The following is a 101,629-nucleotide window of genomic DNA, read 5'->3' as shown; positions in this document are numbered from 1 at the left end:
AACATTGACATCAATATCGACAACATCCGAAGTACACACTCTGGAGTTGCTCTGGAGGCCGACTAAAGCGCCAATTATTTTCACACTTCCCGATATCGGGCCCGAAATCAGTCCCGAAGTCGAGCCTGATAATCGTTTTCCGTTTCACGGTATATCAGCACATTTGTTAACAATATTTGAAATGTAAAAAATACTTTGTCTCTAATTGCCAAAAATGTTCACAATTTGATATTTTGGCATATGAATCTTTTTTTCTACTTTTCAAATAAACGATTTGCTGATATTTGGTGTAACGGAAAAATACTCTTGCTCGGGCCCGAATTCGAAAATCAAAGTTCTGAATTGCGGGCATTTTTCTCTGTCACTCTAATTACATCTAAAAGACGTTACGTATAAAAGAGACAAAACCCCGCAATTTGCGGATTTCGGTTTTAGCGATAGGGTCCCTGGGCTATAACCGCGAAAATCGAAGTTCGTCAATTGCGGTCATTTTTCTCTGTCACTCTAATACGTCTTACTGAGAGTAAAAGAGATAGATCCCCACAATTTGCGTATTTCAGTTTTCGCCGTAGGCCCCCTGATTTTAAAGATTTAGAAGACGTCAAACAAACATCAAACATTTATTCAGCAAATACGCCACAGGGGCTAAGTGCCCCTGTGCTTTTGCTTTTGCTGAGTGGCGATAAATTAAAACACGACCGAAGGGAGTGTTTTAAATCGACACGAGTTGCGAATTACCTATTCGCACATGTATCGTACAACGTTTTACAGTACATATGGCTCTTTAAATGTTTGACATAGTAACGTAAAATGTTAATTTTCGCACTAGTGCGGTAAATTAGCACCATATGTACTGTAAAAGCACTTTTCACATTGTAAAAACGAAGTGTATATTTTATGTATCTGTGCAGGAAAGGAAGGTAACGGCCTTTTGACGGGTGCATGGCATATGAACTGTCATTGATACACCCTAGTTTTGCGTTACACACTTTGCCTTGTTGTAATAATTATACTAATATACGAACCACTCTGCATATATAAACCATTAAAACTGCTGCACTTTATGTAGCAGTCATTAAGAATCCTCGTCTACCTAATCTCGAAGTGTTAAGAAGTTTACTTTTTTGTTCAAGTTTGCCATCGAGCTTTGTTCTGGTCTGTAAGCAAGAAACTGCGAACTCACCAAACTCGCAATCGTATCTACAATTTATCTAAGATGACTGACGTGGATAAGTGGATCGAGATCGCGAAGCGGTGTAAATATCTGCCTGAAGACGATCTGCGGGAGTTGTGCAATATTGTCTGTGATTTGTTACTTGAAGAGCCCAATGTTCAGCCGGTGCAGACGCCTGTTACGGTGTGTGGGGACATACACGGACAGGTAAACATAAAACAGTTATATGGTTTCACAACTGCAGTCAAAGTCAAATATAATAACTTAAACATACTCTCAACTTTATTAACCTGTTGTCTACCAAACTGTCAATAATAAAGCACCCATCTATCTACCGAGGCCTGAGATTTTAGGCCTGCATTTTGTGCCCTGTATTTGTTACGTATGGAGATTACCGGTCATTTTACTCTACTCTTTATTTATTAGAAATGGTAAACTATACTTCACTAGAATGCAGAAGGAATATGTACTTCAAATAGTTCTTCTTCCGTTTAATACACAGCCAAACTACTAATCCTTACTTGTTGTCTCTCATTTTACTTGAAGTGTGTTCTATCATTGCTATAGCACTCCGTCCACATAGACAAACTCTATTTGTTCTCCTGGCGACACAAAATCATGCTCTATCTCCTCTACAACATGCCTTAACTCTTCTCAATGATATACTGGACTGTGACAGCAAGCTGGATATATTTTACAGCACTGAATCACAATTTCTTTCGATAAGCAGCCGTTATTTAGAGTCTATCATTCCATCATTCCATTGTGTGTATCAGTTCCATTCAATTGTGAATTTCAGAACAAATATATATTAAATAGATATTATTAGATACAAAATTAGTATTCCACCTGTCCACAATTTGCTTAATGAGAGAGTTAGACGCCAATGCACATCGGACCAAGAAATTGGACAGGTGGAATACCAATAACTTGCTTCTTCACAAAGTTTCAAGTCCAACCATGTTTTCATTACCTTAGGGAATTAATTTTCAAAAAAGCTGAAACCACTCTTTAATTGTTGAATATTGTGTTTATCTACGATGTTAAACATGCCTCGGCCGAGGCGATGCATGTGTTTTCCTCATCCGAGCGCGAAGCCTCCACGTATACACTGGCTGGTTTGTGCGTGAAGAAATTGCCTCGCGCGTATGCTCGCTCTGTGTGGACCCGGCTAACAATAGCATAATTTTTTCTGCTTTTCAGTTTTATGACTTGGAAGAACTATTCAACATAGGCGGCCAAGTGCCACAGACCAAGTATATATTCATGGGGGACTATGTGGACCGCGGATATTATAGTCTTGAAACACTGACGTTGCTCATGGCTCTGAAAGCCAGGTATCCAGATAGGTGAGTTGTACTTTGCACATTAGGGCCGATTTCTTTTTTTTTTTATACCACGACGGTGGCAAGCAGGCATACAGCCCACCTGATGGTAAGCAGTCACCGTAGCCTATGGACGCCTGCAACTCCAGAGACCCTTTAAAAATCTGTACACTCCTTTTTTGAAGAACCTCATACTGTAGACCCTCGGGAAAACCTCGGCAGGTAGCTCATTCCGCAACCGGAGCATGTGCGGGAGGAAGTTCCTCATAGACCGCACAGTGCGTGACCATTTAGGTTCATTTCCATTCTGTTGTTGATTATTGTATTTTAAATACGAAAAAATAGGAAATCAATCTCGTCCATTATACTCTTATAACTACATATAGGTTATCCTCATGCATGAGGTGCACAAAAAATACTTCCATATTTATTTGTATGTCTACGAAAAATCTGTTATTTTCGATTAATTTTCGCATTCCATTCATCTTTGTCATACTCGTTGTTAAACATGAGTTTGTCACTCTCTCTCTCTTTTGGTGAGCGGGAGCTCTATATAGCTCATGCAGATTTCTCTCTTGCCCAACCGCGACTAAAGGCAGCTTGTACAATTTGTCAGAAGGTAAGTACCTAAATTTTTGAACGTCTATAACCTATCTTGAGCTATAATAAATTATTGTTCTCGTCCCGAAAAAAATGTATGTATGTATGTAAGTTTCCGTTGAAGATTGTTTTGGGATTTTAATTACAATCTAATGGAAATAAATATCTAGTTACGAAAATAACTTATTGTTTCGTAACTCAGAGGAAGATTGATTAGGACATACATGGAACATATGGTGATATTGCGCTTATATTGCCTAGAATAAGGAACCATCTAACCACCAAATTTAATCGAAATCTGTCGAATAAAATATCGGCTCATTAAACATTGAGGCTTTTTAGGGTTCCGTAGCCAAAATGGCAAAAGTTTTGTGATGTTTGTCCATCTGTCCGTATGTCACAGCCATTTTTTTCAACTGTTTAGACTGTCTCTCAATATGTTTGGCCCACCTTGTTCAGTGTTGGAGTGTAGTTATTCATTAGAAGGGACATGCATTATTGCAATCTTATTCCAACACATACATATCTGCATCTATTTTAAATACTGATCAAAAGACCTATTCTTTGTCATTCGCTTATCCTATACTGGATATTATTACTATCGCTGCCAGTGTCATCGAAGCCTACATTAGATTTCATTATATAAATGAGGTGCTTAAAATATTGAATGAACTAAAATAATTCAAATAATGTGTTTAACCATTAATGCCTTTGTCTACTTTCAGAATCGTGTTGCTAAGGGGCAACCATGAAACCTCACAAATAACCAAAGTGTACGGATTTTATGACGAATGTTTTAATAAATATGGCAATGTGAATGCTTGGAAGGACTGCTGTAGGGTGTTTGATCTACTCACAGTGGCAGCGGTAAGTTTAATTTTACATTAAACGTCTTGCTACTGGCAATTAGCACATTACGTAACTATGTCGAAAATTTAAAGGGCCATATGTACTGGAAAATGTACCATACATATGCGAATAGGTAATTCGCAACTCGTGTCGATTTAAAACACTCCCTTCGGTCGTGTTTGAATTTATATCCATTCCTTTAAATATCCTATTTTTCGCATTTGTATCGTAATGTGCTATTACTGCTATTATATGATGGCCTATAATCCTGGTACACATTTTAGAAAAAGGTCTCTTCTGTGGTCAATACAATAAAAGTTAACGAGTCTGGTACAAATGTATATCATGGTTTTCCTATTTGAGTTTTAAGTAGGTACTGAAAAAAAAGTATCCCGCCTGTAAGGGCGCAGCGTAAAAAATAGCTTTAGATTCCCTTGACTTAATGTTGACTTAATTTTCTTAAAAGTATTGTTATATAAGTGTATCTCATGGAAGTGAATTTTGTAAATTCTTTATGAGATAATAAATGTCTTAAACCATAATGTTGTCTACAGGAAAGACGCGAACAAGTTAAGCATACTATAAAATATTTATGACCTACAATATAATATCGGTACCTATAAAAGATAGATATAGATAATTACTTAATTACATAGAAAATGCGCTTACCAGGACCCGGTAACGCCTGCCTCTTAGACAGGGTCACCGACTAGGCTAAAACATCTTACGTTGGATATGACTTTATGTTACAGCTCATAGATGAGACAGTACTCTGCGTGCACGGCGGACTGTCCCCAGAGATATCTATGATCGACGAGATCCGCTGCATAGATAGGAATCAGCAGATCCCCCACAAGGGAGCCTTCTGCGACCTGCTGTGGTCCGACCCGGCAGACGTAGAGATGTGGTACGGTCCAGTTCAGAAATATATTTACAAGCCAACATTCCAAAAATAATATATTTACACGACCCTATTGATAGTGACTGAGAGGTGTGTTATAGTACAGTCAGCGTCAAATACTTTGTAGCAACCAAAGTAGCCAAATAGTTCGGTACACCATATATTTAGTATGGTGTACCGAACTATTTGGCCACTTTGACTGCTACGAAGTATTTGACGCTGACTGTACATTGCGTATTAATGGCGGTAAACAAGAATTTACGATCAAGTGTTAATTTTACTAACACGAGTTTATAATTTTTGTTCCGCCCGTGCCACAAACAATGTTTTTCATCACACTTGTTAGGAAAACCTATTGTCCGACCGTAGTTTCGGTTTCGGCAGGTTTCGGCATAAAAATCGTATTTCGGCCGAAGGTTCAGTTTCGGCGCAAAAACTGCCGAACCTTTCGGTCGCACCGAAACTTATGACTTTGTTCTTTCGTATCTATTTTTTTAGGTAAAGACTGATCAATTTACTAAGCGGACACTCAAAATGTCTAAAAATCAATTATTTGGTCTAGAAATGAGAAGCGCCGCATAGATGCCTGCATAAACATTTTTGAGGCATTTGGAGAATCTGCAAATCACATTCGTTTATATTATTTTTAATGTTTTAGCTTCTCGCCTATCATTTCTTAAGTTCACCTATACAATGCCCCAGTACCGCCTACCTACCACTCCTTATTGAATACATTAGCTCCACTGTCTGACCAGCATAGTGTGGCACTTGCCAAATCAGGCCAAAACAAAGCAGGGACAGTATGCTTCTGATGGATAGATTTGATTTGATTTATTTATTTTCATAACGATAAATTACAGTATAAATTATTCTTATGTTAACCTATATGAATTTATAGAATAGAATAGAATAAAAGAAGCTTTATTCAAAACCGCTAAATTTAAACTTAACTAATAGCACTGACATAATATCATTATAAAGCGTCACTGAAATGGTCTCCACTCAGCTTCATGTCAAGGAACCTTTAGGGACCCCGACGCTGGTCTTCCGTGGAAACCCTTCCGAGAGAGCGCAACTACAAGCTATACAAATTAAATAGAATACTACAAACTATAAAAATGAAATATAATTGTATGTAAATTTATTTGCAAGAGAGTTAAATTATTAGAACTATATACCCACAATAAAACTGTAACAACTATTGATCAGTACCCCTAGTGTAAATAAATTCGATTTTGAAACGTGACGTACGCGTTTGCGTTTAGTCTCATTTTGTATGGGTTTTTGAACAGCGCGCCAAGCGGGACGTTTTGGAAAGTCAAAAATCTCATACAAAATGACACTTAACGCAAACGCGTACGTCACGTTTCGCTGTCGAAAATATTTACACTAGGGGTACTGTACCCCTAGTGTAAATAAATTCGATTTCGAAACGTGACGTACGCGTTTGCGTTTAGTCTCATTTTGTATGTGATTTAGAAAGAGCGCGCCAAGCGGGACGTTTTGGAAACTCAGCATCCTATACAAAATGACACTTAACGCAAACGCGTTCGTCACGTTATGATGTCGATAAAACTTACACTAGGGGTACTGTACAGTAACAGTCATACTTGACTTACTAATAAAATTAATAAAATAAGATCCACAAAGAAAGCAACATATACTATATTAAGTACACAAAAGAATTAGCACAGACTTCTAATTAGGGTTTTTCTGTACATTTAAAATGTATTTTATGAGATTAACTTTAAACGAATTCACTGACAATTTACATTATGATCGTCAATGATTTAGTATGCAAACATATAATTATAAAACGTAAATAATATCTAATTATCCAAAAAAACAAAACAAATCCGAAATTACCGTCAAATTGAAAACTAAGAAACAAAGGAAACGGGAAACTAAAAATAAATAATGGAATAATGGATAGTATCTACGAGTATTAATCGTTTGTCGTTTAATTATTTTCTGTAAATTCGCGACCAATTAGTTCCTATTTGCAAAATAGATCGTACTTTTTAGGCCTATGGAATAAACTGGATGTCAAGCAAGAACTTTCTTCCCGAATTTATCTGTTTTTATTTTTATGGATTTCTCCTCATCGGGTACATGTTGTTGTTGTTTGTTAAATTACCTACTTTATTCATATTTTTCGTACATATATAGTATATATTTTTGTTCATCAAACTAGGAATATTTTGCAGTTCACTATTTACCCTGAATCTACGTAGGCTGTGAGAATAGGGTGTAAGGCAACATTACAGATTATGAAATTCCACACAAAGTCCTACATACCTCTGTGTAAAAAGTACATCATCTCTAATCATGCTTCAGAATTCGTATATAGATTCAGAGTAAAATGCGAATTTCGCCTCTCTGGGATGGTACACATTTTCCAAGATTGCTGCGATTCCTCGAGGTCCCCAAATGTCAATTGGTATGGACATGAATAAGAGACCTTTAATTTACATACAAACGAAGTTTCAGGACTGTTCTAGAGATTTAGAGGTTTGCCTTATTCAGATGGTGCTACACTGCCTACACTGGCGGAGAGTTCGCGGCCATGAACAAAACTAATTTTTCATTGGGTTTTGTGGCCGAAGTTCAAAAATCAAGATTTAATTCTCTTTTGGATAACTAATGATGGTTCAGTCATCAAATCTTATAGGATTTTTAGATAGCCGAAAATAATATATATATTATTATCTTAAAACCGTTGGGCTTCTTGCACAAGTTAAGAAACTAATATACGACACATTTCGCTTTGTATACATGTTACATGCACAAGTGTAAATATATCTGACATTTATTGTACAAGCGTTATGACGAAAGTTGCCTTTATATCTCTTCCCATATTTTTGAAACTTATCTTACTGTCACTTTGCTTCCAGGTCGGTGAGCCCGCGCGGTGCGGGATGGCTGTTCGGCAGCTACGTGACTGAGCTTTTTATGAACTACAATAACTTGAATTTGATATGCCGGGCCCATCAGCTCGTCAACGAGGGTGAGTTGCTCCCTTGGTAGTCGCCATTTATGAAACACCTATACATACATAATTGGGGAAAGAGGCGCCATTTGTATAAAACTAAATTACCACTAAAAACTCCATTTGGGATGTTGACTGACACTAGAATAGGCTAGTCAAAAAATCGTCCATATGTGAAATTATTTATAATATCGGACGACCGGTTTGGCCTAGTGGGTAGTGACCCTGCCTACGAAGCTGATGGTCCCGGGTTCAAATCCTGGTAAGGGCGTTTAATCGTGTGATGAGCATGGATATTTGTTCCTGAGTCATGGATGTTTTCTATGCATTTAATTATTTATAAATATTTATATCGTTGTCTAAGTACCCTCAACACAAGCCTTATTGAGCTTATTGTGGGACGTAGTCAATTATTTATCCCCGTTGTTTACAGGTTACAAATATATGTTTGACAAGCGGCTAGTGACCGTGTGGTCGGCACCCAACTACTGCTATCGCTGCGGCAACGTCGCCTCCATAATGGAGTTCAAAACCGTCTCTTTCCGAGTTGCTAAACTATTCCAAGCAGTTCCCGACGCCGAACGAGAAGTGCCCCCACAGCATACTACCCCATATTTCTTATAAGGATAAATGAAGTATTAAATACAGTATGTAATTAAATATCAATTGTATGTATAATTTTGTATAAAATATTGTTGACATTTTAGTATTTGGTTTTTATTTACTTGACGGGTATTACGGAAAGCTTACATAAAGGCCAACGATTGCAATATTATTTGCAGTACATATTGCGCTACTTTACCGCACTAGTGCACACATATAGTAGTATATTACGTGATTATGTCGAAAATTTAAAGGGCCACATGTACTGTAATAGTACATTACGATACAAGTGCGAAAAATAGGAAATTCGAAACGAGTGGCGATAAATTAAAACACGACCGAAGGGAGTGTTTTAAATCGACACGAGTTGCGAATTACCTATTCGCACATGTATCGTACAAAGTTTTACAGTTCATATGGCCCTTTAAATGTTCGACATAGTAACGATTACGTTTAATTGCTATTAAGCAATTTCAATACGAAATTCATTTAGTTGTGACAAAAACTGCCGTTTTTATAAGCAATTTTTATAACGCCATACAAAACAGCTGTAAAAAATATATATAAAAAACTATTCTATACTTATTTCAATATTAGTGCCTGTATGTGTTGATTCAAAATATATAAAAAAACTATTCATATTAGTTTAAGTTTTTTTCATCTTAATATGTCTCATAATGGTATAACCAAAAGTACTGCCAACCCGGGATTAATTTTCTAAATAGATGTATTTATCCACAATTCACAATCAAAAGTATCTCTATAGATATCTCTTTAGGGTCCGTAGCCAAATGGCAAAAAACGGAACCCTTATGGATTCGTCATGTCTGTCTGTCCGTCCGTATGTCACAGCCACTTTTTTCCGAAACTATACTGTTGAAACTTGGTAAGTAGATGTATTATGTGAATCGCATTAAGATTTTCACATAAAAATAGAAAAAAAGAACAATAAATTTCTGGGGTTTCCCATACTTAGAACTGAAACACATTTTTTTTTATCAAACCCATACATATGCATACATACGTGTGGGGATCTATGGATATATGATATTGAGGTTACTAATATAATTTTTTTCTAAACTGAATAGTTTGCGCGAGAGACACTTCCAAAGTGGTAAAATGTGCCCCCCCCCCCCACCCCTGTAACTTCTAAAATAAGCAAATGGTAAAAAAAATATATGATGTACATTACCATGCAAACTTCCACCGAAAATTGGTTTGAACGAGATCTAGTAAGTAGTTTTTTAATACGTCATAAATGGTACGGAGCCCTTCATGGGAGAGTCATACTCGCACTTGTCCTTATTTTTTACTAAGCTATTAGATAATGTGGTAAGTATCTACTTTTCTGTACTTCGACCCGCTACTTTTAATGCTGCTGTTACGCTCGCAACAATATTACTCTAGAGATTTGGGATCCACAATATCGCTGTTATTTTCTACCTATTAAACCCCTTCAAAACTTCCTAAAACGTCTAAATTATAAATTTAAAAATGTATCTTCGAACGATATTGTTCCACTGAAGAAAACTAGGTAACACAATCTTACTTTACAAAATAATCAATTGTGGATTCTCCTTATCTGTTCAAAATAGGAGCTTGTTCCGGACGTGTTCCAAAAAAGTATGGCCTTCATAAAACATGTTTAAAATTTAAGTTTAATAGCCGTCTAGCGTTGAATAATAGGTATAACCGCCATATATGGCTTCGTATGCACTAAGGGAACAGTAGTTACGTAAACCCAATAAGAGACTTTTCTGCGTGCATAATTAGGTCTTATTTGTTAACCCTTTGACCGCCACCGTCGGCTATGGCCGACATCTGAATGACTTGCCAAGGACGCCAACGACGGCTACAGCCGATAGTTTCGCCAATGCAATAGGGACTAACGCGGGACTCTCTAAAGTTCAATTTCGCTTAAATAATCGTGATAGCCAGCGTCCGGGGCGCGGCATGTTCCTTTGTCGTCTGGCGTTCAAAAGGTTAAAATGAGTTTTTTCTGTTTAATTTTGTACGGCTTCCTTAGAAGTCCAATAATATGCAATTTTACCTACTAGCATATAGAAATCGTAAGATCATTTTAGTCTGGCTTATATTATCTCACGCTTGAATGCGAAGGGCATTTATTGTGAAGAATTAGAGTAAGCTTATTTTGAACTATGTAAGTCTGAAGCAATTTAACCTAAACGAAAGTGCCACAATTTTTTTATGCTTTAGAGCTATTTTAATCTTTTGGACGCTTTCTCTCGCACCTCTTGCATCAAAATGTGGCATACACACCCACATCTCAACTAGTGAGAAACGTATTTAAACCTTATCTGTCAATAGTAAAATAGCTTTGACAGCGTCTGCCATGACCCCTTTAGTGGTCGTTGGCGTGGTAGGCACGTCCGCACGCGACCACTTTAGTGGCTATGGCGTTCAAAGGGTTAACTATGAAATAATCGTACCTAAAGTAGGTACATTCGTTCTTCAGGTTCCAAATAGCCCCACTAAACGATTTTCAATATAGTAACTATATTCCTAAATGACCTCAAATCAAACACCATTTCAGTTCATAAAATATATACTTCAGTGGATATTCAATCGTGACAACATTAATACTTTCACACAAAGCAAACGCTGTGTGGGACAGGTTAGGGATTAACAGCTCAATCCCTGTTGTAGTCAAAGGTGTAGTCGAAGTAAGACTGGTCGAAGCTCTGCACCCGCACGTAGCCGTCCTCACCGCCCGACGCGTAGCTCTTGCCGTCCGGGTGGAACGCTAAACTGTTGATGGGCCCGAAATGCCCCTTGACGCGGCCGAACTCCTCTTCGAACACGAGATGGAAGAAGCGAGCGTCGAATTTGCCCTGACGAATGAAAAATCAATTATTTAGTCTGGGAATTATCAAAGGCCATGCCTGGATAAGCTAAGTGAATCTGCCCCCAGCGAGTTTTGGATTGTAATTTTTTTTTGATGATGTGGCTTTATATTAGTAGCAAGTATGCAAAATATCAGCCTCCCAAATGTTATAATAGTAAAAAAAGGATCATTCTTGAATATCTTTTTTCTAGCGAGTGCGTCACTTATATTGTGCATATAGTAAAGGCAATTATACAACACGACATCAATTATACAACACATTGCGATACAAAAAAATAAAAATACTTTTTTTTAAGTACTTTTACGTCAGCGATAACTCCGAGTTTTTCACCAAAGCTAGCCTGTTTAATAACCTACAAAATAAACGTATTAACTTAATTTGATCTGTGGTATAACAGGATGTTTTTTAATTAAATACATCACAATACAATTTCTTTACCCGCTCGTTAAAACTAATCGATTTTTTTTTTTAGAGAAACATGTATGTTTATAATGAACACTGGCCACTTACAAAAAAAAGTATGAATTCCTTCTGTGCCGTAAAGAAAATAGTAGTGTTATTTATTTATTACGTATTTAATAAGCAGGCAGTTATAACAACACATGTATAGATAGAGCAATCTTCAGAATAATGTCATCGTGTTGAGTAGTGGACATGAAATATGTGCTATATTATTTATTTCTTATAGTGGAAACACAAAGCACACATAGAATTGACCAAGAGGTTTCATCACTTTGCGAGAAAGGGACATACATTTGGACAATTTTTACCATTTGAGCTACTTTTTATGCTATTCGTCTTCAAATTACTCATTCCATTGCCATGCCGTGTCATTAAAAATAAAATCATACATTTATTACTGTGAAACCGTCGATACCTGTCCCTGTATATCTGTCTGTCTGTATTTACCTGTCTGGTAGACGTTGTGGTGACTTCCATAGCGTCCTGTCCACCACCAAGTACCACATGGTCCAGAATGGGACTGAGGGCAGCAGAGTTGACGGGACGCTCTGTCTTGTACTCCTTGAGCAGCTCCAGCGAGCTGGTGTCGAAGAGCTTGGCGGTCTGGTCCTTGGAGGCAGTGATGAACATGGTGCCGTCGCGGGACAGCTGCATGTCGTTGATCTGGTGCGTGTGCTCCTTGATGGAATGTACTTTCTTGCCAGTCTGGAACAAGTGGTTTGTTATGTAAGTTTCTTGAGAAGACCTAATAACCTTTCTTTAAAAATATTTACTCTACTATTCATACATTTCAAGAAATATAAACTTTAACTTAGTCTCTGTTGCAAATCCAGGAATGAAACCCAGATGTTTCCTTAGCAAGACAAAGATGATAACCAAGTTTTGCTATTTTACCTTACACCTAACTCATAAGTAGTCTGTTTATACTGTACTGTATTTGATATTCAGACATAATATTTCGTTCTAAAGATATTTATGTACTTTAGTATTCACTAAATAATAATAACATAGACAAGTAACATTTAGTTATTAGATATAACACACTCTTTCTATGATAATAAGTATTTAGCCTACCCTGAGATCCCATTGGATGAGGTCTCCCGCTTCATGGCCTGTGATGATGGTCTCATCAAGGGTGCCCCACACCATCGACGTCACCTTGGAGTCAGTGATCTCCCACTTCAGGATTGGAGACGCAGACGAAATTGAGTCGTCCACAGTTCTCGTGTCAATGACAAACACCTAAAATGTAATTGATATATTCATTTCATAAACCCTGTATGACAGACAAAGTTGCTTTTGTTTTAATAATTATTTTAGTACATTGAAAAAATTATCATTAAGATGTCAATATCTTTTTGACAGACACTATATGCACCACATCTCTACAATTATTTCATTTTCTCAACTGATCATTAAAAAAAAATACAAATTCCTATTTTAACTTATAAAGTTTTACTGCTGACTCATGCTTGTTTTTATTAGTTATTGAAATAAAATGAGTGACTTCTGAACTGAATTCCTGTAACAGGAAACTAAATGATTGCCAAGGCCAGAATTATGTGAATCAGAATACTAAATAACAGGTATAAAATATATTATGCATGGAAACAATAGGAATCTTTTAAATGAACCTCATTCTTTATTTACTTAGGTAATAAGAAATCATCTTCACATCTTCATTCTCTAACCGCCCACAAATTAAAAATTTTAACAAGCACTTTTGATTTGTCAAGACTAAGATACAAAATACAATTAACTGGAAGGCCTTTTTATAGCCCTCTGGGCTGCTAGAGGTTAAAATGGACCAAGTATACAATAGGGTGTCCCTTGTTTTACGATTAATAACGCATACCCCCATACATAATAGGTTTGTTTATCCCAAAACACTCTTAAAAATAAATTTGAGGTCATTCCTGTAACTCTAACCCTGCACCCACTTTTATGCGATTCTCCCATACAACATATGAAAATAACCATTTTTTTTCTTTTCATTATTGTGTGACGATGATGATGTATATCCTGTTATCCCTCATTAGGGACATAGGGCTTGCAGAACCCATATAAACATTATTTAACAAAAAATCTTGGATTGAATACAAAACGAATGGAAAAATATCAAATTACTGTCAGACCAAATTTCTCCATAGTAATTTGTATTAAAATTTCAATTTCAATTCAGCATGGGTTCCTGTTACAGCAATGTCCTGAAATTCTTCATCAGGGTGTTTTGGGATAATATCTTTATATTTAGGGGGTAAACATTGTTAAATTTTAAAATCACAAAATTGGGGACATCCTTGTATACAACACCCACCTCACAAGGATGACCCATGGCTTTGTCGGTGGTGTAAGCAGCCTCATTGGCGCTGAAGCTGAAGTTGCACGTCCTCACGGAGGAGTTTGTCTTCACTGTAGCTATGTTTTTGCCGGTCTCCAGATCCCATAGTCTGGGCAAAAAGCATAACATGTTATAATCTCTAGAAATTTAATTTAGAATAATTACAGTCATAAATAACAAAGATCATTTAAATCATGATAATACATAGAATATATGGGATGTTAGGATGAAATAAAATTCTGCAAACTTAAGGGGTATCTGCAGCTGTATAATAGTAATCTGCTTACACAAAAAGGTTTTAATTTCGCAAGGCATTATCAGAAATAAATGGGTAAGAACTACTGTCTGACCAATACGCTCAAAATTGTAAGCCCTCCTTTTTCAACTATTATAGACAATTAAACGTCTATAAATTCGCACAAGTTTAGTGGTTTAACAAATCAGCCAAGTGTGTGTCGGAAAAATACTAATTAGAATTAATTTAGCATAATAAAAAAATAGCCTAATGCAATCTGAAAATAAAATGTAAGATTTGACATGGCCGAAAGGTTCAGCAGTTTTTATTTGTAGTAAAGACCACCTACAAACAGAGAACCCACCTAGCGGATCGCTGGCAGTCATTAAGATTAAATAAAAATATGTGTACTTTATTATTTAGTTTCCACAATAAGATTCTCGACACAATTAAAAATGTTATATTGTTGATAAAATCATTCGCATTGCAAAAGTTTTTGACCATATTATGCAAAATGCTGGTGTTGGAACAATTCTGCTACAGCATATAGAAGACTACCACTGGAATTACTTTCTTTCATCCTAATTTTTTTAGCATTGTGAAACAAAGACTAATACATTAATGAATGATATTTGAAAATTGTCAAGTCTAACAAGCCCTGGATAGTTGACTTATCCTTATGTTGGATTATTCTTATCTGTCTGTTAACAATTGTGTTCGTTAGAAAGGGACATAATTTAACAAAGGCTGGCTAAGTTTAATGAATAACCGGATACCTTTGTTTATAGTTGATCAGAGCATTTCAATATAATAATTAGTATAAAGATAAACTACCTTATTGTTACTAATGTTTTATTAAAGGCATCTTATCATGCATTAGTCAGAAATAAAAAGTAATCTGACCATGATTAATATATTGCGCACGCAGCAACTGAGATTCAACAGAAACGTGTCAGTTTTTAGACGCTTACCTGCATGAACTGTCGCCACCTCCTGTGATCAGGTTGACTGTTTGCCAGTCGACGTCCAGGCACCACACCACGCCTCCGTGGCCATTGAATGTGCCAAGACGCTCGCCGTTTAGTGACCACCAAACATTGGGCTTGGAGTCTTTCGCGGCCGAGAACAGCAAATCACCTTCACGGTTATACTTGATCTGAGTTATGGCACGCTCGTGCCCTTGCAACATAAGGGGTTTCTGAAAAAAAATTGCCATTAGAGAGAAAATTTCGATTTAGATGCAAAATGAATTCTATATCTTGGATGAATCTTACCATTTTAATGATTATTCACAGGAAATTAGCGTTACAACATGTGGCGACAGCAATTTTTTGACAGAAAGGCCGGTGTAGTCGATTCATGTGGTGTTGCTATAGGAGAAATTTTTTAGACTTGTTTCACACGATTTGCTATCTTGACTTTATTTAAAATTGTAATTAATAGCTTGGTCGGACTGTCTTATTTCAAACATAGATGTAAATAGTCATACTGTCTTTGTCTTACGCCAGTACTAGCATCTAAAAGAAAAGGATGTGTTGAGTATAATTTTCTTGGTTCTTATCTCCTAGTGAGTATTAAATTCTTTGGTTCTTATATAAAACATTGATTGAAACTACAGTCTGTCAAACAACTTTGTCAGTAGAAAAAGGCGCAAAACTCAATTTTTTTATTGGATGATAAGTCGATAACCCTTTGCACCTACATTTTTTGTTAATTTGCCACTCTTTTACTACTAGACTACAGGCACTGCAATCCTATTCGAGTTATTGTAAAAAAAAAATTAGAACACATCTGAGATTTTTGTACAATAGCAACACTGAAAAATGTGTAGTTTTACTACTCGCCGATAGATGTCGGGCAAATTTGACCTATTACGTGTACAATTTTTTGGGTTCCGTACCCAAAGGGTCAAACGGGACCCTATTACTGAGAATCCGCTGTCCGTCCGTCAGTCCGTCTGTCACCAGGCTGTTTCATGAACCGTGATAGTTAGCCAGTTGAAATTTCTACAGATTATGTATTTCTGTTGCCGCTATAACAACAAATAGGTACTAAAAACAGAATAAAATAATAGTACATTACGATACAAGTGCGAAAAATAGGAAATTCGAAACGAGTGGCGATAAATTAAAACACGACCGAAGGGAGTGTTTTAAATCGACACGAGTTGCGAATTACCTATTCGCACATGTATCGTACAACGTTTTACAGTACATATGGCCCTTTAAATGTTCGACACAGTAACGTAATATGCTACTTCTCGCACTAGTGCTATAAAGTAGCCCCATATGTACTGTAAATATTTCTTTTCAATCTCGAGATTCTTATCCAATCACCGAAGTTAAGCAACGTCGCGCGGGGTCAGTACTAGGATGGGTGACCGTTTTTATAGATAATGGTACGGAACCCTTCCTGTGCGAGTCCGACTCGCACTTGGCCGGTTTTTTATATAAGGAATTGTCGTTGAATAGCGGGTCATTGAATTTTGCTAAAACGTACTCAGTATTTTTATTCCATATTTTTATTTGTGGTGGGGTTTCATATACATCTTATATGGTACCTATAGAAGTGGACAACCAGAATTTCATTTCGACAATGTTTCAGCCTGTGTTCACCAAACACTCTTTCTTACCTACATGTTGAACAGTGAACTTAAAAGCTACCCTTGCCAAAGCGACTAATAGGGCATCCTTTTGTCGTCATTGTCTCTTGTCGTAATTTGGTAAGAATAGGTAGGTACCTATTCTTACCAAATTACGACGTTTATATCTATTATAAAAAGTTAGGTACTTAGGGCGTCAGCTAGTGATTTTACCTACAATGGCTCCCGAGTGCGTGCTGACGGCCTTAATGTTTGAATTTTGGGAGTGACATAGTAAAACAGTTCAGCCAGTCATTAAATATCTTCAGGCGAAGTTAACTCTTTACCCAATACATGTGTATTTACCTATCCAAGAGACATTTGTCGAATGACTGTGAAAGGTTAGCCCACCGTGAATCGTCTTCTATACATAGCAATTGCGATGATGTTGTAGCCCTGTAAGTAGGTATTTATTTAACAGTAGCAAGATAAGTTAAGGTAGAATGAAAATTCGAACAAATAATTCACATACATTTTATTTTCTTAATTTATTAACCATTGATTTCCAAGAGTAAAACTAAAAAACAAATTAAAGTACAAACACGTTATGCATCGCTAACTAAACACAACTTGTAGGTAACTTCTCTTGGCAAACCATTACAATCTTTTGACTATCAGCCGGCGCACCACTCAACGAGACAATATAGAGCAGTACATGACTTTCTGAGTGCACTATACACACGGGGCCGGGCCGGGCGCGACACGGTTGCGACACGCGCACGTCACGAAATAGCTAACAGCGGGCATTCCAAAACTATAATTATAAAGTCCTTCAATCAATAAACTGTCTTCAAGCCAATACAATGTTTTTTTTTTGTTTTATTAGAAATTAAACTCTTGTACTGAGATATTTTAAATCGGTGATAACTATAGCACCATCTGTCAAGTTTGTACTTACTTACGATACCTACCTTTAAAACTTGAAATAGAATTAATTTTGAATTCCTTTTTACCCGACTGCACCAGAAGGAGGGTAATGTTCTTCGAACGTATGTATGTATGCCTATTTCTTTGGCACGCACTACAGCCCAAACGGCTGGACGGTTTTTGACATATGAGGTATCCTCTAATTGGTCAGAATTGTGATAGTGACAAAGGCTATATAAATTTAGTACATGGCGCCCGCGAAGAAAGGGGGAGGTGGTTTCTTACCATAGCAATATGCGTAGCAAATATCTATTTGCTACGCATATTGCTATGGTATATATATATATTTAGAATTGATATACAATTGACACAATGTTGCATAGTATAGCCAGAAATCGAAATAAATTGAGTTGACTTTTTTGGTCGACTGTAGCGTCTAGTTAAATAAAGTTAGTCTGAAAAAAAAATTCCTTATATACCATTGTGGCGTTAGATCTGTGCCTAATGAGGTCCGTGGCCAGACCGGCCCGGCCGGAACCAACGAGAACGGTACAGCGATCAGCAACTAAGTGACATACTACAAGTACAGAACCCTATCGTATTGATAATACTTAAATTAAAGCGAACAATGTATAATATGCTAGGTCTGAAAGCGATAAGTCTTGAAATTGAGCGAGCCCAAATAAATACGAGAGTACAGTACAACAGCACACCCGTTCACAATCAACTATTATAAAGAACATAGCAAATAGTTCCTCCTCGGACAAGGCGGCTTGGGAGCCCGACGGAGTCCGGACTACCGCCCCCGTGTCCGGGCGACCATTGCGGCCCCATGGGCGAACCGTGACACATGTACAGATAAACATACTTGTATACCATATATCTCTAAAATACTTCGATTCAGAAAGTGAGGAAACAGATAGATACAAAATCACCGAATGAACCAGACAAGCGAAACGTGTTTGTTTATAGTTTTTATTTAGACACTTAACCATAACAGAACACGATTACCTATTGTTATCTGAATAAAACATTTAGAACAGATATCTATGAATGTGTATGTACTTATTTCAAATATTCATCTGTGACATGTAGTTCTATATATGTATATTGTATATGTACAACAATCACTCTTCAACGTTTCCAAATATATATATTCTGTTACTGATTTACACACCATTTTTCAGTACTATTTAATACAATGTCTAATGTACACAATTTCAACCCTTCTTTTACCCGAAATACACGAAACGCTATTTTACACAACAAACCTTACACTATCAATGTGAAAATATTTCGTCACAATATCTTACATGTAATTTTTCTTATGGACTGTAAAGAAAGTGTGAAATGCATTAAGTTTTTTGTTACATTCTTATAAATATATTAACATTATTACGTTTAAATTATTATATCAGTCAAAATATTTTCGCAATATTAACTAGGTCCACCCGTCGGCGCCCGCGCTCGCGGCGGCGCTCGATCGCGTCGCACCGTTACCGCATATTACATCTCAGCCTTAAAGTACTTTACAATACATTACGTACCATAGATTAACTATTAATAATTGATTGTGAGCGCATCGGACGGCCAGCGGACGCCCCGACGCGGAGCCGCGGGCAGGCGCGGACTGCGCGGCGCTATGACCGTAACTTCCAGCAGCCTCTAAAATCGACTTCATACCACACAACACATAGTCTGTGGTCAGGGCTGAACTTGGTTTTAAGAGCCGACTGGTACGGATGCAAATTACTCAAACGCAATCAAATCACCAACCAGGAGCAAGTTCTACGTTCCGTTACTTTCGAGATTTTGTTGTATCTAATATCCTGGATTGCTTTGAAAAAAGAACACGAGTTTGAATGAAGAAATAGGCGATTAAGTCTTATTACAGTGTCCAGCAAATAATCAGGACAGCATCGAAAAGCAAGTGGCCATCTTATGTCAAAATAGTATTTATTTACACAAGAAATGTCAGCCTCAAGGGGCTCTTCGTGTACTATTCTAATTAGGTACTCGCCAGTAATGCGCCAATTTTATCGTTAATTTCTATCAATACTATCCTTTGTACAACGCCAATAACATCCTTACCGTCCTAATCTCCATTTCATACAATGCCGTTAGTTTCACCTTAATAACAGTATACGCTACGATACTAACAAAATAAGTGTCATATTATCTACATACACATAATCATTTACACGTTAGTAGAATGACGCACGATTCGTGATTAGTTTTTTTTATGATTTCCTCGTAACATGTAATCTATAAAGGCATCTTTACCTCAGACTTTAGAGTTACACCGTCGTTAAGATGGTGTTTTATAAAACTAATTTATAATTAAGATAAATAAATATAGTTACCCAATTAAGGAGAATATTTGACATGAAGTACCTACAGGCGAGGATACGCCACGGCGGGACTGCGATGAGGGCCTCTAAAGCAAGCTACACACGTGCGGGTATCAAGCTCCGTCTGACGCGAGTGTGTCAAGCGGCCGCAGATACCCGCTCAGTTGCATAGGGCTATAAACGCGAACTTCCGAAAACCGAAATAGGTGCTCGTATCTCTGTCTTTGTCACCCGCATATTGCAAGAGCGTAATAACATTGATATTAAACTAATTTCTAATCTCGGTGTTCGCAGTAGACACCGGTGGTACCGGTAAGTAGTTGCCTTAGCGTGCCCCACGACTTGCCGCTCGAGCACGGGGCGCTCTTTACCCCGAATATTTACTCTATCACTGTTTAATTATCACATTTAACTTATAATTTCACGAACGCCGTTTTACTAAGTTAAATCATATACAAATTAATTACCTATAACAAAATTAATTTGAAACTAGGTATTTATATTTAGGCATTTAATGGCAGTATTGTAACTGGTTGTATTCACTAATTTTAAATTACACATATAAAACACGTTAATACCTAACACTTATCTAATGGTAACATGACGAGGAACGGTCGTGTGTCGCTCGATTTAGTCAACATGGCTGCACTTCTAGCAGTATGAACAGGCTTCCACTTTTGCCAACTGAAGTCTAAGCCGAAACACACATTTCTGCTAAGCTGCCTCTATCAATCGGTCTTTCATCATGAACATATAACTTTCGTTCAAAAACATTGACAGGATCGAATGCCATATATTCAAGCTGAAGGTTGGAGAGAGCAGAGATGGGATGGCTCTTAAGCTAGAGAGCCCAAGAGCAGCTTAGAAGAAAATTATAATCCAAATTGTAAGTGTTCATTGGATATGAGTTAACGCCTTCATTACCGGGACGAGATCGTAAGCTACGTGGAAGAACGATGTCGTGGCTCATTAAGTATGTGTAGAACAGTACAAGATGCCTTTTCAAAAGCGGCAATATTTTGCCAAAAAATCGTTCTTGTGCTTGGATTAAGAGCCTTATAGAATGTCGTTCCTGTAACAGAGTTGCTACACGCTCGCCACGACATCGAAAAATGTGTGGTACAAACGCTTAACCGTTTTAAACTAGAATCTATGTAAGTCCCTATAACGAACTTTTTGGTTGTAATTACTTAAGATAATCGGCATACGTCGCCTTCCTAAAGCTATTGGTAACTGTTCACCGTTGCTGGAACGTCCATTACACTAAAACATTAACGAGAAACCGGATACTTATGTATAGCAATAACGGCAAATAAGTGTTAAAACGAAAGGCAGTGATATACTGACAGTGTCAAGGTGAGAAAGTCTCTTTGTTTCTATTTATTTAAAGTAGTATTATTAACGTTTTACAATTAAATTTCATTTACCTATTTATTTTATACATAATGTATGAGTACGGGATAAATATGGAAGTTCTATGAGATAATGTCAGAAAGGAAGTTGAACGGAAGATGACGATGATGAGAAAGTTTTGCGGGGAATGAACCATTGCATTGTGAGTTCTATACGTTGCTAATAAATGACTATGAAGGAATGATTTTTTTCTAAGTAAATCCTGTTTTTTTTTTGGTTCAGTGACACAGAAACTATATCTACCAATTTAGTAGACCGATATTTCCGTATAAGTGCATAGTAAATTCGAACTTAAGGTGGGATGGATGTCTCGAGTGAGATATGTGATGTATATTACCTACACACTTATTTATCGCAATTAGGGATTGAGGAATTGAACTCGAATTTGTCTAAACACAGTAACAAACGAAAGTGTAAAGCACCTGTACAATAGGTACACGTAAAATTAACTTTGTTTAGAGAAATGCAATAAGCAAATACAATAAAACATCGTCTACAATGTACACCGGACACTTACATTAATTGGTTAAGTCAGAATAGGGACAAGAGAAAACATTAGATACAATTATAATGCACGAAACGTGTCTTTGCGAAATATTGGCAATAAAAATGCAAAAGTTGTGACTATAGAACATTATGTTTGTTAGTGTATAAACAGTACAGTTGTATACAAGCAGTCTTGGTAAACACTGAGAGTACGTACTTACAGTCTACTTACATAACGTTACTTACCAACAAGTCTTAGACAGGTAAATTTCTCATTATTACATTACACTGGTTAGGTACCCCTACACGATATAAAATGCAAACTAAAACAGCAATATTCCATGTACAAGAAACAAATCTATCTAAAACAACATCTTAAACAATCTACCTATGCTATAAAGTATTCTATATTTACAGAAATAATATATTATGCGATCCGTCTGTCAGTTTTAAATATTAACTAACATTAAACTAATTTACACTAATTAGTATACACTACCACGTAGGTATAAAACACGCATTCGAGTCCCTGGCGCTTATCACATAAGAACTATTAATAAAAATCAGTCTGTCAATTGGGACGTTTTAATTCCTCTAAAATAAACATCGTTACACACATGGACTCGTGGGCGCGAGTATGTAATGTAGCCGTGCTCGCTGGGAGTTCACTATCGCGCGGTGAGGGCTGCCCGCGCCGGACGCTCGGCGGCGGCGCCGGGCCGCGCCGAGCCGGCCGGGCCCCTTGGCGGGCGACTAGGAACGTTCGTCCGAGCTCGTGTGCCGGGGCAGTGAACACAGGTGGTGACATAAGACGCGCGGCGCGACTACACGTACTATCTGATCTCTGCCGAGTTTAGCACAAACGGCACATAAAACATCTTGCTCTCGAGTAGGAGGTTCGCCGCTGCTTGGATCTGGGAATACGACAAAATAATAAAATTGTTAGTTTTATATAACTTTGACAAGTTAGATGGTTTTGAAAAAAACTTCGAAACCTAAATAGGACACTGGACAACGGACACTGAACTCAATAGGCACATTAGATACAGGGCTATAACCGCGAAAATCGAAGTTCGTCAATTGCGGGTATTTTTCTCTGTCACTCTAATTACTTCTAAGTGAGAGTAAAAGAGAAAGATACCCGCAATTTGCGTATTTTGGTTTTCGCGGAAGGCCCCCAGTACTTAAACAGTATAGAAAATTGGTAGACAAACCCATTTTCCACATATTTTTGAATTATAGATGTTAAAGCTAAGAAGATTATGATGTAGGTAATCAATGTAATTGTTTCTTATTTTTATTAGCAACTGTAACATACTGTATATATAAGTAATATAAGGACAAGTTAAGTAAGCAATATAACTGGGCAAATAAATGTAGTTAACAAAGTAAAAAGACCCATGTTACTTAACATTAAATAGGTAATATTTTGGGACTCATTCGAGAGACAAATAGCAGTCTTTGATATGCACCTTGAACGCAGCAAAAGATTTAACGCCCTCTTAATTCTACTTATATATTTATGTATGTATGTATGTATGTGTGTATATACTTTATTGTACATAGAAATAAAAACACGAAAAACACAGTTACAGAGTAAATTAAATACAACAAAGGCGAACTTATCCCTGTATGGGATCTCTTCCAGTTAACCTTTGAGGTTTTTTTATATATTTATACGATTTAAGGGTATAATGAGTTCAAAATACATTTATTGTTAAAATTACAAATACAAAACAAAATTTGTACACCTAATGCTGGTAAGACATAGTGATACTAATAAATACTAAATTGTCACATCTATGCACCTATGTCTAACAAATAAAATATTGATTGATTGATTGATTGAAAATATCTAATGAATCAAATATGTACCATATAAATGAGTTCAAAATATCTAATGAATCAAATATGTACCATATACAAATATTTTGGATGCGCTCAAATTTTTTAACCTGATCTTCTGTGTGATCAAGATTGAGAGGAGTAAGGTTTGAGTAAAGTGAGTATTCAAAGTACCCACCTAAGAATAAAATGCCTTACCTCAGGTATCCTGGCAAAAAGTTCCTGCAATCTGCCGGGATGGTGGGGAGCTGCGTGCTCCAGATAGCTGCGTAAAACCTGCACGTATCGCTCCTGAATGCCTTCCAGTTCCACTTCTAAGACAAAAGAAAACATGTGTAAAGCATACAAAGCCGAGTTCTGAAACTAGACATTTTATGAATCCCCACAACAGCGACGTACGCCATGTTTGGAAAACTGATTAGTTCCGAATTATAACGCAAGTAGCGCTAAAGTAAGAAATGCTTAGTTCGTCTACTCGCCCTTAGATGGCGGTGTGAGGCTACAGCGCTCCAATGCCATTTGTATCGAGCGAGCGCGCGGTGCGGCGGTGACGTCACACGCTCAGTAGGTCACTCCGATAGCGGGGCAACGACCGCGGCTAGCCGTTGACCTCCGCTCAAGCGCGCTGCGTCCTCACTCTATAGCCATTTCGCTTGCACGCGAGCGCTTTTCCACGGGTAGGCCGCGCGGCTGTTTCATGTGCGCGTTTTACATTCAACCAAACCGATGTTTTGTATTTAGAGAATGAGGAAGGAAAAAATAGACGCGTGATCATTTATTTACTGTTTACGAAAATTTAATTTTGTTCTATATTTTGTATCGGATTACTTACTTGGTTTTGATTAAATCTTATAAACTGTAAGGTCTATTTATAAACTGACGACGACGGGGTTTCGGTGCGCTGCCTAAATATATCTGTCTGTGACCTTTTGCGCTGGTTGGCGGCTCCGACTTTAACTAATGTTTTTACCTTTGTATTTTTAAACAAAATTAAACTTATATTTACATGCATGGCGCCAATTATATTGTATTTTTGCATAGTTTTTGGATAATTATTCAGGAGTCATCGCATTGTGACTCAATTGTGAGTTTTTAGGTCAAGCTTTATTCCTACAATTGGACCGGTTTTATAAGTACCGTATTATAACTTGTGTTTTTTTTTGTAGTGTACAACGCACTGTGATAAGTAATGAAGTGTTACTGATATAAATTTAGCTTCTGTATTTAGCTATTCGTGATACTCTGTGCTTCGATTTTGGTACGCTAGCGTTACGTTAACGTTCTGAATTTTATTATATGTAGAAAAGGGCGCAATAAGCAAGTGTACACGCTGTACGGCTAATCGATGTTACGTAAAGTACCGCTGCATAGTGCGAGTATCTGTGGGGCGAAGAGAAAGTATCCTCAAGTCTCGCTTTCCGCTCAGAACTGTCCTAGCTGACGTAACCACCGAGAACACTGGTGCTAACGGTGTACCTGCTAATATCATTTGAATTAGATACGACCTTGTTGATCCGAGTGAAATGACCAGCGAAAGTAGTGCGGTGATTACTCATTCTTAACTAATTACATCTAGAGGTATTGTCGTACCTGAATGTATTATGATTTAACTTAGATCATACAAACTACGTTGTTGCAAATGATTATGAAATTTAAAATATAAAGGCAACATGATAGCCGTTGTGTAAATACAAGCCGTAAATAATATGACTGAGAAATCACAACCAACACATAAGGTAAAAGTACTAGTGCTCGACGCTGCACTAGTCACCGACATGGGCACTTTATTTCATGGAAATATAGGTTAAATTTGAACAACGAAGATTTTTCTGTATTCGAACTTAATCCTTGTCACTTTGACATAAAGTGCCCATGTCGAGTACTAGTGCAGCGTGGAGCACTAGTACTTCTACCTTAGGTAGGTTTATAAGTACTTAAACTATTGTCTTTTAATAATAAAAAAAAAATAATTCAATATACGTCCCTGTGTGCTGGGCACAGGCCTCCTCTCATGAGCGAGAGGGCTTGGGATATAATCCCCACGCTAACCCAATGCAGATTGGGAACTTCACATACCTCTTTGAATTTCTTCGTAGATGTATGCATCATCAAGCATTGTGGAGGTGTATATGTATGTATCATTTATTTATCGTAAATTGAATGTATTTTCTTTGTATCGTTGTCATCTAAATTAAAGTAAAATTAATGGTTTCAGCTAATTTATCTCGAAACTCTTGAAGTTTTACAAATATGTTTTATTGCAAAATTGTACAACTGTATGAATTATAGGTACTCTTATTCCTATAAATACTATTTATTCTAGATAATGTACCTAAGCAAAACAACCTATTGTCAAGGCGGTTTAGTTACAGGTAAATTTTCCATAATTGTTATAGACGATTATTTTGTAAACGATAAACTTCGCTTGCCGTCGAGCTAAAAGTCTAAAGTGCATTTATTTATAACGGATATACATCTTTTAGAACGAGGGCCTTGCGATGTTGTTCACAGGATTTCCTCAACGAGCTGCGATTGTAAACATTTCATATTCATTGGAATCTTGCGAATATTAACTGGGAATATGAATAGTTTTAAATTACTGCCCTTACCTGAAGGTCGGAAAATACTGCTTTTTGGCGATGTAGATGGCGGTAGAAAATATCAGTTGTCCGTGTTAAACTTAAAAAGTCTACTTGTTCAGTCTCAAATCGTAAAATGTGGGCTACATGTGTCAATTTAGCGTAACGGAACCCTAGTTTCATGTTCAATAGCATACCAACAGCTCTACGCGCACACATGCGCGCGCTGTGCAGACGCACATAGACGCGGAACTGTTGTGCAAGCACTTTCCATTTCACTATAGCCACAACTAGTACATACCGTGGCTATAAAATTCTTTATGTGTTTTATATAGAAGCGCAGATACTTCCTTGTGATAAAAAATATATTGCTACGAAATTAACACCCTAATGTTCTTCGTAGTTTTGATGTTACGAGCGCCATCTTATTTTTCAGTTTCACAGTCACGGCGACTAATCAATCAATTCTTGTAATCTCAGTTAAGTCATGTACTTATGTAAGGTAGGCAGGGAGCATACTAACATTTAGGTAAGTCAACTTGTGCTAAATGCTCATTGCAATCGGTAATACGGTAAATTTTGAGCATAACTATTAAACTATATCAACCACTACTAACTTGTGCTGATGCCATTAGTTGATACGCGACGCCATTTCTAATCGCCTAGTACTTTGATAAATACGTCGGTGCGGTGAAAATTATTTTCAAACATGGCATGTGAGGGCCGACCTAGTTGCACTACGATAACGCAGGATGTCATGCCTAGTTTCCCTATTCTAGCTCATTTGTGCAAACATATGCTTTAGCACGACGCTTTAAAGGCTAAACTAAACTAAAGCTGCGACCGCTGTCAAGTGTATAAACTATACCTACTTAGCGATAGCGAGTTTGCGTGGAGATGTTTTGTAAGGTCTACTTTAGGTGGGTAAAAGAGTTACGACACCAAAGTATCTAGTTTCGTGAGGTGATTCTATGCTCTAAGGGTTAACGTACGCTGTAAAGTGCAATTGAAGACAGTAAATAAGTCGTCCTAAAGTTCCTAATAGATTTCACAAGCAACATCTCTCGTATGTAGGTTACATGGACTATAAATCATAATAACTGTGACGACTGACCGTGTCGCAATAATTTACGACGTCTCGTTGTGACTTTTTTGTGTTTCCTGAATTTAATATATCTAAGTACGCGTAACTGCGATTGACTCTGCCTATTTGTAGTTCTTAAAACCGCCGAATAAATTGCACTTGAACAAAAACGTCCGCGTACTGAACCGAACATTTTCAAATGATTCAAAATTTAAATTCAATTAATCCTTCCTCAGTCAGGAAAACAATCATGCAAATCTGACTTTCTCATTACGTTTCCGAATGTTGGTTTTACTTGTTTATCATCCGTGTGCAACACGAAATGGCTGTAGAAGAAAACATGGAGTCGAAATCCGGCTAGTTAATTTCTTTCATGCGCTGAAATAACGTTATTTACAGGCAATTTTATAAAATACAAGTATTATAGATTAAGAAAAGGTTTCGCTTGGCAGCAGATTACTTAATAGTAAACAACACATAAATAAATAAAAAGTCACATGTGTAATGTATACGTATGTACTCTATTTATGCCCAAATTGATTCTTAATCAGGGAACCACGGAGTAATTTTTAAAAGGCCATTATTTATTTAACCTAAATAACGAGCATCAGCCCGCGGGCCGGCGAAAGGTTATCCGTTAACAATTAACACAATTCCAAATCAGAGAGATGATTTGACGTCACTATCGTTTGAAATGAAACTACTTCCGCCACTGATATTGAAACAATTTGGGTACAATTTACACAAAAGATTCGCTTTGCATAATATACAAATATGAAAACGTCACATATAATTTAGACTTAGACACATAAGGTCGTACGCATGCCTTTAATGGTGTACTTACCTTGGTTCAACAATATGTAGACTTTGAGGCAGACGTATTCCTCCATCCGGAGCTGTATGCGGCGGAAGACGCAGGTGATCTGCGTCATCTTCTCGACCACGAGCCCCACGTCCAGCCGCAGCTGCTCCAGGGTGATGGGGCGCCCCATCAGTGAGGTGAGGCAGTTCTGCAGCGTCCGCAGGTTTGCGTTCACCTGAGTCAAAACTCCATTATTAATATCTTTTTTTAATGCTGTCACTACAACAGCATTTATTTATATTTTATAATTTTTATTTACATCATAGACATGCAGGTATACAGATGTATTACAGTAACTAAATTAATAACTAGCTATTAATTGTCTTTAATTTTTATATTAGTTTTTAATAGTGTACATAGGTATTCGATATAGTTACCTATTGATTATACCATAATATTGATTTATTATTTGATAGCAAGTACTTAAGAAATGTTTTAAATGAATGCTATTTTATGATTGTGTTTTTAAATCATTCGAGTAATATTCTAATAGTAACGAATACGATACTTATGAGTTCTATGTAGTTTTCCTGTCGTCTAATAATATACTTATATGAAGGAAGAAGTACCTTTAAACCGATCGCGTTCTATTCATATCTTATTGGCTTTTACGCAAATAAAGCTTCTTTTTTCTTCTTCTTGCTTCTAATTAGTCCCTTATGTAACCTAGGAAAATGCTCTAGACAATGAAAATATGTAACTGACGTTAGCAACTTTAATGCTTTTACGTAACGCGCGAAACCACTTGCTTGATAAGTCAACTTTGATCACGCGAACTTTATAATCTGTAGAGTATTAAAGGATTATTTGTACACCATACCTATGTAATATTTAATTATTTATACTTTATTGCACTAAATACACCAATATACAAAAGGCGGACTAATGCCAAATTATGTCAACGTGTATTATTAACAAATCTGATCTTATATACCTTAGATTGTTGTATCGAGGGTCTTGTGGGACAAATATATTAATAAATGGATCCGCTAATATACATCGCGGGCTGGTGAAACCCGACAGATTTTAAAGGTGTATTCTTGCCCGTATTTAGAGCCTATAACGTTTTTCGAAATCGGTCTTGTTTTAGAGATAATGTCAATTCTTGTGAACATTTGTTTCTGTATTCACTTAGTGAGAAACACCTTTATGGCTGAGACGTTGCCACTGTGGCTTGGTTTTTGATGGCAAAATTGTATAATTTTCTATTACATATATTGTTCTTGAGGTCATTTATTATGGAAGTAATGTCTCACGGCATGAAACGTTCTTCATATTCTATTGTAAAATGCAATATTTTAATAACACGAATAGAAGAAGTATAAAAAATACTTATTTATCTAGCAGTAATATTATTCACCTTTCGAAGCAAATAATTGCATACAATTCCTATGCGTTCGATCGAGCCGAAGGTTATTGAAACGTCCGACGTGTTGCATTAGTTTACGGGTGTAATAGAGCGCACTATGCACCGAGCTCGGTCGAGTGCAGCTAGTTCTCTGCCAAAGGCAGCGACTTTCTATCGCGGTTGCGTAAGCGCCGATGCAGATCACGTAACTGCACTCCAAGCAAGCGGCGGAAGTCTCTGGAGCGAAAGTGACCCGGTGCCCGGTCCGATTGAAACCCGGCTCAGATGCATAAACAAGACCCTCATGATAGGGAATCGTGCTGTTAATGTAACACTCACCTCTTGTATGAAGTCGTGCTCGTGGTCTGAGGAGGGCGGCGCGTGCGCGTGCTTCCCGTGCATCGCCTGAAACGCCGCCGTCGTCAGCACAGAGATCTCGTGCCACTTTTCCATCAGCAGCTTGGAGTGTATTTCCATCGGAATCTCCATTATAAACGGGAGTTTCTTCGTCCACGCGACCATCTTATGTACGATGGAGTCCCCGATTTTGCAGAGCTTATCGCCTATTTCTGAGGTGTCGTGCAGGAGATCGGGCAGGTGGCGCACGGTGGCGATGTCCTCCATGGCATCGCAGTCGATGAGGGCGCGGATCATGTGCAGCGCCCTTTCCAGCGGCACCGCGCGGTCCCGCGAGGATGATACTGCGCTCTCTAATCGAGCCCTTAGGTGGACAACCTGAACGCAACACATCTATATAATATATAAAAGGAAGTGTTCTCATCCAATTTAAGAGTCTACAAGTGGTAAATGTGATATACAAATAAAGTTTACCATAAATCGAAGAGACTAGTAGATAGTATACAGTACGAGTAGAGTTATTTACTGGAAGTTTGTAACATGCAAATTTGAAGTAATGTAAGCTAACTCTGGTAATAAAGGACAGTTTTAAGACTATTATATTTACCTCGCTAGGATTGGTGAGAGCAGTCTTAAGAATGGTGCCGTTGACCAGATGTGGTGGGAGAGGTGGCATTGGCTCTTTAGGCTTTTCTGGTGGCGACGCCCGACTTGTTGTTGTCGCTGCTTTATTTGCCTTTTTGTGCTTTTTATATTTTACTTTGTACAAATTGTACACTGCACCGCTATTTCGACCACCTGGCATGCGATCTTCTCTTACAGCTGAAAAATAAGTTTAATTAGTTTTGTCGGTACGTCGATAATCTCTAGAATACACTTTCAGAATATTTAATCTTACCTTGTAAAACCATGCCCTGTTCGATACATTTCTTGAACCGACAGTATTGACATCGATTTCTTTGTGCCTTTGTGATTTCACAGCCTCCATCAGCGACGCATGTGTACACGCGTCTATTCTGAACAGTTCTCTTGAAGAAGCCTTTGCATCCCTCACAGGTGATAATTCCGTAATGTAAACCCGTTGCTTTGTCTTCGCATATCATGCAGATCATGGGCTGTTCATCTTCTTCGCGTTCAGCTTCAGGCGCGTAGGCGCGTAGCTCCGGACGAGGCATAGAGTGTGGGCTTGGGGCCGGCGCGCCTGAAGCTCCAGCCGTGTTGCCTGCCGCCGCACTTAGGTTCAAAGCGTGGAGCTGTTGGTGAGCAGGCAGCTGTGATACGTCTCCTGCCCATAACAGTTCCATGTTCAATGGCGGGCCGCGCTGCCGCCTTAACTCGCCACCAAGGTTCAAAAGCAGCCTAGCCGCAGATTCCTCACTGCATGTAGTGGGGTCTGGTGTCGGCGGTGTTGGCGTGTGCGACCCACTCGGTGTCGCAGATGTCTCACCCCCGGGAGTGGGCGCCGGTAGCGTCCAAAACATTGTGCGTACGCCTCCGGATTCACCCATGATAACGGCAGGCGCCCCTCTCCATTGCGCAGGCCCTCGCGCTCCACCAGTCTTGGGCTCCTGCGGTTGTGGCGGGAAATGTCCACCGATAAGTTCGGGCTTGACGCCGTTGATGCAAGCGGCCGGCGGCCAGGGCCCCGGCGCGAGAGGAGAGTGCACGCCGGGTGGCGGTGGCGCGGGCGCCCGCGGCCTGTACGGGAGCGGAGGCTCCGGCGGCGGGCCCTCCAGCTTCACGGAGGAGTGTTGCGTGGGCGACGTAACCACGTGTTTAATGGCATGCGAATTGTCAGACTTGTTGGAGCTGGCGGCTCCTTCAAACTTGATGACGGAGTATGGCGGCGCTGAGCGAATGACGGTGGGGTGGCAGGCCGGGGTGGGCGTGGGTGAGCTGCCGTCGTCGAACATGGGCGGCGGGTGCGGCGGCGTGCTGCAGCCGGCGTCGGCCATGCGCGGCGAAGGCGGACCCGGGTCCGGCGACGACGTGCTGGTGTCGGCGGCCGATTCGCCTGCGGGAACGCCACACGGTCAACGTTAGCGACAAACTTCTCGTCTATGCGCGGGAAGGAAGAGAGCACCGCGGACTTTTAGACGCAAGAATAGAAACTGGGTGAAATGTCAACGACCGCGCGGAGTGGCCGCGAGGCGCGGGGCGGGGACGCGACACTGCACTTCCCGACGCCGACTAGATTAGCCGGTTGCGTCACGACAACGTGAGCGTCACCGTGGCACATGTATCTAGCCGTAAAGAAAACTGATTTGTAATAATAATGTATAACATATACATACGTGTAGCGGCGATAAAAGAGGTGTTAATTTCCAAACGTTCTAGGAATATTTTATGTAACAATCCGGAATAGACGTAGCAATAGTATATGTAGGAAGCGTGGAGCAGGCGCGAGATGCGGCGGGCGAGGAGAAAGTGAAAGCAGCGCAGATGCCGCGCCGCCCGGAAGCGAGTGCGCTCCGCTGCGCTCGCGCACAGCGCACAGCTACAAAGGGCCTGACTATCTATCTAACATGAGATTTAACTGTTGTTGAAAAACTATCATTTAGTAAATCCGCAACTATAGTAATATATAACGAATATACAATTATACAAATTAAACTATTTTGTTAAATTGCAACCGGACCATTCGTTAACATCAATTAACAGAGAATGTTATTATAGACAATTTAATACGTTTTTCTCTTAATTGATTCGCTTAGTTTTATACAAACATTTACCGACTTTTTATCACCAAATCCATAGGCGAAGTTACCCTCACGTGACCAGCTCACATCGCTATACACAAACAGTCCGACTCGAGTAGAGCAATCACATAGTCCGGGGCCCGGGTTGAATTTTGTTTATATTAAAGTTGCGCTGAGACCGGCGCGCGCGCTTCAGTTTAAAGGAAAAGCGAAGAAAGTTTTCCACGGCTGCGGCGGCGCGGCGGGCGTCGGTCGCGCACAGTGAGCCCGACCTACCACACGATGCGCCCCGCGGCCGCCCCCCTGCGCTTCCCGATCCCTCCCTCCAGCCACTATTAGGTCACTTCGTGCGTGCGAAGTGCAACACAATGACTGCAGACTAGTGCAGCGCGCACCGCTCTCGCCTCGAGGACGATCTCTATTCGCTATGCGTCCTTTGCTGGTGGGGACAGAGTGATGCAATAGGCTTCAGCACAGACATTATGTCCCGTTTTAATTGCTGTTATGCTGATGTTGGCCGATTTGTGCCAGCCGCTTGCTGCATAACCAGCGCGGAAGAGATATGGATTACAACCGTGTGGGATCATTAACTTTCAGTATCGTACAGATATCAATATCACTTCTATTATTAAAGATCCATTTCAGTTTCTCCGAAGCTACCTAGTGTATTATTACTTCCTAAAGAGAACCAACACTCTAAATGGGCACGTCTGTTGTCAGTCGTAAATATTGTTAATATTTAGTACCTATATTATATCATTATAATTCTTCCTCAATTTTAGTAACAGCAAGATTGTACCACGAAAGCGGATAAACACATTGACGGCAATGCAAAAGTAACAGAGAACTTTAGAAGTATAGAAATATATTTTTTCATCTACTACTAACATGCCCAGAAGAGTAGAACAAAATTAGATTGACATATACTAACATCAATAGGACGACCTTTATACTAGCATCATAGGTAGTTAATACGGTAATTCATATTATCGTTTAATTAACCCAAATATGAACAGAATTTTAAAAATATATTAAACTTACCCGCTTGTACATGTAGGTACTAGGCTCCCAGTCTACCAACAACTTCCACGAGGCAACCAACTACCCGACCCCAACACGCAAACGCCGCCTTAAAACTCGGGTTTCGTCCGTTGGCCGACTCAAAGAAAAGCCTCGGGGATAAACATCGGTCTGTTTTGGTGAGTGTGAAGGTCGGCCTCGGTCATAGGCCCCGGTAACCGGGTCACACCCCCCTCTTCGGAGCCACGTGTAACCCGGCCCTTCCTAATTCGAGCCCTTCCTACGTCATCCAATTGTACAGATAAATGAGAACATTCCCACTCCGAAAAGTCTTGATGATACTTAATACGCCTTCGTATCTGGCCATTAGATTGCATTCTAATAAAATGGTTCAGAAGCTAATGATATTAAAAAAGACTATACGAAGCCTCGAGCTGTATGTTTGGGCACTTAGTGCCTGTATGTACCGCTTATTACTGTTAACATGAAGTGGTTTTATAAACGAACCATGTTTTTAAATTACTTTATAAGAATGTTTCTCTAAGATAAAGACACCCCCTTATTCATAAAACTTTACGGGCCTGATTTAGTTAAATTATGTTTTATCCCTTTCTTACAAATACATTTTACACAAATACAGTTATGTATAGATAGTTCTAACACTTGGATAAGATTTATTAACACAATGATCCCTGATGGTCTTATATAAAGAAATTATATTGTATTTATTATTATTATAATTCAAAATGACAGATAAAAATAAACGTTTCTTAGCTTATTCAGTCCAGTAACGCGTTTATAAATAACGCCATAAACCCTATTCACAAATCTTTAATGATTCCGTTACATTTTGTGGCAAAATGATGGAAAAGTACACACCATTTTGACGGCAGTTTAGATTTGACATATTTACTTACGTTTATGAATAACGCTATAATCGGCAATCGTTTCTATTTCCAAAATTCAAATGCTTTAATTTGCAGTAACCGTTCACAAATAATCCATCAACGTCGGTGATTATTAAATAAGCACTTTAGTTATTATAATAACAAAGGTTTTATACCTATGATTTATTACTAAACTTAAGAGTTACGATAATAGCAACAAGTAGTAACAACTAGTTGCTTATATATGTAAATATTCGTAATTCTATGCCTACATTTATAGCGATCTGCAGAATTTAATTTGCTATGCAAATCGTACGCGCACTCATAAATGTAATCTGCGTTTCGATGACATTTCGAATCTACGAACAGTAACGCCACGGCTCTTGAATGGAACCTAATACGCTTATCGCGTAAAGTCCTTGAATTTTAAGCGGAATTAGGTCACTACGAGCCGAGTGAGCGTACTACGTTGTTTATTTAACGTATTCTAAGTAGCTTATATTTTATATTCGGTATGTTTACATAAAAGTTTTTGTTTAGTTTCGAAGCAAATGAAACAGACTTCGCACGGGTTACATAAAACCTTAACAGATTCGCCGCTGACCTACGGTTGTAGCCGATAACATAGGTTTCCCGGTATGTAGGGGAAATGCTACGTAGAGGCAAAACGACAACGTTCCTCAAGAATCACTCTATTGATAAGTGAAAACCACATAAAAATCCGTTTAGTAGTTTTTGAGTTTATCGCGAACATACAAATGGACGGGGGACTTTGTTTTATTAAAACTGGACAGATTTGGATCAATTTGGCATATATAGTGTAGAATCTGGAATGACTCATGTAATTTAATTATTTATTTAAAAGTTTGATTCAGGCCACAAGGCCCATATAGACTAATATACATTTACATTTAATCAAATAAAAACTAAACACAAATTCCAATAGGGAAAAACCATGTATGTATTTAATACGGAGATACCATAGAGAGGGATAAGATCGGCAGTTTAACGGATTCTACCTGAATTAGCGGGCACAAGCTAGCCTCATTATTTTTTATATGCTCATATTGTACACACAAGTTTCTTATCAGCATTATGCAAGTACAAGTGCAACGGGCGTGGCGTGACGTGTCCTGCCGCTCCTCCGTCACTTCACGTCACCCCACGTCACCGGACCACGTAACCCCGTGACGCTTCAAATTTGCACGCACGTTAACGTAAACTAACCATCATCATGACCTACCACGATTACTGGATCAACGCATTCCACGCGTAGCGAGATTCACACGAAAATTGTCGGGCAAAATACCTGTGTCCTAACACTCCTAACTAGATGTTAAATTACAATTAAGTCCCAGAACAGTGCATGTCGCGGTCATGTTGCGAATTCAAAGACAAAAAAGTTGGTTCATTAAGAGCCGCGCAATGTTAACTGAAAATTGGCGATAAGCGATAACCCCTTTATTTAATTACAAGCTACTTAGTTTCACAAAATTTTAAAATTGCATATTCGTTCCAGCGTTTATCACGACCTGTTGTCTTTTTGCCTCTACGAAGCATTTTCGCCACATACCGGGAAACCCGTGTTATCAGCTACGACCTAGCGTTACGACCGTAGTTTAACGGTGAATGTGTTAAGTCGTAGAGCAACGCCTCGGGGAAATGTTACGTCGTATGACAGCTTACATCTTTCACTCATGTCTTATTCATGAGAGCACAATGGCAATAATTACGGCACCGGCACCGTTTTAATGCTTTCACCTCTTTTACGTAAACTTTCTTAATAACTGCGAGTTCCCGCCGTCTTACATCATAATTACAATTCAATTATTTAAATGCTTTTTTTACCTACCTTAGTTATTTTATCAGTAAATCTCAGTAACTCTTGCTATTTAACTATTGGAGACCATATATGTATTAGTAAATTTATTTGTTACAGCAACAGCATTAAAAATATCGTAAATATTAACTATTAGCAAAGGTAAACTTCAGTCAAATAACTCACAAAATATATACCTTATATGGTTTATATTTAAAGTATATTAGATAGGGTATGTTGAAATGGTAGTTAAGTCCCACTTAGATGTCCCGTTCAACAATTACCTACATTTTCGTTTCGTTTTCGTGTTCCACAGAACAGTATTCCCAATCACTTTCGTTCATTGCTGACTATAATGTCGTGCCGTGTATTTTGTGGGGGAAGGTGCGCCCGAACCGGAACTCTTTTATGATATTTTTCAACGGAGTGAAAGTCATTTCTCTGAAACCGGTCCGTGGTCTCTCACGGTCTTATGCCGTGAATTATTTAACTTTCGTTAGACGATGACGATTATTATCAAACTAATCTGTTTACCTATCGGATTATGCAACGATGTCATTTGCATTCTAAAAACATTTGGAGTCGGGCTTGTTTCTCTGGCGATAACCGTGCAATTGCTAAAATCCTACATCGGTCTTTTTCAATTAACATCGGGTCAGAATACAAATGTCTCAGTTACAAAAAATCTTCCATTTTTTAATTTTAATTGTGATTCAAACACGTGTCTAAGAGCCAGTTAGAATGACAATGAAATAACATGTAGAACGAAGTCGAAAGTGATAGCTGTCCGTGAGCAGAGTTGTGATGTGCTTTAGTCTTATACAAAACGGCGTATAGTGCCGACAGATGCCAAAGTACGTTGCCTTTTCTAATCGGGCGTCGGGCGTTACACGGCTCTCGTGGAATAACAATATTTGACCTTAGTTCGCTTCAGCTTTTAAACCTTCGGCACGAGTATCTCGTGCTCTTGGGAATGCAACTCGGTAATGCATAAGGGACCTAAAACTTCAGGCACGAACAATGTTATTCCTCCAATACGATTTTTACTACGTGTTATCGTATTACTCTTTAGTACAAAAAACGCATCCCCGGACTGGAAATTATGATTGTTCAACGTACTTATTGGTAATAAACGGCTAATCATGCGTCTAAACTTATCTAAGAAGGTGCTCTCTTCCTTAATCCGTTCAAAAAGTAAATAAAAGAAACACAAATGTAAATAGAAACGAATACTTTGTGTATTCATGAAAACTTAAAGACTTAGTGAGCCAGTATAGTATTTTACTACTAAGGAAAAATAACTGACTAAATTTACTGCGATTATAACATTACTTACCATCGCTACTACATCGGGAATCAACTTTCCGCCTCTTTAGTTTTAGGTCTTGGAAGAGACTCATGTTGTCAAGGTCACACGGGCCGCGGCTGAGTGTCATTATTCCTGTAGACAAGTCAGAAAATCACCGTTAGTTACAATGTCAACAAACCAATACTCGGCGAAATACACAAATAAACCTAATTTTTAACTAGTACTAAAACACAGAAATAATTAAAACAGACAAAAGTATTAATTATTTTAGAAATTACTGTAATGCGGCAGAGTACAAAACTTATCAATGATTAATTATAGAAAATAGTTCTGCGGTTGAATTGCCAAAACCTTTTCATACATTTTCGTACGTAGTCGTGCCAGACCGCAGACATATTTGAACTACTTACGACGATTCGGAGTCGGAACAAATCTGCTAATGTAAAATGGTCCCGACACTTTCGGGTAAACATCGGGCATCATTTCGGCACCGGACAAATTTCGGCAGTTAATGTATTAAATTCGTCACATTTGATGTTGAAAGTCAGCCTCTCCTCACAATATTTCAGTCGGACTAATGGTCGAACAAGCCGGACCCCATATTTTATTCAAGATCGTTTACTATTACACGTCTGACGTCGCCAATTTTTATAGCTTTGATAACGTGAGGAATTTGCAGAGTATGGTGTTGTTACGTGGATAAAGGGTCATTTTTTGTACTTAGCTCATTTTATGAAACTAGACAAAACGGAATTAATAATAAATTAAATGACTTTTTGGTAAACCTTTTTTTCCGATGCGTCCGGAATTAAAATAATTACACATGAATATACTAATCATTGGTATAAATTAACGATTATTCGAAATTTTTCATCAAGGCGCTAAATAAATCTGGTGATCACAGCAAAACTTGAGCACACTAAATAAACAGAAGTTGTTTGGCTCACAAATTCACATTCAACATCCTCGGAAAGTATATTAGCCATGTCTACAAAATGTCTAGTCTGAGTTAAGTCACGAACGTCATAATCATAACGCGAAAATCTAACGTAAGTTAGTCGTCCGTTAATCGGTTACCTGTTGCGTACGTCGGACTATAAATAGGTATCGAATTGGATAACACGCGATCAGTAGCCGCGTGTGCGTCACTTGGCCGAGAGTTTACGCGATAATGACCGATATCGAACCGATCTGAGTTCACTATCTAACCCTAAACTACTATTCATAGACTAGTCTGGTTCTGAATTTGTAGCGTATGCTCCTTATGGGGACAGCAATATGCTAAGGGGCCTCGAAGCTCTTTACTGAAATAAAATATTTTCGTCAAAAAGCCCGATTTAAAAAGGGTTGGAAGTCTTCCTACTTAGCTAAGTATCCGAATACTTAGTTACGAGTACTTAATAAGTTAATAATGTAAGGTGACTAGCGAGCCGCTCTGGGTTCGTACGGGTTACACAAAACCTTAACAAATTGCACACCTAACCTTTCTCAAGAATCATTCTATTGATAAGTGAAAACCGCATGAAAATCCAGCTAGTCGTTTTTGAGTTTATCGCAAACATACGCACAGACAGACAGACGCGGCGGGGGACTTATAACGTAAAATAACATAAACACTATTTGATAACGTAAACTATTTTTAAATAGCGAGCTGGCTCGCCTATCTAACGAGAAAAACAACAATGAAGTTAAATTAAAAATATATATAAAAGTTTCATTTTTCAAAGTGAGTCTATACCTACAGGTATAGGCACAAAGGTAAAAAAAACGAAAGGTTCATAGCCTTGACTATTTCCGAGCGATATTACAGCTGATCTATAAATAAAGCACTTATTTACCGACACAGGTCATTTAACTCAGAAATAAAACTGTTTTCGCGTAAGGACGTTCACTCGTGATGCCCGGCGTGGTCTAGTCTACATTGTAAATTGAATTTTTCTTTTATTTGACACATTGTTATAATAAAGCTTCATTTATTTTTGACGACTGGTCTGGCCTAGTGGGTATGAAGCCGATGGTCCCGTGTTGGAATCCCGGTAAGGACATTTATTTGTGTAATGAACACGACATTTGTTCCTCAGTCATGGGTGTTTTCTAATTTTTCTATGTATTTAAGTATTTGTATATTATATATATCGATGTCTGAGTACCGACAACACAAGCCTTCTTAAGCTTACTGTGGGGCTTAGTCAATTTGTGTAATAATGTCCTATGATATTTATTTATATTATTATTTATATTATATCATGGGCTAGTTTCGAACGACTTAAAAATAACATGATATTTCCTCGTGAGTTAACGGGGTGGAAATACGTCATTAAGTATTTTATTTATTGCGCGCGCTTGCTCTCTTACTCACAATTGCAATAAACGTGATACGTTAGGTATTAGGTATCGACGTAGAATGCCTTATCAAGATATACAATAGGCGACAAAAGTTTCTCATTTGTTGACCATACCTAACGTTAATGGTGAACTAACCATTCATTTTTAGCTACCGTATACTGTCGTAGTATCACAAAACGTAGTAAATTTACGAGCACGTGGTTGGGCAATTGATAAGAAATACATTCAGTGCCAACGTCATCTGATTTTTCTATTACAAAAGCAATTTCCGGCGTGTATGACTCATCTTGACGTCGAAATCAATTTTTTAGAAAATAATTCGCAACGCAATGCATTCTTTCTAGATGTTGGTCGAAAGACGTCATTCGTTAGTTAATAATAACGTCACTGTTCTTTTGACTAAAATATCGAAAGAGTGTAACTCATGAGAACAGTAACAAGTTGATAATATACATCAATATTTTTGTTGAATCGGACCAAGCGAACTCTGCATTTGCAATGACAAAGTGTGGTCACGTCATTAATGAAAAATGTCTATGAAAATATCTCTATAATGACACGTCCGCACTTTGTTCTATTAAAGTAGGTACAACGTCAGCTTAGAAGGTCTCTATAGATCGTGCCACTCACAAAGACGCGTGCATTGAGTCGTATGTTCATGTTATTATCGGTTAGATTTGACAAATCTGCGCGACATCGTGGATGACACTAACTATATTTGGTGTAATATTGTAGCAAAATGAAATTATTTGGTTTTGTTTCAGTGAGCTACACTCTAATGATCAACGATTACACAAAGGCAGGTTCAAAAAAAAAACGCGACGAATGTCAACGACCTTGATAATGGAGTAGACAAGCAATAAACAATTCGCAAGCGCCAGCAGACAACATTTTCGCAATAGTTTATTTGGTCCAAGTCGACAGTTGTTTTTAGGTTGATTGCACAAACGTTTATATCAGCGGGCCCATCTTATTTGGACTGCAACAGTGTATATTTTCTTTATCGTACCAGCTTAGTTAACACATTCACCGCTGAGCTACGGTCGTAGCTCTACGTTGTATGTGAGGTACGAAGCCTTACCAAGAGGCAAAACAATGTGACATGCACTGGGTTAATAGTTATATGGATGCTAGTAACTGGTCGCGACTACGTCTGCGTTATACTCGTTAATAAAACTTGGAAACAAACTCCTCCTCCTCTGTTTTTACCCCTTCCGAGATGACTAGATTAACCATTATGTTAATACAGGTTCTTGAACTACAAGTATCCCCGTATTCATAAAACTTAGCAAACCTTAGTTCAAATTTGTCTCTTTCTAATAAACGCAAATGTCATGTGATTATCAACGGTTTGTTAGATTTGATTAACGATTATACGAAGCTAATAATGTGTGCCAAATTTCTTCCCAACACATTCAGCCGCTTTTGCGTGATTGTCTCAATGGTCACATTATAAGGGGCCTACCGCGAAAACCGAAATTCGTAAATTGCGGGGATCTTTCTCTTTTACTCTCTCTAAGATGTAATTAGAGTGACAGAGAAAAATGCCAGCAATTGACGAACTTCAATTTTCGCGGTTATAGCCCAGATATCTCAAAGATCTGTTTGTTGTGAATCTCGAAGCAGCTGTCGGTACTAAGTCAGATTGTTTGTTTGTGGAAACCAACGGCAAATGCGTCATCTTCAGGCAAAAAGGTACTTACTACTATGTTTATTTTCAGTAAGGCAGTACCGGCATAAATACAGAATTAGAAGTCACTTTTAGTACCAACTGGACACTTGTATGTGTGTCTAAGAAAGTCACTTAATTAACTTCTCATAATGAGCAGTTATGACCAGCTCAATAGTTTGCTCGTCGTCAAATATGTTAACTAAAATGGTATACCACTGTTTTGAATGTACAGTCAAGGTATTAAAAATCGATACGCACAAAGTGACAAAAATATGTACACACTACCTTAATACATAGGCAATAAGGTCGTGTATACATATTTTTGGCACTTTGTCCGTATCGATATTTAATACCTTGAGTGAACCAGTGTTGAATGAATTCGGGTCTTGTTAAATTGAAATGGATGAAGGGACAAAGGAAGCCCGAAGGTGAAACGCAGGCGTGAGGCGAGTTCGTGCGGAAGCGGCGACCGCGAGCAGGGCCGCTACCGCTACCCACTTCATGTTTACACAGTTTTGATTGAAACCAAATAAAGTTTTATTCATATCTGACAACCAAGTCATAGCTAAACCTCTGGATATATCAGGTCGGGTAAATGCAGCTCGCGTGCTCTTGCGAGTCTTTTGAGGCATAATTGCACCTTATATTCTTTCTGATTAAATCAAAACTTATTTCATGGTTTCTGAAATTCTTTAAACATAACAATTCATTCATTTATATATTTCAAATCTTAATGCTGTAGTGTAGCTCCTATTATAAGTGGTTGCACTAACCTAGCCTAGTTCAAGGGTTTCGTTTCAGTATACAAGTCACAGCCTTGTAAATTACGACCGTTGGTTATAAAGCGGCTACTATTTAAAACGGAAGTTGTGTGCTAGTAATAACATATTGTTTGGCAGTCAAAGTAATCCATTAAGGGGCCCACTGATTAACAGTCCGCCAGACGGTATCGGCCTGTCAGTTAGGCAAAACGTTGACAGTTCCGAACAACTGACAGGGCGATACCGTCCGGCGGACTGTTAGTCAGTGGGCCCCTTTGGGCTCAAGCATTCCCGCTTAGGCCAGCCTTAGACCGGAACAGTTTAAAACTGTCCGTACCTTATATACCAGCACAGTCGAAAAAACCAAGATGGTCTACGTTTCTATGGAATTAAAAATATATCTGAAATCTTTTCTCCACATGGGTCCCTTTTTAGGGTTCCGTACCCAAAGGGTCAAACGGGACCCTATTACTGAGACTCCGCTGTCCGTCCGTCCTTTTTTTTTTTTTTTTTTTTTAGTTTATTTCACAAATCACAATATACAATGTACTTATAATTAAAGTTTCGCCAAACTGTAAAACAGTTTGTTGGCGATGTGTCCGTCTGTCACCAGGCTGTATCTCATGAACCGTGATAGTAAGCCAGTTGAAATTTCTACAGATTATGTATTTATGTTGCCGCTATAACAACAAACGCTAAAAACAGAATAAAATAAAAATTTCTTTCCAATCTGGAGGTTCTCATCCAAAGTTTTCACCGAAGTTAAGCAACGCCGGGCGGGGTCAGTACTTGGATGGGTGACCGTTTTTATAGATAAAGATACGGAACCCTTCCTGTGCGAGTCCGACTCGCACTTGGCCGGTTATTGTGAAGTGGTAATGTACATATATGCTAAATTTTCATAATTTACTGGCCGCACAACATTGCTTTAGAATTTGATATCTCATACAATAAATAAAAAAACACATAAATTCAAAAATAACTAAATGGCCGGTTTATGTTTTATTTACTTGTAACTAAATAGGGAATAATGAATAAAACCATTAAACCGTAAGATTTTCTTATATGGGTAATTTCATTTCACACATTTTAGTATGGCAGAATGGCTCCATTTTGAGCGATCTCTAATGTTTGATTGTTTTTAAAATTAGTTTATATGAGTTTTATACTTTTTTTGACTAAAAAGAACCTTATGGAGTAGCAATATTAAAAAAAAATGTTACACCACCCTAAATTACGAGCCCATTCGTGTATTGTATATTATTGTAGGTAATATGATTTAATTTCTATAAAACGGTGAATATTGTATCTCTGACGAGTTATGCTAAACTTGCTAAAGGCGCATAACTCAAGGATGGATTTGAAGTTAGTTAAAATATCGTTCCAGTGATTAAAAATGTATAATTCTACAAAAATACATACAACTCCTCATCATAAATATCAATCACAAAATTTAAGCGCGTGTATTTTAAGTATCTTGGACACTATGTCACCGACGACTTTAAATACCAATTAGATATAGAAAGGGAACGCAGTCCGATGCAACATGCTAATGCGATGATTATAAGGGAATTGCCTCGTTGCTCTGCAGAGTGCGGGTCCAACCCCATCCTGGCTACTGTAACGGGCCAATCGACCTATTGTGCGGCATTTTGATTGTGTTATGACGGCTACTAGGTGATTGTTTTGCTATACTGTTTGCTTTCCGTTTTGGTTCCACTAACCATTATTTTAAAATCTTAAATGTTACTAACTATTATGATGGGCCATTGTTGTCTTTCGTATAAATAAATTGATATTGAAATTTAAGCGGGCAACTATCACGAACGACCGTATTTTTTGTCTGACATTTACACTCAATATGTTACTGATGATCTTTAGAGCGCATCAAAACACTTTAAAATAAGTTCTACTCACCTAGTGACAAGGTTAAACAAAATACTCGTTGTTGTTGCATCATCAAATAAAAATGCTAATGTGACTTACAGCTATCAGGAAGTGCAGCTTCCGACCGCTGCGCGGCGCCGAAGGTAATATGTAGAACTTATTGTTTTTTATATTCATCTAGTACCTGTTAAAATTGTAATTGATAAAGGCCAGAGAACATGTCAAGTTTCGAAACAGTTTGCTTCCGCTATGCGCTTAAATTTTTGACTAAGTATTGATATCTTAATGTATTGGACGTTATTAATAACATTGTGATATTTAAACTTCAAGAAACAACTGTTAGTCAGTTGCTTAAACACCAATAGCTTTTAGGTACATGATAGTAATGAACAGGTAAAGTCAAGATACGTTTTGATTTTATATCGCGGAATATTTGTTAGATATTGGTTCTTCGCATTTAGGATATCGTACAAGGGTACAGATTTGCATCGCATATACTGGTCGGTGTAGGAAGTGAATTTGGTTCCGGACAATGTCAGTGTCGCGCCGAGGCCGCTTAACCCGCGGCCATCTTTTCAATGCCTCGGTATGACTAAATTAATTGCTATCGAAAGTAAAACTCAGAAATGCTGCACTGCTAAGAATTATAAACTAATATACTACATTATTTTTGTTACCATTATAGCTGTTATTACGCTATATCCGGCGTCTAAATTGCATGGATTAGATAAAGTTTAATGTAGTTCATATTCCATCTAAACAACATTATATCATGTTTTCTCCAAGTCTTAATTCTAAAGCCTTGAATTATACATTATACATTCACAAATAATATTGATCCTAACAGTTTAGATATTACCTCTCAAGTTTGTGATCATATTTGTGCGTTATGTTGCGGGCTCAAGAGCTCCGCCACACGCTCCGTGGCCGTGCGGCCTCCCGCGCCACCTTGACATTTCCCTTCCACATTCACGCGCTGAAACGTTTCATTTTTTAAGCACTTCCGATCTAAACACTTCCTCAATTTTATTTTGATCTTGACTGGCTTGTCTTGAAATCGTATTTTTGTTGATGCTTAACATATTTTGATAATTTGAATGTCATATCGACTCAGTAAGTCGATATGACATTGAAATTAGAAAAATACTTAGTTATACTTCGATGTTTTAGCATTAGAAAAAAGGGTAAACAATCTTGACGTGTCTTTTTATTGAAAAACACTTTTGAAAAATAAGTCACAGCAAATATGTAACAATTATATACAGCATAAGTATATGATCATTTACATTCTTTTGGTTTCATAAGTAATAATTATTATTTTTTAAAAGCGTATATTCAAAAATTAACCAAAAAATAGTAAAACCGACTTCAAGAACTATAGAATAAAATATCATCCCATTTTATATGCGATAGTAATTGATACGTTTGAAGTTGGTGCGTATCTTATAAACGTCAACACACCGTCAACCCGAATGCCTGCCCTGGTATAGTTTGATAAGAAAGAAAGACTAGCTAGTGACTATTTGGTTTGGCATCGACTTCACAGTTGCTAGCGTATATAAAACGGGATGATATTTTATTTTATACTTTTTGAAGTCGGTTTTACTTTTTTTAAACATAAATTTTATTATTCGGTTTTTAATTTTTCTCCAAGACTCGTTCCTGTGTGGTTAAACAGTCATGCCATTAAAACTTTTGCGCTTTGAGTACGTTACAAGTTTTAAGATCTGGATCTAAAATCATCAAGATTTAAGGAGTTGGACCTCATGGAACCCATCATCAGAACTAGACCTTAACACAAATATTACTTGAAAACTTACTTGCTTAACAAACATAACGAAAAGACAAATCGCCAAAAGTGGAATGTGCGTTGTTAAAGAGTCCCGTTCTGATCGTCATCAGCAGTTCAACTTCATCAAATGGCACTGTTGCGGATATAAAGGCTTGGTTTGTTGACGAAAATATTAAAATCGCTATATGTATGCCTGTAATATCTGAGGAGTTCCCTGGATTCCTCCTACACAACATCATCAGAACTGTGTTTTGATAATAATGGAACCAACTAGGGACTATATATATTTGAACAAACAAATGATTTTCAAATCAGTTAAGAAAATACAACATATCGCTGTAGACAGCCACTTTTTGAAATCAAAACGATCGAAACCCAAAGGGGGCGAAAACGATCTAGCTAGGTCTTATCTCTGGGAAAACACGCATTTTTTAGTTTTTATATGATTTCCGAGCAAAACTCGGTCTGCTGATATTATAAAACAACTAACCAATACAAACGAAGGTTAATAACAGCTGCCTAACACAAACAAAGTAGTTAATAAATTTGCTTACACTAAGAGATCAACGGGTGGTGCAAAATACACGCGTTGTTGGTCGAATGCCATACCTATTAGAGCATAAAGTCATGACCGCGACTCTACGTACTCAAAATGGCGAACAATGTATTTTCTAATGGCCCGGCCAACACGCCTATTATCATTTAAACTCAACAGCCGACACCGGTATCCTCCCACTACAATACATTGAAAGGAAGCAGTGACATTCTGTACCTTTTTCGCTTTCACTATTGGAAAGTGAGCGTAAAAAACGTATTTCGGCAACGCCAAAATGGCGGACGGTCGTCGACCTCATCCAGTCATAGACCATAGACAAAGGGGTGGCCATATTGTAGCGAAAGTAAAAGTGTTGTCGGTCATAGAGTAACGGTTACGCAGTCACGATCACGATCCACGAGACGATTCGGGAATGTCACGGTTACTGCTCGAGGAGCTATCTTTTGTTTTGCAATGGAGAACGGTTTGCCCCAATCTGTTTTAGAACAGAGAGCGATTTATTGTTTTTGCACAATCCTGGTATTGCGAAATCAAGTTTTGCGGATTATATTTGAATAATGATGATGAAATGGATATTCCAATGCATGTATTTCCTTTGTTGTTTTTATTATATTTGTTTGACATTTAGAATTTATTCTAGAAACAATCTAGACTAGTATTTTATATACATTTTTTTTTGTATGACTGTATTTTGTGAAAGTTTTAGTATTAAATTTGATCTATGAATTATATTCATTAGTATTATATATGGAATAATATTTACAACATCAATAAATTGCTCTGATAATTAGATTAAGATAATTATATGTAATACTGTCTTACTATTCATAAGTGCTTGTTGCTAGGCCTACATGAATAAAGTATATTTGAATTGAATTGAATTGATGCAAAAGTGATCATACGATTAGCAGTTTACACCAAGTACATTTGTACACAAAACACGGCTCTGCAAACTTTTTATTGCAGCAAAATGGTTTTGAATATTTATACTGGGTATCCTCAGGAATAGCAAAAGTGATGAATATGGTTTTGGCTTGTGCCATAGTGGGTCATACGAATACCTTTTGTGAACAAAAAAACAAAACATAAATTTCTGTAAGACATGGGTCTTACAGAAAGTCTCATGGGTACATGTACATATAAACTATGCGATGTATTTTGTCGTGTATTAAACATATATTAAAATAAATGGGTATTTTTACCTATAGTGCTTTGGGAGCTCGTTTGTCTTTCCCGTTCCTGATAGTTGACAGTGGAGAATTCAATGCCTACATTGTATACGTGCCCCACACAGAGTGACTGTTTGCCTTATTTAAGGAATAAGTTAACTTTTAGAGATCACAGAGCCATCTTTAAATGTTACTGTTCCATATGGTTCGTATTATATTTTTAACGTAAGATTTATTTTAAGGAAGTATACAAAAAACTAAAAAAGTAATTACCATGAAGGCACCTGAACTCTTACAACAAATCAGAACGAAAAAGGTACAAAAGAAATGATTGTATTTTTTGGAATTATTTGTTTATGTATGTACTGTATATACTGTACTTGTACTCTATGTATCAAACGATATTAAATATACTAATTATAATAATAACATTTGGATGACACAAAAAAACAATGTTATATATATATTAAATATTATTTTGTTATATATAACTATAATAAAACAGACAAATACTAAGAACTAGTAACATCTGTAAAAAATTTTTGTAGTAGAATTGATACAGTTAAAATATGAACTCCTCACAACAACGCGAAGAAATCGTAATGTTTGTGCAATGTAAAGAAACTAAAATCTGTGTCAAGTTCTCAGAAATAAACAAGTAACTAATTTGTTCATTTATATTTTATATGAACAAACGTAATTTATTATATACATAACGTCTTTAATTTTGGTTTGAAACTTTGGTTTGAAAGCGTACGAGGGTATCTACGAGTAGAACTGCACGGAGTCCGTAGCACTGCGCGTAGCACTTGCTACGAAACTACGAACTGCATCTTTCTCGGTTGCATCGTTATTTAAATCTATATTTACTAAAGCCTTTATATGTGATGATAGTAAGTGTATATTTATTTAAAAAAAGGTTACAAATTCGCATTGCATTTTACAAATATGGGTTAAAAATGTCGCAAAATAAAACACAGAATTTAAAGGATAATGTGTGAAAATGCAATATTTACCCATTGTGGAAGTCATGTTGTGCAGTCGGTGCGTGTGCGCGGAGGCGGCGCGCGCCTCGTCCGGCCCCAGCTTGCGCAGCTAGGGCTCCGCGAGCATCCCTCGAATCAGCTCCGAATACACCGATCACCTTTTTAATTTACGTCTCCGAAAATTTTTGGACACACCAACTCTCAGCATAGTTTTTCAATAAGCACTGGGTTCAGCATTCGGCCGGCGCACTTCCTGTGGAGCAAACGCGAGGGTAGCCGGTAGTCCGAGCTCGCGCTCCCCGAACCTCTCGATTCGGCAAAGTCACGATAACGACTGCGCGCGAATGTCGTCATGTCGAAATTCGAAACACTTTCACCTAAATATTCCGCCTCCGTTTCGGACGCGGGCGTCGCTCTCGACGCGCACGCACACACCGCCGGCGCCGTCAGTCCTCAATTACGTACGCTGTAAAAATTGCGTCAGTGTTTTTCGTAGTCGACCTTACGCTCGACGAGTACGCCACCGAAATATAGTCATCTCGCTCTGGTACTTATTCACCGTTACTATAAAAGTTTTTGTTTCACTTTTTTATCTGAGCGCGCACACACGCGCGCGAGTGCGGATTTCGATAGCGAGGTCGTTGAACTGCCGAAAAAGATTTCTTTGGTATTAAAAAGTTGGTGGTAAGTGTTCTGTGTTAGGATGGGTCGTTTGCAGTTGGCATATGGTGATGCCGGTGCGCGGGCGCGGCGTGTGTGGCCGAGGCGTGGAACTAGGTCAGCTGCGCCGGAGTGCGCGCTCCGCTCCCGACGCCATCCATCCGGATGATGCTCATAACTTTATTAACATCCAATTTTGTTTCTCTGTTCCATTTGATTAACTTAACGCGTTATAATTATAACAATATAAAAATGCATGGATCAGTTGCGTGAAAACCGTGATATTCCAAAGACACGATTATACGAGCAGATCTTTCGTAATACAGCCTTGTCGGTACTGTTTACAACTCGAAGTACCCGCAATGCAATAAAATCAATACAAGTTGTTATTTTAATGATCGAACGTACGCAATGGCCGCGATGATTCGACGCTAGGCCGTGCTGGCTGTACACTGTACATCATGACAACAACATAATCTAGTTGAGCGGCCGTCGGTTTTGTCTGAAAGGTTAGGCGGGCCGATGGCACACTTCGGTGTTGGATTACATTAAAACTGAGTTCATTCGCATCGACCGCGATTGTGGTTGCCTATCCATGAATCTGAATAATGAAATTTTAATCGGAACTGTTATTTTGAACCGCGTTTGATGATTGAAAACGATATGAGTAGATACCTAAATTCATAAATTTCTGTGCACTAGTACCTACTAGCTAAGTAGTTGTGAAAAGGTTTGTTGAACTATGTAGATAAGTTACAAAGATACCCACGCGCGCTGCAGCCATCCATCACGTTTTTCCAACAAAACGGGTCAATGGAAATTGAAATATGGTATTAACTATTAATAAGACTGACATCCTCGGCCGGTGACCGCTGCGTCCCGCCAGTCAGGTATCGCGGTAAAATTAGCGTGCGCCCATCGAAACTGGGTTAACTATTCTGCTTCGCTAGTTAAAAATGAAGCATGGTTCGTTAGAACTGCCGGTGAGTTACGCTCTTTTATGCCTGCACGGATGTTCCTATACAAACAGGCCACTCGAAACATTGACGCAACAATATGTACTATCCGTGGAACGGGAGAAAGCGACGCGTAACCCATTTAGTATCGAAAAACAGGAAGCCCGTCGTTTGGCAGTGTATCATGTTCATTTCTGAAGAAATATGGCCCCACTGAATGAGGCATATAAAAACTGTAGATATTATTTTATTTTATTTGTGGATTAAATAATAACATATATATTACATAAATGTGGATATAATTTAATATTTTATTTTATTTTAATATTTATTTTTAATATAATACATACGGAGTTATAGAGATGTAGAATGCTTAAAAATCCTCGAGTAACTTCAATGAAAGTAAAAAGTATGTATGAACATAAGAGGTGTTAGCGAATACGCATTAGGGAAGGTCTGTGAGAAAAATGACATGAAATGTCATTATCTAGTATAAACAGAAAGAAATATATTATACGACAAGTTCTATGTAAACAAGTTTCGCAATATTGTAAGGGGAACGTTTTCGGTTCTCATTTGTTATCAGTTTAGTATTGGGTCATATCGATCACAGTGTGATATCGACTGTTTATTTCACACGGCCCGCCGTGCAGACTGTTCCATTCGCGTTGAATGACCTGCCTTATGGATAGCATTAATCTTGCAATCTATCAACACGGTTGGCTAATTATGACAAACATATTGATCGACTAGAGCGATAAACATGAGAACTAATTAAACATATTTAAATCAAATGTGGTTGTTCTCCATTTAAAAGTATCTAGTTCAATTTATTTAGCCTTATTTTTTATCATTTAGGCATATAGCTATAGTATAATATGACATGTATAAATATTTAAAAAATATTCAACCATTTTTGTATAATTGTATAAAAATTATTTCTCTAAAAATTCAAGTATAGCCGTCTTCAACCATGTCTTTACCACCTTAGTACGCCGCCGACATAGGCATATTTTTACAAACAATCTAATAGTTTCCGAAATATTAAAAAAAAATGTTAGTTGTAGAAATACCCGTTTATGTATTGACAAGACGAATTCATCTAGGGATAAAGTTTGACTCGACACCATATTTATAAGTGAATAATAATAATACAAATATTGGTTGACGTAACTGGTGACCGAAGAGCTGGCGGCTTCCTCGCACAACGTATCAGTATTGCGATACAACGAGGAAATGCCGCCAGCATCCTTGGTACAATGCCTCAAGGGCCTATTTTAGATATAAGCTAGTTATAGTAATCATCTGTATATATCCATTATGTATTTTGTTATTGTCAATAAAATAATGTAATTATAAATACAAATTAACTACAGACTACAGAAATATGAGGTATAATTTCTCATCTTTCCTTTCACAGGCACCGCAGAAAAGGCTATACATTAACTTATTAAGCAATTTATCCACTAGCTAAACCAATTACGAACAACCCTTAATAGAAAAACGAGATTGGTACTTGTGATGTGCAATGTGCATTAAGAAAAACACGAAATCGTAACAAGTAATTAATTACATTATCAACTTCTATTGACTAGTGTACACATTTTAAAGTTCAGTTATAATTTAAAATTCGAAATGTTGTTCACTTGCTAATCTAAACATACAAGTTTTTATTTGAGTACTCTGGTGAACCGAACACTGACCTAAGTTGTAACCCACTTAGATGTTGGCTCAGTTGGGGTTCGAAACAATTGAAAATTGCTACGTGATTTAGGCCTGATAGCCACACTAGGGCTCACCTATGACGTCATCACGAACGCGAAACGCCTGACCGATAAACTGAATATTATTGTGATGTTTCCGCAAAGGCCAGTGCCTGGTGACAATTGAAAATTCGTCGTGTTGCACGATAACGAGGTGAACGACCTGACGCAAGTAAACAGCTTGACAATGCGATTCCAAATAATGAGTCTACCTACCTATGTATATTGTACGTAATTACACTACACCTTGTATTTTAAATGCTTACTCTCCATTTAATGCTGTTATATTTAACTTTCCTTTATTAAATACCGTCCAAGGTTTACTAAGCAAATTGTTGTCTTGAGTAATATGTCGCTAACGTTAACACTTTGCACTTTTACCAGGCAAATTTATCGTTGGTTGGCTAAATAAGAACGCACTCGTATTGTTACGTATTACCCCAACATAGGTATATTTTCATGTTGAATTTAGCACCACGCAATTTTGTCGGAAATCTCAATAAACCCAAGGTGAATTAAAACAGTACAATAAACTATGCATACCTACATACATAAAAATCAGTAGTTACTAATATAAATATGTAGATAGAGTCTGTTCGGAAAGAGAAGAGTCGTGGAATGTATTTGGCCCATTCCACGACTCTTCTCTTTCCATACAGACTCTACATAGGTACTCTGTTGTTACTGTAGAATACAAGAAATAATGAATTAATATATAATGCATATTTCTTACACGTATAAAACAAAATCTTTTCTATTATTGATGTGGTTTATATTTACTTGCTTATAACATCACTAGCTCCTGCCGCGAATTCGTCTGCGTGGAATGACGATTCAATCATAAAAACTATCCTATGTCCTTCCCCGGGCCTCAAACTATCTTCATCCTAATTTGATCTAAATCAGTTCAGCGGCTTAAGCGTAAAGAGGCAACAGACAGACAGACAGAGTTACTTTCGCATTAAAGATTATCCGTATTTGAATATCAATACCAGAAACTAAAGATTTTATTATTCACATTTAGGAACCTTGTTGATCTTAAAATAAATACCAGGAATAATTCTCGGTGTACAAGTGTTATTGTGCGACAATGTTGCCGACATAAGTAATATTGCTCATGTTATACGATTTATAGCTAGGGATCAATTCGATCAAATTCTCCCTTATATTTTGCAAAACAACACTCGCTTTTCATTAGAATAAACGAATTTTCGATCACACTCCTATATTTAAATAGGTATTCCTATAGTAGGTAGCTCAATGTTATTTCAACTACTTTACTTTGATACTGCGACAAAATATTTACATAAAACCTGACTAATAAACATGAAGCAGATACAAATTATATCGTCCGATTTAGCCGTCGACATGCCGATCGGACGCTTCCCTATTCAAAATGCTTTCGCAAAGCGTAATAGGCTTTCGTTGAATGCCACAATGCACAATAGTTCGATGTCATTGGCATCCGTGATGTGACTAACAATTAGGCGACTCGCGTTGCCAAAACCCAACTACTATGAGTACATTCACCATAGACTTACAAGCATTGAACATTGATTCAGGTATTACTTAGATAATTGGGGTTGTATTGAAGCATATTTTTCAATTGTTCTTGTTAAATGTTGATTCACCGGCATGTCAATGACTGTTAATTGATTCGTGGATTTTACAACAGGTAATCAAACATCACGTTAGTCTAAAGTGCACACGCTAGCCTAAAGACCGTCACAGACGGAGCGATAATATACCAAAAGATTTAGCAAGGCATCTTATGATATTTTATGTACCATTTGACAGAGTCCTCACACGAAGATATAATGTATATTTTGGTATCTTACGATTTCTTTCATCAAGACATCTTCAGATAACTTGCGATTATAGCTCGGTACATTACTTACGATATATTTTGTCTCTCTCACAATGTAGGTGCTAGACAGTGATATTTTAACCATTTCTAAGGACAAAAGAAGGAAAAAATGTTATATGAGTTTAGGTCAATTTCACAAAAATATTTTTTTTGTTTGTTTTTAGATTTTTTGTATGTATTTTACATAAAATGTAAACGCTATTTGTAAAACAGTAACTCAAAAAGAATTTGAACTTTCTTTGGAAACATATTTTATGCAAAGTGTTAATTGTCAGTTTTAGACATCATCAATAAGAATATTTGGAGTAGGTCCCATAGTGGTAACATCGCCATCAAAAAGCCTTTTTGCACTTAGTAACCAAAAATATATGTTTTTTTTGTAAGTGGATTTGACTCTGAAATACCAATAGGCAAATACCAAAAAAAATATAGGACATTTTAGTCTTTAGATATGATCAGGAATATACTGTTAAAATCTCTCGCAATGCTCACGGGTACCGTGTATATCTTGGTATCGTTGGCGTGTGTGATACTATAAGACTTGATATCTGTCGGTATCTGAGGCCTATGCTCAGCAGTGGGCGATAAGAGGCTGACATGATGATGTTGATGATGATGGTATCTGTCGGTATCTGACGGTATATTAATATACATTTATTATTGCTCCGTCTGTGACAGGTTTAATGCGGATAGTAGAATTAACACACGCCTTTGGTAAACTTTGCAGAAGTACGGTGGTTTCTTCACAATGTTTTCCTTCACCCAATAGCAATTAATATTAGATGTCCTATTTTAGATTTACGTTAGTTACAGTAATCCTCTGTATATTTATTTATTTAATTAAAACTTTATTGCACAAAAGGAAAAACTTAATGTACAAAAGGCGAACTTAATGCCATGAGGCATTCTCTACCAGTCAACCTTAGGGCAAAGCAGAAAAGATTGTAGGCGGTGGTATATATCCATTATGTATATATTGTAATTGGAAATATTATTAATACGGTCGGTAAATTATGTTCGGAAAGTATATAATATCAATAGGGTTTCCATATCAGTGTGACCCGCTTGCTCGCGTAGGATTTGCATGAGTGGTGGCAATGATAATGGAAATGTTATGTTGTACTGCTACTATGAATTGAAACTGCAATAAAAAATAATCTCTTAGTATCGTGAATGTCAAACAACATAATTTTTCCTAGAAAATAATCTATTAAAATCACGGACTCGCCCACATTTGCAATTAGAAGAAATAGTTATTTGAAGACGTCTGGAGGTAGTAAATGTGCATGTATTTTCTGTTGGCTGGTGCTTCGTGATTGTTATAAATGATCAATAAAGTATAAATAAATATACTTAGCCACTACTAATGTAACAAGCTCCAAGTATATCATAGGAATTGCCAAAATCTTATTGCACCTGTACTCTACTGAATTTTAATACTGCAGTGTAATATGTACATTTTACCATTTTTTTAATAGTGTTGAATTAAATTGAATATCAGAAACGGTATCTTAAGTATTAGTTCTTTGAGTACTTAGTCTTGTTCAGTTCAATATACTTCACAAGCTAGTGAAACGTTGTAATAGGGCTGGTATCGAAATCCTACATTAAGTGTGGTGCCTCTCTAACGCTACGAATGGCCGCAGCACACATGTTATATAACCCGGTGCAGCGCTCGTGACGCGCGGGCCCCGGCGCTCGCGCCTAGTTTCACAACCCAACCACCACAGCCGTTTTCACTTTTTCGCTGTCAAGAACGCGCGCGAACGATAAACAAAATAACATTTCGACCGTCACTGCCAACCATCCTATCCATCCTAACAAGCCTCAACCGTCAAGCATCGATTAAGCAAAATTAGTCAAAACAACTCCGCGATTAGGTCGAATTTGCATCGCTGCCGAAGAGCGACCTACGACAACCGACTGTACGCATCGCGTAGTACTAACCACAAGATAGAGGGCCTTCTATTGGCAAAGGCTAAATAGCATTTTGAACTTTAATCCTCAACGGATAGTATCCTAATTAATAGAGCAAGTTGATGTGATTAATGACTTTATGGTGTGTAGTTTGATGTGTAGAAACGTCGAGGCTGTTCATTGACCTCTTTTTGGCACATACGAGTACACCGCAACTACACCGTACGACGAAACAAAAGACCAATTTCAGGTATTAGTTAGTGGGACCTTGATCCGAACGAGATTGCTGTGTTTGCTGCAATGGTTGTGAACACGCGCTAGCATGCGAACATTTAAACATAATCGGGTAATTTTCCGTAGCTGCTACGCACGTAGACTTTCGTAGAGTCTTGCTACGTTTATAGATAATTGGTTTTGTTTGTTGTTTAGACATATATATTTAAAATCGGAACACACGATTTCGTACTCAGGAGACGGAAAATATGTATGCCGCACCAGCATAGTTATTAACGTCGCCATAGAAAGCAACAACATAATAACAGAAGGCATTCAAATATTTTTTTTTATAAAACGGTTATGTTATGTATATTGTATATGATCGCTGTTGACAGCTGACAGACCATATTCATAACCGTTGCATAACAAGATTATATATAAAGTTCAAATCCAGATTAAAATAAGATTATTGAAGTTGGAAATAGCTTTCTAATAAAAATCGATGCATCTCTCTCGTACTTAAATTAAAGCGAGTGAATTGCATAGCAAGTAATAAGATACAATAAAAGTAAATCGACAGCAGTATTTAAAGTTCGGATGCGCTCGAAGCTTATAGAGCCAACCGAACTGATTCATTCGTACCTGCTCTTCAGTTTTGAAATATTGGTCGCTATGTTTTTATAATCCGAACACCGTTTGTTACAAAGTTACTATTGTGTTTTTTAGAAACAAAAGCCGTTGTATAGTGAAATGTGCTTACTCGTCATAATGATAGCACGGTTACAATGGCTGACATTGCCTCTCACCGGCACGTAACGCGGTTATGTAAAAGTTCTTTGCCCTTGCTTATCCGGGACGAATGTATTAAAGATGTTTTAATTTATTAGCACTTGAAGTGAAGGTTGTGTAACCTCGAACAATACACAAGCGGCGACCGCTCGTCTTCAGATACTATTGCAATGACTGATGTACCGTCGGAAGTTTCCAAAATTGTGAAATTATCAGATGAAATAATTTCAGAGACTGTATGTGAATGGAAATTTCATGACATTTGTGATGTTCTCTAGAACTTTATGAAACTTTTCGTAACTTGCACATATGTAATTTCAATTTACTTCTATGTCGTTTCGATTTTTTTGTAGGTATGTAGGGACTTACGTGCTACTCAAAGACACTAAAGCGAATTAATGAATTTTAATGAAATTAGTCACACAAAAAGTTCAGACCCAGTACAGTTCAGACATACGACACGTTTATCTTGGAACTTCTACACCTTCTAGTATACGTCGAACCTATAAAATAGAATGATTCCCTATTTTTTTTAATGAATCGGGTCGTCATTTCACATGCGCTAAAAAAGCTTGGGTTTTTCGAAGTTGGCAGAAATGGGCAGTGGATTTGTATGTGATTAGATATCAATAACATGTCCCACGCCAAAGATTATGTGGGCAATAGAGAGCTGTTCAGTAATGTATGATGTGTTAATACCAGAAGGTATTATCCATATTTAGTTGATTTTCAGCGAAGTAGATAAAACTCACTAACGCGTCGCGACGCACCTAAACGAGATTGTAATGTCACTGACAGGTGCAGATAAATATCAGCAAATTAGGTTAATTGATTTATTGTTACACGACTACATATTAAAAGTGGAATAATCGGCGCAGTGTACTGACATTAAATTGTTTCAAGGAGACGCAATCTCGTCAGTGGCAAGCAACCATGATTATCATGTAGGTAGGCAATATTATATATGTTTGAAGGAAATATAATAATAATTTTCACCATATGCTTACAGTCCTACAAAAATATATCGTATATAATGTGGTATTAGTTAGATGAATTGAAAAAATCAAGTGTTTTCGTTTTTTACGTAAAAAAAGGAAGAAAAAGGATTTAAAAAAACTACATACATAGATTTCATACCAAATCGTAGTAATTAAAATAAACACTCAATTGCCCAAAGGTTAGCTGGAAGAGATCTCTGAAAGGGATAAGTTCGCCATGGTACAAATGATGTGTGTTTTTTCCTGTTTTATGTTTCTTTTTACTACACTACTACTACTACTACTAAACACTTTATGTTAACGTTTTTTCTTCAGCCCATCGCTACCGTGTAGAGGCTACGAAAATACAATAAATAGTCACAGAAAACAAATAGTAATTATCATGCTTTTTCTTTATTCTGAACACTTGATGTCCAGTTAGCATAGTTAGACAGTTGCATCTTTAGCGGTTAGCTTACACGCGAGGATCGCTTTCGCAAGGGGGCCGCGCAGTCGCATCTTTACGTAAGGCGCTACGACACGGCAATGTCATTGCTTACATCAATATAATACTCGCAAACTCGTAATTGTTGAGACCATTTCAATCAAGATTAAGCTTTAAACTAAACGCACTAGGTTTCTTTTGCAATGACTAGACTGACGCCACATCGGAGCTACAGAACGTCTAAAGGGGTTACGTAAATGTCGATGCCGATGAAAAGGCTAAGTATTCGACACCCTTAGAAGTCGTGTTGGTGACACTCATGTAAGTGAACTCCGAGAGCGCCGATAGCGTGGCTGGTTGCAACGCAGTTTATGCAATTTGAATAGGATTTCTACTTTCCGCGGTGTGTGTCACATTAATAACTAAACATTTATTTTGTTTAGCATGATTAGTATTTTGTAGAAACGAATATTTTCGTAATTTTTGGACTACACAAAAAGTGAAAGGAGCGCTGTTCTAAGGTTTTTGTATGAAAGATGACAAACAATATCCACTTCAATGGGTTTAATAATAAACAAAAGTGATGCGTTTAGAACTATTCATAGATTATATCGAGAGTCAAAAGTATTACAGGTTCCAAAAGTTAATAAGTTTTAGCAGAGATCGTAACCCACATTATGAATATAAAACGTATTGTTTAAAGCTCACCTCTCTGCTCGGTTACATGCGTTATGAAATTTCCACGAGACCAAAATACTAAAACGAATTTCCACATGCACGTTAACCTAGCTACAAATATGCGTTACGAAGCCAGAATGAACGGAAAATTTTATATTTTTGTTCCCTGTTTACGGTTCCCATCTAATTCAGCGATAGTGTTGCAAGCAAACACGGAAAAAGATGACTTAGTAATAGATAAACTATTTGGTAAAATACATCTACAAGTATAAGAAAAAGGCTGCATTACATAACGCACTAAAGTAAGTATGAGTTAGGAAAGGTATCTAGTTTTTATTTATATATTAACTTTGAGTGCTTTGCCCTCATCTTTAACTACTTTTACAAGTAAAACCTGTAGCTGTTTTGATGGCCTCAATGACTAAGAGTATTTGCAGGAAATACAAATAAGTCGGTCACTCAGCTGTTAATGACACCACGCAACTTAATGACGCTGCGAAAACGCGAACGAAAATAAACTGTTTCGTGGAGACATTCCTCACAAAACGTTTGTGGCCACGCGTTTAAAATGTCTGCATGACGCGTGAGCAGCAGCCGTAACGCTAAAGTAGTCTGAGAACGATTCGGCTGCAAGTAAACAGCTCTTACCATTACGGCAGTGCATAGTGCGCTTGCAACTAAAAGCAAACATTAGCGCATCTTCAACATATTTGTCTCGTGCGATAAAGGAATTAGGTTTGTGCAGCTCTGAGTGGCTGAGATCCGGCCGCAAGATGCATTAATTCTAGTAGGTACCTACTCCACACGCTAGCGAGTCACGCGATCACCACAGTAACACACTGCTAAAGAAACTGCGAGGAAAACGCCTTCCGGGGTGAACGCCCTGGTTGCGTAAAGCGAGCTCCATGGCGCAACAAGCGCACACGAGGGCCTCGCGCGCAGGACGCAGCGCCATCTCGCGCGCTACGCCAGAACAAACTCACGCGCACTACATCTACTTATACCTACACATCTGTCGGTATAGTATAGTCAAGTTAACAAAAAGTATGGAAGTAAGTCGTGTAGTCGTGCTTTTTTTGGATTCGTTAGATGGCGCAACTAGATTATTTCCCCCGAGTTGCACCGTTTCTATTATGTACGGAAGACCGTTAAATTTTAGGTATAAACTATAAAGTGCCGTAATTTTGGAGTAAATTAAAAGCTATTGGGTTCAAGCTAAGTAGTGTATAGAGAACACCTTGGTGCATAGTACATCTTAATTAAAAAGATGTGCAATGTATGATACCCTAAAAAAAATTTTTTTTTCGATTGCGGCTCGAGGATAAGTCAGTCGGTTGGTGCAATCTCAAGTTAAGCTTTTTAAAGCATTATAAACATTCAGTTAACTTTGCACGCCTGGGCAAATTATGGAACATGTATTTTTAATTATTTTGTACATTGTGCTTCGGGGGAAATTAAGAGAGACGTGAAAATTTTAAAAACGGTACTTATCTAAAGACACTACATTTGCACTAAATAAAAAATAGATTTTTTTTACCGGAAGTTTCTCAAAAAGTAAATAGAATTAATCGCAACGGACTGCAAGCGAAGGTGGTTGCCGCACACGGCGCGGGGCGCGCGGGGCGGGGAGATAGTGCATCGCGCAGCTAGGGTTTGCAATATCCGACAATTTTTCGGATCGGATACATAGAAATAGGATATCAAGAACGACTGTCAAACTTCAAAAGTGCGACCAAAAATGAAATGCAAGTTTGTGCGTAAATTGTCTATGTGAGATCAAAAATAGTGATGTCATGTTACAACATATTAATAATCTATCGGTGTTTGACCGCTTTATCGACTACTTATTCAAATGTGTTTGATTGTATAAAAAAATGATATACGACAGTTTCTAACGTGGTTAAGTCACCAGTTATGACGTCATCAAAATGGCCGGTGCCGTGTTCAGAATATTGCGTATACCACAGAAAGTATATCACATGTAAGCTTGTGTGGGGTGTCATAAAAAGCAAAATTAAATGCGCTACAATATCGTTTATACATTTGACCTTGTAAGTACCATAGTTTGCGAGAAATTTTAAGTTTTATTTAAATTTTCCCGAAAAAAAATCCGTTTTTTGTTTTCATCAACTTTACTAGTAACTTTACAGGAAAACATTGTATCAAGATATGAATGCTACATTAGTAATTCCATTAAAATTTTGAAAATCGGTTTATAAACAAGCAAATTACACTATTTTTGTTCCATACCGGATGACACCACCAAGAGTCGGATGGCTGTTTCAATACAATTTGCAAGGCAAATGATGTTTAAGTAAAGGTAACTTGCTGAACGATATTTATAGTAAAGTAATATTTTCGATAAAAGTATTATTATCAAAATTAAGAATACTGAGATCGTTTTGTTGTAATTTACTCCGGATCTAGCTAATTAAAGTTACACACTAATTAAACATTTTTTTTTTACGTGTTATTTTATCCCAGAGCATGCACCTTCGCATGCGCAAAGCATAGTGTATTTAAATCCGTGTTTTACTCACCCACACCCTGTACAGCGTTCTTTGCACTTGCAAGACAATAGCTCCTTGCAGCTGAGACTAGCATCAGGAAGGGTTTTCTACAAAGAGGTGTACGCTGGTCCATCATTTTTCTTTCGCCAAGCCTAGTTGCAAGAATCTAGCATTTGTGGGTCGCTATTCAGGTAAATTGGTCCCAATGTGGGTCTGTTAAGCCCTTTTTATATGCTGTAAGAGAGCATCCTGTTGAAGGAATATACTCGATCGCTCTGTTTTTAGGGTTCCGTAGCCAAATGGCAAAAAACGGAACCCTTATAGATTCGTCATGTCCGTCTGTCTGTCCGATTATTTCCTAAACAAGATCCTCCTCGCAGTATTTACATTACCTATTTGTGTCACTACTGGGTGTCACTACTATATGTAGGGTTTGCAATTAGAATATTGTGATATTCTAATTATTCGAATATCCACCAAAATAAATATCCGAATAAACGGATTTAGATAACACAGAAATAACGTTTTTAACTATGTTTTAATACAATGATATTATCTCAACCAATTTTAAATGATTACTTGATTATTATAATAGCTAACATAATGTTATCTCTAAAACCGTACTTAATAAGGAGGGTTTATATCTGGATTAGCTGGTGCATAGTTGGAAATACATCCAATGCCTCACCTCGTGTTCATTCGTCATGAAATACTAACTATGAAAGCAATACTTACTTACTTCACTGGATCAAAATTATTAATAATATTATTGATGCTCCGTTTTTACTACATTTACTTTCCTTCAGAGTCCCTCGACGTTGTGAACGTGCTTGCAGGAAAAAAATCCTCTTTTACATCCCCCGTAGTCGGACTGCTTACGCAAGAAATAGTTTTGTTAGAAGGGCGTGCAGGTTGTACAACGAAAAATTTCTAAGCCTTGATATTTTCTGTGAGAAACTTAATAGATTTAAAACACTATCTATGCAGTGTAATAATTCATAACCCAAATGTTTAGATTGGCGCTATAAAGAAATAATCTCAGTATTAGATGTTACTGCTTTTTATAATTTCTTTATTAATAGATAATAAATCCTTGAGATTTCAGTTTGTAAACAATACCATAAGGTTGTTATAATGCTCTTATGTTTTTATTCTCATAATTTTTCTTTTCTTTTGTTTGTTTTTTGTTTTTGCGCGCACAAATAGCTCTGTTTTACTATGTAGAAACTACTTAATAAGCATGATGTTAAAATATTTTCATTAAGGAAACTGTAAGTCTAGTTTTAAGAAAAGTTCCTGTGCCATATATAACTATAAAAGACTGTTTATTTCTTAAATAAATAAATTAAATTAAATCAGTGACCCAAAAAGAATCTTGGCCTTTGACACAAGTACAACGTCACTCTGCTCTATTCTGCACCACTCCACACTAGTTGGATACTCCGAGGGCGTTTTAGGGCTACATCGCTCCTATCTTCTCACAGCCCGATTCTCTCCCGTCCACTCCAAGTGACCAAGCCTGCGAAGTCGTGCGGCTATAATCTCGTTAATTATATTGGGTGCCGCAACTAGCTACTCTAGCTCCCTATTTTTCCTACGCTTTCATCTTCTCTATCTTCATCTCTGATAGGTCCCAGAATATACCGCCAGAATTTCGTCTTCTTAACTAAGAACTCGTTCTTTTTTTTCTGATTCAGAGTCCAAGTGTCTTACCGATGCCATTCATCAAAATCTAATTATTGTCTTATAGACTTGAATCATGGACAGTCTACTGATCAGCTTGGATACTAGAACTCGGTGAAGCGCTGCTGAGCATCTTAGGGCATTTTGGATTCGAACATCTATCTCCTCTTCCCGATTACTTTAGGTAGGTCTTTTCTTTTCGATCTGCGGTGGCAGCATGGTTGTATTTTTATCACTTGTCACTATGCCCTTCATGACAAATGATAAAGAGCCGACCATCTTAGCCCTATTCATTTGGAGATATTCTAGTGGTTGATTATCAGACCAATTTTCTCTCCTTCCTACTCTACTATCCTAGCCTTGGTCGCTTTTGTTTTGAGCCTATAGCCCCAAGTCATCAGGATATCCAATGATCTAATGTTTGCATTAAGCAACATTCGCATTCATTGTATAAAGTTACTGCGTGACATGATGTACTTATCAAAATTGATGTGCTGTTAGTATTTGAATTGCTTAAATATATGAAAATACTATATTTAAATGACAAAATTATTCATAAATTTCATTAGAAAATTGTTTCGGTTATAGGTCAATAACCATATTTAACGGATCCGTAATATCCGGATCTTATGACCCGCTAGATCCGGATCTTATAGTTGACGGATATCCGGATATTTCGGATATCCGGATCTCAAACCCTACGCGCAGCGATTGTTCCGAGACAGTTTGTTTGACACTTTTGACGGGCAACGAGCACAAATCTTTCTTCTGGCATTAAAACGGAACTATTGTTTTAAACAATCATTGAGTGAACTAAGTAGTCTAACGTTTTCGTAAGTCTATGGAAAAATGCGATTTTTCGAATTTAACAAACATTGAGCGTACCTGTATTTAATTTGTTGACTGTCTGTCTGCATACTCAGAAACCTTTTACGAGAGGTATGGGCATTGTGAATGTCATCTCGCTCTGTGTGGTAGGGCACAGCACAGCGGATGTCATTCCAGATCTAGAGCAGAGCCCAACTGGGGAAGTACCTCCACCTTACAGAAAATCGCAGCCAAATAACACTAGACCCTACTCATAGTGTTGTGTTCCTGCCGGTGAGTAAGGTTGCCAGAGCTCAACGAGGGGCGGGAGGGGGTTAGGGTCGGCAACGCGCATGTAACTCCTCTGGAGTTGCAGGCGTACATAGGCTACGGATACTGCTTACCATCAGGCGGGCCGTATGCTTGTTTGCCACCGACGTAGTATAAAAGAAAAAAAAATCATACTATTTTTGCAGTAGGTACATGCCACTACTCGTGCCTCAAGAGCCGTGCTTCGTCGGTGCATCTACGCGCGTTCCTTCTCTTGCCACTAATCACGCGCTTGTCGCTTCTGTGTATTTATTGCTCTACGATTTTGGTACTTGATTACAAAACTGCATGTTCCGTATAAAAATGCCAATTTTTTATGGGGTGCGAATGTAAATAAAATCAAATGAATATGATTGCATCAATTTCCAATAGTATTAAAATTTCCCCCGAAGTACAACGACAGTAAAACATGAAAAACTACTTTCCGGGTGTCGCACCCTGGTGCGAATTTGACATTGGATTTAGATATTTTTTCTAATTATTTACTCAATTCGCACCGAGTACATTACTTTCCCCAGACCCGCAATGGCCAAAATAGATTTTTTTGTATGTTGTTTTTTTTTTTTACCTGTTCCGTAGCTTAAATTAACATAAATAACACGTGCGAATTTAGATATAAGTGTTGTAAAACGTACGCCAAATTGCACCGAGTACACCTTTTTTCTCTTCTTAGTTACAACCATTACATTATTTTCAGCCGATTTCACCCCTTTCCGGGGGGGTGAATTTAGTAACGATTGTATAAAGTTCGATTTTTAGCCCATACAAAACAATCCGTAGTGATTTTATTAGTCCTTAGAATTAGTTCCTGACTTTAGTGAAATTTGAGTTAATTTGACCGTACTAGTAATGTAGGTCAATTTTAAAGCTACTTTACATCCAGCAACTGAACTGTAGTCCGAGAATGCTCACTAAGAATATTTTTATGAAGGAAAATGAGTCTCGCAGGCCTCATACGATGAATTAAAGAGGGTTAGTCACACTTGTTTATAAGCGAGCGCTGTATAAATCGTATCTCAGCGCGTAGCGCGCGTGAGTGACGAAATGAAATTTTTATTCGTAGGTCAAGGTTTAGCTTCTCTTCGAAATGAGAAAATTGCCACATATCAACGACCTTAACATGGGCCGAGTTCGCGACGTTTCGAAACTATAATGTGTAAATACTTTAAATACTTCCTTTGAATTGCCGGAGAAAAATAACAAACTTGTAATTTTGAATTAAATTACATTGTATTTATTTATTTTCACACATGGGTGACTAAATAATCCACACTATCCTTTTAATTAGTTAGGTTTGCACAAATTAGTTATGCAAATACACATGAATGAGGTAGTTATATTATTTTCATTTTCTGCCTCGGTAAAGAAATGGAAAGTCGGTTCAGTTATACAACGGCACCTGATTGGGCCGTGAAAGCAGCGTGCGATTTTAATGTCAGTCACCCGTGGTCAAGGTTTTAAAAGTTTTCTTGCGCCTGCGATTATATCTTTTGTCCGAACGGCGGCATAAATAATTACTTTAAATTTAACAGAAAAAAGTTTCGCTTCTGCGAGTTACGACCGCTCTTTTTCGAGCTTCGGCATATGTTATTCACATTTGTCGTGACTGGGTTTTAAACAAGTGATCTATAGTTTAAAATAACCGCGTGTGAACGGGCGCTATCTTCCCAGATGGCCTACCGCGAAAACCGAAATTCGCAAATTGCGGGGATTTTTCTCTTTTACTCTCACTAAGACGTAATTAGAGTGACAGAGAAAAATGCCCGCAATTGACGAATTTCGATTTTCGCGGTAGGCCCTAAGGAAACAACCACATGGAGTTTGGGCTAATTAGAAAGGTTTAAAAAAGCAGTTGACACTTGTAAAAGGTAGGAGGTAGATACAGTTAGAGACGTGAAATATTGTCTAATAAAGAAAATATTACAGTAGTAATATTTTTCTTAGCATTACTCAAATAGACACAAAGTAAACAAACTTGTAAGTCTAGATGGCATGACGTAGCTTCCACAAAAAGAGGAAGGCCTCAAACGGAAAGCGAGAGTAGTGGGTCTAGGCGGCGGCGCGGGCGCCGTAGACGGGGTAACGGTACCGCGTGTGCGCTGCGGTAACGGGAGTACTTACGCGTGCGCGGTAACGGTACCTCCCGTAGGACCGCGCACGTGGGCTAAAGCCGCCCGCCGAGGGGGAAAGTGATGGCGTGATCATTAATTTGTTGTTGTTTTGACTAGTTTTATGGACAGTTATTAAAATGACATCTATCGATGAAAATGTTGCTATCGGTATTGTACACATAATTATTTTAATGTTAATTCCTAAGGAGGTGTGAAATATATATATAAAAAAAACATAGTTACGTACGTAGCGTTTGTGAATTACCCTCGCCGACTACTTAGCAGGTTCTATGGAGTAATATGGAGTTATTTCAAACAGTTACATGTAAAACCAAGTTCTAGCAAAATGAGTCAAAAGAGAGGTTTAAGGAGGTGTTCAAAAAACGGTACTAAGATATACATAAGTACATATACAAGACGACATTCCTACATCGTTTTATGAGTTGTTGGGAACGAAGTGCCTCTACATATACTATAATTCTTAGTACAGAAGTTTCCAACTAGATGGCGCAGAATACCTCACCTAAACTCCGAGATTTTGTAAACCGCGTATTTAAACGAAAAGGGTGTGCAATATTTATTTTTCAATAGAAGGGTGTCGACGCGCAAGACGTTGCGAACCACCGCCCCTTTAGGCCAGTTGCACCAACCACAATCAACGGACTATGGAACGTTCCGTACAATAAAATTTAATGAACGCTTGTACGGTAAGAAACAGTTTGGTGCATCCAACCCTTAGTCCTGTCTAGGAAGTACTGTACAGTACAGTATTACTCGAACGCGCCATTGAATATCGATATCGACATTGACTGCGCGCTGCACTGCTCACACCGGTCAGACCCCATTGAGACCTCAGCTTTCACTTTCGATCACACACACAAACAGATGCATAACGGTGTAACTAGCTATGACTGTGTGGGTAATACCATTACATCACGTTGCTTTGGCTGACGCATCCAAGCGAAAGGTCACTATCTATATATAGAATAGATGTGCACTTTCCATAAGAATGTCTTTGCTGTTAGATTTGCAGGTCATTGACCCTGTCCTGGCGTTTGAAAAATTTGGTTCTTGTTGCTTCTTTTATTAAATAATAGTGGGTGTAAGCTTCATCACTATACACCTTATAAAACAAAGTCTCCGCCGCGTCTCTCTGTATGTTCGCGATAAACTAAAAAACGACTGAACGGATTTTCATGCGCTTTTCACCTATCAATAGACTGATACCTGAGGAAGGTTTAAGTGTATAATTTGTTAAGGTGTTGTGTAACCCGTGCGAAGCCGGGGAGGGTCGTTTATTAACGGGTTAATTTATAGTACCTATTTGAAAAATATTTATAATACTTTTTAAACTTTATGGGTACCCTGACAGGTGTCATTTCAATACAATTTTACTAGATTAGGCGTTTTTAGGTTATAAATTATATGGAGATGAGACGTGTCACCCTACCCATCGAGTTTGAAAAATATTAAAAATGTTTTATACATCTACACCATGAAATTTAACCAGTGATCAGGAACCAGGAAAATTAGTTCCGGATCAGTGGTTAGAAAACTTGTGCAATGTGGAGGGCTCCTATTCTCTGAATTACACATGAAGTGTCTTATCACCTAGCAGGGGAAAAACGATATTATTAAATTAAAATAAATGTAAAATAAAACAAAATCGTAAATATTGGACCTCAATTCTGGTAATTTTTGACGTAAAACTGCAAGGTATGAAGTAGTGAGATATATTTTAATCCCTTTAATTCCCTAGGGTTCCGTAGTCCACTAGGAACCCTTATAGTTTCTACATGTCCGTCCGTCTGTCCGTCCGAGGCTTTGCTCCGTCATCGTTACTGCTAAAAGCTGCAAATTTAAATGCTGAACGGTAAAATAAAAACTACAACAAAACAAATTTTTGGATACCCCCCATGCCTTTTTTTAAATTCTTATTTTTGCTTTATACCAATGGTGTGGGGTATCGTTGGATAGGTATTACAAAACGAATGAGGGTCTCCAACAACGATGTTTTTAATAAAATTAATAGTTTCAGAAATAATCGCTCCGTAAGATAAAAAATATGGTACCCCCCTTCTAACTTTTCAACCACGGATCTACGAAATATTCAGCCATTTTAGAGTTATTACAAAAAGTATTCTCTTCTTAGTAAAAAGACGTAGAAATCGCTACGAAGGTATTCCCTTATGCTTGTAATGTACATGATACTTTCTAATAGTCCGTTTAGTCTATTTTGACAGAATAGTAACTACGGAACCCTACACAAAATAGCCCGACATGCTTTTGACCGATTTTTGTCACTAAGTCATGTTCCATTCGCATGATTTAGTCACAAGTATATAATTATAAAAATACACGGACAAAAACGGGAAGCTAGTAATAATAATTGTACTGCCTAAGCGCATACGTGGCATTCTGTACGGGTAAGCGTAATTCGGTACACGCCGGGCCGGGAAGGTGTTGATAACTCGACTTAAAATTACCACTTGTTCGTAAATTTTTGTTTACCGCCCCTAATACACAATGTACTATTATCAAAGTTTTCCCTACCCATTGGTGAGTGTGGGTCTTTTGGCGCTCATATTGGCACCGCAATACCTACAACTATAGTCCATACATTTCCATTTATGGTCCAAATTTAACTCGACTTTCCTACCTATAATATTATTTGAACTTGCTTTGTGTGGTAGGTGCCAGTGGATGTCATTCCAGATCTAGATCAGAGCCCAACTGGCTAAGTACCTCCACCTTACAGAAAACAGCAGCCGAGACTGCTTACCATCAGGCGGGCCATATGCTTGTTCGCCACCGACGTAGTATAAAAAAAAAGAATATCGCAAATCTGAGGCTAAATATTTTCAAATAACGAAGAAAAACACAGGCAATTAAACAGAACAAAAAGAAGATTATTATTGATTATTATTTAAATGGGTACGTGTAAGGCTTGTATGTCGTAGATGTAAATAAAGATCGTGTCATTCACGAAGATGAGTGCCCTGACTCGTAAAGTTATGTTATTAAAGGTTAAATTTGACAAATCCGCGCGTCATCGTGGATGACCCGAATAGGGGACTATAGGTAGTTGGGTGGTTTTCGGTAGTTTATTCAGTAGCAAACCGCTCCGATAGCTCGCTTCTCATGCTGGTTGCTAGTGTTGCTACGCTGTTTACCTTAAAGGTAACTTTGAATCATATGAAAAGAATAATGTTGATAAAATTTATATAAGAGTTTCCAATAATTTGTATGAACTTTTATTCGCTCTTAACTCGCATAAACATAAAAAAATCGAAATAAGTCAATGGAAGGGGCATGGGGTATGGTTATACTATTAAATATGGTATATAGGTAGGTATTAATTGTGTGAAAATGTTTTCCATAACGTCAATTTCAGAGAGGAAAATTAAATAGTTACCACGCTTCTAGAAGCAGTCGACCACTATCTCTTAATTTATGAATTAAAGTTTACTTACGTTTATTCACATGGCTTCATGCCTTTTCAAACCGATTTGAATACATAAATATGCTTGACTAAAAACAATATTATTTAAAACCGATGTCATTCTACGCTCCATAATTCTGTTTATGAGTATAAAACTGTTGACAATGCGCATAAATTAAATTTAATAATATGCACTTTTCAACCATTGCCGCACTTTTCGCGATATGTTGATTCTCATTGTGAGTGATTTATACAGTTTTATAGGAATAAAGAATGTTTAAGCCGAGCAGTACCGTCTCCACGACAACAGTTGAGATGTTACGTGGGCCTGGCAGGTTCCCACGCAGGAGCGCGGGCGCCGCGCCGGCCTCGCCACCGGACCTTTGCGCCGACAATGTGCACGAGTCACGGACTCCCCTTTGTTACCACAAGAACGTTCTGTACGCTCGCTTTCAAGTAATGATTTGATTCCAATTATGCATACAAGAACAAAATTCTTGTGATTTTGTGGTATAAAGGTCAACTTCTTAGGGTGAACTCGGGTGTAACCTAGCATTGCCTTGCGGTGTGTTTGTTATGTATTATGTGTGTTTTGAACCTCGTGCTACCAAGCCAACTGTTGTTAGTTTTAAATGTTTTAATCTTTATGATTCTGATACGAAAAACAAAATACTTAAAGTTGTATTTTGCCGTGAACTAGCTCGACTAAATGCAAACTTGCACTTTAATTTTAAAATGTATATACTCGTAGTCTGGAAGTTGGAAAAAAATACTAGTGTAACATACATTAAGAGGGTCGACTATAATCATAATTCTCCTCATGAGATTATGTGTACATATTAATATATATCAAAAACTATTATTCAATAGCAAACGGTTCCAATTCCAAAACAAGCAATTGCTTCTGGAACCCAGGATACTCGATACTCGTATGACTCGTTTCTAATAAGTCGTAACAAATAGTAGCACTTTAGGCCTTTATCGAGCGACGCCATTGTCACGATCATATTGTAGGTGATTGCACCTACTACATCCTGTTAGTACCGTCAGCTATTAGAGTAGCCGATTTATGTGGTTCTGTTCAAAAAGGGACCTTAAGCCAGTAGGCGCTTGAGTCGTTTATCTTATCGAACTTCTATTATGTACGCGCAAACACCTTTTCTTGAGAACTAAACATTTACTAGTTGACATTTTAGATAAGCTTTAATATTCTTAGGCTAAAATTATTTTCAACAAATTGTATAAAAAAAAAGAACGTTGGTACTAAGTAACAAACTGACGTGTCCTACCTTCCCAAATTTGTGAGAAAATAGTATGCCATTTTGTTAAGCCAGTCTAGGAAATTAAGTCGTGTAGGTACATCATATTAGTGGCGCTTTAGCTGAGTCGATATTTTAGACCTTGACTGCATTATGACTGTGATCTAGTGTTTTAGGGAGACTAATCTCTCTAGCTACACTAACATTTTAGAAAAGTAAATATTATAGCCAAATAAAGTATCAAGGGTGTCTGTATGGTCGCAGCGTGACATTACTTTAGCTGCTAGCACAAGCTCGGCTGGCGGTTATCTAAAATTAGGGTCAATGATGACATAGTTATAAAATTGTTATTTAACGCTGTGTTGTCGCCGCGGCTGCTGTGCGTGAGTTCGTCATCGAATGTCATTTAATATAGCTATGTGTAGTTATTGTATTATGTATTATTTATTAATAACGCATGGGGCTAAACTGGAAGATAGATCGATGGATAAAACGTTTATTTGAATAAAACTAAAGTACAGAATTTATGTAATTAGCAGAAAAAAATAACACGAGACATGGATTTACTTGCTGTACGCTGTGTGCATTTTAGCAAAAACAAAAGGGTTCCGAATCAGCTATACGCTTTACTCTTTCGAGCGACTCACTGATATTTTGCCGGAATCCAGATCACGTTACAGTTGGGTAAATATGATGGTAAACTAGTACAGTAGTGTAAAAAGGGTGAAGTTGTGTTAATATGTTCCGAAATGAAATACACAAATAATAATATTAATAAAAAATACCATACAATAAAGGTGAAAGTGGGTAGGTTTGGTTCAAAGTCTCCTAGATAACCTCCGAAATCCCGATTAGATCCTGGAAGCTATGCGTCCACATTAAGTTTCTGTAATTTGAGTAATTTATTGTAGTTAAAAGCGCTGGAACTATTTTTTCTACACCAATGCAAAAAATATGCACGATGGTACAAAAATCACAATCAAAATGTTTTTCATTCATGTCATAATTTATTGAGAAGGTATTGTCATTTGAGAAGTGTACCTACAACTTCTAACGACCACCGGTGTAACGGCACGATGTAAATAAACATGAGTATGCGATATTAAATCAGTTCGGTTCACATTACATTTTACTAAACATAGTGCTAACAATTATGCGCCATATTACTGTGATAGGATTTACGGTTCACTTTACATTGGACAGCTCTTGGCATAAGTATGTACAACCAAATTTACTTGAACCGCAAATTGCTAAAGAATCAATTTCCTCGGCTGTGCCATAACTTAATGGGCAGCGTCTATAAAGAGCATATTCAAAAACGAAACACGATATTCTTGCACTAATTTGATTTGAATGTCATGTGATAACACTGAATTCAAGTCAGTCAGTATTATAAAATTATTGCATTTTTCATGCAATCACAATTTTTGCATGTAAATAACTAAATAAGCGATAAAAATTTATAAGAAGCGACTTTAACAACAATCTAGGCATCAAAATATTCTGCCAATTACTTTAATGCACATCTGTGTTTGTATGTGTGCATTTGTATGTATTAATACAATTATGACAAAACGAAAAATATGCGCTATTAACCTGTACTATTGTTTGCCGTACATAAATTAATTCCTTGAAGCCAGTAACACACTTTCTAAGGACACCCATCGTCAATGCGATAACAAAAGGAATAAACAGTTGATAAGATGTTATCGAATAACAAAATAACTTCGCATCTTAGAATAAATTATAACATAAATATAAAGATTATTGTAACAGTGCAGTCACATCATATTGGGACAATGATAATAGGCCAAGTTTTGTTTGGCTTTCATACGAGATGACCCATTGTTCTATCGTTGTTACTCTTGCAAATCAATTTATTTTATTTATTATTCATGATTTTATTTATATATTTCATAGTGGTATGTAATTATTAGCCTCGTTTTAAATATGAACAAAATTCATAAATGTAAAGTGAATGTATTACCCATTCTATTACAAGATGTGTACTTATTGTCTTATTTAAAATATTTCTGGTGTCAGTTTTTGAGGCCACTGGAAAATTTTAGTGCAGTCTGCCAAGAAATAACAAATATTCTTACGTTTATAAATACAGAATGATAACTAAGTAAAGTTTTTAGCTTCGTAGCTGTGAAAAGTCAGATTTACTTAATGATTTCTGTGTTTTCTGTAACTATTATGAACATGTATACAATTCTACTAACTTCATATAAAGATACGTTATTTTTTACCCTTCTTACAGTAATTATACGTATTACAATACAGTTGTTAAGATTGCTACGCGAGCTATTTAAACAGGACCTACATACGTCTAGTTTAAGTTTGCGGTTATATAACGAAACCTTTTCATTTGAGAGTATTTAAAACAAAGCCCCAGGCTCGAAATAGCCACAGGTGGTTGGGCAAACTGAAAGGGCTTATTACAAAACTAATTGAGCTTAGGTTCTTTAGGACTAGTTCACTTAGTGTAAACTTGTTTTTTTTTTGTAAATGCATGTTTTTATATCATTGAACTAGAATAACTAAAGTGATAGCGCTTTTGAATTCCAAAATGTACTAAGAGTTTCGTCTATATATATGCCGTCGCTGTTTTATACATATATATTATGTATTAAATTTGAATTGAAAATTGTTAACACGAGTAATATTACTCCAGGCGCCACAGATGTAACTAGTTAGATTGCTGGCGCTGTCACCTTGTAGGGTTCGTTGACGCATCTACGTTTTGTCCAAGCGACCTTAAGCCCATACCGCGCACTAGACTAAACTATGAACAACGTACTACGTAATCAATCTATCCTCCTCGCACAAACTAACACTGTAATTGTAATGACTGCGATGAACTTAGCGACGGTCCATGCGTTCACCTTCGTAGGCAAAGTGTGGAAGGCGCTAACAAAAATGAAGGGCGATGGTCGATTCAAGCGTTTGAAGGCAAACTTGGGTTACTAATTAAGAATCCACGCTTGTGCGCATTGTTGTCGAAAGTTAATCCTGTGTACTGTAACGACTTCAGAGGTTATATGAATTATCGTGTTGTGCAATTTGTTTACGTTACTATACAGTACAAACGTTGATCTGATTGGTATGATATAGGGAATTAAAGAATAAATACGTTAAATATGCATTGATTGAATTAGTTGGGTTTTTTGTTTTCTTATTCTTTTTTATCATACCTACTCGAGGCAAGGCTATTTAGTTTTTATAAATAGATACGGGAAGGTGCTGAAACTGTCAAACCCCGCTCTCTCCAATATGTAAATTCCTAATAACTTTACTAAACAGTTCGCCAAAGGTAGCCTGTTGGAAAAGTGACGTCATTAACTTTCACCAACCTTGGCACAAGCTATGTACAGTACAGATAGACACACTCCTGTCAAGTTCGCATGTAAATGGATATTAATCTTTAACTCTTGACACGGAAGATACATATTCCATTGGTTAATCATTTGTAGGTGGTTCGTGCCCGCGATACTTCATTTGTATGGCGAGTGCCTGTCAGTGCGATCTAATCCAAGAGAGCATCAATCTTGCTGGCCGGCTCGTATTTAACGTCATTAGGATGCCAGGAGAAAGTTGCACGAAAGTTTCAATGACAATTTTTGCAGTATTAATTAGGTATTCATTTTATACCTAGGCACAGATAAGCACCTTATTAAATTGAAATCACTGTCAAAGATCGGTGTTGCCAGCATTGCCAACATAAAGATTAGAATTTATTTGTATTACTTGTGGTACGCATACAAACCACGCATTTTAGTAACCTTTTTTTGTTATCTCTGTGCTTGCTCTCTTTTCTTTGCGCGATCACCATGAGCGGGTTGTGTCTTCTTTGTAGAAGTAAAATAAAAGTTAGCATTTTCATATACAGTCTACCAAATAGGAACCCATTTCAAAAAGTGGTACATAATGGCCCTGTTGATAACACTGTATATAACTTCCTATTCCTAACGCCCCGAGTTCTTTCAAAAGGTCTTCGTCTCAGTAGCGTTAGGGGTAGGTACTGATTAAGGCTTAAACTCCGTTTCAACGGATAAACATAGACACATTTAAACATATTATACGTTTCAATAGCCCATGTAATGATATCGACTGTTTTCATTTGGTAGGTTTCCATATAACATTCTTCGGATACGAAAATTTTCATCGCAAAATATTGTTTCCAATACCAAAAATATTAATGTTATTTGTAACGAGTGCTCCTAGTACGCCAATTAAATTAATTGTAAGCGAATAAAATATACAGATTTACCTACAAACACCAAACGCATTTATTATCGGTGATATGAAAAACATTTTCGGTAATTTTCAGCCGAAGGAAAGCGAGCCGTATTCCCAATTGCATTGGTTGCAAATTGCGTTGCCGACGGTTATCACGAGTGGGAGACAGGTTGCCCGGTAGATAACCTAAACGAAAATGCGAACGGTGATAATGATAAGCCGCGAGGCTATGGCGGGCGCGCACAATCGTTAGGTAAACATATGGGTCACTGAACCGACCTAGTTTCGAGAGCCCACACGCCTGCGAAGTGTGCGCGTTTTCGTGAAACATAAGATGATTTAGGAACACGTTAAGTAGAATGGTTAAGGCTCACATTAGGCTGACTGATTACTGCTTTTACACAGTTTAAACATTGTATGAAACACGATGGGCGTCCATGCAAGCGTCATAAGTTCATGTTTTACTATATGCACGGCTGTTACGGAATTTAAAAAGTTAGATAGAAATGTAAGGGAATTTATGATTTTTATCAAGGCTGAGTGACAGTTAATGTTCAAACGGTGAGAGCCTTAATTACTTCTCACCACAGAGGACAACAAAAAAGATCATTAAAAATAAACCCTGTACCAGGACATCGCGATGATGATTTAATTTTCTAGGTTGATTTGGTACATTTATTGAAAATTAGCACGTTTAATTAACTCCTGTAACAAATGGCCCTTATGAATAAGGAACGAAGGCTTAAAATCAAGAAGTTTGATAGCCTTGCAGTCCACCGTTTTAACTAACATAGGTCGTACCCGAGACTAGTTGACGAAGGCCTGTGTTGTGAGGCTTTTGTGTAGGTATCAATGTGACGAATGAATGGCTCAGTACTACATGACCTACATACAGTGCAAAGGTTAGTTTAGAAAATTGCAGCATACGGCAATTTTTTTTTGTACTCTGGAATAATATTTTATGCTGTTTTTAATCAAATGTTTTATGCTGTTTTTGAACCCATGAAAATCATGAATATGAAGTTTCTGGCATTATTTTTAAGACGATAGGTTAGGTTATAACTAATATAAATTGTACAATATAAATAAGTGCATTATAAACTTGGCTAAGGTGAAATAATACGTACGCTCTAATCAAATAAAGATTGATACAATTACCTCCACCTTCCATAGATACAATAAAAAATTAAAGAAATTGGTTCATTTTTTTTGTTATTTGTGCTATTAACAACACAGTATTGTCAACCAGGTAGGTTTTTCCCTACCACCAGTATTTCTAAATGTACACTTTCCCTTCCCAATATAATTATAATATGCATTCCGTCGTCTACCTAAATAGAAGAACTTGCCCGTCGCACTAAACGTAGCCACCGATGACCTAGACTAGACAAAGAGCAAAGATGCCGAACCCTTTAGGGTGGTCACCCTTAGAAAAAAACATTAGTCTGTGTAGTTTAAAAACACGGTGAAACATAAATGTAACAGGATACGAAATTTCTAGAATTTCGATACTACACGAGCAAACAAATTGCGAGCAATGAGCTTTGTATTAGAAAAAATCTAACTAACTACTAGATGGCGACACTGCAACGCAAAATTCAAGATGGCCGACTGGACCGTCATGGCATATAAAACTTAAAACGAGATGTTAAAAATGGCGGTAGAATTGGTTAAAGTTAACTTTACACAAATTGTCTTCTAAACCAAACCTTTTACTGCTATAAGTATATATATGTATGTTATACCTAATATGGCACCAATAATAAAGTTTATAAAGTTACTGATTTTTATTGTCATCTGAGAAAACATAAATCAAATAATTATACCTCACCTATGCACATTTAAGAAACATATCATCGCATAATAACGATTGACTAAGGTACTTGATAAAAAAACACAGTGACTTTTGGCACTTAAATAATTTTTTGTACAACTTTCGCATAAAAAATAGACGCGTTGCTAGTGCGGTGTGTGCGTGGCCGTCTGATAATAATAATGAATGAACGACAACTGTAAAGTGCATGCCAACGTGTAGAACAACAACAGAAAAAAAAAAACAAAAGCGGGACAATAGTAAACAATCGTAACAGTTCTCACCGTAAAACATTTTGGCAAAAAGTTCCTGTCCAGGGGTCACATGTGTGTCCATTCAACCAAACCGGAGCCAAAGAGTTCATAAACCAAGTATATACGTTACACTGAAACGGTCACAGTACTAAAGCTAGCAGCGGAGCGGCGCGAGCGGAGCGGGTATCGCGCTCACGGCGCTCGTACGGAAGTAGGTTACTAACTAAAGTTTTGTTTGGCTTGCGTGAGGCTGCGGCAGTGCACTCTGCTCGCTAGCTGCGAGCCGCGGCTCCGCTCGCGTGGACTCCTCCCCCTCGCCCCGCGACTGCGCATCTTTCACTTTCGGCTCTTCGCGCCGCCCGCCCTAATACCATCCAAGCACAGGAGCACCCATTCAAGCATCTCGGTACTAGATATGTACTTGCATTCATGATGCTTATTTGCTAGCTTTCCGTGAATGTTAATGGTCTGTCGTAAATTTGACGGGAAGGCGAGCTGACCTTACCTAGATTGTAGGGCGGATTTCATTCAATTTATAAACTAACACTACTGCACTAGGTAGGGACGACCCTGACAAGTACAGAAAGGTCTCATTATAGCGCTCTACTATTATGCATTTTTTAGGTATTTTCTTTAGGAGGTTACATTTTATTCTGATAGGTCCCTTGTTAGTATTTTACTACGACAGCGGAAAACTAAGTTAATGACCTTTAATAAAGGCTGCATCTCACTTTTCTAGGAAATACAAAGCTTTTTACGATTTAACTTTTACTCTCATAGCGTAGCAAGTGCAGCAACTTCCTTCCTTAAAGAGATGAGGACAAATAGATGATTCGTTTCCAGTACTATCTTTTTATGAAATAAACACGGCAGAACGAAGTAGGGTTTTATTGTTTACGAACGTTTTCAATTAATTAGTATTTCACATTTTAATTATTAAGATCGGGGGTAAAGCCAGCGAATCAGAAGGAAACAAAAGCGCCTATTATGACTGTCGCGTCGGTTTTTACCTTTTATCTCAATGACTCTGAAAATATATTTATGTTTAAAATTTTGCTTGTCAGATCCCTCACTTATATTACTAGCTATTTTATACTAAAATTTATTGCTATCTGAAACGATATACAACTGAAATTAATTAAATTTAGACCTGTCTTCGCGATTGTTTTCTATTTGTTGCTTAGAGTCTGCCCTTGCAAAAACAGTCTACCTTCCGTGTTTTTTTTTCATGGCATGGCCCTTCATTAAAATGTGTAAAAATTCAATTTATGTAAGAGCTAAAATTGTGCATCCTCCTCAAACAAAAAACAATGTGTTCATAAATCAGCATTCTTTTTTTTTCTTTTTATTAAGTATCGTTTAGCGACACCGCAGCCGTTTCTGGTCTGGGATATTATTTTGTAGTGGGCAATTGCGGACGGAATCTCATGGAAGAATCCATAGAAATTAGGTCAGGAACAGTGAAAGTTTAACGCGTAATCAAATTGAAATATTTTAATGCTCAGGTGATTAAACTTTGTGTTTAATTCATTGTGTCCAAAATGAATAGATGCGTATGTGCCAGTGCCAGTGTTACAGTCAAATTTCGCCATTTTCCGTCGGATATTCATGGTACCTAGTTAGAGTAGGTACGTGATGTTGTGAGTAGCATGGGTCGGCAGCGGCACACACGACACGGCGCTGCGGTGGGCGAGCGCCGCTCATTGTCGGTGGTTATGTAAGCCGGAGGCCGCGCCGACGCCGCTGCTTCGAGTCAACGAACGGCATTGACACGCGCCCGCCGCCCGCGCGCCCCGTTCTCCCCGCGGCGCCCAACGTCGCTGCTGAAACCACCAGCTGCGAAATTGGGTCACGAGCTCTGAGCCACCTCGCCTAACCGGCCACCAAACGCAGACCCTTTAAAGCTACGTAACTCGCGGAAACTTAGACGCCGACGCATGGTCTCGGAGGCCAACCGAATCTGGTGCTTGGGAGAAGATGAACGATACGAACCGCCGGTCTCGTATCGGGACAGGTCAATTACTCTATCGATTTTCAGCGAGTATTTGTACTATAAATAATTAAACAGGTTCAATGGTTCTTATTATAGATCCGGAATTTGAATTAGGCTGTGACTTTTATGTCACTAATTCGTCGACTTATCATACACGGTTCTGGTATCTCAAGGTTTCCTAAGTTCAATATGTAGTTTAAAAAACTTTAGTAGTTAATGTATACTCAACACAAGCCTTATCTAGCTGACCGTGGGACTAGGTTGATTTATGTAAAATTGTTCCATAACATTTATTTATTTATATAAATAAAACAATTTAAAACTAAACAATAGAATGCTCACTACCACATCTGCTTGTATTTTGTGTAATCAAATAAACGAGGATAAAAAAACAAATTTCTAACCTTAATTGTTTTTAAACACTCTTATAATGTTCATGAAAATTTCATTGTGTAGTTTAATAGCCTGCGTAATATTTAACGTCATAAAAGGGTTCTAATATTATCAGGGTTTATGTTCGTTTATATGTAAATTCATTATTGCATCAGCACTATTAAGGGTATAAATGTTATTTTGCGACATGCAATCGCATGTAACTTTCAATCTGCATTATTATAGTAAATAGTTTCTAATATCAATGCATGAAAACGGAGAAGGAAAACCAGCACTGCGCCCAGCGTCGCCATCGAACGCTCGTGTCAATGAACGTCATTGAGCTACACCTCCGAGTCATTAAATACCCTACAGTTACACAGTTAAGGTCTACATTCAAACGACGGCACACCGCCAACTAGCCTTGGCTCCTACTAGCCTGGCTGACTTAGACATTCTATCCACTTTTACATAGCCTACTGTATAGATAAAGGTACGACTATATGCATGATGCAAGTCTGTAGTACTCATCGATTGATGTGATAATTACCATTCATACAAATCCAATCCAATGTACATTTTTAAATAGATCAGATTAAACTTTAAAAAAAAACCGGCTTCAAGAAGGATAAAATAAAATATTACGCCTTTTATATGCGCTAGCAAATGATATATTTGAAGTCGTTGCCAAGCCAATCCTTAAAAACTTCATTAACACACTGTCGAATTTATCAAATGATACACTTTTGAATTTAAATGCTTGATTTGTTGATAAAAATACACAAATTGCTATAAGTATTAGTAAAGATTGGAAGTTCCCTCAATTCCTCTTGGATCTGAATTTCACAAAAATGTATACTTTTGAATAAAAAACCAAATCGGTTTACAAATAATGGAGTACTGTGTTACCATAGAACTCCAGTTCTGTGTTACAAACATATTCGTACAAAAAATACTGTCGATCTTTTTGAAGTCGGTTAAAATGGTTTATTTAGTTTCCCAAACAAATTAACTAATGACGATAGTTATTTACAGATTTTGGATAAACAGTCAGGGACAAAAGTTTAGATTTAATCATTGCGCCAAATAGTCCTAAATATGCTTGTCGCTTATTAAAAATGGATACACTTGCGATATTACAAAAATTGCACTATTATGAACACTTTAGCGTTGCAGTTTCGAGGTCAGTGTTAACAGATGACACTTGTCTTCGTTAGATATTTTTGCCCTAAACTGACTTTTGTCCTCGTTAGATATTTTTATTAAGCTTTTATTTAGTTTCACCTGTCCCGTTGTCTGTCTGTCGGTCTGTAATCAAATCTTGCAAGTTAAATTTGACCCACTTCCTGGTTTTCAATGAAGCTGAAGATTTGCATACATATGTAAGTCGGGTGATAAATTGATAATGCAATATTATGGTAACGTCGAGCTGATCTGATGATGGAGACAGGGGTAGCCACTGGAACTCTGTGATAAAACAACGCAACCTAATTCTGTTTGGGGTTTTTAGAATTGTCTCGATGAGTAATAGTTGTAGAAAGAAAGGTATAGTCAGCGATAAGAGCTTGTACCAAAAATGAAATTATTGCCAAAAACTTATTAAGAGTACGATGTCACTGATGTCACCGGAAATCTAGGGGCAAATTTGACTCGTGTAAATGTCAAATGACGTGTTAAATATACAGTGTGTAAATCCAATGCGGGTGATAAAATAAACCATATATAGAATTTATCCGTTTATTTATCATCAATTAAGATTTTTTTAAGGTCCACTTAATTATGACCCCGTAATTATTTTTTGAAAACTTACCGAGCAGGCAAAATACTGCAAACATTACGAGACAACATGACATGACATTACAGGATACGAATTTTTTATAGTATATTATTTTTTATAGTATAGTACGAGCTTTTTAAAGTAACTGTCAACGATTGTTGACAGTTACTTTAAAAAGCTCGTATCTTGTAACTGTGTGTTTATTTACATTCCGAATTATTTTGTATGGTTAATATTATCATTGTATTTCTAAGAAAAAAATCTCAATATACTTCAGAGATCCTATGCTAACCACCGTAAACATTTGCTCGTATTGAATTTACACACTGCAATGAGGAAAATATCATCTTTTGAGTGTGGATTACTTTTGTATATTAACCGTATACCTATGGAAATTATAAAATATTTTAGTTACCATAGATATACATTTTCAATATTAAATAAGTCGCATGCCCCTTGGCTGTAGGCAGTGTCGGCCGAAATGTTAATGCAATTGACCACTGACCATTACAATTTGAACCGAAACCGTAACGGACGGTGACCGCCCAATACGGTGGCTTACGGTTCGATTTGTAATGGTTAATGGTCAACTCTAATGAATGTTCGCCGAACATTGCCTACCTACTAATGTCATATAAGCGGTACAACTTTTGTCTGACAAGATTTTTATGCTATATGTCAACGGCACCAATCATGGAACATTTAAGAGAAAATTTGAAGTGCTTTTGATATTTCACCGACACCTGTAAAATTTCTACCGCTTTACGCTTTAAAAGTTGAATGTCCAATTCGTCCTTATGTTTTCTATGTATTTAATGAAAGCTACTGCAATTGGTTTCAATATTATTAACCAATTAAAACTGTGTTATTTTTGCTCCACTCATGGAATGTATGACGCCATTCATTTTCAAAATAACAACAATTAAACTTAAGCAGCTCTTTCACTCTTGTTTATGGCAAAATGTTGCCAGCGATTAAAAACTGATGGTAAATACTTGTTTTACAGGATTTGTCTATACCAATTCATTACTAGTGCCTGTTCCATTATAGGCGGTTCTATAATAATCATCAAACATTTTTTAAACGCAATTTTTAATAGTGAACAAGGTACCATTGGCTGTGTGCACAACTGTGGCGACGTAGGGCGGTTATTGACCGCTTTTCAAATGATATGAAGGCATGAAAAATTGTGCTGTTGATTTGTATAACGTTCACATATGTTTGGTTCCGGCAGCAAACACTTCGCACAAAGCCAATAGCCTTGTAAGGCCCATTCTACTTTTAGGACAAGTGTTATAAGGACCCATTGTCCTGAAAATAGGACAAATTGAACTAAATTTATAGGTTTCCTTTTCTTTAAAAACCCTGATTTTATGGGCTGTTAATGTAAAAAAAGTGTCCTAAAAATAGAACAATGGGCCGTACGAACATAGAAGTATTGGAAGACGAATGACATTTACATTTAGAATAATTTTGCTTTAGATATTTATCTATTATGAGTATATCATAGAATCGCTCACGCATACTTAAAGCAGAACTTTCGCAAGCGCACTAGTAATCTTTAAAACATATAATAAATAGCTAGTACATATATTTTCTCAATCAAGCAAGTCGTTTTTTCGAACCGCACGTCACTAGATACGGTCTTGCACAAGTAAACCCTAGTAACGCGCGGTAAACTTATCAATGACAATTTCAGAATGTCGTATGTTTCCTAAAAATTCATAGCGAGTGACGCTATTTTAACTTGAATCGGTACTTATTTATGTTTACGAACTCAAGGGCAGTGGTAATGCATATTCAACAGTATCTGTTACGTTCGCGTAATCGCACGGCTCCATCGTAACCGTTAATTGTAATAAAAAGTTTATGTGCCAAGTGCATGGTTCTAATCACAATTGACGCTCAGTTTGCCGATCGTAGTGCTTAAGCGAAAGACATTGTCACTTGGCAACTGTTAACACAAAAATTCAACTGTATTAGTCGTTTCTCGGCCCCTCACTTCAACGTACTCCTATATGTATAACATCCATGATTTTCAAACTTTTAGTTCTACGTTGTGTATTAAATAAATGTATTTTCTTTCTTTATTCCAAAACACTTCTAATCTACTGACCAGTATACAATTTGTCACAGAAGGAACAAATATATAGAAAATGTAATAGTAGTATGATGATTAAGCTTTTATCATTGCGAAACGCATGACGCGATATCATGCGTTTCGCTGACACATACATAACGTGACAAGTACCGGCCACAGTGAATTTCAATAAAATGGTGGGTCGGTTCGGTACTAAAATGACAGGTGGATTGGGAAAAATAAAATAGGAGTTAAATTAGCATTCGGCATACCTAATTGATAAAGAACAGCAACTCCATGACAGTCATATGATTAATACGTACTTAAAAACTTGATCCATTTGATGGACTTATTTATGAAGATACATAAATAAATGTGTTTAAATGTTGCATGAAATGACAAAATGGTTGAGTGTAATGAAAAAAGAAAATGATCATAAAGGACCGTGGGCAACTTTGTATGGTGACTGGTCCAAAAACCAACAGAAATGATAAGTTAGGTCATTAGATACGTATTTCTATGTATGTACTTCATTTCGTTCCAAGGGCACCAAGCGGAATTATATTGCAGAACAGAGATATTTGTATTGTAGTCAAGATGTCATTATCCTTATTACCTGGGCAATAGAGCCCAAGAAAGTAAATTAATTGCTGCAGAGTAGATGTGCACACCGCTGCTCCTATGTTATTTTTTATGGATAACATGAATAGCTTTTAAAGTAATTAATACGAAGCATCTTTAGAATTTCGTTGCCTTTAAACTTTAGGGTGCTGAACAAAAACTAACTAATGCTAAACTCGCGACATATTTAGCTCCCCGTATTCAAACTGCATGCACACGACATGAAAAGGGTTAAAAGAGTCTTCAGTATCACGCGTGAGGGCGAAATAGTGCAGGGTAGTGTCACTGACCAGAACCAAGTACATAATTTTTAATGGTTGTGAGAAAAAAGCGGTATGACTGGATGGTTAATTTTAGGCAGGAAAAGTGTTGTAAGCTTTTACATTTCCTACTTATATGTAAAGCCCATGAACTGATAGAAAATGCAATAAAAAACGTCCAAGAAAAAAAAATATTTCTGACTTCTGATCGGTATAGTTCTTATAGTTTCGGAAAAAAGTGATTGTGACATAAACTGACAGACAGACGGACATGACGAATCCATAAGGGTTCCGTTTTTTGCCATTTGGCTACGGAACCCTAAAAATGTTACAAGAAAAACGCAAGACTCCTTGTTATTTGTATACAACTGGTATAAAACATATGTCACGTAATATTCATCAAAATTGGCCCAGTAGTTTACACATACAAAGGAGAATCATAATCATTTAGCAAATAATACGATGTACATTATTCAAATGTTCAGTACAGTCTTCGACAACTATGATTACATTTTTCGTCTTATTACAAAGGATTTAGTTGTAAAAGTTTTAACATATATTTGACGTCGCCTATACAACGTAACGTATTATTTTATCAAATGTCATGAGCGTGGTTTTTATCTGCGGTAGGGTACGAGGGGTGATGTGATGTGTAGCTACCAGCTGTCCTAGTTTCGCGCTGCGCCGCCTGCAGCGGGTGAAGGAACGTCATTGACCCAACTCTCGGCGACAGACATAGCCTGGATCCATTGATCGCCACATTTAATACTATATACGCTACTACTTCGCGCTGTCCGCTTATTTGCGGTGACGTAACGCTGACAGTTTGATGAAATATCTTCGCGCGTTTGTACTACATTTACCATGAAGGCTTCTTCAAATTACAAATCTTGTTCGAACTTACATTTAATCTACCCCGTAGCAAGATACTCAAATCTATGTACTCGTCCATACTGTCAATTGATTGAGTAGTCAGATAAGGGTGCAGCTGCAAGTAAAAAAAAACAGTGGAATATCCTGACAAAAGCCTCACCCTAAAAATCGAACAATCTGACATTTGGATATATTTTCGAAGCAAATGACAGTGACAATTGTCACGTGGGCCACTAGGCCCTTAACTCGCCACCACAGCTACAGCATAACCTTCCCTTTCCTCTGCCCGACTCCAACTCAAAACCACAGCCAAATAACACTTGACCCTACTCATAGTGTTGTGTTCCTGCTGATGAGTAAGGTTGCCAGAGCTCAACGAGGGGGGTGGGGTTAGGGTGGGCAACGCGCATGTGACTCCTCTGGAGTTGCAGGTGTACATAGGCTACGGAGACTGCTTACCATCAGGCAGGCCGTATGCTTGTTTGCCACCGACGTAGTATAAAAAAAAAAAACTTTCGTGTTATCCACGATGACGCGCAAATTTGTCAAATCTAACCTTTAATAACACGACAATACGAGTCAAGGCGCACGTCGTCGTGAACGACACGATCTATAAACACCCGGACACTCGCCTAGTCCCCCCGAAATCCTACAATGGACCCAAAAACGTATGGCAACCTTATACTTAAAAGCCATGTGCAATGTACTATAGTATAAATATCTATTATTGCACATCAGATCTTATTCACCAAAGGGAGGAAATAAATAAACATATGTACCTATACATATTTATATTTTGAACTGTACAATAGGTAGGTAAATAGTAATTGGTACATCCACTCGATCGATGTACGCAACTGACGTCAAGAGCTATGCTCTAGGTCCGTACTCGAGTACGAAATTCAGAACCAATATATATTAATCAATTTAATGTAGGTACCTGAATATCAGTGATACTTTTTTCATGTTCATTTAAGTATACCTAATACTTTGAAAATGAAAAACATTAGGCATTTGTGTAGGTGCACATGAAATACAATGCATATGTTACTGTAAAAGCCCGAAGTACGGTAAAACCGATAAATAAGTAAATCATATACAGTTTCATTTTAAAACACCTGTTTTTACCTTACACCTATTGAATTACACCTCACAAGTGAAAATCGATCTGAGTGAAATGCAATTATGGTTAGTGTCCGAATGAAACCGCATTTTGTACCGAAACCGAAGGTTCGGTTTTGCTCTAGTTTCTGCCGAAACCAAAACTTCGGCAGAAGCATTATTTTTATGCCAAAACCGAAAGTTTGGTAACTACCGAAACTACAGTTACGGTGCGGCCGAAAGGATTGGCAGTTTTTGGCCGAAGATTTTTATGCCCAAACCGAATCTTCGGTAACTACCGAATATACAAATTCGGTGCGGCCAAAAGGTTCGGCAGTTTTTTGACCGAACTCGGACATTCGGCGGAATAATGATTTTATGCCGAAACCAAATCTTCAGTAACTACCGAAAATATAATTTTGGCGTGGCCAAAATGTTCGGATATTAAATAAAATAGCCTATATACGTCCTACTGCTAGGCACAGGCCTCCTCTGATGCGCGAAACGGCTTGGGCTATTGTCCCCACGCTAGCCCAATGCTTATTGGGGTCGTCATATACACCTTTGAATTTCTTCGCAGATGTATGCAGGTTTCCTCACGATGTTTTCATCCACCGAAAAGCTCGTGGTAAATGTCAAATTATATTTCGTACATAATTTCTTAGTAAAACTCATTGGTACGAGCCAGGATTTGAACCCACGACCTCCGGACTGAAAGGATGTCATATCCACTCGGCCGCCACCGCTTTTAGAGTTAAAATATAAACTGGAAAATTTGGATACCAAGTCGTCAGGAGGTTAATGCCGCTGACGTTCAATCTGTAACTTGTTTTATCAAGGAAATTGACAGATTCAGACAAAAATACATGTGCATATTCGCAGCATATTAAATTGCAATAAAGCGAAGAATGTATACACTTGACTATGACGTCAACCGCGCAATAATCAAAGGCCCAACCTGTAGATTCCTAAATCAATAGAGACGAGCCTCCCGTGACGTCACTGCGAACGAGATAAACACGGCACGCTTGTTATGAGGCCGCTCTCCTTCTACCCACAAACATTTACAAACGCGTGAGAGGAACAAGAATAGCATTATTACGTATGAGATATTGATAAACGGATTGTATTTAAATAAAAGTCGACTTGACCGGTTATTTCTGGATGCCTAGTACAAATTTTGTCGTTTCTTTTAACTTAAGACTTTTCGCATAACTGAAAATTGTTTTAGTATAATTTATAGGCGAGGCGGATTTTTTCCCTTCTCATAAAAAAAAACCATCAAGTGGAAACTCAAATTTTACCCGTTACTTTCAGAATCTCAGTTTTGTAGGTATGTCATACAAATGGAATCATGATTAATAAATTAATCAATAAATCAAATATAATTATCTTTATTTCACGTATGCTATTTGATTGATTAAATTAAAGTTTCAATTGCAGTGTGCTCTGAGTAGGAAATATTTCATAATAAGTTTTTATCTATTATATATGTTAACGGAAATATATGGAATCCGTCATTGTAAACAATTCATAGGAAATGTATATAATTCCTAAAATCGCAAGGAAATGTGTGAAATAAATTATATTGAATTTAAATATATAAATTATACGTAACAAAAATGTATATTTAAGAAATATTAAACATAAACGTGGTGAAAAGTGCATAACGATTTGTAACTAGGAAGCCAACTTTTCAATATTTAAAGTCTAAAATGTGCCCAGTCCTTACCGTCTCGTGCATGCAACACGATCATTTACTTCAACAACATTTTGATAGACATAAATATAAAAATCAAACTAAACTCTTCCCAGACAATAGAAATTTCATTACTACTTAATCTTAAATGACCTAAAGAAAAAACATTGCACAAGTGTGGCCTGTGACAGGAGCAAAAAATTTAACTGTAGGCTGTACTCTTTAAACTGACCAGCATTTGTTCAGCGACTCTTAAAAATAACTTGTGTTTTGATTTTCAGTGCACTTTAAAGGTTTTGAAGTGTGTTATGTTTAGGGCGTGACAAGCAACGTCAATAACAATGATATAGATCATGTCATTTACGAAGACGCGTGCCTTGACTCTCATTGTCATGTAATTAGAGGTTAGATTTAACAAATCTGCGCGTCATCATGGATGACACGAACTATAGTGGAGACAATATTTAATTTGTTTAAGAATCAGTAAGTCTAAATACTTCATAATTGTTTTAAGTTATTGAACAGAAGTGTCATTGTTTGAGGAGTACGTAAAATTTGCTCGTAGTACAGGCCAGGCCACACTCGGTATACCTATACCTATTAACAATAGGTTTACCCGACTATGTATATCCATTCCTATGGCACGCCCTACCGCCCAAATGGCTGGACGGTTTGTGCCATACATAGGTATGAAGTTTTGTTGAATGCGTCAGAATTGTGGTACATAGGCTATATAAATTTGGAAACATGAAAGGGGGGCGGGGGAGGGGTATGGGTATCAAATGAAAGCTAATGAAAAGGCCATTTCAAAAATATATGTAGTAAGTATGTAGTAAGTGTTCTTTTCATAAAAAATGTAATAAAACCTACTGGAATATGATTTAATAAAGGTTTTTAATAAAGAAGACGCGTGTATTACAAGTTCCAAACTTTAACAAAGTAAATGAGGCTCTGCTTATATTTATTATATTAACGCAAATGAAATTAAAAATGGTATTTAAAATCGGACCGAAAATTGTTGTTACATATAGTTCGTGTCATACACGTTGACGCGCAGATATGTCAAATCTAACCTTTAATTACATGACAATACGAGTCAAGGCACGCGTCTTCGTGAGTGATACGATCTATACAAGTTACAGTGCAGCTCTATTGATATTTGGATGTAAAAGTTAGAAAAATATGTTCCGTTTTTTAATTACCTTTTAATTGGGATACTAATTAAGCTTAAAGATACGCTGAAAGTACAGTCAACATCAGACATATCGGAGCTGCCAAGATGCTCAATAAATAAAGAGATATTTATAAACTCCTTGGCCGCTCCTATATATCTGATGGCGACTGTACACAAAGATTGAAACATTCAAACACCTAAAAAAATCAAGCAAATAATTACAACTACACGAAAATGGGCTCAAAGATTTGATTACAGATTAAGTAATTATATTTCAACACCACCGCAATAATTGGGAAAATCATCGAAACAGTACCCCTAGTGTAAATTTATTCGATAGTGAAACGTGACGTATGCGTTTGCGTTTAGTCTCATTTTGTATGGGATTTTGAATTTCCAAAACGTCTCGCGTTGCGTGCTATTTCTAAATCCCATATAAAATGACACTTAACGCAAACGCGTACGTCACGTCACGCTATGGAATAAATGTACACTAGGGGTTCAGGTAATATCTATGCAAGTGAGAGCCATCATCAAAGGTTAGTAACGATCGTGACGGTATAATTTGGCAAAAGGCGGGGGTCGCGGGGCTCGGGGTCGGATGCGAAGGCACGTGCGGGCTGCAGCGGGTGAACGAACGTCATTGACCCAGCTTCGGGGCCTACTTATACCGGGAAGGTAACACCCCCGTTGGTAGCCGATACCCTTCCGCTCTTAACCCAAACGCCTGGCGCCGTACATACAAATCCCGGCGCCTGAGCATTTTTTAAAATGTATAGCTTTTCCTTAAGTTAGTGGTATTGTAATTTTTCATTTTTCATGCTCTGAAAGTGGGTCAATGTTGTTCAGAAAAATGTGCAGAAAGTGATACGTTTCTGCACTAGAGCATTTTACATTCAAACAACGTTTTTTTTTATTTTTAGTTCAATTAAAATTTAGTTTTAATAAATTTAGATAAACTATTTCCATTTTGATATTTCATAAAAAACTAAACTTTTACCTAAATTGTTAATTGAAAGTACCCTTAAGAAGTGCTCTGTAAGTTTATATTTAGTTATGTTTTTTTGAATACACATGTATTTTACTTTCCTCCTATTCGAATTGAAAAGTAGAGTGTTTAACTCGGGTGAAACGGGGTCACCATTTCATCCCCTGCTTTACGTTTATATTCAACTTACGCTTAAAAAGAGACTGAAAGCTTTAATAACAATGTAGGTAAGGAAGTACAGGTAATTTTATAAGCAAACTGAATTCTTGCATTGGTATAACTAGTAGGTGATGTTTCAATCAGATCAGGTTACGAGAATACTCGAGACGCTAAACGACGAGCCTCATTGTGTGGTTTTTGATTGTATTTTTTATTGTACAGTCAGCGTCAAATACTTTGTAGCAGTCAAAGTGGCCAAATAGTTCGGTACACCATACTAAATATATGGTGTACCGAACTATTTGGCTACTTTGGTTGCTACAAAGTATTTGACGCTGACTGTACGTTGTAAAATTTACGAATAATCTTGATGACAATATTATTATGCTTGAAAAATGATATCTGTGTACAAAAAGACACCATGAATTCAATTGTGATGCACGTGCAATTGTAATACCGTATTTGTTATTTACGTAAATGGAAAAATCGGAACACAAGCAAATATGAACACGTTCTTATAGTTCGTGTCATCCACGATGACGCGCAAATTTGTCAAATGTAACCTTTAATAACATGCCAATACCTGTCAAGACACGCGTCTTCGTGAATGACACGATCTATAATTATATAAAATTAATACAAGATCGTCCATTCACATCAGATGCAATACAAGCGAAGGCAGTTCAAACCTTGACTGCGTTCGGCCTTTAGATTTTCCTTCTTCCAACAAGTATTTTATCAATGTCAAGTGCAACAGGACTAGCGCTAACTATTGCACGTCGTCATGACACAGCTACGAATGCGACCGATTCGCAGTTCACAAACAACAATGTTTTCTCACGCACTTTTATGTGTCATTTACACTTGTACACTTATGTATCTAAAAACACACATAATAGGCATGAAGAAAAGTTTTTTATGTCTTAAATTGTCATGTTATGATTGCACAAAACAATACATCTTATATACACAATTTTAAACAACTAAAACTTTGCTACCAACGTAACCAGTATATCTTAAAAAAAACAACTAGATATTATCCTGTCAACTCGAGGAAAGTTTATTATGTCTTAAATTGTCATGTTATGATTGCACTAAGGTCGCCAAAACAATACATCTTATATACACAATTTTAAACAACTAAAACTTTGCTACCAACGTAACCAGTATATCTTAAAAAAAACAACTAGATATTATCCTGTCAACTCGAGGAAAGTTTATTATGTCTTAAATTGTCATGTTATGATTGCACTAAGGTCGCCAAAACAATACATCTTATATACACAATTTTAAACAACTAAAACTTTGCTACCAACTTAACCAGTATAACTTAAATTAAAAAAAAAAACTAAATATTATACTGTCAACTCGAGGAAAACTTATTTTTAGTGTCAACATTGACAAGTAGTATTCAATTAAGTTACCCGCTTGTTCAGTGTTCTTTTAGAGTTATCTCAGCTATTTGGCTCAAGTAAATAGTTAATTTGTAGGTGTATGTGTATACTGTGATGGCGATTCGAACTTTACCTATAATCTTGATAAGATATGTCACTCAGATTGTTTTATACTTCTATGATTTCTTTTCATTTACATATAAGAAAAAAAAACCTCTAAATTACAACATTATCCTCTGTGTGGCCCTATGGTTGACTGGTAGAGAATGCCATTTGGCATTAAGTCCGCCATTTGTACATTGTTGTATACATTTTGTGCAATAAAGTGTAAATAATAATAATAATATTTTTTCCTAGTCACTTTATTTATTTTAAAAGTAACACTTGAAATACCGTAATGAAAATAGTCTGTAATCCTAGGTACTCTAAACATATTTGCTTCTTTATCACTAAGGTAAATGAGAAAGTTACTCAAATGTTGTCTAATTTTTATCAAGGATATACTTAGAAACATACTAGTTTTATTAATAAAACATGTAACGAAATATTATCAGAAGCGGAATAAAAATACTTGAAGCATTTATAAGACTATCCAACTGAATTTCAGGCATTTCGTAGCGCTCACGGCTCAGAGATGACTGACGAAGCGAGTAAGATATTGTTGAACTACCCGCATTTGAAGACTAAGATGTTTAATACCCCCATCGTCATACCTCGAGGCAGTGAACTAGCGTAGTTAAACAAAAACGTAAAAAGTGTTCGTCTTCATTGTTCTTGATTATACTTCCATATATAGTGTTAAATTAAATTAATTGATATTGCGAAAGTAATTCCACAATCCAATGTTTGCCATACCTGTGAACTGTCAATTTACGCGTAATATCAACCCAATATGATACAGCTTCGGCTCCAATTAAAATTTATTTTAATCATTTGTGGATATTTGGGTTTCGTGTATTTCGCAAGTAATTAATGCTGCGTGTAAATAAAATGATTAAAATAAAATTGAAATGCTATATTTATCTTTTCGGGGTATTGTCTGGTATTAAATATTGTCAACCGAATCATCGATGATATATATCATGAACATGAGTATAATTAATAACGTACTCAACCTGTGATTGCCTACTGCTGTCTGTCTGTCTTTGCTGATCATTACAGGGTTGCCACGTACACCTTTATAGTTAAGTACTTCTTAAATGAAGTAAAGTAGAAATAGGTCTTGTGAAACAGTGACGGTTTTGCTCTAATCGGCCACAGCATCGCTAGCCGTAGCGAATCCTATACAAGACACAGTGAAGTATCTTGTATTTGATAGGTCTTCGCTAATTTGTTGCGCAAATGCACTGCGTTCTGTTCACACCTTAGGATAGGTCCAGATTACAGAACGACTGATGGGGCAGGATCACCGTTCAACTTCGCTCGCGGCTGCCGCCATTATACCGGCTAACGACTTCCTCCGATTTGCAACATCAATGCAGCCTCATTAAATAAACCGGGGGTGGTGTTACCAGCGCTTTTGGTGTCCGCTGCACCGGAGTCCCACTTCCGGCCTCGCTGGCTCGATCAATACGTCGCGGGGAACGAACCCGTGACCTCGGGTTGAGAAGTAGGACGCCGCGCAAGCGCCGCCGCCGCCCGGTGCATCCATAGGCAACTCTTTGAATTGCTAATATGAGAGCCTCGAGCGTCTGAAGTGCATCGGCTCTTTGAATTGTAGATGGCCCAGCTAACACCCCCCTACTTGGTCACTCCGCTCCGGAGATAGCTTGAATTCCTCTCGAATATAATTAAGTCTTCTTCAGGGAGGAGGACATTTTACAGCCAAATTCAAAACGATTTGGTATATCTATCAGAAGGACGATTTGAATGATTTTATATTAGGTCTTGACGGGCAAGTTTGACAGCTATGACCACTTTAAAAAACACTTCGTGTGTTTGGTTTCTGAACAAAATGTATACCAATATTTAAAAAAATAGATGTAGGTATAGGTATTCATAGTTGTATTACAAATTACCTATGTAATATGGTGATAAATAGCTTTATCCTTTGGTAAGTCATAAGTGTGATTACTTTGGTCTTGGTAGCCCGTAAAATTCTTGACTCGTTTAGGTATCTAGGATCAACTCATTGTACGCCTTCAGCAGCGTTAAATATATGTGCGACATAAAGAAATATTGGCTCGATTAAAGGTTTTTTTGTAAAATGGCTATCTTAATTAATTCAGTCAAATTTATTTAATATATGATTTTTTTCTAGATTTTTCTTGTAGGTATGCCCTACATTACTAGTAACTATATCCAGAGCATCACCGTTTGACATTTCGCTACGTGGGATCGATACAGCTCTGTACATCAATGGTTATAATAAGGATCAGATGAATATAGGTCACAGTTTCCCAGTGCAATGATAGTTCATGGGACCCGTCATCCGACTTGCGATTTCTCTGGCTGCTGGAGTATCAGAACGTAATGCAAACTTGACACTTATCTCGTTCTGACGTCATGGGCATGGGCTGTGGTTAATATACATCAAATTGTACAAAAATATTTACTATGAATATCCAAAAATAAAATTGGGGACTACATTTCTATGAAAAGGCGATTCGTGCGGTCATACAAGTGTATGGCCATCTTAACCGTTTAATGCATAATTTTTTTTAATGTCTGAAATTAATATATGTGTTACATAATTAGTTACTGATTCTGGGAAAAATAATAAAACATCGATTTTACTGCTAAATCAGTGTTAGAATTTACATATAGCCTATGTAAATCATATTTATGTAAATATATAACTTTCAGTAAGAGATATACTAAAAATCTTACTACTATCAGAACGGTTACACTATTTGTGATATACCTATGATAATGATTTAATTTAAATATAAAATAATTGCAAACCCCGAAAAAAACCGCCTAAATCACATACTAAAAATCATCAACTTTTCGAAATTTTCCACATTTCCCGCCATTTCGTCTTAAAACTAATGTAATTTTTTTTAACTAAAATACTGCGCAGATTTGAATAAAAAATCTGAAAGTGTATTAATTTACGATAAAAATAATAATAAAGGACTAAAAATTATGATTAGATTTTTAAAATCTGTGAGCCTTCTAATGCTTTGAAGACATTTGGCGTCTACTATATATTTGTCATTTACTGATGTTTAGTTTTCAGAATCGTACATAAAGGCAAGGAACTTGTAGACGGAAATATATCCAAGGGCTCCTTTCAGGGATGATGGGGGATGAGGGTACGTCCTATTTGAATTAAATAACAATGTAGTGACGTCATTTTATACTGCAAAATTTATTTTATGATATTTGCGCTTAGGTAATACTTAACTACGTATTGTAGCAAATCACCAAATGGTGCAATCTTGCTAAAAATATAATAATATATCTTTTAAACATGGCCTTTTTTAACACTGATGATTTTTTCGAATCATAAAATATCATCACTAACCCAAACGAATAACAAGTAATTAATTATAGATATAAATGTAATAAATACAGTGTGTATTGTTGATATAACCGCAAACTTAAACTAGACGTAGGTTTTAGTGCTTTTTTTTATTTAGTACTAACCAGAGTATAATTCATTTTTGTTTTTTTTTTTCCAGCAGCTATATATTACGTACATCATAGTCTTTATTGACAGTGATGTTTTGAGTTAAAACAAAGTAGTGATACACTGCTTGTGTATTATTTTATATTGAAAACTAAAAGTTGTCTGTTTTTTATAAAACATATGAATGTGTGTTCATTAAAGCCTACATTAATTAGCCTTTGGTTATGCGGTCGTATCAAAAATACACGCTGTATTAATTTGTAATAATAAATAATTGGTACCGGACATGTAAAATCATTTCAGCATGGATATGTACATTTATTTATTGACTAGTAAAATGATTTCAATAAAACAGTTAAATCAGAATTTGTAGGAATAGGTACCGCTTAAAAGTGCTTTGCTCTCGTACTGTCTTAGGTAATAATTCATCAACTTTAAAGTTTTATGAATAAATTGTAAATTATAGCTGAAATCAAATCTATTCTCAGCCATAACGAGCGGTCGCTGCGGCTGTGGCCTTAATTACTATCGACGCTATCCCACCGAGTTAACAGATGTTGCTCGCTTCATATCCTCACTCGTCGTTTTGAATGAATAGATTATTATGATCGCACTTATACGCAAACTTGTTTGAAGTTGATCGCGCTCGTAGCGCTCTAGTTCTACGCGCGTATTACGATATGCTTACGCGTCTCTTACGCTTACGCTCCGTATGCTGAGGGCCTATGTTGCAGAAAAGTTTTGACTTTGATCTTTAAGAGGGTGGGTAAAGCCAGGAAATTAGAAAGAGACGAAAGATATGGCGCGCCGCGCGAAACTTGCGACGGAAGTTTGTTGTTCATGCGGGTTTAAACGTTTTACCTTAATAACTCTGTACGTATACTTCTGTTAAAAATATACTACTATTTTACTAGCTGTGGAATGATATTATTTTTTAAATTTGACATGTTTTCGTGATTTTTTTACTAACGAGCCAACTTTAAGCTTTTAAAGTTTTGGTTAGAATTTACCCTTGTAAATATAATCTCGTATTCGTGTAATTTTTTTTTAATGGCGTTTGGCCTGTTTTTTACTACTAATATCATGATGACATGGAGTTGATCTGATGGTGGAGACAGGAGGTGGCCATGGCAACTCTGTGATAAAACAACACAAACTAATTGCATTTGTATCGTTAGAATTGTCTCGATGAGTATTAGTGTTAAATTCTTTTTTTGACAAAAACTTATTATTATACTTACTCGTTACACTTATTTTCGAGATTTTTCTGTAAGCACGTAATCAACATATTTTAAAAATATTTATGTACTCAGACAGATTCTGCACGTATTTCAATTTCGACCACAGCAGGCTGCAAGTTGTGAACTAAAGTTACCTGAGTTTACTTTAAACTCCTAATAAATTAAAATTGTTTCGATGTTTTCTGTTATTTCACTTATGCGTGGATAAAAACATATGTCACTTTCTAAAAAATAACGGCCTCCTAGCCTAGGTTGGTATTGGTACTACCCTGCCTATGAAGCAGGAGGTCCCGGGTTCAAATCCCGGTTAGGGCATTTATTTGTGTGTTTATCACGAGTATTTGTTCCAGTATCTAAGTATGTATTAATTTATCTATATAAGTGTGCAAATCGTCGCCTAGTGCCCATAGCTTGTAGCTTTGCTTAGTTTGGGGCTATAATATATTTGTCTCCTAATATTTTTAAGAACCAATATATTTGCGAGTGTGACTAAAGCTTTTCCCGCGCCAAGCGCGACGATCATAGGCCGTGATCGAACACAAATGAAACAGCTTCACCAACAGCTTGGACAACTCGCAGGGCCCCTGACATTGGCAGCTGACCTCACGCCTTTTGGCAGTCGCCTTGGCATTGCAGCAACAAGACGCCGCTCAAAATTTGTACTTAGTAATTATACTGGCCGGCCTTTACCTTCGCCTTTTATATCTTACGCGTGTTTCGCTTCGTTGGTTCAAAGTAAAACTTCGGTGAGGTGAGGTTTAGGCGGGGAAGTTTCTTTATGACTATGATTTTTATTCGGGGCGGTCGACAAATATGAATACATTTTACATAAAAAAAACTGTTTCGATCGATGTTTACCAGTAAACTAAACAAAAGACAAATTAAAAAAAACGCACCGGAATAGGAGAGAACATAATAAAAATAAACATGAATATTTTCAGACAGTACATGGACGTTTTCGTTGCCCTTTCTTTAACGCATATTATGACACTGACTTATTATGTATAAGGCATTATTGGCATTAATTAATTGTATTATACAAATTTGTATCTGTTATGTGTACGTCATCAGTAGTCATCGCATAACATTGTTTCAGAAAATAAATACAATAGTTTACCCGCATTAAGTATGTAATTATCCACACGTCCGTTGCAAAATATTAAAGCTCGGATTAATATATGGAAATTCCATTTTAGCGTTCCCTAGTTAACTAGGAACCCAGTTTCGCCATGTCTATCTGTCTGTATGTCTGTCCGAGGACTCCTAACTCGTTGATTCTCGGTGGTCGTAAGTGCTAAAAAGCTGCAATTTGGCATGGATATAAAAATGAATAGATCATGGTAATCAGTTATTAATTAGTGATGGTAAAATAATTTATATATAAAAAATTAGGGTCCCTCCCCTACACATAGTGTAGACATGAATCAGTTAAGCCGTTTTTGAGGTATGACGTACAAAGCCTTGTGAAGGTACTCCATATTGCTATATACATGATACTTACTAATAGCACCCGTTCAAGGTCTAGTACTATGGAACCCTGCACTGAGCATGGCGCAACATGCTCTTGGCCAGTTATTAACGATAATGTACAATTTTCAAATTTTGTATAATATGTACATGCCTAAAGATATTTTTTTTTTAACTTTACCACTTAGTTTGTGTTAGTCAAATCACACATGTAGTATGCAGATAAATGCTAATTTGAATATAATAGAAAAAAAAATCAATATTTCGTACAAAAGCTTGGATAAACCGATTAGTACGAACCGAGATTCGAACTGACTATTATTTTAGTTTCATGTAGCCGCACGCGCACACCTTACAAGTTTACCATACTTACCAATACACATTGTTACATAAAAAGTGCAACAAATAACACTTAAATTGTTAAGCCATTTAGGGTTCAAGCAAATTGGGTTGTCCATACTAACGTGATAAATGTCCAGTGTAAAGTAAAGTAAACCTTAAATGGTAAGTCCGTGACTGTATATTTATCTATACATTTTGCGCCCCACTTTTTACTTCCAAGATGCGAAATATGCCTATTATCGGATAATCAATATTTTTGTAGGACCTTCTATACATACTTGAACAACATATTACAACAAATTATGCATTCACCAAACATCACTTAAAGTTATAACATTTATAATGATTAATATTTGAAGTTAGGTAGTATAATCGTGGTTCATTCAGCAAACAACTCTTGACCTCGAAATTATACATATATTCTGCAAAAATAGCTATTTTATCGCCAATTCAGCAGTTTGAGCGCAACAACTGGCAAAACAATATTAAAATGCTTACTTGACTAGTACGTTGTTAGTTTTAAAACCTTTGTCAGCTTTATGCACCCGATACAATGACTCGTCATTTAGTCGGGAAACAGTGTATTATTAGTTATTTACGATACAAGTGCGGAAAGTAGGAACTTCGCGACGAGTGGCGATAAATTAAAACACGAGTTGCGAATGACCTATTCGCACGTGTATCGTACAACGTTTACAACGTTTTACAGTACATATGCTCGTAAGTGCTTATTCCCGCTCAATTATAATAGCACCATATGTTATGTAAAGTATTTTTGTATGTGACATATTTGTAATAAGTTTCGAGCCAGTGTATATTATTCGTATTTTGGATGAAATTTGAAATTAAGAAAATATGAATTAACAAACTCCAATCCAAAGCAAATTCCTAAATATGAAATTGGTCGTGGTTGGGAAGTGAGCAAACCAGTAGCTATATTACTAATACGAGTAATAAGTACTAAATACACTTGGTTAGTCATTTAAAACATTAACTAGCTACAACTTACTTACTTTTAAAATTTTTGGACATACTCAATTCATCATAAATATATTATTTAAAAATATCACTGACTTATTTCCGAATCCCTGCACCTCAATTAGGTACCTTGGTATGGAAACGGCATCAGTGTTGGACACTTTGACTAATATATGTTATGAAAGGCATACATCTTATTCATATTTATAATCAGAATTATTCAAGAATTGAGGAGAATAATGTTCATCATCCGGTCCTTGTCCACTTACTGGTGCCATCGCTCTGCTGAACGAGGTGATTCCTACACCGTGTTTTTATTGAATTCCGTTAACTTCGTTGTATGGTTAATTTTAAGGAAACTAAATGGTATAAGTAGTTAGAAAAAAAATCTTAGTTAGAATAAAAAGTAATTAACTATTGCATATAGCGTTGTTGTAACACGGGCATCATATTTAACTCAACTAAACAAGAAAACTGAATTTGAACTTTGAAAACTGTAACATCAATATAATTTCGATCATCGATCGTCCGAGATAGTACTTACGTTTAGTACCAAATTTGTAAACTGGCTCTAAGGCAAGTGCATACACTCGTAGTATTTCGGCGTTTTCTGTTCAGTCGTTTTTGAGTTTATCGCGAACATACAGACAGATAGCGGCGTGGGACTTTGTTTTATAAGCTGTAGTGATAGTGAAGTACAAAATTGTAAAATTATTTGAATGTGAATTAGAAATACTTTGGAAGAAACAATGTTTACCCTAGCGTGTGAGGTTACAGCTTCTTTTAAGAATAAACGATTTACTACATCGCAACTGGTAAATGTTAATCTTCATGTTAATAAAAAACTTTTGAAATAACTATTATTATTTACTCACTTGGACATGATTTTGGATTATAATTAACCTACCTATATTACGAGTACATAAAAATTTAAAAAGAAAAAAAACAAAAATGTTTGTTTTGGCTACATTTTCCAATTCATAATAAGTTATGATTGGAATCATTATAAATACTTGTGGCAGAAGACCCCCGCTACTAACTATTAAGATTTTATAAATAGTAACCGAACATATCATTATAACAAGTATTTTGGTGAATATATCATTAACTTAAGCTACATCAAAACTTATAGCTTGCCATTTAAATTATAATTTAAAACATGTAGGTACGGACAGATTATAAGTCACTAGGCCGTTAATCAAATACGGAGTCTACAATTTTATCACAATTGATATTAAAATAGAACAGAAGTTTGTTAATAATACAATACGCCGATGACATAATTGTTTTTGGAAACTTTATGCCGTAAGGAAACCATAGCAATGGCGATTCCGATGGCATCCTGACCTCTCGAAAATTCGAAGGTCACCCTGGCATTACACGTGCCGGCGTGCTATAGCTGTGGGTGTCTTGCGCTATGGTTGTGACAGTGGATCGACCCCCATTTGACCTATTTCCCGGCTCCAGCGGCCGCTGACGTGAAACTGCGCGTGAACCGACGCCGAGACCGTTTTCGTGTTCACTTGGTTTATTTTCGGAGTTTCTTTGCAATTATGTAAATATTTATTGAATAATGTTTGTTTGCGCTTTGGAGGTTTTCTGCATTCGGCGTTACTAAAGTTACTCGTTATTGGTACTCGTAATAGTGATATTAAATAATTATATTAACTGATATTGTATAAGATGTGATTAATATTACATTGGACATATCTGGGTTTAACGTTTTATTTCAAAC

The 101,629-nt window shown here is 37.2% G+C and overlaps 3 protein-coding genes across 6 annotated transcripts; 1 reads left to right on the top strand and 2 right to left on the bottom strand.

The window, feature by feature from the left end:
- Positions 1 to 934: 934 nt before the first annotated feature.
- Positions 935 to 8,544, top strand: LOC133523888 (serine/threonine-protein phosphatase 6 catalytic subunit). Its single transcript, XM_061859644.1, has 6 exons — positions 935 to 1,381; positions 2,378 to 2,523; positions 3,825 to 3,966; positions 4,701 to 4,855; positions 7,744 to 7,856; positions 8,272 to 8,544. The coding sequence occupies exons 1-6, from the start codon at positions 1,217 to 1,219 to the stop codon at positions 8,460 to 8,462; spliced, it is 912 nt and encodes a 303-aa protein (XP_061715628.1). The 5' UTR covers positions 935 to 1,216; the 3' UTR covers positions 8,463 to 8,544.
- A 2,445-nt stretch (positions 8,545 to 10,989) lies between these two features.
- Positions 10,990 to 15,734, bottom strand: LOC133523882 (eukaryotic translation initiation factor 3 subunit I). Its single transcript, XM_061859636.1, has 6 exons — positions 15,621 to 15,734; positions 15,318 to 15,544; positions 14,088 to 14,220; positions 12,845 to 13,012; positions 12,218 to 12,475; positions 10,990 to 11,293 (listed from the first exon to the last, which is right to left on the bottom strand). Exons 1-6 carry the CDS (start codon positions 15,621 to 15,623, stop codon positions 11,093 to 11,095), a joined length of 990 nt encoding a protein of 329 aa, XP_061715620.1. The 5' UTR covers positions 15,624 to 15,734; the 3' UTR covers positions 10,990 to 11,092.
- Positions 15,735 to 17,445: 1,711 nt separating this feature from the next.
- LOC133523866 (hormone receptor 4) lies at positions 17,446 to 79,697 on the bottom strand. 4 transcript variants are annotated; one of them, XM_061859629.1, is made up of 8 exons: positions 77,832 to 79,697; positions 37,941 to 38,045; positions 31,078 to 32,193; positions 30,787 to 31,001; positions 30,162 to 30,572; positions 28,457 to 28,649; positions 24,148 to 24,263; positions 17,446 to 23,018 (listed from the first exon to the last, which is right to left on the bottom strand). In XM_061859629.1, the coding sequence occupies exons 1-8, from the start codon at positions 77,881 to 77,883 to the stop codon at positions 22,938 to 22,940; spliced, it is 2,289 nt and encodes a 762-aa protein (XP_061715613.1). In that variant the 5' UTR covers positions 77,884 to 79,697; the 3' UTR covers positions 17,446 to 22,937. The 4 variants fall into 4 exon arrangements, with proteins under 4 accessions (XP_061715613.1, XP_061715616.1, XP_061715606.1 ...); XM_061859632.1 differs by lacking the exon at positions 77,832 to 79,697 and adding an exon at positions 49,113 to 49,612; XM_061859622.1 differs by lacking the exon at positions 77,832 to 79,697 and adding an exon at positions 38,324 to 38,548.
- Positions 79,698 to 101,629: the final 21,932 nt, after the last annotated feature.

This window comes from Cydia pomonella, chromosome 1 (assembly GCF_033807575.1).
Source record: "Cydia pomonella isolate Wapato2018A chromosome 1, ilCydPomo1, whole genome shotgun sequence".
NCBI lineage: Eukaryota > Metazoa > Arthropoda > Insecta > Lepidoptera > Tortricidae > Cydia > Cydia pomonella.
Note: the sequence above shows the minus strand (reverse complement) of the source record. Positions and strands in the feature narration are given on the sequence as shown.

What these genes read in the sequence shown, in the direction of transcription:
- LOC133523866 (XM_061859622.1), bottom strand. Translation starts at nt 38,396, where the DNA reads ATGATGCCCGATGTTTACCCGAAAGTGTCGGGACCATTTTACATTAGC. An exon ending in ACAGGGCATGGTTTTACAAG is followed by an intron (nt 31,002 to 31,077) that starts GTAAGATTAAAT and finishes CTTATTTTTCAG; the next exon opens with CTGTAAGAGAAGATCGCATG. An exon ending in CTCTCACCAATCCTAGCGAG is followed by an intron (nt 30,573 to 30,786) that starts GTAAATATAATA and finishes TATATTATATAG; the next exon opens with ATGTGTTGCGTTCAGGTTGT.
- LOC133523882 (XM_061859636.1), bottom strand. An exon ending in CCATGGGTCATCCTTGTGAG is followed by an intron (nt 13,013 to 14,087) that starts GTGGGTGTTGTA and finishes ATTACATTTTAG; the next exon opens with GTGTTTGTCATTGACACGAG. An exon ending in CCACAACGTCTACCAGACAG is followed by an intron (nt 11,294 to 12,217) that starts GTAAATACAGAC and finishes TTCATTCGTCAG; the next exon opens with GGCAAATTCGACGCTCGCTT.
- LOC133523888 (XM_061859644.1), top strand. Translation starts at nt 1,217, where the DNA reads ATGACTGACGTGGATAAGTGGATCGAGATCGCGAAGCGGTGTAAATAT. An exon ending in GTGGGGACATACACGGACAG is followed by an intron (nt 1,382 to 2,377) that starts GTAAACATAAAA and finishes TCTGCTTTTCAG; the next exon opens with TTTTATGACTTGGAAGAACT. An exon ending in CCGGCAGACGTAGAGATGTG is followed by an intron (nt 4,856 to 7,743) that starts GTACGGTCCAGT and finishes CTTTGCTTCCAG; the next exon opens with GTCGGTGAGCCCGCGCGGTG.